The 144,179-nt window shown below is 39.1% G+C and overlaps 1 protein-coding gene across 7 annotated transcripts; it reads right to left on the reverse strand.

The window, feature by feature from the left end:
- Nucleotides 1-16,134: 16,134 nt before the first annotated feature.
- On the reverse strand, nt 16,135-115,240 carry SATB1 (SATB homeobox 1). 7 transcript variants are annotated; one of them, XM_037061365.1, is made up of 12 exons: nt 94,892-96,337; nt 94,583-94,677; nt 91,706-91,940; nt 87,860-88,036; nt 86,968-87,094; nt 86,085-86,208; nt 67,550-67,661; nt 64,777-65,231; nt 57,097-57,309; nt 48,988-49,143; nt 22,742-22,945; nt 16,135-20,469 (listed from the first exon to the last, which is right to left on the reverse strand). In XM_037061365.1, exons 3-12 carry the CDS (start codon nt 91,914-91,916, stop codon nt 19,969-19,971), a joined length of 2,280 nt encoding a protein of 759 aa, XP_036917260.1. In that variant the 5' UTR covers nt 91,917-91,940; nt 94,583-94,677; nt 94,892-96,337; the 3' UTR covers nt 16,135-19,968. The 7 variants fall into 7 exon arrangements, with proteins under 7 accessions (XP_036917260.1, XP_036917264.1, XP_036917263.1 ...); XM_037061369.1 differs by lacking the exons at nt 94,583-94,677; nt 94,892-96,337 and adding an exon at nt 109,142-109,236; XM_037061368.1 differs by lacking the exon at nt 94,583-94,677.
- Between the last annotated feature and the right edge of the window lie 28,939 nt (nt 115,241-144,179).

A 144,179-nucleotide genomic window follows, 5' to 3' on the forward strand; every position in this document is an offset into this window, starting at 1 on the left:
AATTTTTCTGTATAGGCGCTCAATTACATTTTTGTTTTCCCAATATACGGAACCTGTCAACAGTTTGCATGCATCTACATTTACTTAGGCATCAATTTTGCTAATATCTGCACTAGGTTCTAGATCTGCAGCTGTCACTCATTCGATACACATCTTGGAGTGTGTCCATCAGCCTTTGGTATCTCATTTTTCTCTAAGGTGAAAAGAAGGGCCTCCATTTGTACCACTGACCTGGTGAAGAGATATTCTGTTGTAGAAATTATTCCTGGAATTGTCACTTCCTGAAGATTTGGGGTGGCAATATGAGAGTATTTCAGCCAACAGAGTAAAGGGAATTTTGGTAGAAGTTGTATTTCTGGAAACTTACTTATGAATTGTGGAAGGATTCTGTCACACATGAACAATGTAAAGTTGAGTGTTAATTAATGTCTCTGGGCCTCAGTTTTCTGATAGGGAAATTGATCTAAATAATGCCTTGTAAAGAACAAATTATGTGAAACACAAACTCTATGAGATGCTCCTGTTCAAAAGGGACCTGCAATCAAACAGGTTTGGAAAACGTGTCTTATCAACACCCATGTTTCACGTCTGTGTGAACAGTATCACAGATCAACTGACTTATTTACTCATAGAATCTTTTTCTCGGGTTAATTACTATTGAAATAAAGAGAAAACATTTTAAGACAGGCTTGATTAAATGATCTATATGCTATTTCCAACTAAGAAAAATACTTTAAATACAATAGTTATAGGCCTTATGAAAATTACTGGTAAATGACAAAATTATAAGTAAGAATTCAATAAAGTAAATAAATCTTCATTGTTATGGACCAACAGTAAACACACGAACTGAAAGCAGTTCTATCAGGGTGACAAGATTAGCCTTTTATCTTTCAAAATAAGTTTTGTCACCATGTTTTTACAATTAAAAAGTCATTTTTACACAGAAATAAGTTTCCTCTCTGTCTAGCCAGTTATGTCATGCTAGCAAATAATGTCATTCTGCTAATTTTTCTGGTCATTCTTGGACTATCAAACTTCTGGCTATTCTTTGGTGGTATGTAGCTAACGTAAGTAAGTGGGCATTTCAAACTTTCAGTTACTAGTGATTCAAGACGTAGCCATTGGCCGGTTGGAGCAGGGAACATGGTCGTTGCATCTCTCATACCAACTTCCTTGGGATGTCTAGCCAGACCACTTCATCACTGTGTGGCTCTGTCCACTGAACTAGAAAAGAAAAATGCCAGCCTTGTTGTTCTGCCTCGTATTTATAGTTTGTCCTGTCTGCTAAGGCTAAGTGGACTCGTGTGCCCATGTGGACATGCTGAGACAAACTTACTGGGTCCTTTGGCTTAGTCAGAAAGATAGGTTTTAGATTGTACCTTCATACATAATTTGTTAAAAGAATTTTCAGTTGATATCAATTTCATTTCTATTTTCAATGATATCAATACATTTCTTTGTAGTTTTAGCTGTTTAATGGGTTATCCTTTGGAAGAGCCCTGATCTCTCTGGTTAAATAAATAAATAAGGAAGGAAGGAAGACTATTGTCGCTATGAACCAAGCAGAGGTTTTTCCCTCGGAAGGGTTTGTCACTAACGCAAATAAAATTTATGTTTATGCCAAAAATTAAAACCACATAAAGCAAGAGGTAAAACATCATACTTTTGGGCCATACTGTCCCAGAAGGGAAATTCCTTCCCCCTCTCCTTTTCCGTCATCCTGGTGGTGAGCCCAAATCTGATATTAACAGGAAGGGCTGTATTTCTTCCGTCTTCTCCATTGGGATGGCTCAAAGGGCATAGTCATCACCGGCAATAAATGCTTTTGCCTCCGAACATTTCCACTCCCCGGCAGTCTTCAGACGTTGAGAGCCTCGCCTTCTGCCAACAGTGCCACTGCAGGGAGTCTGTCCGCCATTTTTCACCTTAAGTTTGATCTTGTTTCAGAAATACATGTACGGATCTAATTTATGCCTTCGACCAGCTGACGGCATATATTTTTATTACACTGACTCCAAATAGTTCCAGCATGCTGTCAGCCCCCTTTTCGTGTTCTGGCATGTTGACGGGAGGATATAGAGTTCCTTGTTTCCCCAAAATGAGGGAAACCGCCTGCAGCTTGAGGGGCATTTGAGTTGGATTAAAATGAAGGGGGAGAGAGAGAGAGAGGAGGAGAAGGAGAACTAGGAGGAGGGGGAGAGGAGAAAGGAGGGTGGGAAGAGACAGAGAGAGAGAATTCTAAGCCTTATGGTTGGTGGAGGAAGTAAAGAATAGTGGTTGTTTTGTTTTTTACTCAACATTAATGAGATATAATGCACATTAAAAGGCAGCCATTAAGTGGAACAATTGCAATGAGTTTTGACAAGTTTATTTATCAGTTTACTTACCGATTGGTAAACATTTCATTCAAAATGCCCATGAAGACATTTGGTACGTGCCAAAAGGTCCTTGAAATTTGGTTCTGTCCAGAATGCCCATGCTTAGAAAGCATCCCTGAGTTCAAATAGTCTATGATGTTTATTTATTCTTTTGGTTTATAGGATTAATACATAAAAATAATGTCATGTACAGGAAATATACATGACAATATACATACCAAATATCAAGGAACTTTTGGTGTGGACCACATGTCTCCATGGATATTTTGGACAGGACCAAATGTCCTGCAAGGCTGCCACCATAGTTGACAGAATACTGTCATCACCAAAAAGATTCCCTCATGCCCATTATACTCTGTTTTTCCCAAACCGCTGCCTCAGGTAACCACCAATATGCTTTCTGTCCCTATAGGCTGATTTTGCCCACTGCAGAATTATGTATAAATGGAACCGTATAGTATGTACTCTTTTGGGTCTGGCTTCTTTCATTTGGTATAATGTTTTTGTGATTCATTCACACCATAGTATATATCAGTAATCCCTTATTCCTTCTAATTCCTTAGTAGTATTCCATAGTATAAATGGGCCACAATTTGTTCATCAGTTTAGCAGCTGATGGCCATTCAGTTTGTTTAAAGCACAGGGCCATGAGGAATAGAGCTCCTGTGGACATCTGTGTACGTGTCTTTGTGTGTTTTTGTTTTGCGTAGGTGAATGTCTAAGAGTGAGATGGCTAGGACATTTGGTACCAACTTGAAAAAAAAAACAGTGACTACTCCCTTAATCACTGTTTCTTCCGTTTTTCCATTATCCACTGAGCTTTCTCAGCTCCCCAAAAGATATCTGCCTTCAATGAATGTGAATAGATTTGTTTGAAGACAGGAGAAATAAAGCAATGCAGTAGTTTATGTGATTCATGTCTGCTGCTTAGATTGTACCTCCACACTGTTCCAAAGCCCCGTGGGCCTGTGGATGGGCCATAGCACAGTATGGAAGACATAGCAATATGCGGGCCAGAACCTTCACTCTGAAAATTAGTCGTTTCTAATATGGCATTTTCAAGGGTGGGAAAAATTTTCTCCAATGTACCATACTTTCCCTGTTAAGAGAATCTTACTTCAGGGGCTGTGGCTTCCCAATCCAAGTTCTGAAATTTCAGCACCAATGAATCCCCTGCGATTTGTGGACAGGAGTCTCTTGCACGGATTTAGGAATCTTCATTTTCAAAGAGCACCAAGGGCATTCCTCTCTGGACCACATACATTGTGAGAGCCAAGGTCTTCATCAACATGTGGCTTATTAATGCTCCCGGGTAAGCAGTTATCTGGAACATGTTCCGTCGGCCTGTTCCACTCCAGTCACATTTCTAGTAGTCCTGGGATTTTCTGCTGTATTTGAAAAGTCTTTGTCAAAATACATTATGTTAAGAATAACTACCAGTGATGGAGATTTGAGAAACCCAAAGGCAACTTGGCACCCACGAGAGGTTGGGATCAGTGGATAAATAGCTTTCCATCCCTTAGAGGGCTATTCTGAGTTTCATTCTGCATGGCTCCTCTGAGTCTCTAGTGGGATTCAGCCCCCGTTGCTTCCTTGTAATCTACCGATTCACACACACTTCATTGGCTTTTTTCCCTTCTCTGCCTCGCTTCACCAACTTCCTTTACTCTTATCCCCAGTATAGTGTTGGCACCCAAGTCTATGTCCTAGGGTCTGCTTTCATGGAAACCCCCCCCAATTAAAAATTGTATATATTCAATACATATTTGTTGGATACATTTTAAAATGTAGTTTCCTAAAAAGGAAACACAACAAATAGAAGATTTGTGAGAATGCACTGAAATTGCAGATCTCTGGGCAGAGACCCTCAGCGTCGTCTCTTTGCCCCTCTCACAGCCTTGGCTGTTCAGACTCCTTTTCCTGGGTTGATGTGCGAGATTGTCGACTTTGAGCCACGAAGCCCTGTTACAAAAGAATCCCCATGTGAGTAGAGAGAGCTCTTCCTTCCTGGGCCTCCTTCAGTAATGTTTCATAGCTTCTTTCACTGAAGAGTTTGTCTTTAAACACACTCGGCTGTGTTTTTAATGAATTATCTTTTGTTCTGATCTTACTCAAGACAAGATTCATGGTAGGCAGGATTCAGGGTCCCAATCCTTTGAGTAAGATTTTCCATTAGTTTTCCATTCCTCTTAACTAAGTAGCTGCTTTTTTACATGTTTCTTTTTATTCAGCTCGCAGGATTTAGACCTCAACTGGTCAGCCACAATTACAGTATCAAAGACTCAGGGGCATTCAACAATAAGTATTCATTCTTACTGTCATGAGTCTGCACCTTCAGTGTAGAATCTGCTGATCTGGTGTGGGCTCAGCCGGTCTCTGCTTCAGTCTGAGCACTTGTCAGAACTAGGACTCTCACTGTGAGCTGGACCCAGGTCTGCTCCATGTGTGTCCATTGTGGCTCTCTAGTTGAAGAGCAAGAAGCTACCCAAGACATTTAAAGCCTTTGCTCATCTCAAGGAAATTAACATTTGATGGGCAAAAGCAAGTTACATGGCCATGTCCAAAGTAAGGGGGTAGGGAAATGCAGTTGGCCATGGCAAGAGTGTGGATGTAAATCCTGTCACATGAAAGCCAAGAATATAGCCAATAACTCAGTCTATCACAAATCCCTCACTGGTTGAGATGAATGGTCTTAGTTAGTGCTTCTCAAGGTTGATCTGGAAACCCATGGGAGTCCCTGACACATTTTAAGAGGTCTGCAAGGTTGAAACTAGGTTAATAATTGTTATTAATTATTTAGTTACTCATGAAAAATTTTCTTATTTTTTATTATTTTTAAAGATTTTGTTTATTTATTTTTAGACAGAGGGGAAGTGAGGGAGAAAGAAAGGGAGAGAATAACAATGTGTGGTTGGCTCTTGTGCACCCCCTAATGAGGACCTGGCCCCAAATCCAGACATGTGCCCTGACTAGGAATCAAACTAGCAACCCTTTGGTTTGCAGGCCAGCACTCAACCCACTGAGCCACACCAGCCAGGGCTGCAGTGCAGTTTTTAAGTTTACAAGATGTGTAACATGGCAACAGATTGACTGTAGGAGCAGATATGAGAATCCAGCTGTCTTCTGAGGAGGCTGATAGTATAGAGATGCACAAAATATTTTTTGTGCACAGTGCTACCATGCTATTTTTAAATATATGGTAATTTTTATTTAAAAATGTTATTTATTTTAACTGGTAATGACTCATTTAATTGTCATTTTAAAATTTATAAATATATATATTAAAAATCTTTCAGTTTTCATGTCAAATATGGTAAGTGTCAATAGGTAAAATCTACATAAACAAAAGTTGTTTAGAATCATCAACAATTTAATTTTGTTTTTCCCAATTTCTTTATTCTGGTAAAAAACATAACATTTACTGCCTTAACCATTTTAAGTGTATAGTCGGTAGGCTAAGTACATTTACATTGTTGTTAAACAGATTTCCGGAACTCTTTTCATCTTACATGTCTGAAACCCTATACCAAACATCACCTCTCCTTTTCCCTCCTCCGCCCAGCCCTGGCAACTGCTATATTATCTTCTGTTTCTATGAATTTGACCACTTAAGGTACNGAACAAACACTTCAAAAATTTATATGGAACCAGAAAAGACCCCGAATAGCTGCTGCAATTTTGAGAAAGAAGAACAAAGTAGGAGGGATCACAATACCTGATATCAAACTGTATTACAAGGCCACTGTAATCAAAACAGCCTGGTACTGGCACAAAAACAGGCACATAGACCAATGGAATAGAACAGAGAGCCCAGAAATAAACCCAACTCTCTACAGTCAATTAATATTAAATTTATAAATATATATTTTAAAAATCTTTCTGTTTTCATGTCAAATATAGTAAGTGTTAATAGGTAAAATCTACATAAACAAAAGTTGTTTAGAATCATCAACAATTTAATTTTGTTTTTTCCAATTTCTTTATTCTGGCAAAAAACATAACATTTACTGCCTTAACCATTTTAAGTGTATAGTCGGTAGGCTAAGTACATTTACATTGTTGTTAAACAGATTTCCAGAACTCTTTTCATCTTACATGTCTGAAACCCTATACCAAACATCACCTCTCCTTTTCCCTCCTCTGCCCAGCCCTGGCAACTGCTATATTATCTTCTGTTTCTATGAATTTGACCACTTAAGGTACATCATATAAGTGGGATGGTATAGTATGTGTCTTTTTGCGACTGGTGTATTTCACTTAGCAAAATGTTCTTCAGGTGCATCCCTGTGGTAGCCTGTGACAGGCCCCCCTTCCTTGTTAAGGCTGCATATGGTACTCCATTGTATGCGTATATACCGCACTGGGATTGGCCATGCATCCAACAGATTGGGGCTGCTGCAGCCTCTTGGCTGCGGTCAGTACCGCTGCTTCAAACACAAGCGTGGAGACAGCTTTGCAGGGCCTTGCTTTCACTTCTTTTGGATTTATACCCAGAAGTGGAATTACTAGATCATATGGTAGTTCTGTTTTCTCAGTTCGGTCATTTATATTTTACTCAGCTTATTATTTTGAGATCATTGTAGATTCATACACAGTGGTAAGAAATAACACAAAGGGAGCTATGTGAGCTTTTCCCAGTTTTTCCCAGTGTAAGGTCTTGAAAACTCTAACACGATTCACAAAGAGGACTTTGCCATCGATACCAGCAAAGTACAGAATATTTCCGTCACCACAAAGAGCCCTCGCGATACCCTTTATAGACATGGCAACTTTCTTCATATCCCCTCCTTAGCCTACGTGTAGGCCGTAAGCTAATATGTGTTTGTTTTAAAACAACAAAAAAAGTGTAAAAAGTTGAAACAATAGAAATTTAAAAATTAAAAATCTTTTAGAATGAGGATATAAAGAAATGAATGTTTTGTACAGATGTAAAATATGTTAGTGTTTTAAACTAAGCATTATTACAAAAGAATTGGAAAGTTTAAAAAATTCGTTAAGTTTATAAAGTCAAGTTACAGTAAGCTAGGGTTAGCTTATTATGGAAAGAAAAATATTTTTAATAAGTTTAGTGTAGCCGAAGTGTCTACATGAGTGTACCGTAACGTCCTAGGCCTTCACACGCGCTCACTGCTCACTCACTGACTTCCCCAGAGCAACTCCCGGTCCTGCAGGCTCCATTCTTGGTAATTGCCTCCTACAGGGGTGCCAGTTTTTATCTTTTATACTTTTTTTACGGTACCTTTTTTTGTGTTTAGATATGCAGATGTAGAAATACTTAGCACAGTGTAACAATTGTCTACAGCGTTCAACGCAGTAACATGCTGTACAGGTTGAAAGCCTAGGACCAATAGGCTGTACCATAAAGCATCGGTGTGTAGCAGGCTGACCCATGTAGGTTTGTGTAAGTACACCCTGTGGTATTCACACGGTGACAGAATTGCCTAAGGAGGTTTCTCAAAACACACACCTATTGTTAAGCGGTGCATGAAAGTATTCAAAAAAATATTGTGCCGTATCTTTTGGTCTTCAGGGTTTCTGATGAGAAATCTGCTGTTTTTCAAAATGTTTTCTCACTCCATGTCAGGTGTTGTTTCTTTCTTGCTGTTTACAAGATGATTTGTCTTTAATTTTCAGAAGTTTGGTTACAATGTGTCTTAGTGTAGATTTCCTTGGGTTTTATATGTGGGGTTTTCTCAGCTTATTGAGTCTGTGGATTTATGCCTTTTGGTAAATTCTGGAAGTTTTCAGACATTATTTCAGTTACTTTTACAGCCTTGTCTTCTTTCTCCTCCATTTAGCTTTTTTTAAAAAAAAAATTTCAGTATTGTGCTTTTTAGTTCTAACATTGTTTGGTTCTCATTTATATGTTTTGTGCCTTTGCTTAAACTTTCTATTTCTTCATGTGTTCCAAACCTGTTTGTAGTCACTTATTAAAGCATGTTACAACTGCTTTTAACACTTTTTTGGACAGGTTTTAAACACATTCTAACATGTGAGTAGTTCCAGTATGTGTATCTAGTGATCGTTTTTCTTTACACCCTGTTGGAGATTTTCCTGGTTTGGGGTATGATTTAGAATTTTTGTTTGTTTTGTTTTGGTTGTGTGTTTTCACTGAAACCTGGATAATTTGGGGTCTTATGTTATGAGACTCTAGATCTTACTTAAAAATCTGTTTTAACTGACTTTCTTTGACACTGCTCTGGCAAGGGAAGTGGGGATATCTCCCAATAACGGCCAGGTGAGGGTTCAAGGCCAGCTTCCCTACTTGGCTCCCACTGACATGTGGAGGGAGTCCCTTCATTGTTGCTGGGGGGATTAGGAGTCCCAGCTCCCCACTAGGACTCCAGTTATACCTCCCTGTCTGGGAGAAGTAGGAATGCCTCATTACTGCTTCTCACATGACACCATTTTGGGGATGCTGGATCACTTTGTGGGTGGTGAAAGAATTGCCTGGCTGGTGTAGCTCAGTGGATTGAGCACGGGCCTGCGAACCAAAGGATTGCGGTTCGATTCCCAGTCAGGGCACATGCCTGGGTTGTAGGCCAGTTCCCAGCAGGGGACACATGAGAGGCAACCATACATTGGTATTTCTCTCCCTCTCTCCTTCCCTTCCCCTCTAAAGATAAATAAACAAAAATCTTTAAAAAAAAGAATTGGCTATCCACTGGACCTTCTTTGGGGGGGGTGCTGGGGCTCCTTGTTACACAGTCTCTTGAGAGTGGAAATCTGGGCTCACCACTCAACTTTGCTGCCCTCAGTGGGGTAAAGAACACTTTTTCTGTGATGTATGACTGCATTAGGGCAGTCATTTTCTAAAATGGTTGTGCCTTGCTAGGTTCCCCTTTGTTTTTCTTTTGGCTAATGGGAGCAGACTTTGGGGGGCTTCTTTTGTTTGTGCCAATGGATGTTTCTGGATTTTTGCCTCCTTCACCTCCAAGTTTTAGGATGTATGAGGCAAGAAAGAAACTACAGGAACATACCATTGTTGTTTCTTCTGCCCGAGGTCCCTAGCTGGTCTGCTTTCCTCTTACCACCTTTCAGAGTCTTGCAGTGTTTGTTTTGTATGTAATGTCCAAGGTTTTTAGTTGTACTTAGCAGAAGGACTAAGGAAAAGTGTATCTCCTCCATTTTCTGGGAAGTGGAAGTCTTGGTGATTTTTACAACTATAAAGAAGTTCCAAGACCAAAGGGTGTGAGAACTGCTGAATCAGTTCAGAAGTTCCTAGGCTTGGGATTTTATGGATATGCAAAATAAAACAAAATCAAAGATTTTTGAAGGTGGTACCAATAAGGTTGCTTTCTATTTATTACACCACACAAAGACAGTAAAAAATACATGATCCAAAGGAGATATTTTACCACCAAAAAGTAAGAATACAAAAATCTCAGAAGTCGCAGTCCTTCAAAATGTACAAATATGGTATTCTAAAAAAAATTGCCTTCATTGCTTTTTTCTTTTTTATTGTTGTTTGTTACAGTTGTCCTGCCTTTTTCCCCATTGCTCACCCCTACCCTGCACCCACCACTCCCACAGTCAATCCTCCCCCATTGAGGGGGACTCCCTGCCCATGAGTCCTCTACTCATATTCCTTTGCTCGCCCTTCCCCTTCTTTGCCCTGTTATCCCCCTCCCCCATTCCCTCTGATCACTGTCAGTTTGTTCTTTATTTCCAAGTCTCCATCTCTATTTTGTTCACTTGTTTGTTTTGTTGATTAGGTTCTACTTATAGGTGAGATCTTATGGTATTTATTTTTCTCCCCATGGCTTATTTCATTTAGCATAATGCTCTCTAGTTCCATCCATGCCGTATGAAGGGGAGGAGTTCCTTCTTTCTTTCTGCTGTGTACTATTCCATTGTGTAAATGCACCACAGTTTTTTGATCCACTCATTTACTGATGGGAACTTATGTTGTTTCCAGCACTTGGCTATTGTAAGTAATGCTGCTATGAACATTGGGGTGCATCAGTTCTTTGGGATTGGTATTTCAGGGTTCTTAGGATACAGTCCCAGCAGTGGAATTGCTGGGTCAAAAGGCAGGTCCACTTTTAGTTTCCTAAATTCCATACTGTTTCCCACAGTGACTGTACCAGTCTGCATCCCCACCAACAGTGTACTAGGGTCCCTTTTCTGTAGCACTTGTTGATTTATTAATGATGGCCATCCTGACTGGTGTGAAGTTGTATTTCATTGTGGTTTTCATTTGCATCTCCCTAATGGCTAGTGATATTGAGCATTTTTTCATGTGTCTATGGGTTCTCTGTATGTCCTCCTTGGAGAAGTGTCAGTTCAGGTCATTTGCCCAGGTCATTTTTTAATTGGATTGCTTGTCTTCCCAAACTGGGGAAGTTCATTGTGGTGGTTTTTAAGTTTTCCTCAACTCCCTCTGGTTGAGTGGAAACGCAGCGTTACATAAGTACAAGATACCTGTGGAGGGACAAGCACAGAGGGACTACTGGTCTAGTTTACCTCTTGCAATGGTCATTTTCAACACACACTACCTGGGCCCTAGTAAAGAGAGTATACAATTTTGTTGAATGAAATTCTCTTCAGATTCATTTTGTGACTTTGCAGAGAAGGGTATCTTTTCACCCCTGATCTGTAAAATTGAGGTGCTTATGTCATGTAGGACACTGTATTACATACACGCAGGTGTGGGGATACTTGTCCAATATGGCATTGCAATAAGGTCCACGCGGAGAACTGTAATAGCAAAAGCTTATTGCTGCATTTTGGATAAATGTTTATTACTTTTTCTTTCTTATGTTTTCCCCATTTTATTTTTTTTTAACTCAGAGGCTGTTGTGATAGGTGTATGTTTAGAAATAAATAAATGAATTGATTCATTTAAATAAAATACTGGGTCTAATCCAGACAGAATTAGGCTACGCATCTGCCTTCCCTTAGGCACACGAACAGCGTTACTCAGTCTCTGCAGGTTTCAAGAGCTTCAGGGTTAAGACAGATGAGGGGAGGGCCATTTGCTCCTCCTGGGCTCTCCAGTGGTCAGTCAAACTTTTCTCCAGGGTTTGGCATCCAACCACTGGGTCTATGCAAATGGCCTTTCTGAAATAGTGCAGGTTCGTTATGTAAGAAGGAATCATTAAAATCCCTGTGGCCTTAGTTCACTTCCACAGAACTCTCTCTAGATAGAATCATTTTCTAAAGGGCTATCAAACCAAGTGCCAATTTAATCTCCAGTCCTCAAAGGAAAAGCTTACAGTTGTCAGTGGTGTGTCCTCTCAGGATGGAAATAAGACAGATCTAGCTTTCTGCTGGGCCAGGAAGCATTGATTTTAGTAGAGAACAAATGTTCTCTCAGTCTAATCAATCTCACAGAGCAGATGGATACGGCAATTAGTGCAAAAACAATTTTGCCAAGAATATTAACACTTCTTGAGTTTATCAAGAAGGGGTGAAGTTTCTAGTCGGTAATTTTCTAATTTATAGAATAGTTACTAGTGAGCAACAGGGTGTAGGGTCTCTGGTCTTATGCTCTTGTGTAGGCCATGAGGTAATTAGTAGAATAAACAAATTAGGTTCTTCATACACATCAAATGAAACATGGGATTGAGAATGAAAGGGTTTTCTGGTTAATATATGATATGCTCCAACTCTCCTGAAAAATACTGAAATGATTATTTTGTTTTGACACACTTATCCAGGAAACTGCTTTGGTTCTCTACCTTTGCAAACCAAGGCCAACCTAATGGTCTAGGGCAGGGGTCTAGGGCACAACCTAATGGTCTAGGGCAAATGTTTGATAAACATTTCCTGTAAAAGTGCCAGAGGGTGAATATTTTAGATGTGGTCACCAGACAGTCTCTTTCACATCCACTCTAATTCTATTGTTGCACCAAAAAGCAGCCATAGAGAGTAAGTAAGTGAATGGGCATGACTGTGTTCCAACAAAACTTTATTTACAACACAGGTAGCAGACTAGATTTGGCCCATGGATCATAGTTTGCCCATCTCTGATCTAAGACATTTGGTCCCTTTCTACTGTTATATATAGAAATATTTTCTTTTTCCAAATTAGGGCACTTATTGGAATCACTAAACTTAAAAATAGGTGGTGTTTCCAAGGTCTTAAAGAGGTCAGTTTGCTATGTGATCGTTTTTTTTCTTGTTTTTACTCATCATATACAAATATGTAGAAGGCGTGCTTCCCCTTTGAGTGATCTCACTTACCAGCCAGACTTCCCATTTCCTCCAAACATCATCCTTCTCTTCCTGTGCCCCTGTTCTTTCTTCTGACTCCCTTCTCTGCTTCCTTTTGTTTTGTTCTTTAGCACACTTCCCTTTCTGGACCCTTGTGGCAAATAAGGATAAAGCAATGTATGCCAAGGCAAAAATTATGGCTGCATTTTGAGACATCAAAGAGTTTTTGGGAGATATATCCACCGAGGTCAGTTCCATAAACCCTCTGTACCTAGTTCAATGGCCAACAATAAAGTCATAATAATGCATCTCCCTTCTGTGGTGTTTTTTAGGTGGAATGAATTTGCATGGTAAAGGATTTAGAACAGTGCTAACATGTAAGTTCAGGAACAAGGCAAGGATATCTGCTCTCACCATTTCTACTTAACATTGTACTGGACATTCTAGAAAACACATTTACATTTAAAGAAGAAATAAAACTATTTGTAGATGACATGGTTGTGTAGAATTTCTATAAAACTACTTGAACTATTGTGAGTGTAGGCTAGGTTGCAGGATGAAAGATCAATATACAAAAAAAATCAATCATAATTCGAGAAAACAATTGGAAATCAAAAATTTTTTAAAAAATACGTGCAATGGAATCAAAAGTATGAAATAATTTAGGGATAAATGTGACCCACATGTGCTAGACCTGTACACTGAAAATGACAAAACATTGCTAAGAGAAATGAAAGAAGACCTAAGTAAAAGAGATAAAGTGTGCTCATGAACTTGGACTCAGTATTGGTAAAATGCCATTTGTCCCTCAAATGATCTATGCCGTTTAAGCAATCCCAGTCAAAATCCAGCAGATTTTTTGTACAAAATGATGAGCTGTGTTTAAAATTCACCGGGAGATGAAAAGACCCAACAAAACAACTTGGAGGAAGAATGATAAAGTTGGAAGATGTAGGTTACCTGTAGACTTATGAAGTACAGTAATTAAGACACTGTGGTCTTGGTGGAAAGAGCAACACACCAAAAGAGTGTGACACACACCTGTATAAGGTCAATTGGTTTTTGGCAAAGATGCAAAGGCAGTTCAATGGAGGCAGAAAAGTCTTAAACAAATGATCCTGGAAGAACTGGAAATATATATGCAAAAAATAGAAAAAAGAAAAAAACATTTTTCTCTATACCTTGATACATTGTATAAACATAAAATATACATAAAAATATACATATACATAAAATAACTCAAAATGGATCATGGATATAAGGTTCAAGGTCCATGATCCATGATGGATCCATCATGGATCATGGACCTTGAACTGGGTGTATATTACTTAGTCACAGCACTGAAAATAGACCTTCAGACGGAAAACCATGTTAAATTGGACTTCCCCAAAATCAAGAACTTCTTTCTATTCTTTAAAGGACACTGTTAAGAGAATGGAAAAAAAATAAGCCATAGACTGACAAGAAATACTTGCAAATATCTCTATGAACTTTGAAATTTCTAGTACAGAATTATTAATTAAATATAGTTCTTCAGGGAAAAAACACAGTAAGTTTACTGAACTGTACCAGTTGGAGTGTAGTTTAGCATAGTTTAAAATACGAGCACACTGAATGCAGTTAACTATTTGTGATTCCTTTTTCTTGAAGCACATGCTCATTTTGAGTTTTCCTCCCCCTGACCCCAGTTAAAAAGATTTCTGTCCTTTTTAATTCAGCCTTCGTGGGCATGTTGCAAATATTCTGCTGAGCTCTATTTTTCAGGTTTATTGTAGTGAAACCAGTTCTTCATCTCAGCATCTCACCTGTTTCTGTCTATTTATTTCTGTATAAGATGTCAAAGGAAAATGAAAAGTAACACCTCAAAATACCACCTTGAAAAAGAAAAATGCCAACAAATTCTTTTCTGCACCTGAAGCTTTTAATTCTTTAATCCACCATGGAATGCTGCTTAATTACATATTTTATTATGCATAACTGAAAATTATGTACTTTAGTTTAAACAATGATATGAAAGCACGTATTGTTTATAAATAAAGAGAGGCTGGTTTGTCTTTTTTTTTATGTCACAAATATTTGTGGAATTCTTATGGGTCCTCCTTCTAAAGTTGGCTTTTTGAAAATTCTCAGAGGGTACTGAGAGAAACTTCATGTTGGTAATTTTTTCTAGAAATTGGAAAATTCATTTCTTTGTAAAAAGTAAGATTATGCCATTGAACAGTGTGTATATTTTCATAAAAGTTTCATCTTAATTTTAACTAGTTTTGCAAAGTATTTATTAACAGAAAAATACTTAGAACTGGGTAATGAATCCTTGGGAGTTCATTATTCTATTCTCTCTGGTTTTTCATGTGCATTTGAAAATTCCTATAATAAAGTGTAGCGTTTTCTTTTTTTTTAATTTGGTGATATGGATTTTACACAAGGATGGTTTTGGGGTTAATATTTCATATACTTGATTTCAATTACTTTAGTCTTGAACTTTTTATATTAGCAAAATGCATGTGATATTTCTGAAAATTCTGAATTGCAGTGAATTTCCCCTATATTTTCCACATTTCGGAAAGCTTTTTTAAAGGAGAAAGTAGAGATAGACATTTGTAGACAGAAGACTTGGTTTTAAGATCACTGCTGCCAGGTGGCAGAGCAAGCCGATTACCCCGAGCTTCCCCGTCTTGTTTCTGAAGTGGGCATCTCAGTGCCTGCCTGACACACCTCACAGCGGAACGGAGGTGTGTTTGTGGCACTGCCTCGTAAGATGGAGCATTCAACACATGCTGTTGCAGTTATCACTTAGAGCATATTTGAGGAGGATGTTAGGAAGGGGCCTCAGAAAGTAGGAAGACTTTGTATGAGATAGTAAAACAAGTATTTGGAAATTAAAATTGGAAACAAAGGTGGAGTAGTTGAAACCCATTCCCACATTAAGATGCTGTTGGACAGGCTGTACTCCGGACACATACCCATTTTGCATCACCCTGACCCAGCCTCAGCAAATTCATGGACGCACTTAAATATTTGAACCTTGTCTAACAGGTCCTGTTGGTTCTGTCGGGGAGTGGCAAATCAGAGCAGCACGTGGAACATCATTTCTTTTGTGGGCCTAAGGGCATGAATTAGGGACTATCACGACTGAAAGCTTATGTGGATACCATAAAAAGCAAATATTTGATAATAGCAAATTCAACTTGCAATGAAGAAATAACGCCTAACATTTAACTTAGTGCAAAATAGGTCACTTTAGAGTTTCCTTGCCAAGTGTTTATTTTGCAAGGCAACGAATAGAATACAACCTACTGGTCTAGTGCATTCCCTCATCAACCACCTCATCACAGAGAACAGGGCCCAGCTCATGCCCCTTTGATCTTGGTCAATTAGCAGCTGAAAATAGTAGGTAGAAGAGTGACTTAATACACAACCTTGGTTAATAAGCAAGAAGCTATAATGGAGCTGTTGTGGAATTATTTGGATAAAGTTATATTTGGAAATATAGATGATCCACGTAAGTAATGTAAGAAAGGCTGAAAAATGTTGCTCATCTTTTAAACAGTGATTCCAAACTATTTTATTTAACATTTGGTATTGTAAACAGGTATAGTATTATGGACATACACCTTCCACATTTCTGTAATAAGGGTACTTTATATTTTATCAAAAACGTGTATGTTAATAGATTGTAGCTTGGCCTTTGTCAAAGGACATGCAAGTAGTATTTACATTGAAAGGATTGCCTCAGAAGAAACACCGAATTCATAATATACCCCCTTAAAAAGTGAAAAATATTTATTTATAAAGTAAATTATAGCATCAGTATCTTCTCATATTCTAGATATAATTAATATTTTTGGAACTCCATCGGTTTCCACACTATCATGCAAATTTCTAGCTTGTTTTAACACAATAGTCCTATTTCTATAGGCTATTTAATAGGGTTATATACATTTTAATTGCTCTTTTCTGAAAATATTACCAGGCAGTTCAGAATACCTCATTTATTGGTGTTATTGTGACAATCAAAGACCTTAATATCAGCTGATCACAATAGGGAACAGGGCATAATTTAATAATGGAATGTATGGGATTGTCATTTTTCACTCGATCTTGAAACATTTGAAAATATTTTCTACTCAAGCTATATATTTTAGATAAGCACAGATACAGATATCACTACTTGGAAAAAACAGTTTGTTTAAGTTCATTAGGACTAAATGTTAATCTATACACATTTTATATACAATATGTACAGACTTTGTAACCCAGTGCCAGACAAGTAGGGCACACATACATATTAGTTACCTTGGTTTTCAAAGGGTGTGTGTCAACTCTGCATATTTTGTGCCAAGGAGATACTATCAACATTATTTTTTGCATAATGTGCAAGTATTATATGGCCACAGAGTGTAATACAAATTAGTGGCAAAGTGCTGAGGGAAGGAATCCATGACAGATTCAGATGTACAAGGTTGAATATTACCCGTAAACTACCTGACTCTGCTAAGGTCTTACAGCACGAAGCGCTCTATCATGCCCTGCTTCTAGAAAGTCTCTGATAAACTTGGACACAATGAAGCTTGTTCAAGGAATTTGCCATAGCCACCGGCAACAAGGGGACTGGTGTGCGCAATAATGACTTGGGGGGAGCAATGTGGAAGGTCACCCAGACAGATCTTTTTGAAAATGTGCCATCTTTCCTGAAAACAATTTTACGCACTACGCATCACCTTGAGTGTTTACTGACATGTGCTTTTTTTTTTTGGTTTAATATACCATATTAGTAAAATTATGGTGTTTAAGTTAAAGGACCTAAGTAAGAATTTTGTTAATATTGTTGATTTCTTATACATACTCACCAATTCACTGAGAATGCCAGTTCAAAAGTTAGATTATTGGGAATGGGAAATTTTTATTTTGCAACCCATTCTTTCCTCCCATTAAAATATTAAATTTCACACCTCTGACACCTTATGTTAAGTGTTGGCTGGTTAAAAAAATAGTCTCTCTGCTCTAGGTTTTTCCTTAAACTCAGAGAAAAGAAAGAGGAAGATAGTTTTCTTCACAGGCCCGCGCTCAATCCACTGAGCTACACCAGCCAGGGCAGGAAGATAGTTTTCTTAAAAACTTCATGGCATACTAATTTCTAGTCATTTTTTAATACATGAAATCTAACCTCTTTTAATTCAAGCTCCTTCTGCTCAAATGCTTTTCTAAAGTCTCGTGAGCAAGAATGTTTTAAGTTTTCTCACTTAAAAACTTTTTCAATTTTTAAGTTTGCAGGAAACCAGCTGCTTTCAGGGTAGTTCAGCCACACTTCAAAAGTAAACAGTACTTTTTAAAATTGAACTGGGAGGTTTCAATGATACCGGTTCAGCTTCCTACGTAAAAGTTCAGCACCAAAGCAGCCCAGTTGCCTGCCCACAAGCTTATCAGGACCTAGGGCGATGGCAGGAGAAGAAGGGGCCGTTTCAGAACCAGGTTTTAAGGAACCCAGACACACCTATTAACTAACATCTAGGAACCCTTTCAAAACAGGAAGCAAAATATAAAGTAATTATAAAAAAATCAAAAACTGCAACCCTGGCCTCAATCCTGTGACTATTAGCACACCTAATTTTCTATCTTGAAGACTGTGTTTAAATTCCAGGTGTGTTATTCTTATTTCCTTCATGTGGTTCTTATAGTTATGACATATACAACCAAATAAACTGAGTTAACTTATACTCCATTTATAACTTTGAAAAATACACTGCTTATTAAGGAGTTTTTATACAGAAGGCCCATTTTTCCATACTTATTTTATGTTACTATTAGTGGCCTTTAAAAATATCTGTGCATTAGAGCTTTAAAAAAGTGTTGCCATATTGAAGTATTGTGAAGTTAATGCAGATGAATCCATCCTCAGTACATAACTGCCAGAGACTGGATTTATGTTTTTGTTGTTTTTTTTGGCGAGTCTTTAGACCAACCTGCTATCTGTTTATTAAGCAAAATGTTAACCTAAAATAGGTTATTCTCTTCATTAGTTATACTTAAAATATGAGCATGTGTTTGTGACTTGAATTTACAGTGTTTTGAGTGACTTTTCAATTGCTCTTTTTAAAATCAGTAATATATCAGGAAGGTAATAACATGCACCTAACTAGGAGGGCCGTCTTTGACTCTTTAAGGTTACTTCACATAAGCAGACAAACCCTACGGTGTCATACCATACAAACAATTTTAATTGTGTAGTTACAGTCAATAACCACTCCTAATCAGAACATTTCTGCATAAAGAAAATTGTGGTACACTTATAAAAACAGCCAGCTGCAACAAAATAGCTGGTGTTTTCATAGCCATAAACTCATAAAAAAGAAATACACCTTTATACAGAAATTTTATACAGATGTAGCTTTAAAATTGATTGTAAACCAAAGGAAGACACATTGCAAACATCAATTCTTTTCACATTAATTGCATAATTTTCTAAGGTGATCTATTAGTTTTATTTACCTAAGCTTATTTGCATGATAGTAAAAATTGCATACAACAATAAGAGTGAAGCTTATAGTATGAATTGCTTGGATAACATAGAGCACTTTTTATAGGCAACTGTGTAAAGCACATTTTCTCTATTTAAAACTTTTAAGACACTTTGTTTTACTGCCCATCAAAATACATTTATAAATAGAAAAGAATCAGTATGGTAACAAGAGAAGCAATATTACATTTAACGGAAACTTCCAAAAAATTAATTACAACATGATGCTGCAGGATCTACAAATAAATAATGAGGACTAAATTGTGTTTCACATTTTTTCATTTTTTTAAAAAAAATCATGTAACAATGAGAATGAAAAAAATTACAGTGAACTTTTATTTCCAAAATAAAAACAAATTTGAATTACGGCAGTGCCATATAATACAAGGCATTTGTTGGCATATGTCATCTTTAAACTGCATTCCACAGTCTTATAGTTCTTTTGTAACATACAATAGAGTAACAAACTCTTTTTTTTTTCTTTTTAAAATAAGGGGCAAGTTTCCAAAGATCAGTGTGGAGTGTTACAGAAATAATTAAAGGAAGGAAATGATAATCACAGAAGTTATAATGCTTGTTTGAGGCTCCAGAATAATAATAATTATTTTTAAAAATCACTGGTATCATGCTAACGGGGTACACACCTTGGTGCGTCCCGTGAACGCAAATTTGAATTTTTAATACCAAACAATCCTCAATGCTTCACCGGGGGCTGCCAAGCAGTTTGTAAAACAGAGTAAAACATTTAGTGCAGTCTGTATTATCCTTTCTCCACTTTCCTGTTTGTGCAACTCTCTGAAGATTCGTTGGCCAAACCATGAGCAACAAAGGTTTTCTGAGCAAATACAGGTGGATTTTCATTTTGTTGGTAAATACCAGTGGCACTGTTGAATGAAAATAATACTCTTTATCTCAGTCTTTCAAGTCCGCGTTAACGTCTGTGTTCCCTTCCGCCGCTAGCTCGTCTTCTAGTTTCACCGAGAAAAGGGTGTTAGCGTTTTTATCTTGGACACTCTCTTCTAAATCCTTAAGCAACTCCTCTTCTTTGTACTCGGCCACATCCACCTCCAGGCCGGAGTTGTCCTTCAGTTTGCCATGGTGCTTGAGATAATACCGCTGGTTCTGAAAGAACTTGATGATGGTGTACTTGGGAAGGTCCAGCTGGGCAGACAGAGTCTGGATGGCCTCTTCGTCTGGGTACAGGCCTACGTCTTGGATGAAACTCTGGAGGATTCCCAGGGCCTCCACGGAAATCTTTGTTCGTGGCCGGGTCTTCTGGCGGCTGTCGTCCTCGGCCTCGGCCGGCGCGGCCACGGTGGGCTGCCGCGGGGGGAGCCGGGGGCCCGCCGGCTGCTGCGCCTGGGGCTGCGGGGGCGGCGGGGCCGGCTGCTGCGGCTGGGGCTGGGGCTGCTGCTGGAAAGGAACAGGCAGACAGTCAGAGCTCCGCATTCTCCCAGGCGCGCATGCAGCCGGCTACACCGACGGAGCACGTGCTTAGGGATCCCATGGCTGGCTAGCTAATTTGATGGAGACAAAAGACTTGGGCCTAAAAGGCAGGCCAGCTAAATGGCCCACAGCATTAAAGGGAGAAAAAAACCCAAAATGATGGGAAGGAAGAAAGGCATCTGGTGGGGGGCGGTCTACTAGGCCTCCATCTCGGAGGTCAGGGCTCCTGAATCTGGATTTTCACACCAGGTCACTGAAGGGAAAACTCAGCGCTCTGAAAATCGGAGCCATGAACTTCACCAGGCTCCCCAGCAAACTCGAATGTAAGCAAAGGGAATTATGATGTAAATAATTAACCGTTGTTTTAAAGGAAGACAGAGAAGGATTTCAAAGGCATTTTAGAAAAGTGAGCTATGGAACCATGAAAGAAATGTATGTTCTGCCCCATGTCACAGGGTGGATGAATCGTGAAGCATAGAAAGTTTTCTTTAAATTGAAAATAATACAGACAGTCCTCCGCTCTTCTTCAGCATTATCTCTTATGAGTCCAGAGGATTCGTGAGATTCTCACGTTTGTGAATTTGCTGCCTGACAGTTCAGAATCGCACTAAGCTGACAGGGCAAGTTTTTCTTACGGAAAAAATAAAGGTTCAATCCACCGCACAATGGCTGGCGTACTGTTTTGTCTACAGTAAACTCGGATGTGATTAGGATTTTAATTTAGTGTACACAGACACTGTTTCATAATTAGTATCCGTACATGTGCTGTAATTTCCATACACAATTACACAGAACAAATGTGTGACCCACACACGTACCTGTACTCTCTACCCGTAACTCTTACCAGCAAAGCAAATTGTCCCGAGTAAGCGGCAAAATATCAGAGCATTCCTACTGCGCCTACACATTACCTTTTATCCCCCTAAGAAGCAATTTTAGTAAAAACGATTTACATTTTCAAACAAGTTCTATTTTTATTACTTTATGTATATCTTTCTCTTTTTTGTTTTTGCTAAACATTAAGTTTATCAGGCTTTCAAAATTATTTTAGTGCTTGATACCCTAAGAGATTCTCTTTTTCAATTTATCTTTAATACACACTCAAAGATTTTTTTCCTAGTGGATGGATAACCCTATTATTGTTTTTAGCTATATGTGTGGTTTTTTTTAACAGCAATACCGAGAAATAATGAAGGTGATTCACCAAAGGCAGTGGAATTTTAGGGCTCTGGAAGGCAATGGCATTTTTCCTTAAAGGGGAAAGCTAATGAATTATAAAGCTCAAGTTCAATTTCAATACACTTCCTAAGCAATCGAGGCCATAAGGGTACCAATAACTACTTGATCCCAGGGCTTTCATATCTAAATCCATAGGGGAGTCTCCTCCGTGGGTGATGGGAGACAAGTCCCGCGACAGGACAAGCTAGGTACAAGGCTCTGTTGGCAGTCACTGTCTACTGCCATGTTCAGTATGTCCTTTCAAAGTGAGTATCTTCACCAAGAGAGCAAGTCTTTCAGCCACAGTGTCCCCTTCTCTGTGTCCATTTCTTGCTGGCAAAGGTAACTAGTGCCCGCTCACCTGAGGAGCAGCACCAAACCCTGGTACAGGGGGGCAGCAGGCCTCTAGACTCCCTTTTCCCAAGGGTGGTGGGAGGGGGGTTCTGAAGGAGAGACAAGCCGGCGTGACTCACCTCTCACCTGTCTTCCAGGAGGGTGCAAGGAGATAACTATGCGGGGCAGGAAGGGCCCAGGAGTCAGAATCAAGAATGCAGTTAGGTTTCCCTCCCCCGCTCCTTTGGGACAGAAACCAAGGTATGAAATTGTAATTCTACAAAATTCCTCTACAGAAAACAGCGGTAATTCCTGTCCTCGGGGGCAGTAGGGGTATCCGTTTTAAAAAGTGAAGGCGGTGTGTTTAAATTCTGATTTTGAAGAATGTAAGCTCCTGTGCACAAAACAACCCAATTTTAACAAAGACATGCTTGCTGAACAAGAAGTGTAAAAGGGGGTTCTCCTGCCACTTTGGGGGTGGGGAGACGAGAGGAGAGGAACACAAAACCCATGTTGGAGAAAGTGTTAATTTTCCTTTCATCCCCCTGAGCGAGACGGCAGTGTACTGCTATCGCTTGCTAAAAAGCCCGTGCTTAGACTGCCGGGAAGAAGAGTGACGCTAATATCCCTGCTGAGTTTAAAGCTCTGTTTACCCAGTGCTACACTGAATTGGCCAAGGTAAACGAACCTGGAGCTGTTCTGCTGGAACGTGGATGATATGGGCCGGCCTGTCGCCATGGTGATGCACCGCATTGCTCTCCTGTTCGTATATGGCATCACGTTCTGGCTGAGGAAGACTGAGGAATCTTCGGATCATGGAGAGGTTCTCCCACAGGGTCCTGTTTTCTGGAGAGGGGTCTTCTTTCCAACGTAACAGCTCACACAGCCACCCCTTAGAGACAAGGGAACGATAGGTCAGTTCGTGCCTATGGGGTGGGCAGGGCGAGGCCCGACAATTTCCATTAAGAGCTTAAAAAGGAAAAACCCTGTGAAGTTAACTTTTTTTTTCATAAGCTTAAAACACTCCAATCTGCCTTAACATTTTTAAAAAACCTGTTAAGAGAACAGTTGTGGCCGCTGAGGAGGCAGGCTCTGTTTCCAATAAATGTTCAGACTTGCATCTTAAAGGAGGGTGATATTTTTCAGACTCCAGGGGCAAGACACATTTACCACGGACTCTGTGATGTGTGAAACAGGAGAAAAGCAAAGTTGAATGTGCTGCAGTCCTGCCTACCCTCCTGTCTGAGGAGTGGCTACCTGAGGTCCTGAAGGTATTTAAGAAGAGACAGGACAGATTTTGAGAATAATTCTTCTAAAAGGGCTTCCAAAGTTCACAATTTTTGCATCAGAAAGGAAACTCTGTGTAAATATTTGTGTGTGTGTGTGTGTGTGTGTGTGTGTGTGTGTGTATGAGTGAGTTTCCGTAAAGAGAGAAAGGATGAGTAACAACTGTGTGAGCAAGCCCTTTGTCCAAAATAAAGCATGATGATTAGACTGGGCATAAGAAGAATTCTCAAGAGACCTTGGAGTCTGTTTTTCTGCCTACTGCACTATACACTATGATTTGTCAAGCATCAATTTTATCAGATTTCCTGAATAAAGAACGACATGCCCAATGAATGCTAAAATCTGAATCTTACTAATACCTCCTAAAGTTGAACTGTTGATCCTCAGATCATCTCTCAAAAACCGAGCGGTCTAACAGAGTACATTGTCTAGCATTTTCTAATCACCATCTCAGACCTTCTTCATCTTGGCTGCCATGATGGACACTAAGGAATGGAGTCGAGAGGAAGGGGGAGCACCCTATCCAGACCCTCTTCCCAGCCAAGGTCACTGCCGCCAGCTGCTGTGCTGCCTGCTAAGAGCTTACAGCCACACACTTCTCTGGAGAACTGTCTTGGGGCCATCTCACCCAGAGATGCCTGGACAGCTGTGACTCCACATCCTCCCTGGCCCCCTCACCCAAGGTGGCCATGGCTGGGTGACCCAGTGGTACAAAGCCTCTGCCCCCTAACTCCAAAGTGACATCACTCATCTACCCTTCGATTCACTTTCTAGAGACCGCCCTACCTCTGACACGAATACCGACTTTACCTGGACCACATTCTTACTGGACCCTATCTATCCTCCTTGCTCCTTCCAGGTCCCTCATCAAATCCAGGGCACCCAATGCCCCCTTCTAGGTGCTGCTTTAGGGAACTCGGTCTAAGACAAAGGAGCTTCTTGAGCATTTCAACTAAATTATTTGGATGTGAATGGATAAAGTGCAGTTTCCTTATTACCTGATTTTTAGAACTAGCCAAGGGGAGGTGCCTGGATGTGGTTATTTAGCTCTTACTGGTAAATACTTGCTATCTAACAAGCCATGAAAATACTTCCCATTTTCCTACATCTAAGTTATTTCTTTATTTCACTCTAAGCTGTGATGCCGTGAAGGTTTTAGACACACCCTCCTGTAGGCCTAAACCTTAACTGTGTCGCTGTCCTCCTGGTGTGCAGCCTTTGGCTATGACAAACGGCAGGCCCCCTGCCTAAAGGCAGCCCGCGGTACAATTTTATTTCTCTTTCAAGAGATGTCAGAAGGTTCAAACAGAAAAGTTTTTTTTTTTTACATAGTCTTCTATCATTGCAGTTAAGTGCTAAACATTGAGCATCTAAGAAAAATTTTTTTAGAAACGAATGCTTGTAACTAAAAATTGTTAAAAGTTAAATTAAGAACAATTCATGTAAGAAAAGCTTGCTTTAGAAACTTTTTAATGCAGAGTTCAGTTAGCACTTGGATATATGTGAAAAAACATGTGGATCACAGATGTTCTTTGGAAAAGAAAATCATTAGTTCTTTTAAAATGGCTAATAATGATAGCTAATTCCTAAACAATCACATTCACGCTGGTTTAACAAATATTTCAGAAAAAGAGCCCTGACTCATTCAACAAATATTTTGCTCATATTGTCACTTCTGTGCCTCTGTACTTATGAGATAGATCCTTATTTTTATTAATTGCCCATGACTAACATAACATTTCCAGTAGTTTGCTATTAACCTCTGCCCTTAAATAATACTTCTAATTCCTTATCTAAAAATAATTTGATGAATTATAAGTTTGAAGCATGTCTCTGCTAGCCTTTCAAGAAACACGACGATTTCAAGAGACTGAAATCAGATGCTTCTTAGAAAAATATTTAACGGTGCAGCTGGGAACTGTTAGTTCTACAAGGATATTCCAAAAAAACAAAAAGGCGAGGGGAGGGGGGTGTTGCTTTTCCTCATGTGCGTATCTCTTAAAAAGCAGTGGAAAGCATATTGTAACACTCTGGTTCTGTCAGCAGAGAAATAAATTGGCCCATCCCCAATTTTTCACCAGCAAAAGTAAGATTAATTTTTCTAATACTATCCCAATAACGGAATATTCCAACTACCTCAAATCCTGTCGATGGAGATTCTATTAATGATGACAGTAATCTAATCTATTTTTTTCAGAAAGTGACTAAAAAAGCCAAACGATTTCTAATTCCTTTATACCGTCTTCTAGGTGACTTTTCCATAAGTGATTCTGTTCGAGCATATAAATTTGAGAAGAAACTGAACCTGTCGGAATATCTGTTAATATTTAACAAATAAGAAAATAATGATTCCCCTATACTGTATTAGTTTTTTCATGATAAATTTATAGATTTACCTGGTAGAGGAGACAAGGACTGAAAAATGTGAACACAATTACCTTTATAACAGAGGTCTCTGAGATCTGAAATACCGTAAGATGATAGGTGGGCGTAGGGAACTACTCTCAAAATTGCATTCAGGGACAACTCTTCTGAACCGCAGAAAAGACAGAAGACTAACAAACCTTAAAATAATGGCCCCGATCTATTCTCTGAAAACTGAAATGGTACAAGGAACAACCTAAACTTCAAATGTAGTAAATTTGCCAAGCAATATTACACTGCATATAAAGAGGGCAAAATATAAACAGTGGCCACATGTAAATAAATTAGTAAAACTTTCAGGATGTTACTACTTTTCAAACTGACAAAGTTTAATTTGACACCTTCTGTTCTAAACCCTTTGTTTCTATTCAAAATCACGCCTTGAGCTGTTGCTATCCATCACCGCGCTCCCCCTATTACTTAAAAAAACTGGCATGGACCCTGAATAAGCTGAAAATGCCATGCAGATGAATTCTGAGATAATATGTTCAAACCTGTTACATACGACACAAATCCTGTAAAGTTATGTATTGTAAACCTACATTTATTGAGAACTAAAAGTCTTAAATCCATCTGCCACAGAGGAAATACCGTTGTGTACTTTAGAGTAACCAAGAACCATCTGTAAAGGTCTTGCCACCGTGAGCAAGAAAAGGGGTGGAGAAGATGCTAAAGCTAAGACTGCATGAAATAAATAACACTCTTTTGACTGGTTTGGGTTAGGGACCTATTAAAGAACTATAAGATTGGGGAGGGGAGGGGAGAGGAAAAGAAAAAACGCAGAATGACTGCCAAACCAATACTGACAAAAAGCAAAACAAACTCGATGGCAACACAATGGCAATTTATTATGGTCCATGAAACACACGACTGTATGCTCATTTTAAAGGAAAAATTAGCAGTTCTAAACTCAGTATTCTAATGACGTGCTTTACTGACAGAATCTTGTTGTACCACATTTAAATAAAAATCCTGGCACCTCCATCTCTCAGCTGCTAATTTCCAACCAGACTCAATCTCTGATTTCCACTGCACTCTTTATAGAACAGTTAATTCAAGTCAACTCACTTCTAACATTCTAACGCATAAGGGGCGTGCAGGATTTTAATTTAGTCAGGAAAGTAACCTCATTTCAAATGAATTTCTTGTACCTATACGGTCTCACACATAAAAAGAGCAACCTTTCAGAGCCGGGGCTGTGACAAAGCTGGGGAGCATGTCACACAGTTAGTTTTCCAGGGGAAAACAGACTTCTATATTCTCTGAGGAAAAAAGTCATTTAATGTAATATACAGATATGTATATATGATTATTATATACATATGCATTTTAAACCCAAGAGCTATAAAGAAAAAGAAAATGACAAGTAATTCTTGCTACAACTAAGAAGGAAAAATACATTTTAAAAAATAGAATGGTAATTTGAGTTGTAAAAAGCAAAACATTTTATAGTCTGTATTTATCCCTCCATCTTTTATGTGTTATTTGCAGAAGTATTTCGTTCCAATCTCTGGGGCACATAGTATAATAATATATGATATTAAAAGAAATCAATCTATATAGGGAGGTATTTGATACAAACATTTTAGTGGGAAGCATGAATTACATTTTACCAAGTAGTAGGAACAAGGATTAAGTACATAATCCATTAAATAGTACTTCTAGCACAAAAAAATTTCGGTATTTTAGACTAAACTACGCTAGGCACTTTGAATGAGTACATTCTGAACAACAAGTAACTATAAAGCTAGCAAATTATCATCCAGCAAATAATTTTCTACTTTTAAAAGAATCTGTAAGTGTTATTTATGCTAATGAAGACAGTTTTAATCTGCCCACAAACATGCTAATATAGGGCAATTTTTTTTTTTATTTACAAAGCTGTCAGCACTGAAGGCTAATTTCCTATCAGTGTTCTGTAAGCTGGGGAGATGGGGTAGGTTCTAATTGTCAGAGCCACGGATTCTTTCGCCTTTAGAATGAATGTCTAAAGATGCCACAAAAGACAGAAAGTGACTGAGGATGCATTGAGCCACCCCTTTAACGTGCCAGAAGGGTTCCACTTCCACCCCCTCTCTGTTCTCCACGCCCTGCCTCAAACACAGCATTAAAACAGGCGACTTCTTCAGGGACCCTGCCGCAGAGGGGGCCTAATGGAGGAACAGCCCCACTTCTGGGTCCAAGGCCTGGAGGCTTCACACACGAACTTGAACCTTTTTTCGAGAACAACTGTAACACTTTGAACAGTGAGAAATAAAACAGTGGCAAAGCAAGACTGAAAGCATTTTAAATTATTTACTAGGTTAAAAGGGTGAAATGATACTTTAAATACATCAAATTTCATCGTCTAGGCCATTTTTTGGTGGCAAAGTGGTATTGATCTTTCCAAATGCTTAAAATTAACTATTTTCCAGAAGGTCATTATTTGATTAAAGGCATTAAAGTTGAGGGCAAGAAGCGATGCACTTTTTCTTCTTCCCCATTCAAATCATCGTGTAATTTAATAAAACCCATCCCATCATGTCCTGTAATAAAAACGCTTATCTTAAGATATTGTTCTTTACCTAACATGTTAACCTTTAAATGTTATGAAGTTCTTTAGAAGGAAAACCTTTGCTAGAGCAGATTATTCTATAACGTAATGAGAGACCAACCCATTAACATTAATAAAGATACATGTTCTCCTCCATGGAATTAGTAGGTAATGCATTAATCTTCCTCCCCCATTTAATAACATCTACCCAGGGTATTGTGAAGAGAATTTCAGCAGGTCTTGTGAGTAACTTTCTGTGCTATGTTAACATTGGTCTTATTAAAGAAAACACAGGAAATAAATTTGAACAGAGACATACGAGTAAATGCATTTTCCATTCTAAAAGTAGCACATTAACATCCACTTTATTCAAAGATGGGTTTAAAAAGAAATGTATTTAAAGGGTGCGTGTGTGTGTGTATCACTAAATATATTTATTTTCAAGGTGTGGTTTCTGGTAGTTGCATTTGCTAAAAGGAAAAGAAAAGCCAATCAAGATACTCTTTTAAATTAATACTATTTTTTAACCCCTAAACTATGTCTGTTTTACAACTTGTTCCAGACTTTACAGTTTATGTAAGGGACTCTGTATTTTAGCCAGAAGTTTGTGGGTTCCCATAGTGTGGTAATAAAAGGACATAAAATGGCCATCCACACACTTCTCGTCTGAGTACATTTTTGCCATTTTGCCTTTAAGAGGTCAAACACATCTAGCAGAGTTTCCGGAGGTTCTTATAAAAAAAGAAACGTTTATACAACCTGGGTGAAATTTCCCTTTAAAGTTTAGTGAATTTAGAAGGAATATTCAGAATCATTAGTAAATCATATTTACTTTTCAATTTTGCTTAAATGCTAAGCAAAAAAAAAATCATTTGTCTTCTGTTTTTTGTTTTCTTTTCTACTTTCTCATAACCCCTGACTTTAAGTCACACATAAATATGGTGGTTTGTTTGTTTGTTTTTGCTATAAATTGTTTATAAATTGTTTGGCCCATAACAAGATTATCAAATGATAATCTGGCCAGAGTGGATAAAAATGTTTCTCACTTAAAAAGGTTGTCAGGCAAGGAGATCTCGCATTTTAAAGAATATTTTTTAGGAGGGAGAATCTGAGAAGGGGAATGAAGGAGGAATGCAGATACAAGTATGAAATCCTCAAACAACGTATGAAACTAGCCAGCAAGAGGAAAATATCTTAATCTGACTGAAATAGAGAACTTCCCCCCCAAAAAGCCTCATTTTTATTTTCAAAACATTCAATTTAAAAAAACATCTAATTTAAAAGTTCATTTTTTCATATACTTCAAGCCTACTTTCGAGATGGTTTCTTCAAAGCTTAAACAAAACTAATTATTTTGGCTTACATGTCTAACTTGACTCAAGCGTCTACAAAACAATTGCTTGGGGTTTTTTTTTCCTCTCAAACCAAGATACATTTTTGACATTCCATAAATTTCAGTGTTATGATTTGGCTCTTGTTTAACACATGTCTACACGCGGTCCTAAAATCTGAAGTTTTTATTCTGATCTGGTTCTTCAAAGCTAGGGTCATTAGAAATTCAGTACCCCCGAGGTTCATGCTACAGTGCCTCCATCAGTGTTAGCCTGGGCTTCTATTCTTCCAGCGTACTGACCTGCTGCTTCACCTTCTCTGCTCACCACTGACTAGTCAGTACTGGGGCACCTTTTCCTTGATTTCTGTTCTTAGGCCTCCAACATTTTAAAGTCACTCCCCATGGGCGATAGTTTGATTTCTGAACAGAAGACTTTTTAAGTAATCATTCCTTTTCCTCTTTTATGGGGGAAAGGACACCAATGACGACAAGAGCTTTGATAAAGAATGTGAGAACAAGTGTTATCATACGGAGTTGTGATGCCTACAAAAGGCACATAAATATGGTATCTAATTTAGTCTCTGGAACTTCCTGATAGGTAAATATACAGGTCTAATGAAGCTTTCTTGGGTCCCCTGCCCAACTCGGGGATACCCGTGAAAAAAGGATGCTGGCATGAAATCACTGCTTTCAAACTACTGAGCAAAATGACCTTTGAAGGCTTCACATTCTGGACACAAAGTCCACAGTCCTTAGAGCTGCAGGGAAGGTTGCACACTCATGTTCTGACTCCCTGGATACTCGTTAGCTGTTACTCAACACTTCCTGAGTTCCATTCTCCATTCCCCTGTTGTAACACTAACAGGGAAGCCCTCTCTCTCTTTTTTTCCTGCCCATCTAAATACAAATTGTCCTTCAAGTCATGTTCAATCACCTCAGGAAAGGCATATACATATATAAACCCGAGCAAATGTCCTTTCTGAGCCTTAGACCCTCCTCCTCTACAAAGTGCAGATAGTGAGTTTTAAACTCATAGGACTGCGGCTGGCACAAATGAAATGAGATTACAATCAGTCCACGCTAACTACAAAAAGGGCTGATGAGCCTACCTAACTGAAAGTACTTGCCTTAACTGGCTTACAGTGTATTCGGGAAGATCTGACATTAACAAAATACCTATTAGTGTAAGGTATTATGTGATAAAGGTCGGTGATGGGCAGACTTTAAGTGCAACCCAAGAAGAAGGAAGAAGAGAAGTATTAGGGTGGTCGAGGCAGTCCCTACTGGTAAAGAGTGATATTAGCTTGGCTTTGAAGAATAGGCAATATTTGAAGTAGGGAGGAAAGTGAAAAAATAAAAGAGTTTGATGAATTAGCAGTGTGCTAAAAAAAATAGGTAGGCTAGTCACTTCAGAATTGCCTTTGCCTACGACTCTTCTGCTATTGCTCTTTCCTGTGCTTTCCTGAGAATACAGCTCAATTGCTCTGATCTCACCTAATCTATAAACTGTTTTTCTAAGATCTATTTGTTAAGAAAGCCTGGGTATTAATTTGAGTTCCTAGCATACGACTTACTAGCCCCTGTAACCTTGTTCAAGTTGCTCAAGTTCTCTAGATCTCAATTTTCTCCCCAATATAATTGGGGTGATTTCAGCACCAGTCAATACAGAGTGAGGAGAATTGAGAAAATTCATGCAAGGGGCTTGGCACACATTGATGACTGTCCGCTATTATTGTTTTTTATTTCATTAGCACACAGTTAATCCAAAGAAATTTGACTATCTACTGAGTTAATAAAAATAATTCGGTTACCACATCCCAACTTGAACCAGTATTTTCCTCCCACAAACTAGGTTCTCCTCTTCTATAAGTAGTTTAACTCAATTAACAGTATCACCACCCACCCAGTCACCTGTGCTGAAAGGCTGTTATTTGAAGTATAAATCGTTATAATCTTCCTGAAGGGCAATGTGAAAATGTTGGCTGTAAAAATGTCTAGCAAGTACCTTTAAAACACAAATGCCTTTTTTGATCCAATAATTCAACATCTGAGAATTCATCCTAACAAAATGATCATTAAAGATGTATATACACATTTACCTACAATAATGTTCACATAACATTATTTGTGATAGCAAAAGTTAAACATAACTTAAATGCACCTCAACAGGGTATTCAAAGATACAGACACTATGCCAATGAACCCAAGGCATAGATGTATATACCACATATATAAGTATACATGTCTAATTTAGCCTGTGGAACTTCCTGATAGAGAAATATACTGATTTAATTAAGCTTACTTATATCCCCTTAGCCATCTTTGAGATGTATGTATATACATACACATACGTAAACATAAATCAAGCTACCTCTAATTCATTGCAATTATGGGTATTTTTATGCATAATTGTATTTTTTGACTTTTTTCTATAGTGGCTATGTCCTAATCCTTCATTCTAAAAAGTAGCAAACAGTTTCAATTAAAAATCTGATTTCCTTGTCTATTTCCTCCATAAGTGAACAATCATCAATTCCTGTCAAATCCACCTTTTAGAACTTCTCCTGAGTTTTTTCCTTCTTTTCCATCCCCATGGATCTAATTCAGGCCCCTGGCATTTCTTCCATGAGCTAATTATTGCTAATGGGTTTTTTCCCCCATTTCAGTCCACCCTACTCTTGTGTGATCTGAGTTACATTGATCATAAACAAATCTCGACACAAAGAGCCCTTGAGTGGCACACTCTTCACTTTCCTTCACCCAAGAGGCTTGGAGACCTCTGAGGCTCACACTTCAGTGGCAGTGAAATTACCGTATTTTTGGACCATAGGACGCACCGAGGTTTCAGAGGAAAACAGGGAAAAAATTTTGAAGCAAAAAATGTGGTAAAATATTTAATAACATAAATAACATAATATTTCACCAGTGTAAATGTGAACAGAACTCAACAGCAGCAATAACAACCATTATTCCTCCCAAATATGGGGGGTGCGTCTTATAGTCCAAAAATACTATAGCAAAACACTCCTTGCAACACATTAAAGTGGCAGTGCGTCGGGGGACATAGAAAGATACAAAAATGGCACAATCTGGACCAGTTAGTTAGCAGCAAGGAACTGTACACTCCTCTGTAAGTCCTGAGGGCACTGTGTACGGTAGCACAGTCGAACAACTCGTATTCATAATGCTGTTGTTGCATTTCAGAGAACTAAGATTCCAGCTGAGCTCACAGTAGGTTAAGGAGGGGGAGAAGCACTATCAAATGCTTCTGTCAAAGGCAAAAATATATCAGATTATTTAAAGAAGCAGCTTCATGAAAAAACTTCAACTTTTTCCAAATTCCTCAACACAAATAAAGATGTGCTCTTATACTACAATGTTATATAGCAAATTTCTTATCATGCTGCATCCTAAAATTACTATTCAAATTTTAGTTTTTCTATTCAAAATTATGAAGCTCAATATGATAAAAAACTGACAAGTATCCATCCGTATGTCTAATGCAAAAACAAAGTAAAAATATAAAATAATTTTAGGGGGCAATTTATCTGATAGTTTGTTTACTAACGAAAATAATTTGCTACCATGTTATTTTAAACAAATATTTCTGCCATTGCATCCTAACTAATTATATAAAACCTTTCAATACTGCAGATATTTCCTAAAATAAGCTATACTCCCCACTGTGCATATTAGGGTCTGGGAATTAAAAATTTAAATCTTCCTTCTATATTCTAGGCGAGATAACAAAAATGTTTCCAACAAAGGGCAGGCAAGTCAGGATTGCAAAAGTTATGGGACTTACATCCCAAGAGGAACAATCAACCGTGCGGGTTCACTATGGGCTCCCAAACTGCTTATGATTTTGCTGATAAAATAATACGTATTTTGTGGTCAAAACCCTCATCATTTTATCCATTATGCAAACTTACTAATCAGAATTTGGCTTCCTTGAGGGATGCAAATCTTGTGATTTATGAAGAGGCATTAAAAAAGCAAGCATAAATATTTCTGGAAATGTGTGGGTCCCAGTGACAATGTCCAGGTTATAATTTTACCAATAATAGGAGACAAGGGAGTCTGGGGCTCTCTTGCACAGGCTGCCTCTGGTACTCCTCATAGCCACTGCTCCTGTTTTATACCTGGGGAAAGCAGGCTCCAGGCCCCTCCAGGCAGGGGAGGACTGGAGAACAGGAGTGGAGTCTGACCAGACTTGTGTCTTTCTGAGCTCAGAGCCTTTGCTCCTCCCACCTGGATTCCCTTAGGAAAGTGCAGGCTTTGGGGAGGGCAAAATTGTGCACAGGTGAAATGTGCTTCTGAAGCATTCCATCCTTCCATAAATAATTACTAAGTGCCACTATGTGCCACCTACTGTGCAAGAGAAGAGGAAATTTGGGGACAGACAAAATGGGGAGTCATTTCTCCCAACACTTTCTATCCAGTGAGGTAAGACTTCAGGTGTAAAGGTCAGGTGTAAGTTGCTATTAAAGGTGTTCAGCTGGCAAAACTTTCTGGTCGAAAGGAAAGTGACTCTCATATTCAAGTGCTGGACCATGTGTGGCACCAGAATGTGGAAAAGGTGGCCCATCAGGTTTCGGGTTTCGTCATTATTGTTTTAAATGTTACTGCTATGTTCATAACCCCTGCTTACATGCGCTGGGAGTGAAAGGCACATGAAAAATGAGAATCAGGGGAGGGCGGTGGGGAGTAAATGCAGACAACTGTGCTTGAACAACACTAAAATAATTTTTTTTGAAAAATAAGCATACTAAAAAATGTAGTAAATGATAAACAAATGTTTCCCAGGCAAATTCAAGAATTCCTCAGCTATTGTATTTAAAATATATATAGATATTTTTTCCTGCACAAATGCTACTCGATCAGCGGCGTCCTCTCTTCTGCATCATGGACCCCTGGCAACCTGGCGCAGCCCTCTCACAATGCCTTTTCAGAACAACGTTTGCATGCGCCTAAAATAAAATGTGTAATACGAAAAAAATTACGGAATACAGTTATCAAAAATGTCTGACAGTAATATACGTGCTTCTTTATTAACGCACTAAATAAGACCTAGCAACAGATCTAATAACTACTATAATTGTGGAGCAATAAGCATAAATAATATTGAGAAACTAATAACATGAAAATATTTGTGAACGTTATTGGTGATAGATTCATAGGTGTTGCTGATACTACTGTGATTTGCTGCCATATTCATAATTATAAAATTTCAAATTTCAGTCATACCTTAATGAGTAAACAAGGTATTACTTGGATAGATAAAATTTTTCTATCCAAGTTCAAGGACCCCACGGTGGAAGGAGGGACACAGGTTAAGAACTCCTGAATAGGGTGCTCCCCTTCATATATATATGTATGTACACATACACATATACATAGAATATACATATATACTAAATAAACACTAAATATATATATATATACACACACATACATATTTTGAACATTTTTCTAGAACTTTCTTATATAAGCTCTTAGTAGACTAGAAAATTTTGGTATTTATTGATTCATAAAATAAAATCTTTTTTTTTTTTTTTGTCACAAAAGGATCATCCTCTTAGAGTTATGCTGGAAGGAAGCAGCTACTCACCAGTACAGAGGTTCCCAGCCACGGGGTGAGCAGTGCCTGGGTTGTGTCAGTACAGGGCAGGCTGCTGAGGAGCAGGCCCCGCCCTGACCCAATCCAATCTTCAAGTCCATCAAAATGAAGAGAGGGTTTTAAAAAAAAAAATCTGATTTATATACTTCAGTTCGGGATGAGATTTCATTCATAAAACAACAGTTTTCCAGCTTAAAATGTTTTGACTAACACTAGCACATGTATACTTCACTGTTTTTTCCGAGTCCTGTTACAAACTCACAAAGTAGGTTTACAACCTCTGAATAAAGCCTCAATATTCTAACTTAGTTAAATTTCAAATCACGGAAGTAACTATAAAGATAAATAAGATAAGCTGTGTATCCTCTGGGAAATGACTCTTTGCCAGGAGAGGAACACTGACAAGTTTTTCCAAAGACACCTGGATTCTCAAACAGAAGGGGAAAGGCAGCTGGGCGGAGAGAGGACGGAGGCAAGGGAAGGAATGGCTTAGGGTCCCAGCATGCTGCTGGGGGGCAGGGCAGGGGAGGCGGCTGCGCAGACCCTGGGAAACCAGCAGTGATCAAATAATGGTTTTGGTCCTCATCACCAATTTCAAAGAGCATATGGTTATGAAGTATTTGCCTTCAAGACTTGAGGGCAGGTCAGAAGGTAGATAATCAAATACAGGATTTAAGAAAAAAAATAGGAAAGATGGTAAAGTGGGGACACAAGTAGAAAGTAACTGAGCACAGAACCATCGGTGTCTTTGTATGTAGCTCAATGCTGAATTTTTTTCAGAAATATAAATACAACTTTCTCTCTAGAAATTAAGCTTGATGGATAAGGCTTTAGTCCTTATGGTTATCCAGGGTCCAAGTTATTCAGTCTCTTTAATCAAAATACTAAAATAAAATTATTACCCATTAGGCTATTACCCTTCCCCCAATCTCCAAACACACAAGCAAAAATTAATTGCACACCAGGAAGAAAGAAGGCAATTTAGACAGTAACAGCTTGGCATGGACTGAGCTGGGTTTCCTAATGCCATTTGTCTGTTTGTAAATGTGTATTTTATTTACAGCCTTCACTTTCTTGACCTTATTGAAAGTAATTTATTTTTACCTAATCTGCATTTCATTTAAACCACCAAATACTCCATCAATGAGTCAGCTAAGTAGCACCCAGGACAAGCAGCACTCCTGTTGGTACCATAAGTAAAATGGGTAAACATTTAAAGGAGACATTTGAGGGTGGGGACCCCTCAGCAGCTATTAAATGCTGCAGGTACTCATTTACGAATTTGCAAATATGGGCTCAAGATACTCCCTCAAATCAGCTGTCATTCTCTACCTCTTTTTCCTTGTTTACTCCCTATTGCCACTAACCTCTTCCGAACCTGTGATTTCTCATGGAGTGAGTACATTTTTCCCTGTACAATGTGCTCTTCTCCTCACAACAACTACATCAATCCGAGAGAGAGAGAGAGAGAGAGAGAAGTTTAAGGAAGATTTTCAGGCATCGGTTAAAAAACCAAAAAGACATGTTTAAAGATGAAACTTCTCAAAGTAAACTTCAAGTCGTCTCATGTTGGCAACCACATTACCTCACCGCATACTAATCCAGTCCATTTCCCAACTAAACTGAGCCCATCCCCTCTCTGCACTGAACTGACTCTGCTAGGTCCCCAATAAGACGAGGGACATCTTCCAGTTTATTAACAGCAAGGCTCAGATAAGACTATACCAACCTTGGGCTCATCTCAACTATATAAGGTGGAGTCCATACATGGATTCCAAACAATGCACTTCCCTCACTATATGCCAGTCATAATTAATCCTTTTTGGCTACAGACCCCCAAAGAGCACTCTGTCCCCTCGAACTGAGCCCTTCCAGTATCCAAAACCTGACCTCCTCTGTGACTTTATTCTCAGACCAACATACCTGTTGGCAGTACCTTCCATCAAAATAGCATCCTCTTTCTCACTTGTGCACTTGTTTGTGTGCAATGAACTCACAGAACCAACAACTGCAAGGGACATTAGACATAATCTGACCCAACCTATTTTACCTTCCCGAAGGGGAATTTCAGAGCCTGAGAGCATAAGCAACTTGCCTGGGGCTACACAATGGGGCAGCAGGGGAACCGGGTCCGTCACTCTTGGCAACCCTCAATGCTTTCTCTGGAGGATGAATTTGATGTACCAGGTATTACGTAAACATCTACGAGTCTGCGAATTTACCCTATTTCCATCTGATGTAGACAGCCAGGAACCACACCCTTCTTACTGCTTTCAGATGAGAAGAAAAACGCGAACCACGCTGTAAATGGTATTGATGATCTCAACAATGATCATGAAAAATGCAGTGCGTCCATTAGAGAAAATGGTGCGCAGTATGAAAGGATCCCATTCTCCTTCCTGAACCTTTTCATGAGGATCTGAGTGCAGAAGAAGAGAAACTGCAGAATGGCCGAGGAAGGCTGACCGAGTCGGGGCCGGACAAAGTCTGTGAACTACACTTCGACTGTGACTTGCTCCCAGATGCCTGGAAACTGTCCTTTTATTAGAGAGAAACCGACCAGGGTTTCCATAAATAAAACTAAAATACTTTCCTTGACAATGAGATTATTGTAGCCTAATTAAATTTAATGGAAAGACATGCCTTTTCCTCATACCCAAAACACTGAATACTCGCAAACTCCATCTGTACCACAGCATTCCCGAACAGCAACTCTGCTCTCTTTCTGGTTCCTGTTTGTGTCAACAGGTGTGGTAGGTGCAAAAAAAAATCCTCACATACACACAAACTGAAGTTTGTAAACACGGAAAACTAGGGATGATTTTTCAGGTTCTAAGTGAAATTTTTCACTTGCAAAGAAACAATCCAAGGTTCCTGTTAAGTGGCGGAGCTCCACCTGTGATTAGAAAATGTGACTCCATTTGCATGCTGCCTTATTGCTAATGTAGTTTGAAGGAGCTGTGCAAAAGCTTCAGGGCTATTAAAGCAAGGGCAGTAGCAATGAAGTCATTGGCTGTATTTTTTAACCTCTACTCTTCTTATTTCTTGGACTTAGTCCTATGCCAACTGTGCTGCATATATCAAGCCTCTTCTTGGGAAGAAGTCACCTAAAATGCAGGTGACTACCCCAGCGGTGGGCTGATCTCACTAAGGAGCATTGGGTGCCTTCACCTCTGTGTTCTAGAGGACTCTGAGGTGTTATCTGTACTGAACAGGAAATAGTGTTGTGACAGGTCGGTGTGATGTGGGGATTGAAACAGACCTTCCACAAGAATTGAATCTTGCAAAATGGCTGTGCAGGCAGATGAAGACTGGGTAAAGAAACTGACCGAATGATCTGGTATTAACCGTGCGAACAGCTTAGCAGCTGAGATGGAAGAAGGGTACACACGGCTCTCTTCCCTCTAAAGTGATGTTCGGGTAGAAGAAAGTACAAGAAGGCAGAAAAATGTTGGACTTCAAAGTCAAAAGAGATTATGAAGCAAACACAAAACAACACAGAAAATAGCCAGGATAAGAGGGAAGAAAGTCCAAGTGAGGAAAATTGGAAAGTTTTCTTTTAATTTGAGAAAATAAATAAAAGAGAAAATGGATAAAGGGAACAAAGGGACCAAAAAAATTCCACTATTCTATAGGAAACGGAGCCTCTTATATTAGGTAATAGGAATCACCACGGAACCCTAGCAGCTTCTGGATGAGGTTCATAACCGGAGTAGTAAAACAAAGATAAAAAGAAAGAGTGTATTTTATTTGGCATTAAAAGACATTTCACCAGGCTACATCGATGTTTTAAATGTTCTCTAAAGTGGATTGTTGTGGACCTTCTGTAGAGACATGATTCTAAATCACCACTGCTTTGATCTCTTTCTCTTCTCTTAATTTTCGCTTCCCACGAGTGCCTTTGCCTTCCTATGGCTCCAATACTTTAACTTTTGTATGGCCGGATTCTTCTGAGACTGGGGGTCTACGGTTACCTGCCGCGCCTGCTCATTCTGCCACGTTATCTGTAATATTTCTACAGAAACACAGTCCACGGACTTTCAACTCCACCTTTCAAAATGGTTCTGGAAATGCCCAAACATCTCTATGAAATACATTTTCTGAGTGACTCCATTTTTGGCTTTGGATTATCTGGGATATGACCATCAAGCCTAACCTAGTAACTTTTTCTTTAAAAGAAGAAAGGAAACGTGTAAAAATATACAAACTCTCAACTGTAGCAATTCTTTCAGAATTTATGTTCCAATAAATGGTTTAACTCTGAGAAAATAAAAAGGCACAGCTCAAAGGGATATAATCCTTATCATTAAAAAGAATCTTACCCAAAAAATAAAAAGCCCAGATGGAGACTACAAATTCAAGTTTAGGCAAAAGTGGAAAAACGGGACTGGATGAAGGTTTTGACAGAAGTCACCTGGAAAAAAAGCAGGCAACTTCTCCATTTTTCTGGACAGTTCCTCTCACTGAATTTTATTCTTATTTAAGCACATTTTCATCATACAAACATGCATACCCCAAGTCTTTAGGAAAAAAAAAAGGGGCCTGAAATTTTAGTTACACTACATGTGGTTTTCATTTGTGAAAAATGAACAAGCTGTTTGTGGTTAAACTGTCTAATCGCCTGTTATCAATCTAGCGCTGCATTCAAGATTTACAGGATACATCAGCTTCTGTGCCACATTAGCTGTGAGGCGGGGGTGGGGGGAGCAAAAAGGAGGAGGAGAGAGTTTATCCCGAGGAATAATATTTCCAATGCAGCCACACTCGCGCTACATCTGGTTGTGCTGGTAGCGGCAGTTAAATTGAAATATTTCACAGCGTGTGTCAGAAACATGCAGAATGGTAATTATGACAGATCTGATTAAGCCGGAGTGCCACAAGCTCCCTGGCCAGCGCCGGTTGTGCAGGTGTGACCTTGTGCGTGCCTGCGTGTGTAAATAAAATTAATTACAAGCGAGAGGGTGAAGGCTTCAGTGACATCACAAAGCGGAGAAACTCCCAAAGGGGAGACCTAATGGAATATTTTCCCTCAGTCTAATAATACAGTTCATATTGACTTGAGGTAATTAGTGGGATCATTAAAGCAGTTTTCCCGGCGTATTTGGCTGCCTGATCAGATTAGTGAAAATGTTCTTCAGAACAAGCCCTGTGTGGTCTGCCAGAGAGAGGAGGAAATAAAAAGCAACAAAGCATATTTTGGAATGATAAGCAGCGCTGGACTTTTCACTCCAGCAGAAAACCTCTCCTCCTCTCTGGGGTCTGCAGCTCTAACTGCCCTGTCCATTCCAATCCGTCTACTCAACTTGTGTGTTCCTAAACACATTCGGAACTATTCCTCTCATGTCCCCTTCTCCGCTACACCGGACCGCTTTATCACCATGGGTTATCCCAGCTCCCCAACAGATCTCTTTCAAACAAGGCAATTTTCAAATTGGGAGAAAGCACCTTCAACGATGGTGTTACTGGTAACTGACAATATGGGGCAACTGGTAGAGGCAGGAGGGGGAAAAAAAAGAGAGAAGCAAAGTCACTTAAAATTCGCCTGCTAAACAAAAGATTCCTCTCTTACGTAACACATAACAGAGGTTTAAACGTTTATTCGCATTTGGATCTCAAAATGGATTTGGCGTGGGCCGAAGTTGGGGCAAACATTCTTCCAGGTGAACAGAACACAGAACCCTCGTCAAGGAAAGGGCCATTTGTCTGAAAATAATACTCTACTGAGCATGCTCTACCTTGCCACTGGAATATGCCAAGCGCTGTCACAGATGGCAGGCCCTGACAGTTCCCATCCGTAGCGCTGATACTCGACAGTTCAGCACAAGATCAGTGACATTCTGTCTCATTAGAACCACGCTAATTATCACAGCTAGTTTCAGGGGAAACCATGTGTTGCAATGGTCAATTGGAAGGAGTCTGTGCATCAACAAACTGGTAATAAGGATCAGACACCTTATTATATGACAGCATGCTGTCTATGATCTGATTTACGGAATCAGAGGCACCGAGGCGGCCGAGGAGGCTGGCAGTTTATGGAGCCGTGTGTTTAAACTCAGTTCCTCAAGCGCACTGGTTGAAAAGGGAATTATTTTTTAAGAATACACAAAGACGACCGGAATTGTTGAATTAAGAAACTAAAGGAGAATAGATTGTCTATGAACACGTAACAGAAGTAGATGAAGACCTAGAAAACAGACAGCTTCATCAATTTAACAATTGTGTGGCAACTCCACAAGGTGTTTGCAGCTTATATATTTTTACAAGGTATTTAATGATAAATTATAGAATGGCTATATTTCTAATTTCTAAAGTACCTATATGTATTTTGAAATGAGTGGTCAATGATCTAACTGTGTCATTTTGCATGCAAAAGAACTGCATGAGTAAAAGCCTAACAACGATGCTTTAAAAAATGAACACTCTCAAAGGTTACTTTTAAGATACTAAAGGTATTCTTTCAGCAGGGCAGAAAAAAATTCCACAGTAGATCTGTATTACCAACCTAAGTTTCCCTACCCCTCTCTTAACACCTTTCATTGATGTAAAATTTTAATGGTGCAATTGCTTCCAGAGCAATTTTTCTACTGTCATTTTGCATAAATGCATTTTCATAGCTCATTCATTTCACAGGGCCTTTATTTTCATTTCTCATATGAGGAAAAAGCAGATAAAGCTAAAATAAAACCTACCTTTACTACCGAAAACATAAAAGACAACTGTTGAGACTTCCGAGGAAACACTTTGTCTTTTGACTTCGCACTTTGTTACAGGATTACATTAGTGTTACAGTTAGGTGCTACGTTTAACTGAACGGCACTGCGTTCTAAGATTAATTCTCAGTATGGGTTAAACCCCACTGGTTTGGTCCGTATTCTCATTTTGCAGACAAGGTGCCCTGTCTTGAAGCATTAACTCCTCAGCTGTCAAAGCTGAATAACAGAGGAGCTTCCAAAAAGAGGAACTTTCATAGAATATTCTTAGGCCACACTTTTCAACTCACACTAACATTTTAGAGCCAAAAGTGACTGCAGAGTACAGCAGGGTCTACGCTCACACAGCCGGTGCACTCAGGCTTTAGGACACACACACACACACACACACACACACACACACACGGCCCTGCCTCACAGCGGACCGCTCCTGCACGGCCTTCCCTGGACTTCCTCGCATCATGATCCTCTTTGTAGAGTTGGCCCAATATTCATCAATCAGTTCTTTTCAAACCTTGTCTATGGTTTTCTTATGACATTTTCTAAAGATGGAGAAACTGGGCTTAGTGAGTTATGACTATATTTGTGACAGGGAACTTACTAAGTGGGTCAATGAGAAAAATGTATATACATGACTACAGTTAATTAATTTTTAATTTAGGGGAAAAGAGTGAAACTTGCATTGCAGTAAGATAACTAGAAATCTTCTGTTTAACTTGTTTAAATAGCTAAGTGTCTGGGGAAAAACACCTGATTACATGACTTTTTAGCCAAAAATATAATGAGCAAGTAAATGTTCTATTTGATTAATTCTGGACCTCCTGGATCAAACCGTAGATTTACTAAAACATATGCTTGTTTTGATAAGGTAGAAATGTGAAAAGGGTGCATATTCAGATCCACAAACTTAACTAACTCTTAAAACATCATCTAATGTATAATCACAGACCTTTCAGACATTAGAGTATGTCAACTTTTATATATTAAAGCCATTCATTTCAACAGTCCCGTTTAACAATCAACTAGAGATATAACGATGGATTTAGTTTTCATACATGCAGACCTAATATGGATTTAGACACAAGAGATATTTGGCGATCTGCTGGTAACACAGAACACCTTGAACTCTGCAGGACGACTTACTCAAGAACAATACCGAGGCCACCAAAAAAGTGTTCAACTAGACAGGGGCAGAAGGCTGAGATGGGCAGCTACCCTCCGGCTTGTCTTACTCCCTCTCCTCACTGTCCCACAAGTACTCCTCTCGGCTCTTCCTCCTCCAGGAAGACGGTCCAGAGAAACCTAGGCTGTGTCTCCCCAGGGTCTCCTCTACCCAGTAAACGTTTATGAAAGTAAACAAAACAAAGCACCAGATGGAGAACGTGTCAAGAGGCAGCTCTCTCCACAGACCGTGGCTAAGGAACACTGCTCGCACCCAAGGCGGTGCTGTGAGGGAGGATGAGATGCACAGACCCTCCCACGGACTGCCGAAAAAGGGTGCGGCGCCAGAAATCACAGAAACCGTGACTCTCCGCTCTGCAGGGGCCTCCTGTGTCTTCAGCGGGAGGCCACGCAGGTGAAATCCTGTTGCAGCAAAGCCTGTCGCGTGAACATTCCGAAAGAATGAATCAGCATGGAGCTTCAAAGCGCAGTTTCCCTGAAGTGTAATATAATTCTAGCAAAATAAGAGATGCCTTCACTCGCATGCTGGAATACAGAATGGAGTCGTGGTTCCATGGTTTTTTCCTGGATTGTATTTCTACAGATTCCAGTTCCTGGCCATGAAAACTACATTTTAGTCCTATTTCTAGCCCATTTTATGACATATTTTGTCTTAATGTATTGAAGAATTCTAATCTAAGAGTTTCCCAATCCAAAGGTCCAAAAGATGTGATTTTTCCACCTATGAACCCAAGGGGCACCAAAGCTTTCTTTTTTTCTCTTTCTTGGGCTGTCCTTTCTCTCTCTCATCTTTAAAGGCCTTCAATCTCAATGCTAAATATGTCTGAAAGGATGGAAGAAAGCAAAAGGCTTTGGATTATTTGACCCCCTTCTTCTGGCTGTGCTATCTTCACAGAGGATATCTCTGTCTTCCTCTTTTTTTTTTTTTTTTACTGTGAAAAACCATACCTATCAACCAGCCAAAGTTGTAGCAGCCAGAGTCCTCCACCTCTACAGGAGGTAGGCAGAGATTGCAAAAGATTATATTGAAAGCACGTTCAGTCAAATAGAATTTTCATCATCTGGTTGCTTTACCTGAAAGAAATACCCCATTCAATAAAGCGCAGGAGAGAAATCATTTTCTAAACCTAAGTGGAGATGCAGCATCGTCGCTCAGTGAAAGCCCTTCACTCTCTCTCACTGCGTGGCTGTATCTGCAAGCTCCCCCCCCACAACATGAAAATCAATGTAACAATTCGACATACAAGGCAAGGCCTGCAGCGCTGCTAATGTCCCCTTGCTGGACATACACCTTAAGTCTCAGCGCTCTCAGGGGGTTTGCCGTGGAACAAAATTAGATTCCAACATCTGCCACCATTAAGGGTAAAATTCCATTTCCATCTCCCATATGAAAACACTATAACCAATGAACAGTAACTGAACCTTGATACCGTAATGGTTATTACCCAAATCAACTATTTTTTTAAACAGTAAAATTAGCAAATTCTGCTCTCATAATTATTTGGATGTTATCAGACTAAATGTTTGATAAAATTCCAGTATGATTCACTTGAAAAAACTGCTGCTTATATGAATACCCAGAATATAAAGTGTATTCATTTGTAGCTATTCACATTATGGTTAAAGCATATCATCTTTTTAAAGTTTGCATTAGCCAGCTTTCCTACCCAAGCACAGAAATAGCCTACCTTCAGGTTGTACCTGCATATTTTATTCAGACATTTCTATTAGAGTTCAAAACAATCTCATTTCTGTTACTCATCGAAGAGATAACATAATACCTGTGAAATGGTGGAATCCACGGAGTTGGTTTCTTTTACAAAAATGCCTTGTGCATTAGTCACTGCATAGCACCACTATGATGTGTCTGGTTCTGTAACATTTGGGGACTGCAGCAACTTTAAAGTAAGGATGCTGCCTGTCATTCGGGGCATCTACCTAGAGCTTTACCTTTTATAATGAAAGGTATTTGAGACACATGAAGGGATAATAAACACGTCTCTGTGTCATGAGCTCAGCCTTTGGCTTACTAGCACATTAGAAGACATTGTCCATTTGTGTACAGTGCAATATAACTTAAACGCTCTGCTGCATACATTGTAGTATGTAACTTCCCCCCATGGATCTTAGGCTCAAAAAGGTTAAAAGGATCTTAGTTAGGCTCAAAAAGATTAAATGATTTCCCAATATTATGGTATCAGTGACACAGCCTGGCCCATAGCCTCCTCAGTTCTCTAACAGTCTCCCCTCTGCTTGCCCATCGGGCATGAAAAGGCATGGGCTCCGAGGGCCCTATGTTGGAAAGAACTCACATCCCAACAACATGTCAGTGAAGAAAGGAAAGCCCCCACCATTCCCACTATTGATTAGTCCGGTCCCCCCAATTCCTCTTTCCTGGAGCTGAGAAACTTCAGTACTGATGCAGCCTGGAACCCCGAGGAGTCCCTAGAACAGCAGGGCAGGTGCAGAGAATGGGGGTTGCCTCTCCTATTTATTAGTCAGGTGAGTCTCAGGTGTACAACGAGGAAAACAACACTAGCTCACAGGGTTACGACTCTGAGAACTGAGTGTAGGTAATACAGGACATACGATGGGGTTTACCACACAAAAAAGGTGACGAATGCCAAGTCAACCTGAGGATTGCAGCAAGACACAGAAGCACAGGCTGAGAGACATGGCAGGGACTTCCTGTTTCCCACATGCTCCATTTTTCGGAGGCCTCTGCCTCATCCTGACACTCTGCAGCATGTTACCTTTAAAACGTAAACAGAAGTTGGGAACTTGGACCATGAAAAAGGTCAGTGTGATTTGAAGATAGTTTTGTACTTGTTTGCGAAACAAATTTGTATCTGTTTCCTTCCCAAAAATCACAGCCGGAGAACACAAAGTAAGTAAATGAAGACCCTCCCTTGTTAAGTCAGGTCCCTTCTCTCAGTGATATACACATACCATTTTTCGACGGTCTTCTTTTTAAGTCATCCTCAATCTTACTACATATTCTCATAAACAGGGTAGTGCTAACAACTAACCTGCACAACTAAGAGAAAACTACAGAAATGCTCTGTTAGGAAGTGACAGTAAATTAGTAGTTAGGAATAACTATCTGATGGAACGAAGCTGACAGTCTGCTTGACCCCACAGCCACCGGATGGCCCCTCAGATTCTCTTTCAACCAGCAGAGAAGAGACCAGCCAACAGCTCTGGGGTTGGGGAAACCCCTTGGTGGCCGACTCACAGCAACTGCCAATAGGCATCACTGAACAAGACTCCTGGGGAGCTTTGCAGGGCCAGGGTGGCAAAGGATAAGGACAACCCTCCCCAGAACAGCACCCACACGAGCTCATCAACCCATTGCTGCCACTGTCTGACCAGTTCCAAAATCAGTACCTTGGTCCAGGCAGGGAGCTTGGGAGTATCACGTACAGGGAAGAAAGAATGAAGGTGTAGCAAAGGGGCTGCTAACCATAGGGGGTTAGGATACAGACCAGTGATTTTCGGTGGGTGTGTCACAAGAATTTTTAAAACCTGCAATACCTGAATATGTAGTCAAGGGCAGTGACCTCTTTTCACGTAAGACTGTCAAATTAAAAAAATGACACCAGCCAACACGACACCAGCCGTCCGGTGTGAATGCTCTCTCGAGCCATAAGTACATAGGTCATATAACAAAGTTGCATCTCATTGGTCACACCGCATAATAAGTTTGTGTCTCATCAGTTAATTCTTGATACCAGAAGTCCTTATTTATGAGTATAGGCACCTGATTTTTTAAGAAAGTCACTTTGGATCAAAAAAGGTAGGTAATTACTATTATTATTGTGCTTTATAAATCAATCAAAATTATACCTAATTTTTTGTCAGGTCAGCAAACAAAATTTTTTTCGGGGGGCTGCAGAATTTTAGCAATTAGTTTATGTGTGCCATGAGATGAAAAGGCTGACAATCACTGATACAGTCAGAAAGGAAACTGAGGGAGTGGGGGCCAGATTAAATTAAATGACAGGTAACAAGTAATAAATGACAGTTATCAAATGTTGTAACATTTATTTTTGTTGTTTTAAGTCTGACCTTTCTTACGATAAATACATGTGAAGTTTCTCTGTTTATGTATTTTGCTGATTCGCGGAGAGTGTTTGGCCTTGTAGGAAACATAGTCTGTTATTCTTGATAATTTAATTGGATAGGTCAGAAAAGATGTAGGATCAGAAAGAAGAGCAAGATTATAGATATTTAAATATGGGATCCTCATCATAATTAGACTAAAGAGCCCAAACAAAAATGGGCAGGGCGGGTGGATGAGGGGTAACGTGAGACCAGGACATTTCTCCTTAATGCATGAGTCTTGGCATGTAAATGAAGATATCTGAAGAAGCACACAGGTTTGAAGCGGCTCTAACATTCTATCATAATTAGAAACATTTCAAGAGCCCTGTAATTTCCAATCAAAATTACAGTAATTTCCGATATACAAGCCATGATTCATGACAGAGTTTTACATTCCATGAGAGAGTGCGGTGGCCTAGTGCACGACATGCCGAGCACAGCACTAACATAAACAATTCAGCTGAATGTTTCAACAGCACTTGATGTTTAGAATCTCACAATAAAAGAAACATGTTATTGTAGAAATTATCACTTTGACAGTGATTGAAGGGTAGGCAGGCATGTGGCCTATAAAGCTATAATTTTTACAGTCCACAGCTTGAGTTTAATCATTTTTATGTAGCATTTCCAAGATATCCCTTAAGTATTTCATCCAGTCTATAACTTAAATGAGAACAACATTTTCTAAAACCAAACTCTGATCAAGGACCACTATTAAGGCGGACAGGGTAAAACTGGAGGAAAAGCTACAAAGAGTTTTATACTCTAAATGCTCTCAGGGTTGTCTATTGTTATCAGAAGTTGATAGCAGTCAGCTGTTTGATAAAAGCGGGTTCATTAGTGATAATAAAAGTATGTTTGTTTGAAATTTCAAGTTGTTAAAACCTTACCTGAGCCCTTCCACTGCCTGTAAATTCTCACCTTGATAGTGTTATCAAATCTTTTTTGCAAAAGGAAAGAGAGTTTAGCGTTCTTCTGGTCCTTTAAGAAGCAGTCTTGCTTTGAACAAGTCTTGCTTTGATAATTGTGAGTTCGTGCATATAGATGACTCAGCTTCTGATACATAATAAATTATCCATATATGACAATTATACTGATAAAGAACTGCATTATCTATCCTTTGTTATGTCTTTATCTTGTTTTGTAGGGATCTATAACTTTTCCAGTTCAATTCTCTTCATTCATAATTCATCAGAGATGGACAGTTTTTTCTAAGTGTAATTCAATCTGTGTCATATATCTATAGAAAAACTAAAATCATTCATATGCAAGGGTATATGTATGTGTGTGCCAGTTTGTTTTAATAAGTGGGCCTAGCAGTTGTAGATGTTGGAGATGGAACAGAATAAACTATAATGTTTCTAGTATTTTAGGAAAGAAATCAAGGTCACTTGAGTAATAATGAAACAGTAGTAACTCAAAGCTATTTATTCCACTACAATAGACCAGATTGAGAAACTTCCTATCCATTACATTATTCTTCTACTGAAAACAATTCTAAATGGACTCAGGGATTTACTAAGAAACCCCTGGTCTGGAGAACGGCTGTTGGAGGAAGCAAAACCGTGTGTCTATCAGTGGAATCTGAACATTTTGTTTCATCTGAGAGCTTTGTAAATATTTCTGGAGGCTATGACCTCTCGGTGATGCAAATTCATACTGCAAACAGACACCCCTTTGAATGAAATTTTCACAGGCATTGCAGATAAACATTCTCCATGCCTAATCAAGGCTCTCTTACCTGGCTTTTGGTTGCTGCAACCTTTGCAAACAGTGCTTGGGACACTTTAGCGCGCTTCATTTCCTGCTGAATCTCATCATAAATGGAAGCATTAATGTTCATGGTATTGTTCTCTGGTTTGCCATTCCTCTCAGTGGCAATAGTAGCTGTTTTCACCTACAAAACATGTTGAACATGACTGTCATTTTTCATTGGTCAAACTGTTCTGAAGCTTCTTGGGCTCAGCGTCCCAACCAGATATCACTGCTCCTTTTATGATCAAGGTGGTCAGCAGTGCAGTCGTTCGACATTCGTTATTGCCCTGAGATCAGATTGCATAAGTTAAGGAAGTCACATTGTCTCACAGGTGATTGCATCTGTAATATGACAGCCACTGCCAGCTGACAACCAGGAATTACAATGCCATAAAGTAAGTTTTCTGGAAAATAAAGTAGTTTCAAAGACTCGAAAACCCCAAACTAATTGTTTCCCAATTACTTTTCATTCAATTCTAACAAAGGAAACTCACAATTACAATCACAATGCACAGAGCTGTATCTTCTCTGGGTGCCTGGTGTCTAACAGACAATTGCATCACTAATAGCTATTACATACTATGCCTTTTCAATGTTGGACTTTTTTTATGCTTTTTTCCTCATGTTTCACTTTAAAAAGCTTCCATAACAAAGCCATTTGCGGAGCTGCATATTTAAATCTTCTATCCATCCATGAAACAGGTAGAGTGCCTTGCTTAATTATCATAAAGGCGGGTTGGGTTTTACACGTGAATGTCCAAGCTGTTCCGTATAATTATTTCATCTCTTTCTGGCACCTCTGTATATATAACTATTTCTTTTGAATTGTGGAACTAGACTATAAGAAAATGTTTCACAATGTTTGACAGAACACCGCTGCTAAGTAACACAAAATATATCATCAGTGGCTTTAAAAACATGTTCAAATTGTATGATCCTGACTGAAAGATTAGTAATGATAAGCCTTTGGTCATGATGATAAGCATACATTAGAAGGAAAGTGCCACAAAATTTTAGGGGAAAAATTAAATCACATCCTCAACATTTATTAATACTATTATTAATCTTTCAAGCAACAAATTTTAATTTTTATTATGCAATTACATTGACCGCTCTGGTAAATCCACCTATGAAGTATGTCACTGCTTTTTTTTACTGGGGAATTGACGGAGATGTGAATGAAAACTATCGCAGATGCAGGGCCGTGTGTTTCCCCGGCAAAGTGATTCATTAAGGACCTAATTTCTTAGGGTCCTTTATAGAACCTAAGTTTTTGTGCTTTAGAAATTTAGCATCCTGGACCATTTCTCACACATACTACAACACTAGAAAATGAAGTGCATTTTAGAATAAATGGATGTTTTTTTGCCATTAAATGACACTATCCTCCTATACATACTGCAAGTCTTCCAGGTTTCTTCCACCCTGTCCCAAAACATTTGGCATCAAGAGTAGGACAGAGGTTATCCTTGGCTCTTCAGTTCTCTGCACTTAGTAAATATGAGCCCTTTAAAATCTGCTTTCTGAATCCTTTCAACTTCCAGCCAGTTAGCAAAATAACTCACCTCTGGCTTGTCTTGGAGAGGCAGCTAGATTCTTCCACCTTGAGACTACCTAAGGCTGAAAGGATAATGCTGTGAAATGGCTGGGCCACAGGTTCGAAGGGAGGGCACAGAAGGTGAGGCAGGGCAAGTGACCGACTGGCTGGGCCTCACTGCCTCTTCTACACTATACACTAGAGGCCGGGAGTACGCCAGCTTCCCGGAGTCCCTCTTCTAGCTCTGTAACTTCAGTGAGCAAGGGCACTCTCAGAGGTATATTAAGGACTGGGGGCCACTAAGAACATACACAGGGCTTTGGAGCAATAATCTGCTAAACACCACTTTAGGACCCAGAAGAGTTCATGCATTACCATAAATTGCCCACAACGTTGCTTTGGTGGGATTCACAACTTTGCTCTGGGGTGGTCTTGCTTTGAGGCAGAAGGATAGATTTGATCACCCCACGGGGTCCCTTTTAATGCCTATTTTTTCTCACTGCCTAAATGAAAGAGAAAAGAAAAGCCATTCCAATCGCTTTGAAAACTGAATGTTATGGAAATGGGGGCATGAAGTCCAGTGCATTGGAAGAAAGAGTTGGCAGCAATCTGCTTTGTAATAATAGTTAAGAGAGAGCAGGCCTTGGAAACTTGGTGTTTCATGTTTTTAAATAATTTGCATTCTTTTGTAAAAATTATGTTTAAGAATTTATCCTCCAGGTATGCTATAATCATTTGTCTCACCACTGTGGTTTAGTTTCTAAAAATTTCTTTTAGGTTTAATACTTTTTAAAGCAGTTACAACTTGGATTAAAAAGCAAGAATTTTAAATCATGAAAAAAAAATCAATCGTTTCCTAATAGCCAACACAAAATAAAAGTGGGAAATAAGTACATGTGAAACATTAAAAATTATAAAAAGAAAGTGACAGCAATGACTTTTAAAAATATAAAGAAACTATTACTCATTTGAAAAAGATTTAGAAAAGTTCTCCATTACCATCCTGTTGGCTCAGATCCATATCTTATCATAGATAAGCTATTAGAATTCTGGAATCACATCCCCCACCCCCCAAACACAAGCTATTGCTTAAGGGGAACTGACTTGGACAGCTTTTCAAAAATGTGAAAGCTGAATTTTTCCCCAGGTAAAAATGGAAACAAAAATCTTTTATATACCTCACTCCACTAAGTACTATTTTAGCTTAGTACAAAAAAAAATCTTCTTTAATCCTGGTTTAGCTTTTAATATTATATCACACATTAAAATTCATAAAGTAGTTCATTCCAGGCAAAACAAACCACTCTTCAGCTCTTCTCCGCAAATAGCACAGGAGGTAAAATAAAGGCAGCTGCTTTCGGAATAGCTTTCATCAAGGTAGGGTGTGCTCCTCCTTCATTACAGAGGCGCCGGGGAAGTAGTTAGGAACTGGAGTTTCTGCTCTGTACCTGCCCGCATGGGCTCAGGCCACAGCACTGCTTTTTATTTCACTGAAGTCATGCACTGGAATGTGCCTTCTCCACGAAAATTCTACTTTGTGCCTTCATGTGCTGCTGTATGCATCAAATCATACCACAAAATGACCCACACATACTACATATGTACTACACATTGCATGTATTCTTCACCAAATGATTTCTATGATGGACCTCACTGGTGTGTATGTTATTCCTTGAGGCAGGAACAACTCCTGCAAGCTCACAGCACACACATGTGTGCATGCACACATGAAGTTTGATGTAGTTTTATTAGTAGTTATGACAATAATAAACACTAACATTTATTAGTTGCTTATTATGTGGTAGAAATAACATTAATGTACACTAACTCTAACCTGCACAGTAGCCCAGAGTAGGTACCATTAACGCTCCATTTACAAATTGAGAAAATGCCTCTTAAAACAAAGAGGTTTTAAGCAATTTATCCATGGGCAAGGCTGGGAGCTAAGCTGAAGTCTGTCTGAGGCTAATGCTTATCTTAGAATCCACTGCAACTACACTGCAGTCATGTTATAGGGGACTTGTTATTTGGAAAAGTCCTTATTTTTAAAGACATGTTATGTTGGGCCTGCTTTTTTGGTGGCCCTTTGCCAAATCTAATTCATTAATATCTAATACTTACTAATAAGTGACTATCATTAATTTTACAAATGCAGTCTGAATTTATTTTTTAAGGTATGCAAACTGTTATTTCTTAGTAGTGCTATATAAGAAATACACTATTTTAAAGCATTCTTATTGGTGATGTAATATAGTCCATATTATCAAATTTTACTCTGTTAACACTGTCTGGAGTATTATGATTGTAGAAACTGTGTTAATTATTTTCCAAATCCTCTAGCTTTTAAGAGATAACTATTATGGGAAACATTTTACAAGCACATAAATAAGATCTTAAAATAATGCTGGTCAAGGAATTCATAACAAATGAAACTTTCATCACATATTTAGCTCCTGCCCATAATTGGACCTACATTTCATTATATTATAGAAGAACTTGTAAAGAGACAGAAGGGTGCAGCTGCCAGATTAAAATAATGATGTATTTCTTATATGAACTTTGTACATTTTCTAAAGCATTAAATATCACATCTTTCTTCAGAAGAAATTAAATAATAACACAAGGAGTTATAAAAATAAATAAAAAATAATTATGGAACTAATGTAAAAGTTATAATTATAGGCTAATTTACCTGCCAAAGTCACACATGTTAAAACACACAAATAAGACTAGAATAAGCATACACCTAAATAGAAATCAACTTAAAACTGATGTGTTCTGTGGAACAGAGAATTCCCAGAAAATAATAATTAATTATTATTAATAAAATTCCTCTAATAAACTCATCTGGAAAATCTGCTAAGCAGAGTCAGAAAAGACACCTTTAAGACCAGGGCATTTTGGAGGGACTGGGTTCTCCAGACATTTTCATACAAGCCAAGTGAAGGGACAATGTCGTCCACAATCTCCGAAATACCCACAGACCATCTGTCATGCATCCAATGTGTTCTATCAGGAGGACATTCTTGTAATGTCCTCTTCCTAACCAAACAATAACACTTCCCATCCTCTATGACAAACAGAAAAAGTCCCCATGTTTCATTTTTCCCTTTTCTGTAATGTTCGTTTACATTTTGAGCAGGTGGCTTGAAGTCGGGGGAAGAGCGGCAGAATTAAAAGGGGACTGGAAAACCGAGACTAAACCTTACCTTTGGTTTTCTCATTTTTCTCCTACGAAAAGGGTGGTCTGAGGATGCAATGAATTAATGTACATCAAGGTGCAGAGAAAACTGTGAACCATTACCAAGTGCAAGGTAATCTTATTTCTTGAATTAGCATGTAAAGTTGTGAAAATATGCAGTCAGTAAACAGAGAGGACTGCCCCAGTGAGAAGTGGCTCACAAGGCTGCCCATACGGAAGCAGAAGGACAGGTACACACAGGGTGCACCTAACCTAGGCAGGACCAGCCCAGACCTTTGGTACTCCTGGGGCTAGGCGGGCTTTATTCAGAGGAAGAATTCCTAAGGATAAAACCTGGAGCTTGACTAAAACCAAGGAGTCCCTTCTTGAAGATGATTGAGAATTCGAGTCCCTCAATAGTTTAGGGCCTCAGTCTTATATGAACGAGGAACATGCCAATCTGCTTCAGTATGACCTGAACTCTGCAGAAGGAGCTGGGAAAGAACCCAGTCTCGTCTCGCTCTGTGTTTCAAATCTCTTCATTTTGGAGGAAATGAAATGCACAGTGATTTCACACAGACTCCTCTCTGGTAAAATATGAAATTAAAAAGGACAAAATTCTGCAGCCCGTTTCTGTATTTGTGGTTTCATCCTCCACCCTCCCGCCTTCTATTTTCGTCATTTGCAATAAGCATAGTAAAACCTTCCATGTGGTGTACTGGTTCCCGTTTGAGCACTGGATTTAAATGGCTGCAAACTGGTACTAGTTCAACAGCTTTAGAACACATTTTCTCAAGTCTAGAGTACTTGTTCAACATTGATAATGCTTTTAATCCATTAAAAATCTCTTAAAATTTAATTAATTGAATCATTATTAAAGGGTAAAAGGTGAATGGTTGTGAGCTCTATTATTATATTAAATAATGCAAAGGGATTCTCAGTGGGGCACATAAGATACTGTAAAGATTTATATTATAGCAGTGAAATAAAAATCATACACATACATCAGATAATCGTTTCAGAATTTGGTAAGATGGCCAATAATATCACATTAATAAAACAAATTTTTTTTCCTCTGAAAGAATTTCACCAAGATTCTGTAGTATTTACATAACTGTGTATGTTCATCACTGTCTGAATATCCTAGCTAAAGGCTTGGTCTCAACCCTTCTTGAGAACAAACTGAGCCTAAGGATGGCCCAATCGATTAATAATTCCAGCCAAAACAAGTATTTTCTACCCCAAATTATGAGCAAGTTTATCCTTTAGATATATATATACGCACACCCCATCTGATATATATCATTTATATGTCTGAGAGTATATATCAGATGTATGTGTGTGTGTGTGTAGATATATAGATATATATATATCAGAAAGCTACTCAAGAGTATCTTAACAGTATATGAAAAGAAATATCCCTTAGGAATGAATGTTACTCTGCCTAAAGAAAAAAACTTGTTGGCCCTGACTGGTGTGGCTCAGTGGTCTGGGCACTGAAACACAAACCAACAGGCTGCTGGTTCACTCTCGGTCAGGGCCCACGCCTGGAGTGTGGGCCAGATCCCGAGTTCGCGGCATGCAAGCAGCAACCAAAGGATGTTTCTCTCAAAAGTCAATGTTTCTCTCCCTCTCCTCCTCTCTCCATTCCCCACTCTCTGGCAGTAAGTAAATAACATTTAAAAAGGAAAAAAGATTGATGACTAAGAATAGCAGAATCATGTTTGAAAAACAGAAGCATTAAAACCCTAGAAAAATTAAAAATGACAGCCGTCTTAAGAATCACTAAGTCAAATATTTGGATAAATTTTTAAAGAAAGGAGAAGCTCAATGCTAAAGTTCATACTGGTCTTAAATAAACTATTCTTTTCTTGATATTGCAGATTAAGTGTTTCAGTAAGATAACTCTCTGCCCAGAGGCCTTTCGGTGAGGATGACAGGAGCAAAGTTAACTACTGATGGCGTGTGTATCACTCTAAACACCAATACTAATTATTAAGCCAAGTCCAAAGTACAGCATTTTTTGTTTAGTCACTCTTATTATAAGCTATATATCTATATGTAGAGTTTCTCATTCTTTTTCTTAAGAAATATTGTACAAGCAGCTTCACAGATCAGATTCGGTAACCGTGAGTATGTGTACGGCAGGTGAGTGTGTGTATGTGTACACATGCCATTCTTTTCTGCTAGAGAAACATGAGTTTCTCATTCAGTTACAGTAATGACCTTCTGACAGTCTGCTCCTATAGACATCGAGACCTACTTGATTTTCATTAAAAAAGGGAGAAAATGGACTTCTGAGACACTGCTAAAAAATAATCATTTCAAAGCATTACAATAAACAGTTTAAGGCCCTCAACTAGGGGCTAAATATAACATCTATTCCTTATTCATGGAGTATCTGTAGCAGTTTCATTTTTAGTGCTGAATGAGCTTTTTCTATAATTCTATTCTTGGAAATGTATTACTATTTTTACTATTAATGAAAAATTAACATCAAGATATAATTTCATTATGACATGATGTTACATAAATACTTTAAATTTATATTCCGTATTTAACTTTTATCCAGTTTTAGCTGACGTTATTTTTAAGAGTTGTAGAAATTATACATGTAAAGAAATATATTTGCTTGTGGATTAGAAGTCTAATCCACTACCAAACTTTTATCTGTTTGTACCGAATATTAACTTCTTAAATTCTAAGAGTTACAAGCCTACATGTTAAACTTGGTTTAAAAAAAGAGGCAGCAGTAGTGGTCCAGTTACACATATACAAAGTTACCTGGGAGGTGACTTGGGTCCTCCCCCAAAGTGTGAAAATGTGGATAATGTGCCCATTTCTGGGAATACGTATGGAATTCTTTATCAGCTCCATTTAAAGCTGCCTTCAAGGATTGTATTAAACTTAATTATGAAAGATTACAAACGAGATGATGTGTAATTGGCACCAGCTGCAGTTCGTATGGGAAAGCACAAATACAAATAGAATTATTTATTTATTTGTATTTATTTACTATTCAAATGGCGGTTCTAAAACTCACAGGGATAAAATTGACTTTATTACTTTTTTCTTTTTCCAGTTTAAAATACTGCTTTACTCAGTAGTAGTGGAGACAGATATCCCATTTAAAGACAACTCACCCCCAAAGAACCCCAAAGCAGTAGCAATACAAAGCAATTTTCTTTCCCCTAATTAGCAGCTTGTTTTTTTTATACCATAATTAGTGATTTGGGACCAAATTCTCCCCCAAGCAACTCTATATAAATTTTTGTTTTGTATTTTTTCCTACATATGTCCATCTACCTTTCGAGTTTCCTACTGAGATTCTTTATCAGACATTTTTTTAAAGCCAAAGAAGGAAAAGTAGACTTCACCTGGGGAGGGCGGCTGGGTGGTGTGCTTATCAGGGGGGCAGGACCCATAGCCGAGGCCGCATTCAAGCTCCTTTCCCTTTCGTCCTGGTAAATTCGATCTCTTTCAGCTTCTGGTAACTGCAAGAAATTCTGCATAGCCCGAAGGTTTACCAGCAAAGACTGGGATGCAGTCTTGGGGTCCTCTTCCTTTCTGAGAATTTCTGAAAGCAAGCCCTGCAGGGAATGAAAAGCACGGGGTGAGTGAGCCTGCTCTGCTCCCAGGCTCTGCCCAGCCAGCACTGATCCTTCCCCTTCCTTCCCCACTCTGTTCAGAAAATGAACAGTCAGAAGCATTAATTCTGCATAGAAATACATTAGTTACAACTGAAGTGGTAGAGAAGAGAGCTTCAATTGTATTCTTAATTTTATTAAGCATCTGCTTTACATATAACATAAACTGAAACTGCCTAATTGGTCTCCTTCCTTTGAGTAGCTTAACTTGCCATGAAATCTTTCACAGAGAGGCGATCGCGGGAAGTTAAGAATAAATGAAATGTTCATAATACAACAGCATTGAACTGTATGGTTCTCAAGCTGCCTAAACAAAGGCAGTGGGATGCCAGCAGCCCAATATGTAAAGATACCAAGCTATTTCCAGAGACACAGAACTTTCCGAGAAAATACTAGAAAACGAACTGCAGCATATTATAAAAAAAGATTGTGATGAAAGCGTCATCTAAGATTTATGTTATGTTTTCACAGGCATTAGGAATATAGGTTATTCACAGGAATTTAGGCTATTCCTTCATTTTCAAATATTAGAGTCAATGAAAAGTGATTCTATTTACCGTCCGCTTAAGGAAACCATACTGACAACCCCAATGATTTTAAGTACTATCTTGCTATACCACACCTCTGGGTTACACGTTGAAATTTTGAACTTCAGAAACCACAGGTTAAATTTGAAATGCATAACCCCCTTTCCAGATTTCAGAAATCCATGAAAGCATGCCAAGAAAAAAAATATCCAATTCTGTAAATATCAACTTTCTTGAGGAATAACAATATTTACTTGGAATAGAAGAACTTTAGAAACCATTCCTGAACTTCTTCAGGGTGTCTCTCTCCCCAATAACAGACCTTCTTTCTTTCTTTTTTTGAAGATTGCTTTCAAGAATGGATGGTTTCCCCCAATTTTATTTAAGGGATTATATGAAAATAGAGGGATTAGAACGTTTTTTTTTTTCTATCCACTGGATAGGCACAGAGAAGCTTTACCTATTCAATCTTGTACATGAAATAATGCCTGAAACGTCAAGGCATATGTTTGCTTTCTACATTTAGCCAGAATATCCGTTTAATACAATATAGCTCAGAATAAACTGTTGTCAAGATTTCTGGATAGTTTTCAAATTTCACTTTGGGGAAGGGGAGGTAAAATGTCATGTCAAAAGAATTAAGCCCCAAGATTGTAACATCTGGGTTTTCTCATGGTTTCCTGGAGATGCAGCGAACCTAGTTTTGTTCCTCAAGGATCATGTACCATATTGCCCAAATCCAAGAGTTAGGTGCAGACAGGATAAAAGCACTGTCCACTTTTAAAAATGATTTGTAGCCCTGGCTGGTGTAGCTCAGTGGATTGAGCGCCGGCCAGAGAACCACACGATCGCGGTTCGATTCCCAGTCAGGGCACATGCCTGGGTTGCAGGCCAGTTCCCAGCAGGGGACCCACAAGAGGCAACCATACATTGATATTTCTGTCCTCCTCTCCTTCCCTTTCCCTCTAAAAATAAATAAATAAAAATCTTTAAAAAAAAGATTTGTAGTCTGCTATTTAAAAAGACCCTCCAATAGGCTCAGTGGGGCTTATGGGTAAATTTGAATCTCCCATTTAGTGTATGCAACCAAAGTCTGGAAACTGGTCCCAAACGTTTAGTTTCACCGTAAGACACGTAACTAAAGGGTGAAGGGTATGCTTCCTTTCATTCATAATATTGACAAGTAATGTTGCAACTGAGTTTATACAAGAGCAAACATCCAGTCAATTTAACTACAATTCAATCAAACAGGCAGTCAATCATCCAGCTATTTAATTTGCAAAAGGCCAACTAATTACATTGACTGCGTTGATGTGTCACATTGAAACCAAAAAACACAGATCTCGAAAAAAATGCTTGAAAATAGGTGTAAAAAAATAATCCATGCTCTCCACTCTTCTCTACCAAATGTTATGGATTAAAATATGCACTTGGCAAAGTAATCTATATTAACTATTAAGAAAAAGAGATAGAAATATACCAGTTAATAAACAGAATATTATAAATTCCTTGAGTAAAATATTCTAACATTCATTTTTGTTATCCCAGCACAATGGCAACTACATGTGCTTGACAGACATTTACTAAGTGGATAAATGATACACAGTCAGACCACCAAGGAAAGGCTGCAAACAGGTGACAGACACTTAGGGATAAGGCGTGCTGCCCATGGGTGCTTAAAACGGTAATCATTAATTTACTCAAAGTGCGCTGTCCTTCCATGAAAAGTTAGTGTGGCATTTTGTGAGATATTTGCATACAGTGAGTGTCAAGTAATTTTTTAAAAAATACAGTAGGTCAAACGGGATCTCGTAAATACTGAGGATTGAGAAGTTTGAATTTAGACATTTATAAACCTCAAAAAATAGTACCACATCTATTAAAAATGTTTCCCCTGACATCAGAGAGCTATAGTGAGAAACACAAACAACTAAAAAAATACTAATAATATTCTCTCTCAAATCTTGCTAACATGAGACCAAGTCACTCCTGTAAGGCTGAAGTATAAGAGAGCAGGTCACTCAAAAGAGAATTTAGAAATTTCTCTGCCCACAGGGTGATGTTGGCATGACTTCCCATTTGAGCTTGTACAGTGTTTCAGGGGCAAAACATTTCATTTCATCTTAATTATTTGACTGGAACAAGTGCAGTTTTTCGGCCTGTAATATATTAAAGGTCTAAACTGACATTTCAAATCCTGAAACAGTCACAGCTCTAAAGCAGCCAGTGTAGACATCTCAGGTATTTTTGAAACCTTTGGGTTTTCTCCCTTTTTTTTTTTTTGGACCCAGGCTTTCAATGAGGGGAGTGCCCCCTGGTGGAAATGCTTGAAAATATTGTTAGAAAATGTTTTGATTAGAATGTGTTAATTACAAAAAAAAAAAAAGTCATGTCACTTGAGAATAATTCTGGATGCACAATGACTGCTATTAGAATCCAGATGTGGGAATCAATGGTGGGTCCTATTCAGGTTGCTGTGATCCAAATAGCTGTATTTATGGATTCAGGATATATGTGGCCCCATTTTCCATTTTTCCACAGTGGAAAATACAGTTCAGACTTGCCAGGTTAGGTTATAAGGTCACTTGTAATCCCCCATGGAGGAGAGTAAGAGGGATCTCCTACCAAAAATTCTTCTTCGTGCTAAAAAATAATGTCAAGGGCCTTATTTGCTATCTCAGAGAATATACTGAAACACCAGAACTAGAATATATTGTCAATATTGTGCACCATAGGTGTTCAATAAATGCTGGAAGAAATTAAAACAAAAAATTAGCCATTCTTTGTTTCTGAAAAGAACCTGAGAATCTGTATGTTATGTGGTAAGTTATCAACAACTCATGAATATTAATTTTATTGGAAATGAGAGGCTGCTTTTCATTGGGACTTCACATCTTTGCATAATTTCCTATGTTCTCTCCATATGAAAATATAAAATGGTTCTGCGTTGTCATTACATGGTGGTTAATTGCAAATTCTAATGTTTTTCAATTAAAGAGTGAACTTCCTGATGAATTCCTAAACCTTTTTTACTTTCTGAAAAGTTTAGTTTTTACAAATAAAATTCCTTAGTAATTGTACAATAAAAGAAAGAAAGAAACCTTCAATAAATATTATCAGCACTTCCAAATGCTAACGAAGAATTCTTTAAAACAGCAGCTAAGTGAGAGAGACCGCCAGTCTGAACAAAAAGCCTGTCTGGCCTCCTGCTTGTCTCCTCTTTGAATGTAATCACTGATTCAGATAGATTTTATCGGTTTCATGGAACTCCAAAGCCCTCAAAAGGAAAATATGATTTGATTAAAAAAAAAACCCCTACTACAAAGAAAATATGGTGAATATTCTTCAAGGCTATACCTGCCTCTGTGGGCTGGTGAATTTTTAATAGCATGTCCAGGTGGAAGGCCATTTTCAAACTCCGCCTACTCTGCTGGACTTTGGCCAAGTAAGTTATAAGCAGACACATCCATCTCTGTCATTCGGGGAGGCTAAACGAGAGCTGTCACGTTGGGGTAATAGCACCTTTCCACCTTTTATTCAATAGTGATATGGGTAGTAGTCTTTTCTTAAATTACACTGTGAAGAATTATAGAAACACAGTAGCAATCTCTCTTATACTTAAGCAGGAAAATTTCTCTCCACCACATAATTTGCAGAACTCAAATTCAATAAAACATTACATGATGGTCCATTACTGTTATCAGTTTTGAATAATCCATCTTCATTCTTTATTTTACTGGAAAATAAAGTGTGCCAAAGACAAGAGGAGGGGGAAGAAAAAGGGAAAAAGCTGCAGGACGGGGATCTGAGCTAAACTCTGGGTTTTATTTTTAAAAAGGCACTAAAAAAATACACTTTCTTCTATCACAAGCTTGAGACGGCAGAGAAGTCAACGGAAAAGTATAAATCTAGCAGCTTTGGCAATTTTTTTTAGCCATAGGTTTCTATTAAAAAGACATCGAGTAGGAATAGCTGAACGAGTGATGTATGCTAAAAGCTGGTGTCTTCAGCAGCAGTTAAAGAGCGTATGGCCCTCAATTTAAAAGCAGAAAAAGTCCGCCAAACAAGTAATTATATAAATATCACTATAAATTTTCTAAAAAATAGACTTAAAAAAAAGAAGTCATGTGTGCAAGTCTTAAGAGAGGGGTATGATTTAATTTAGGAGACCCAATTATGATGGATGTGAAAATTCTCCAATCAAGAGTTAAACTTGTACAGAGCTGTCAATGACAAACATTTTCTCAAGTCATAAGAGCGTTATCTATTATACTAGTATTTTAACATACTAGGTATAGGGTGCCATCATCTTTATCTGATCGTTATCATATAACTTTGTATTTGTACGTACATATTTCACATCAATTTTTTAAACCTGGAGTTGGAACTGCACGTTGTAATAAGTGCACACAATGTGTGATGTGTGATTTAACTCTGCAGAGCGCGTCTATACATATGCATTAGCATGTGTATTTTCGTACTCCACACTCACACCATACACCCTCACTCTGCACCTGCTTTTATTGAAATGCATACACTTCGAAATAAACACACTACATGCATTTATATGAATGTATAATCATTAAAGTAAATGCAGCTGTGTGTGCGCACGCGCGTGCATGTGTGTGACGGTTTTTAAGTGGGACACCAAAAATACATGCATGCTTGCTTTCGTGTTCAAAAATCCAGTTCCCAGAAAGTGGACATTTCAGTGTGCAAGGAAAATTACTCTTAGGTAAATCAGACAGCTTTGAATACACCCCACAACCACTCCAACTGAGGAGTATCAATTACCAAGACCACGTAAAACTAAAACCAGCCCCCTCTTCCATCCAGAGCTCAAAATAATATTTTGGGGATGACTTTCTATATTGGCTATTATTAATCGAGAGAGGCTGGTTATCAGGCTGTACCAGGCTTTCCTTCTCCTCTGACTCTCAGAAAAATAAAAGGCACTGTTTTTGATGTTAACCACAGAGATGACTATCTTTTCAGAGAGATTAACATGGCATGAAAAGAGAATTCTGCTTTTTTCCCTCCCAGTAACAAATCCTACAAATATCTGTGGAATTTGTCAACATAAGAGCCAAAGGTAGAATGAATGATCAACTCTTCAGAGTAAAGGCTGGGACAACACAATCCAAGAGCAGAGAAACTGTGCAGAGGACTGGGGGCTCTTCCCTGGTCCTCCTCTGCTGGACGGACGCCCTTGTCATTCCTCAACACATAAAATATACTTCCCTCCGTGCTTTAAGAAATCACAGTTTGCTCGATTTTGTAAAAGCTTACCAGTATATCTGTATGTCACCTGTGTGTATATCAATGTTGTCTTTGTCTGTGAGCTTTTAATTCAATTCAACAACCCTATGTAATTTTTGCCCAATACTGAGAACTACTAGGTGTTACTGCTATTTACAAAAATAAAGTTGCCAGAAGCAGGAATATCTAGCTAGACAGTTGACTTTTGATTCATTCATTCATTTCATTTCTAAAAATAATTACCACCCAACTGAATATAGGTATCATATTAAATTTACCAGCTAAAAATAAGCACATTTTTTAAGTTGTAAAAATACAGAATTAGGCAAAAACCACACGATTTCAACCTGAGACATAACCTTCTATAATCACCCTTTTAAAACCAAAAGATGTACAAAAAACAGATAAAGAAATTGAAAATAAACACTGAGTTAAAGGCTTTGTCAAACGTCCTGACTTTCAATCCAGTTAAGGAAAGCCAAAAATAAGTCGCAGCTGGGATTCTCCTAGGTATGGAAACTCTGCCAACAAGGAATTAATACTAGATTATTTTTGTACCAGAATTTTATTCTTATAATCATGTAATAAATAACGTAACTTATATGTGAGAGGAAAGTATTAGTCAGCCCCCCCCTCAAAGAAACTGACAAGAGAAAGAAACAGAACAAAAAAATTGAAAGGACACAATGTCCTCATTCTTATCAAAGTTGCATGTTCTTTTTTTGTGTGTGCCCAAGCCAAAAATAAACACCATATATATCAGACGAGTTTCCCAAAAAAGAAATTAAAAATCCTCTCACACAGTTTAATAGAATCGGTTTGTTTCGGACTTTTTCATCTTCAGGCTCTCTTCTCTTCTCTTCCCCTCTCCCCTTTGTCCATCTGAAACTTCCCCCGTGATGATACCATCTTCACAAGAATTTGCCCGGGAGGATAAAGGCATAGACACAAGGGACATACGTAGGCCAAGGCTAGCAGGCCAAACTCAGCAGGCTGAGCCTACCCCAGGGCCTCCTGCATGAGGTTGGGAAGGACATTAACAATAATGCAAAGAGGGAAAAGGACAAAGAGAAGAAACACTTTTTGCTAGTAAATCATGTTTTTTTTTTTCTAAATGGCTGCTTAGCATTGAATTGCAGAAACTGCTAGTGAGTCCCAAGTTGTTGTTGTTTTTTTTTTTAAGTTGTAGAGGAACTTCAATAGGGCACATTTATAAACTCCTGTCTGATACGGACGGTAACATGGGAGGGATCGCAGGCTAGAAGCCTGAAGTTGTACCAGTGGCCCTGACCAAGTCATGAAACTTTTCTCGACCTGCCACTACTATCTATGATTCCATCATGTAAAAGCACAGGTAAAGCCAGTTTGAAGCAATTTTAAGTTAATGTATTCTTTCAAGGCCCCTGAATCAAGATCAATCTGTACATAGCTTCCTTTTGGTACAGGAGGTACATGATAGAGGAAGGAAGGATAAAATTTAGGCAACACCAGGAACAGATAATAGTATGACCACATGAAGAGGATAAAATGTTAGTACAAAGTAACAGAATAAACATGAGTATTGATGGGACTGAAGAAAGTGAGAAAAAGAAAAAGAACCATTAACGAATAAAACAAAACTGACCTGAGTTCTGTTAAAAGCCACACGTGCAAACACTGCCTGGGAGATTCCTGCTCGTTTCAGTTCATCACGTACCCACTGGTAGATTTCGGAAGACACCTCTGTGTTGGTGGAAACCTGTTGCTCCAAAGGCTTATTCATAGATCTACTGACAGGGGGAGGGTGGTTCAAGTATTGTTGGTTTAAGGACTGCTGGGCTAAAAGTCTGTTCACTGCATACTGCTGGTTCAGCAGCTGAGCCATCACCAGCTGCTGGTTGACCAATTGAGGACTGATGGGCGTTGACACAAGCCCAGGGTGCAGATTCGGAAGAGGGGTCCGGACAGAGGTCTGGCTGCCGTGGGAGAGCTGCGCGGGGGACGGAGGCTGCTCTGCTGTGTTCCCTGGGACCGGCTGCTGGCCAAAGTTGACGTGGTTGGCTCCTTGCTGGGATAGTTCAGAAAGACTATCTATTTCGACTAAAATGAATAAAAAGTGAAATCAGGTTAAGTCAACAGGAAGGATATTGATAAACATTTCTGATCATTTCCTAAACAGAGAATAGGCACAAGGCACATCAAGGATCCAATTAAACTAAGAAAATTTCAAGACAGAACTCATCCTGCTGTGCTTTTACTTTCCTCTTCGGTGCAATTCCACAAACTTTAAAAGTGGGGCAATGCTTCTGATCTAATTTTACAATGTGGTTTAAACTTAAGGCATGAAATCAATTCTATGTAACTAGTTTTGGGGTCAAACTATTATTCATTCTCATTATCCCAGGAACGCTTGTAAGCAATGTTTACTTTGAGACAGCTTTTGCAAGTACACCATTCACTTAAGAGCATCTAGAAAGAATGAGTTGAGCTAAGACAAGACATGATATGCAACTAAACAAGAAGGAAATATGCAATTATTTTCTTGTGATCTATATTAACTGTTGTTGCTCCAGTCAAAAGATTTGAAAGGAAAAAGATGGCATAAATGTTATCAACATTCAGTTCTTCCCCAGACATGAATATAAAAGAGTAATCAATATGATAAATAATGAGAGTTCATAATGATAAGTAATAGTAACTGAGTGCATACTGCACACTGAACTGAGTACCCTATTACAGTTTGCTTCATTTAATTCTAACCATCACGGGCAGCAGGTATACCTGCAAGTACTTCTTAGAACGAGGCAAATGACTTATTGTATTGCAGGCCAGTCTACCCAGTGTTGCTAAGACCCAAATGTTTCTTGAAGAAGCTGTGACTATTAGCAGATGCGAAAGATAATCTTTCAGGGAAGGGACAGAGAGTTGTTCTGGTACAATGGTGATACTGTCGTGATTTTGCAATTTATGACCACCTATCCAAGATGAATCCTTCTCCCTTGGCTGGATCTCTCATGCACACTGGCTGAGAGAGTCAACTCTAAGCATGTGAAATGCTTTGCTGCTGTACGGAAGGGACTTGTTTGGTGCTCTTGACTAGAAAAGCTGAGCATGGTGCTATATGGAAGTAGGTGAGTCTTTCCAAATAGCACACTATACTTTCTATGTATAGACTCTGGTTGAATTCTAATCACCATTTCTCTTTTCATCAAACACTCAGGTTTTCTATTTAGAGGAACTTATCATACTGCTATAATCACTGATACATGCAAAACGTAACTAAGAATTGGGGGGAAAACCTTTCATTTCTACCAGTGATACCAACCCAGGTGGGCCATTCACAGGGAATAGTAATTCAAGCAATTATTCCAAAAATGATGCACTGTCTTCATTATAGCTATAAGCTATAAAACGTAAAGAATCTTGGTAGATGAATGGTTTCGCTTCAAATATTAAAAGCTAAAACAGTGCTCAAAATTCAGGTTTTCTTGTCTCCTAAAATTTTTAGGAACAGTTATTATTGTTGTGGTTATTAAATGAATGCAACAGAAGTGAACAGAAACAGAACTAAAACAGGGCATAATGCGATGCATATTAAATATCCCATTCCTGTGTTATTTTAAAATACCTTATTTGGAGGATGCAAGTATGTGAAGGAAAACATTACTGGAAATTAAAACATTAACCTTAATCACAGTTTTGCTTTTGCAAATACTAACGAACTCAATAGGGACAGAAATGTCATAATCTAAATGCCTAGGTACAACACATGACTTCTGTCTGTCATTTTACAGTGTAGAACTTGACTGTATTTCCTGAGTAACAAATACTGACCAGAAGTTGTATGTTAAGACAGTATGCTACACTGGAATGTAAAGTTCTGAAATGATGCCATGATTTTTCTGGTAGGGATGGACAAGCAGTATGCTCACTAAAGCACCTATATGCAGGGCTGCAGGTTAGGTATATAAAAAATCCTTAATCTCAACTGTGGAAACTAGTAATATGCAATTTAATTTTCTTAAAAAATGGGGTGTAAAAATAGACACTTTCTCTTTCTCTTGAGCAAAAACAAAGAACATAAAGCATGATTTATCTCTGAGAGAAATCACAGCTAGTATTAGTTATTCAAGGCCTGGTTAGGCCTTCACTGAGATGTTACAAAATGACAGCTCCCCTCCCCACGCCCGGGTTTCCTGCATGTCTGACAACCAAGTCAGTTTGGCTGATTTAAACACAAACATTTATTGAATTTAATTATCTCATTATACTCATACCCACTCCCCACCCTCAAAGAAACATTCTACATTGATCTCTAATTGGGCAATCAAAAGACCTGGCTTTAGATGTGACTTTGATAAACCCCCCAAAATGACACATAATGGTATGTAGCCACCGCTGCAACAGTTTTTGCTTACCCATCATATCTTTTGTCTTCTTGAAATGTTTGTACCACCTTCCAAATTCTTGACATTTCGCTGCTGAGACATTTGCATAGTAAGTGCTGTTCACAATGGAAGAAATCATACTCTGCGGAAGAGGGGGGGAAACATTTGTAATACATCGTGACACAAGATGGAATGCAGAAATGGTTTCAATTGTGGAAACTGATATTTTTTAAAATCAGCTGAATTCCGATACATTTTTGTTTCACACGTAACCCAAAGGCTCAACTTCATAAAAATCCATTAAGTAGGTCATCAAATGCTTATTTCAGTAGGAAGCAACCACCTACTGAGACCAGTATAAAGCCATCAAACCCATAGTATTCATGGAATTCCCATCAATGTCATCTATTCCTAGGCTCACAAAGTCTCACTGACCCCAATAAACCCAATTATATAAAGATGACATCATGATCATTCATTCATAAAGAAAGGCAACTGAAGAGTTTTAGTGACTGTTCTACATCCTTGCTTCTCAAAGTATGTATGGCCCAGGGACCGATATCAGCACCACCCAGAAGCTTACTACAAACGCATCATCCTCAGTCCACTCCAGACCTAGCCAATCAGCACCTGCACTTTACCAAGATGCCCAGGGTCGTTGTGTGTGCATTCAAGTTTGGGAAACACCACTTGCACTTTCAACTGCTATTACCCTATTTTTAGGACTATAAGACACACCGGGCCATAAGATGCACCTAGGTTTCAGAGGAGGAAAATAGGAAAAAAATTTTTGAAGCAAAAAAATGTGGTAAAATATTTTATATCCTGTGACCCCGCTCTGCCACCACCCCCCCAACAGCGAGCCATGTATACTACATTCGGATTATTAAACGCGCCCCCTTTTCCTCCCAAATTTAAGGGGTGCATCTTACAGTCCACAAAATGCAGTGTTCGATTTTCAACTGGAGGTGCGTCAACTGCTTTAACGCAGTTCAAAGGCTGACGGACACACTGGAGGAGAAAATAAACTACTGAGAGAGATCCTCTATCAGAAGAAAAATCCGTCTGCAGTTTTATTGCTGGCTTCATGTATAGTAAAGCTTGAGTTTTGCATTTCAAACTAACCATACAAAATTTAAATACATACATTTCATGCTTACTAAATTTCTCAAAGACACCACAAAAAAGAAAATGACCTACTCTGTCGCTTACGTTCCTCTACAAAACAGACAACAGTTTAACATAAAAAATGAAGATAAAAACTGATTTTGATGTATTAGTAGGAGTTTTTTAAAACTCCTTTTCAACAAAGAGAAGAATATTCTTCCCAGCAGATTTTAGTTATGGTAATTTCAGTGGCTTAATTCACAGTTATTTTTAACCACAGCACCCATATTCTCTAGTAGTAGCAGCTAAATTAATTTCCTAATGAGTCTTAGGAATAATGAAGACCTGCTGTGCCAACCCATCCCCCACTCCCATGTGTGGAAACGTGAGAACTGGCGTTTCAGACTTCACTTGGTCTGTGGTGAAAGTGTTCTCAGAGGGCAAGCCGTTCGGGGAGCAGTGAGCAACCAGAAAAGCCAGTTTGGGAACAAAAAGTATTTGTATGTCTTCTTGAAGCTATTTTTCATTTACAGCTCTTTTGGTTACTACTGATTTTCCTAACATCCGTTACCAGTGTTCATTTAGTAACATAAACACCACCCCTGTGACAGGCACATCTGGGGGATCAGTCAAGAACCTGCCGTGAAGGATCAGCTCAAGGTGCATGATTTAGGTAAAACATGGCTATCCTTTCTAAGAAGAATTGGGACATCCTTTTTTTTTTTTGACACTTTCTACTTTATAGTCCTTTTCTCATTTTATTTCTCTAAAAAGGCATTCTTAATGGGCTCATGATGCCCTGCCATTAATCTAGTAGCTCGCAATTTTACTAAGAGCCTTCCTCAGTCCAGGGTACAAAAAGATACTTAGCGAGGTTGCCAAAACCAGAGCCAGAAGATTACCTGATCCAGTTAACAATCCGTCAGCTTCAATCACCCTTATTCTATTGTAATAATGGATCAATAAAGTCAGACACTAATAAAACTATTGAGATCGCTGATGGATAATGGTGATTCTGAAAATGGATGACAGTTGATGTTCTTCCACTTTGGTTCAATTTTGTAAAAATTATTACTCTTATACCTAGACATCCTGGCAGTTTCTTAAATGTTAATATAATAGTACATAGACCCTGTAGATGTAGCTTGTATCTTAATTTTCAGAAATATTTGAACTATCTAAATTTTGTTATGGTTTTTGAAAAACATCCAGTCTACTTGAGTTGGCCAATAGTTTTCTCTGGGAAATTTGCCCTTTGTTGCATGCACACCTACTATGTGCTTGGCTGGTGCTAGTGCAGACAAGATATATAGCCTCTGCCTGTGGGAAGTTTACAATCTAGTAGGATAATATGTAAACAGATTATTTCAACTTACTGTGATTCAGTATACCAACAGTGGAATATAAAAGTGTGTGTGTGTGTGTGTGTGTGTGTGGAAGAATACATAGTGTGTGAAAAAAAAGTCTGAAATATTTTTATACAACTAGAGCCCATATGTAATAGTGCGATGTAGTTCATTACCATCCATATGTGGAAAATAATATCCATATGTGCACGATCATCAAAGCTTCCCTCTGCCCTTGTTTAACCCCAAATTGGTGGGCTCTGTCCTTACGTGACTTTCTAGTTACGTTCTACTCTTCCAGCGGTGTGTGCTCAGGGAACTCTGATGGATGTAAACATTAGCCTAGGCGAGACGTACACGGAAAGGCTAATCCACAGGTTACGATGTATGCCAAAGCAGCATTTTAGATTCTCTGTCTTTCTGTGCTTTGGGGGGTGGGGTGGGAAATATTCCATAATTTAGGTAACTTGGGGTCACTTCCATTTTTAGTGGCACAAGCTGCAGGAAGTTTCACATGTGGCCACGGCAAGATGCTGTTTTTCTTCTTCCTGTGGTGAAATCCTTATTGAAGTCTCAGGCATGGCACCCGACTAGACTAGTGAGGTTCAAGGATCAGGGAGAGAGATTTCACAACCTCTAGGGCTGATGGTATTTGAAAGATCGGATCCAGTACTGTCATCTTCAATTCGGAAAATCATAGAGAAACACCTACTGTTTTGATAATATTGAATATAAATGACAGAAAGTAAAGATCAATGATATTTTCATAGGTGGTAGGGATGTACAAAGGGTATACTACATTCCATCTCTTTAAGGAGAGAGGCTTGGGATTCTTGTATATCAAAAGGAGACATTGCTTTAAAAAGATAACAAGAGGCTGTTGAGTTCATGCAGATCTGGGTTCCATGTGATTTTCCAGCCCAAGTCCTGGCAGGTATTAAACACACACTAACTATTCATCTGATGAAACACAATGAACTAAATCTGCATTCATGCTGAAGACATGCTGCACAGGGGTGGTGTGACCCCGGTCAAATGGACGATCACATTTCCCCATACTAAATGAGAGTAGCACTCAACCCATGAGATTGTTCTGAGACTCCATTCATTCCGGCATTTTTTTTTTCATTCACTCACCATGTATTTATTGAACTCCTATCATGGGCCAAGCAATGGGCAAATGACTAACAAAAAGCAATGACTTGAAGAGACATACTACCTGCCCTTAGACAGACAACAAGTAAAAGAATGAATCAACGCAACTAGCACAGTGCCTGGAACGTAGCGAGTACGGACTTACGTGATGTTAACTACTATGAAAACCCTCTGCCACTGTCTCTTCGTTGGGGTTTCATTGTGTGATTGATCACATCTGAGACCAGTCAAAAGACTATGCTGTAAACAACAGGTATCAGGTAAAACTGCAAATGACACACTTTAAGTCAAATACATTTTCTTGTGAGGAATAAAGACTGTTAACTAAATTAAGTTACAAGTCATGGGAAAACACCAAGGAAAAGAGTACTTCCATTTGTTGCAATATTCAAATTGGGTGGTATCTTCTAAAGTTGGCCTGCATTTCGTAGCTGACATCAGGAAGGCACATACCACTTCCCTGACTGGGAAGAGGGACCAGTGCCCTCTCCCATTTCGAGCTAACAGCTGTTCACCCCTGCGGATGTAAGTCAGGTATCTCTGCTTCTGCCTGTTCTGACTTTCCCAATATCCCACACTTTAGTACCACGATAGTACTTGTCCTGCTGAAGGCTCTCTATGAGAGCCTTGGTTCTTATGTCCAAATAGCGTGCATTCATCACAGGGCTGGGGACTTATTAGTTGATCACTAAAAGGGCACTGAAATAAGCCCTACTGCAGACTACCAGAAAACCCTCCTCCCTCCCTCTCTCTCTCTCTGTCTCTCTCTCTCTCTCTCTCTCTGTCTCTCTCTCTGTTTTTGTTCTTAAAGGGCAGAGGTAATGGCAGCTTAATTGTTAGATGATTTTTTTTAAATCATCACTTCTGGCTGTCACAATAAAGCTCATAGTTTAAAGAACCTTTGTTCATTAATTTGCAAGAGATCTCTCCACAGGTTTTTCAAAATGCATCCACGCAGATGTCTGGGAAGTACTTGGTAGTTATGTCATTCCGGTTCTCTCTCCATGTCTATTTATACAAGCTCTCTAAAGCGCCTTGAGAAAGACACAACTGTTATATCGCAAGTTTTCCTGTTTAGTGGCCAGTCTGTGTAAAACATCAATGCTCAGGGAAGAAAGGAACTGGGCTGACCACACTCAGTCCGTTTCAATCCCAAGTTCACATGCTACATACAACCCCGACCAGTTGAACAGGCCACAGCTTTCCGTGCTGGGAAACGGAATTTGAAAGTCGGCAGAAATTGGCCGTGGATCTCATAACCCCAGTGTGACACATAACCCCAGTGTGACACGACCCTCTCGTCCTAGGAGCCAGGTTGTAAGCTTTTCTAAGATCCATAAAGCACATGTCTACGCCCTATGAGGAGCTTCGGTGCTTTCTGGGAGTCTGCTGAAGTTCCGATCTGAAAGCATGCCATCCTCGCAGAAACCGCGGCACTCTAGAATGATGCCATCTGCCACAGGCTGAGCTTCCTTTTCAGCCAAATACATTATTTATAACCTTTCTAATTGTGAAAAGGTAAGGGTGGAATTTTTCTAAAGCCTGACTTAGGCATAGTTAGAACACTGTGAACCTTTGCTCTAAAATACTGCGGGTCTCTGAATTTGAAAAACCGAAACAAAACCCACAAGGAATCCATGGAGGTTACATAATTTCCCCCCAAAATGTTATATTCTCTCAAACCCCTGTTAGAATGGGATGTACACTGTAGGTATATATTTGTAACACATTCAGAAGCTAAAGGAACATGGTTTTATTTTTCTGCTTGGTCATCTTAGTAGCCAACAAAGAGGCTTTGCCTTCTGAAAAAGAGGTTCATCACTTGGGGGAAAGCAGTGATCTGATTACCCTTAAAATTGCTTTGTTGTGCCTTTAACAACAACAAAAAACCCACCCCAAAACAATGCTAATCAGGTTATTCAATCATTTAAACCAAAACTGTTCATGCTTTTCTGCCAAATCAACCAACCACAGCAAAATCTGTTATCTCTGATTGCTCAGCTTCCAGTCAAAAAACAGTTAACCCCCACTATACCAAAAGTTTTCCAAAATACCCTCCAAGCTCTGCATGCTCACGGAGAAAAAAGAGAGAGCTATGTCATCTTTAAGGGTAATTGGAGTGCGGTACCATATTTGCATATTACAATATACTCTAATAAACTAAACAGCCTCTACCGGAAGCCGGCAGCTCCCTAGCATCGCATGTGATCTTCATACTGGCTTTTTGTGCACTATTTTTTTAAAAAACAGGACTGTGATATCATGATCAAAACTTACGCAAGACCTGCCGATGGTTTAACTGAGGTGGGAGAAGGTAGTGAGGGGATCTACAAGACAGGGTTTCGCCCCACGTTTAAGGCTTTCAGGCTCCATCAGCAGAGAGGGCAAAGGCGACAGCATCTTATTTACACAATTATCTAAATACGATTAAACAGCTGATGGACAAATATTAAACTGGAAAATGTATAGTCATTTCAGCTTAATGTAATCCTCTTTCTGTAAACACCCAAGATGATTTTTTTTTCCAGCCAGAACAGTCCTGACATCTCATAAGCCTAAGGGTGAATAGCAAGAGATTGTTTTTGATAGTTATAAATATTCAAAAGACATGCAGACCATCTGCTTTCATAATACAGGTAAAGCAAGACTGAAATGGTGACTGCTGTATAAAAATGATTCTTTTAACAAAGTCTTCCTCTCCTCGAAAACTATAAAGACAGATGTCAAAAACTGTTTACACAGAGCAATCAGGAGCGTGCAAAATGTAATATTCCTTTTACACACAGTGCTTGCTAAAGAGATTTTTTTTTCTTTTTCTTCCCATCTGTGTGTTGCAACACATTTCTACAAGTTAAAAACATTTTTTTCAAACAGAGATCTCATGAATACCCAAAAACATGCTATCTGGTTTCTGAATGCTAATTAATTTCAACTAAGGAATCTGAATATCTTTTTTTGTAGGGAGGAATGTATGTTTTGAATTGGAATACTCTAGAGAGGCAGCAGGAAAAATAATCTTGCACAGGTTTAATTCTATAAGGTGATTTTCATGGTTTTAACTTGTCTGATGTATATACATACAGACATACACACATATACATGTGTGTATATAGGCATATATGCATGCATGTTATATCCACGCTTTAAATGAAAGGACATCGCTGCTGTCTTCAGCATAAAGTGTAAAATAATTGTTTTCTGAGATAAATGTCTGCGCGTGCAAACAGACACACACAGAGACCTTTAACTTCTAAGTCGATGCAGAGTGATGCGCAACGCTCGGAACTGGAACACGGATCTCGACAGTTCCCTTCTTAGGCACTGTATTAATGGCATGGAGGCATTAAGCACCTTTTTATAATTTTCAATAAAATGAGCATTTACTGAACAATCTGTCAAGCGGCTGGCTCTCTATTCTTTCACGTTTTTATTTTTTGAGAAGTGCAACTTCATATACTCTGATGTCCCTCCATTTCACCTGCATCCTGTCTGCCCGAGCCGTGCATTTCCACAGCAGGTTTTTCTGTATGGATGTGGAAAATGCAAAGGTCAAACTTTAATTTCAGATCAAATAGAATCAATTCCACATTTAAATACAATTTTAACAGGGATTTTCAGGAAGTGGGGTTTTCTTTTAATCCCAAAGGGTAGTAAACACTACAAACAAGCTCTAAAAGGCATCATATGAGATGGTGACATGGAACAAATTTATGGAAAATTAACAGGTAGTCCCATCTGGTACTTGGGGGTAGGAGGAAAGGGAAACGGGCTTCAATTTATGAGAAGCAAATGGCAAGATTTCTAAGTGTAATATTCTGTTTGTGCATGTCAGCTTATGTTCCCCAAATCTTTCCCTCTGGGTCCTCTATTGCTTTCTAAGCTATTCTCTCTGGAGATACAATTGGGGCATATTCAGAATCTCAATTTGTTGAGAAGATACTAATCATTTCTAAATTTTACTTAAACTCCAATTGTCATACTTATGGCTCTTGCCTTCTTAATCAGTCCCAGTACCTGAAAGTGGCATTCCCACACACAGTAACCCTACAAGGGTTACTAAAATGCACTAAAAATAGAAACTCAACACAAAGCTCTAAAGGAATACAAAAGGAAGCACAAAGAAAACACATCCAACTGTTTAATTTTCTTAGCACATCTCCTAAAGATGAAAGGCAATCATTTCAAACACAGAAATGTAATAACTTAAATATCCAATTCATAATTTTTGAAGAAAATGTTGGTTCAAGTTCATATGGCTTTTTCACATAAAGTAATTTTACTAAGACCCAGGTAATATCTTTTCTCCAGATCCTCCGTTCAGTTCTTTTGTATAAGTACCTATCCAGATCTTTCTTATTATATTGGAACTATCTTATTCACACTGACTGAATGTTAGTAAAGACCTTAAATTAGAAAATATTTGCTAAAAGGTGTACTATTACTAAGGGCACATAATATTTCAAAATAATTGCACACAGAGCCTTATATTTGTTCACCTGCAATATGAAGGGAATTGAACTAGAAATTCTCCAAGATCCCTTCTAGCAGCTTTAAGATTCTATGAAGTCTATGTGTCTTCCCAAACAGAGGTCCTATAAGGTCTCCTTTAGCGACTAAAGATTCCATTGTAATACACGTCATCCCTTCTCAGGCGCTCAACTGTGCAAACACATCCAACCTATGGTTTATCTTTACTCGGTTAAAGTCCCTTGGTATCTTGCTTATAATATGGTTATTAAAAACATACTCATCACTAAGTTAAATATTATGCTGCTTCAAAAAGGATTTTCACAAGTTTTCTATCAGATAAATCTAAATCCAATGAAGTTGATTTTATAACAAAAATTGTTCCCAACCACATGATTGCGGTTCGATTCCCAGTCAGGGCACATGCCTGGATTGCGGGCCAGTTCCCAGTGGGGGACTCACGAGAGGCAACCATACATTGATATTTCTCTCCTTCTCTCCCTTTCTCCTTCCCTTCCCCTCTAAAGATAAATGAATACAATCTAAAATAAATAAATAAATAAATAATGAATCGTTCCCTAAAATTCTGAATCTGTATTAACTTGCATATTTGGAGAATGCTTTCTTTTACTGATAGCCCTTGGGTGGTTAAATCTCCCTCTTCTTTGGAGATCAAATTTTCTAGTATCTGTGCTTAGAAACAACAGAAAAGTGATCAAATTTGTGTTAAGTTCCAGGGATCCTAATAGAGCATATTGAAAAGCTTTAAGCCAGAGTTTTTTTAAAAAACAATTAAAGTAGTTTGAAAAATCCATTTTTCCAAAAGAAACACTAGAACTACTCTCTGTAACTCTTTACAGATTTTACATGTCTTCTTTATATGAACACTTTGATTTTAAACCGTACTGCCTAAAAATTGGGGAGAAGAGACAGTCTGGCTTTTAGCTTTTGATTGGGCCAACAGAACTCTGAGAATCTCACGAAAACCAGGGAAGCTCTCTCCACATTTGTGTCCAAAAGTGACGTAACTTTCAGGTCTTCGCAAACCCAGGAAAGCCCATCCCAGAGCTGTGGCCCTGATTCAGATCTGATCCAAGATTTTACAGGAGGCTAAGGGCTAAGTCATGTCCTGGACCTTCTGTGTTTTATTTGTAGCTATTCTTCGCAAAACTTCCCATGTCCACTAGATAAATATGAATCAATGTCACCTCTGGATTAGGTGACACACAGAAAAAAATCAGATTAATCTGACTCATCCCTCTCAAAATCATGAAAATGCTTCCGTTTAGGAAAATGCCATATGCTGGCAATCGCCTCTTTAGGAGTTGTGGTGAAATGGTAAGAATGTGTTGCACTGGTTGGACACCATGAATTAATGAGACCCGTCCGTCACTGGAGGCGTGTGCTCTAGGCTGCGCTGACACTCCTGCAGGGGGTGGACGAATCAAGTCCCCCAGGCCCACTGCGGAATGCTGCACAGTTATCTACACTTGCAGCTTTCTCTAAAGGCAGGTGATTCTGGACCTTTATATAGCCCACTTATACACATCGTATGTTTACAGCCTAACACAGAGTCTCCAAGGCCAAACATGGACTTCAGAGCATCCACAGAGGAATGGCCTTCGGGAGCTCACGTGGCGTGGGACTGGCAGTGGGCACTGCTGGGCCGGGCACTGCTGGGCTGGGCACTGCTGGGCTGGGCACTGCTGGGCTGGCCGCTGCAGCAACTTCATCTACAAGCCATCTGACTGTCGCTGAAAATTTCCCTCTTTATTTTTAAATAGGAGAAAAGGACAAACGGAACTAAAAATATTAGTAAAGAGAGTTTACTAACTAAAAGGCATTTGAGATTCAGTAAGAGAAAATGTGGATCTCAAATGTAATAAAATTGAGACAAAATGAAAAGAGCCACACTGAAATGTGTGTTCAATTATGAAAAATTTAAAATGTGTATAGAAGTATGTTGCTAAAGACTGTGCTCAACTGTGATGCATAATAAAGTCTTTAAGATTTTATTTATTTATCTTTAGAGGGGAAGGGGAGGAGAGAAGGAGAGAAATATCAATGTATGGTTGCCTCTCATGCATCCCCTGCTGGGAACTGGCCTGCACCCCAGGCATGTGCCCTGACTGGGAATCGAACCGCGATCATGTGGTTCGCAGGCCCGCACTCAACACACTGAGCTACACCAGCCAGGGCTAAGAAAGTCTTTTTATAGCTTTTTAAAAATCTCTGGGTCCCTAGTACCCTCAAGACTATTGTTCTGCTTACAAACATAGAAGTTTTATACACATATTTAAGAATATTACAATTTAAGTCAAAATATGAAACAGCTTGGAACATGGGTAGGTTTTCTTAGAAAAAATTCAGAATAAATTTGCTATCAGTTATAGGTAAATGAAAAATTCAAAATTAAGTTTAATAGGAAAAACATTGTCACATAGGATACTATAGATAAGATTATCTATAAAATACTACTAACAGAACTGCTGACAAGAATTATGGGTTCACGAAATTAACGTGGTGAAAATCCCATGAGGATATTTCAGTTTTACACACATATTCCTGAGGTCCTACTGTGTGTCAGCACTTATCACTGTGGTGGTGAATGAAACTTCATGCCGTTACCACAGGCAATCACAGCGTGCACAGGGGGCCTGGTGAGTCCACAGATAGTTTCAGAACAATGCAGGAAGTAAGTACTCTGATGGGTGCATGAACGGAGAACAGGACCTTGAGTATGGGGAGTGGGGTGAGGGAAGTTTTGGGAAAGAACACTGGGAAAAACTCACATGCAGACAACAGTCCCATGAGGCATCTTTACCTTCTTTGACATTGTCCAGTGTAAGGTATCATATTTGCTTACCTTGCCAATGTGCTTATTTAAAGCCTAACACTAGAGTCTTCTCCCTGCTTCCATTTTAAAAAACATCCGAACATATTCATGATCCTAAGGATGATGCTAAAAGGGTCAGTGTGCATAAGTTACAACAAGGTCCTCTAATTTTTTTAAATGGGAAGTTCTTCATTGTTTCCATTCAAAGTTTCTATGAAGCAGCAAAGTTTCTTAGATCACGCAGCAACCCATGAATGTGATTTCAAGCTCTCCATCTCAGATCTTAGAAAAATAACTGAAGTTAACGATATGCTTTAGTTTCAAGTACTTTTCTAAATGTTGTACAAATATTAATTCATGTAATTCTAAAAATTCGAAAATTGGTATTCTTGTACTCCTACTTTACAGATGAGAAAACTGAGGCACGACAGTCACTGGCCCAAGCTCACAGAGCGGGCAACGACAGCTCACATTCCGACCCTCACGAGACGAGTGCTGCTAGCTCACTAATCAAAGTGACGGCAAAGAGCAGTGGCACACAAGAACTCAAATACGAAGTGACAGAATGAAGTTGCTGAAAAGAGGCATCACTTCAAGAAACGGTTGCATTCAGAAATAAAAAGTAAACAAAATCAAGTTCTGTCCCTATGTTCACATAACCCAGTTTTCATACCCTTTAGGAAACACTACTTCTGAAGTGCAAGCAGTTAATCCCTGTTTCGGTGAGCTCCGTATTTTTCAATCGCCTGGGAATAAATGCTGAGTTGACAGTAAAATGGGAGGAGTCTAGGGCAGTCAGTGGGACCCAGTGAAGAAGTGCCCCGTCTTGCTATCTGGATAAGAATGTAATCGCAGATAATGCTGACAATCAAAGCTTTACTCTTTAACTTCTAATGTATCATCTGGCTTGCATCTTTAACCCCTCTGACTAAACTAAATTAGATTAGCATTTTCAAGGACCAATGTTATACTCTGAGTATTTTTTTAAAGTCAAGAGGATAACTAAAGGTGAAGTTTTGGAGTAAGAATGAGAGAATGAAGAAAATCAGCTACCTTCTCGACAATGAGGGATTCTGCCACCTCATGAATTGTCCACGATGAAGTTCCAGCACCCATCATAATACTGCATATTAGAACACAATACAATCTTACATTTCTGTTGTGCCCTTCATGCAAGCATCCCAGGGTGCTTTACAATCATTAGGAGTTAAAATTAAAACTGAAGCACATACGATTCCTAATAGGATCATTTTAAAAATGCTAAACAGAACAAATAACTTTTAAGCCTAGATTTAAAAGTCCCAACAGCCAGCGCGTTCCTTACTTCGATTGGCCACGAGCTGCACGGCCCAGCTGAGGCCCTCCCCTGTTACGGTGAAGGCTCTCTCATGTCTTTTATGCTCAGAGCCTGTTATGATCAAGCAGTTTCCAGCAAAAAGAGGGAAAAAATGGGTGTATCTGTTTGTCTGAATTATTCTGAACTTAGGGGTTGTTTGTTTGTTTATGAGTCTGCATGGGCCCCAAGTCTGACATGAAATACAGCAGGTTTAAAAAGCAAGTCCAGATAGAGCCCAACTTGAAATTTGTCATAATTGAGAAAAAAGAACCTCAAAAAAGCACTCTAAAGCTAGCTCTGTTTTAGCAGGAAAACCAGAGTAATTAGCATGTACTGGTTAACTTTTTTAAAAAATACAATTAGAAAATAGCAGTTAATAAACAGGCTTTCAACCCAGGCCAGGTCTGCTCCTAAGCCTTGGGGCTATTTATTATTCTACAAATCAGAAAAAGATAGGGGAAATGCTCTCGTGATACGGTAATTTTTCTCGCATTAGTGATTTTGAGGTCAAAAGAAACCGGTTCAAGATCTAAAACAAAGCATAGGTAAAAATCTATTATGTAAAAATGAAGTACTTACACATTGTTAAGCTTCCCTAAATTGGCATGGCTTGAACTCTTTTATGCTGCACTATTGTGAAAATACAGTGGCCATAAAATATTTGAGATCAATCCACTTGAAGTTAGATGCTTTATTAAGTTCAGCTTTCTTTGATTAATATTTCTGAAAGGTTACAGAGAACTAACATCAAGCTACAGTAAAATCTTTATGTATCTAAACCAGCTAAAAATGAGATTCAAAAAGGAAAATTTGCAATTCAGAGGACACTTCTATGGTAGAATCTATGTATTACAATATTAACACCCAGCAGACAGCTCACTGTTTGAAATGAGGAACTAGAATGAAGTAATAACTGGTTTAAAAAAGGAGGCAGAAAAAAATTATTTGGTCTAAGTTTAGCAATTCACACAATTACCCATGTAAGACTGGTTTACCATTTCCGCTATGGACCTTGCCATTAATACAATTGCTGAAAGTGGTAATAAAACCCAATTACTATCAAGTGCTTCAGTGCCTGGCAAAGCAGGTATTCATAAGCTGAGATTCCCATGGTCAGTAGGGTAAGGACTGGCTGGGAAAGGTCTTGTAATTTTAAAAAAGGAAATAATACAGATATTCCCCAAAATACATGGTAATTAACAAGATTTGTAATATACCAGGAAGGGGCAAGGGCAAATCCTACAAGCACACCTCACACAGGAAAACTTCAAGTGTTAAGTGGAGCTCGTCCATCAGGTCAGGGCAGCGGATGGCCAAAGGTCTGTACTTTCAAATACACCCCAGAACTGCCCACTGTTTTCAGTGAAATGCCTAACATTGTCCTGGGGTTCAAAACCCCCAGGGCTCTTAGCTCAATTATACCTGGCTCATCTAGACAGACGTGAGGATGGGGGGGAATGCCTGAGCTGGTATGTTCAAACCTTCTGGAACCTTCCAAATACTAGATTATTCCAGAAGTCAGTTTCTGTGGCCTAAATCACCCTATCACGCTTGAAATTAGAGGCACAAGGTGATGGTAGTTTCAAAGCCAGTTAATGTACACACATCAAAAATCAAAGATACAAAAATGCATGTTAAAGAAAATTTTCAATAGTGAGAATAAACATAACTGGAAAACTGTAAATAGTTATCAGTACTTCCAAGAAGTCAAAGTATTCTATAAAACACATCAAATTAATTTGAGAAAAGCTTTTCAAAAAAGTACTTTCCAGGTGACCAAGGATACCTGGTTAGGCCCCCAGGCTGCAGGTAGGAATTCTTATACTAGCAATGCAGCCCTGGGCGCTCCATGAAACAGTCTATGCCTCAGGCTCCTCAACTGAAAATGGGAATACAAAACAGAGGGGTACAAGTGCTCCTGGTACTGCAAAAGCGCCAAGTTAAAGTTAAGTATTTTTACCTCAACTATTAAGATGTATCATCCTTATTACCACGTTAGAAATAGAGGTCTCCTGTCACATGGAAGACTGTTAATATGTATTTTGAATGTATAAATATGTAAATATGTGCATAAATGTAATGGGTTAGACTTGCACGTGAAATACACAAATGAACACAGGCATTGCATTTGCCTCTGAGAGAATGGGATTACCCATGTTTGCTCAAACGTTTTTAAAATGTCATTTCAGTCCAAAAATTATGAAAAAAATTACATGAAGTGCAGTTAAAAACATATATAATGGATAGGGCTTTCTAAATTGTTGCTCCAGTGTTATTTCTAATGCAGACTGAACATCGACTGAACACAGAAGTTTATTAAATGCCTATGGAAACGACTGTCAGATTTCAGAGACTCAGCATATTTAAACGCTAAGCTTGAAGAGGGCAAGACAGTTTTCTGTTTTGCCAATACCTAATAAAACATCTAATATATATTAGATCCCACAATGCTGGCAGAAAAAGAAGAACCAAAAAATCATTTTTCTCAATATTACTTCTAAATAGAACGTTCCAATGTAAGTTCATTTTATATAGCTTTTGCTACTTGAAAACAAAAAATGACAATTCACACTTACTTTATGTAGGACTTGGGCTTGGAGTTACTTTTCCCCAGGTGAGAAATAAAAAACAATGAAACAGAAAATGACCCAATGCCTTCAACATGTGAAAGCTGTGATGTGTGAGTGTGCACATATGTGTGTACGGTGGGGATGGGTGGGGAAAACACAGACTGGATTTCAGTGTCTCAGGAAAACCTGACCTAAACATGTCCAAAAGGAAGGCACTGGGCTGGCAGAAGTAATAACTGACTTGTACAAGATGAATCTGTCCTTGTATTGAATGTATATACGTTTATCCAGCATTTAAGTTAAATTTCTAAAACTTCAGGGAAAACTAAATTGAAAAGGAAATGTTTTTTTGTAAGTCAAATGTTTATTTCTTTAATCCCCAATTTACCTCCCAGATCCATACTCAGAGTTCTCATGACACAGGCTTTCTTGTCCTCAAGGCAGAGACTTCATTCTCCCTACTACCTGCCACTCAGATACAACATCCCACTTTCCACCGAAGAAAGCAAGGGTATCGAAACAACGCCCAACCTCAGATCTGTAACAAGCGAGGCGTTTCTTATGTCTTAGAACGTTTTACAAAAATAAACAAACATGTGGTGCCAAAACTTAATAAATGGATGTCAATCTCCCTGGGCAGATTTATGATAGGAAAGCAGTACCAGAAATAAAGAAAGCTACGAGTTATAAATCATACCACGTGCACATTTATGGAACTTCCACAGCTGGAGAAAACTTTGCAAATGTTACCAAAGAAAACATTACTACACCAAAACATAAGGATTCATTTTAAAATCAGCACTCACTTTAAAATCTGTCATTGGGAAAGGGATTTGGGGGTCAGTCGCTAACCAGGATTTTTACTTTAATCTCTAGGGGCACTGGCTCCTTCACGTGTCCAAGGAGGAGTCTGGGAAAGTAACATGTAGTTCTACGATTCCAAGTCCAAACTGGGCATCCGCTTAGTAAGTGTGGGACAATCATCCCAAGAGCACTGGAGGCAGGCTTGTCAGACACCACAAGGCAAATTCCTGCTAGCTCCCCATCCTCATTCCTTCCGGGCCTCTACTCTGGAAAGGGAATCTACTGTCCACAGGGCAGACGTTCTGCTAAACATAATACTGGGGATCCTGCAGCCGTAAGTCACTACTACGGTACTTTATCATATTAAACAAAACTCTTAATGTACAGCAAAATGTGAACACTGAATTGTATGCCGAGAATTCTTAAATGAATGAATCAAAACTCCACAGGGGCTGTTAAAAAGGTTTTAGGATTTCTTAGTTAGGTCACATTTCTGAGACAATATTGATTGTCATTTTTTACCAGACATTTTTTTTTTTTTACCACAGCATCTTCATCACCAAATCTTAGCTACAGGAAAAAGAAAAGAGTAGTTTTGCTAAGCTCAGCATACATTTTGTGTTCAGGTCTTAGAGAGCCTGCACTTCTCATCTTTAACTAGTAACTTACGACAGAAAATAAATTAAAAATGGAAAATAGTTCATTATTAAAGCATTCTGAATCAAGTAGCAATTGAGTAGCAGATCATAAAATTTATTCTTGAGAAAGAATAGAAGATGATGTAGCAGAATATAAGTCTCTCATTTAGAGAACAGGTTATACTTTTGTTAGTATTAAATATTAAATTAATTTCCAACATTTGCTGCCACCACTAAATGATGCATAATTTTTTTCAAAAGACTTTTTTACGGAAATAAGGACCCATAATTATGAGTGACACTGAAGTTCCAGGCTAGTGTCAGCACTGAATGGTTACAGCGAAGTCTCCAGACAAACGCGGACGCAGCAGGTTCTTCTAAAGGCTTCTCTACAGAAATTCACCAACGAATGACTCCAAAACCAATTCCCGAATTTCATTTTGTCATCCGGTTTAACGTTATAATTGCTTGTATTCAATTCATTTCCCATGATAACATTAAGTAAATTCACAATTATATTTATAAGCTACAGTAAGAAGGTGGAGGTGACTGGCTGAATGCTGATGTTATTTAACAATTAGTTCTCACTGCCTATATCGATAAATACTTGTACTACCATCCTCCTCTCCAGCTCACAAGTAAATGCATTTAATCTTTGCCTGAATTTCCTTCAAAAATCAATCGGACACTTAGTAACACGAAGATACATGAGATTCCTATCGTGGGTGTTTCTACATGCTTTAACTCTGAATAAAACAAAGTTTATTTCTAGGACATTTCAAATTTTCAAATGCTAGTAACGAAGTGACATATTCTCTGGAATTTTCTGCAAAATCCAAAGTCCCAGAGGTAAGAGTCACCTGCTTCATTATATCATCCTATTGATTTAACTGTGTTTGTAATTAATTTAAATGACTTTATTTAGATGGGTATACATTCACATGTATACCTTCCTTCCTCTTTCCCCTCCAAGGGGCAGAGAGGAAGGAAAGGAGGAGAGGAGCTAAAATGACAAAAAGAGTTTCCTTTGAATTTCAAGATACTGACACTTCATAATACAGAGAATTATTTTACCTGTGGCTATAGCTCACCTTAAAAGAACATAGAAAGCCACCATTAACTACAAACTCAATTCATTTGCTTCATTCCTATAACTGCTAACAAATAGCAAAGGAAAGCTGATGAACCTGAAATGTGTGGAGTTTCCATGAAACAGTAGCACAAACGCCCACAACCTTCCTTCCATTTCTACCAGCTGCACCCAGTACCTTCCTGAGCACCAGAAACACATTTAAGACGAGGCAATTGCATAAATGTTTACATCAGAGTCACTCAGCTCAAGTTCAAATGACTGACAAACTAACACTCAGAATTACATTTTAAACTTGCATTAAAAGAAAAACTTAAAAATCTAGTTAGATCAGCACTTCGATTATACTGTATCACAGATGACCTTACATTGCACTTGGGCACTGAGGGACGGCTTCAGTGCACATTTATGTAGTGACCACACGGGCAGCCCAGCACAAGCAGGTTCATTGCATCCTTGTTTTGTTTTTTTTTGAAATTAGCTAAACACTATCAGAAATGATGTTCAGTTTTACATTTAGAACACGGGCAGTCTCTATCGGCAGTTTTACTAGCTCTCCATCAAAATTCATTCTAAAAATCAAGCACAGTAGTAATAAATCTTTGTCTCATTTCAAAAATCTCTGATGGTATGACAGACATCTCAGAGGGGAAAAAATAATAAGCCACTGCCCCTAAACTGGTGAGAAAATCCAAACAGAAACTACTCAACCTTGAGTTGCAGGAAAGAGATTTCTATTCTTTTATACTTATTTTTACTAAATGTTCTTTGTCATTTTTTTATAACGTGCTTGAACATTGAACTCCTACTTTATTCAGGCAGCGCGATGCAGCTTCCCATGTTAGCACGTACAATGCCCGTCCACTGAAAGCTCCTGGAAATGTATACTGCCTTCACTCTTCCTTAAATATGGGCACTCGGAAGGATGTAGTTCCTGTGCTCAGGACACTCAGAAAAGGAATCAACAGACAAGCCAGCAGTCTTCTGCTGAGCTGCTTTTCCTTCTCTCTTTTTTCCCAGGGGAGAAAAAAATGTAAAGGCTCTGTTCAAAATGAATCAGGCGTATTTTTAGAAGTCGCCAGTGGTCAAGCCACTTGGTATTTTTGGCAGATTCTCGCTTCAGATACCAGTTGCTTTTAGACTATGGAGCCCCATCGAATCTCAAGTCAGGGCTGCCCACGATGCCTTATTGCTTATTACATGCTATGCTAAGTACCTGTGAAAGGGGGCACTCCTTGGCCAATGAACTCTGATTCATATCTTTCAGTAAGTCCTTCAGAGCATTCCTCACTGTGGTGTGCGACCATTGTTCAGGAGGCAAGTCTTCGAGTTTGGGGCAACTATTTGAGACACAGATTAGAAAGAGGATTATTACAAGATTGCATCCCGCTGCAAAACATTCCTTTAAGACAGACAGATTTCATTTTGCGCATCAAACAGATGCATCTGGAGATTGCTCTCGGTCTCCTGATTGTTCCGATTAGTTAATTACTTTATACAACACATCTGCTGTATCGATGCATGAATTATACATCAGCTGCCTGTGGTGGCTATTTTTTCATGTTACTTCTACCTTCCTGCTCTGATGCGCTTGGGAAGACAATTTAAGGTGTACTGCTTTCTCACGAGCCATCGGGAAAAGCATTAAGGCATTAACCATTTTCTTTTTGTGACTCTGTTCACACGAAGGAAAATGGTAAATAAAATACATAAATAAATAGGATCACAGCAATACTGAATTAGGCATTCTTTCACAAAATGTACACAGATGGCACTGCTCATGATATGCAAAAATATTTTTCTCTTAAGTAAACTTTATGTAAAATGCCTTCTTGTAATGCATCATTTAATTGACTAAATACAGAAAGTTTTATCTTTTGATAACCTGCACAAATCTACAGATTTTTTTTGGGGGGTGGGGGCCTTTAAATTCTACACTTAAGTGAGGAATATAAAGACGAAGGAGTAAGGAAACCAATCAGTTTTAATTAACCCTCTGAAACACAGAGGAAATAAAAATGGAAGGTTGGCTAGAAATGCTCTATTTCGAAAGATGGGGTAAGTAGAACGCCTTCCGCTTGCCCGCTGCCCTGACTCACCTGTGTAGCTGAATTTTCAGTGTGACCACATGATACACATCTTGCAGCATATCTGCTACCGTAGCATCGGGGGCATCCGTCACGTAGGACAGTGGAACTGGATTCCACTTTCCAACCTGGATTAGCCCTAGTCCAGATAAAGAGAATATGTCACTAAATAGTTTACCCTTCAGATAATTAATCTGGCAGGTTTTTAAAATTTTTCCACGGCCCCCACCACAAGCAACATTGTTATTTCTGTTTGAATGATTCCCTTCCCTCTAAAAGGCAGGTCAATGAAAAGATTCACAGCTTAGCTTTCCAAATTGTGAAATTATGTAAATGACTGTTGAGTTGTTTATTATTTTGGAAATCAAACCCCATCAATAAAAACTAGGCATAGGCCACATTTTCCTAACTTACAGGAAGTTCTAATAAGACATAGCTGAACCAGTTCTAAATGACTTTACGATTTAGATAGGGTTCTCTACTGCAAAGGGAATCAGCATTGAAAAATACTTTACAGCCCATAAAACCATCAGAAACAGAATAAAAGAAACAGAACTAGATATTCAGTCATAAATGCAAATTGACTCTCAACAGTCCATCTGCTCAAATACGCTCCTCACTTCCTTGTGCGTCCTCAGTGGAGCAGATTATTAAGGTCAATAAGCATACTAATGATTCAGCTGAAGTAATTTAAAAAAAAAATCTACCTCGACATTCCACATGAGCAAAATGTGTGTTAACTAAACCAAACTGAGTTAAGCCAATTTTTTTAAAGCCACAGTTTATAAGGAACCAATGTAATACACAGGCTACAGTTCTTTGCACAAAAACATTCGGTGCTTTCTCGGCAAGGTAAACAAAGGATGCCAAGCAATTTTTCCAGCCCCACGTATGCATCATTTACCTTTGGCCTGGGCAGCAGAGCTATGCGAATAACCCAGAGACAGCAATGCCATTTCTATCAGCTGGTTGAAAAGCATATCCTTTCTCACCAACACAAATTCTGCATGCTCCTCCTTGCAATCATATTCAATGGCGTTTTCGTAATGTTCCACCACGCAAAAAACTGGTAGCATGGTTCCTATCAGAGAGACAAAGAAAAAGAGATGCACACCAACAATCTTCAGAAATACAGTCTGTGGGAGGAAAAACTAAGCCATGAAAATAAATCTTCACCACAGTGAGAGAAGGGGAGAGACTCTGTTTCCAAGGCAGACAGGACACAGAAATACAGGCACGCACGCACAGACATACCCGATCTTTTCTCTTTTAAAGTTGCCAGAGAAATGTTTAAAGAGAATGCAAACTCGGTCCTACCGTAGGTGGGGCTGTGCTTTAATGAAAATTAGTTAATGCAGAATTACCTTTCTGATCAAATCATAAGACTGATGAGAGAGACCGAGGTCTCTCATCTGATCTGTTGTGAGGGTATAGTATGCAAATGTAACTCACTACAGTTGTCTTCAGAAGAACCAACTTCGTGCCTCCTATAAGCTTTTGTTGACACTAAACTTACCCTGTTTGTGTCGAAACAAATTATCTTCATAAAATTATTAGCATTTTTCTTCCTCTTTAAAATGTTTAATGCTTTCATAGAAGCAATGCAAAAACTTAACCAAACTGAGGCTCAAATATATGAAATATATGATTTCAGTATGTGTATAATATAGATAAATAAGATATTTATGGCTACTCATTTAAACTACGTGACTACAAAAAAATCACAGAAACGACATGCCTTTAAAATGAACAATCTTTGTTATAGCAAATGAGATAAAAATAAGAGAGAAAAGAAAACTGGCCTCATCAGGACATATTAGGATAAAGGAATCTGCAGAGATGTCATGTTCTCTCTTTATTTACTTTAATGCAATAATAACTCAGTAGCCAGATGATTAATAAGCGCAGGCCACACTAGTGTTAAGAATGAGGCTTCTGGAAACCGAAATCACAATTACTGTAGTACTCAAGGTGTTTATGCAGCGCACTGTCAGACTTCCAATGATAAACGGAAAAGGGTTAAAAGCAGATGCATCCGAACTGTTCTGTGGCAAACTGCCAGGAGGGTATCATCTTTAGCATAAATGATGACAAAGGTTACTTTAACAGGGCACCCAGGATCCTCAATTAGCCCTATAATAATAATGCCTCTCTATAAGCTCTGCCCTCTGCACTCACAGAATCCTACCAACTTCTGAACATGTCTAGTGTATGTGAACCGGGGCGGAAAAAAAAATCAGGATTTTTTCTATTGACACCAGAGATGCCCCTTAAAAATGCTCTATTCTGCGAACAAAAGCTGGCAGAAAAACAGCTACATTTTCTGCATGTGCCATCTTCACCAAAGGTTTAGTGACCTGTTTACAAGAGATTCTAGCTCTGACAAAACAACAACGACAAAAAAAAAAAACCTTTAGGTTTTACTTAGAAAAGCTTACAAACTCCTTCAGAGGTACCCAACAGGCTAGGCATGAAAAACAAGCCGCAGAGCTTGCCAACAGTCTTGTCATTCACTCAGCTGATCTGCACCAGAGGGAGAGCCCGCCAGGGATCAGCAGAAGATCTGGGGAGACCACAGCAAAAATAGCAATATACAAACTGGGGGTTTCTTGGCTTGGAGGTATTTTGGCAAACATTCCTAAATAAATAAACAAAAAAACATTCAACCCCTTTTTCTTAAGTAGTGCTTTCTCGTCTGAGCCATAATTTTTACCCAGCACCTGTCCAACAGAAACCATGCACAAAAAATAAGATTAAAAAAAAAACACCATTAAAAGGCTTTAGTAATTTAGTTGTTTGAAACTAAAGGCAGAGAACCTTCTACAGTTAAACTGCATTTTGAAAATAAGTCACTATCAATAGAATGCTTTAAGAAAAAAAATCATTTGAGCAGGAAGTGACATTATTGTACTTTGGTTTCTCCTCCCCGTCCTAATGTCTTCAAAGAGTTGGGTTAGTTCAACAAAAACATACGCATTGATTTTTCCTCTTATAAGATGGTACTGACTTGTTCTACTATATGCTGTCCTTTAGGCCTATGAAATAACTAGGTTTTTCACTATTGAAATATATTGGGTATGTATTTTTTGCTCTACTTAGAGATACACTGCAGATAATTACGGTGCCTATTAATAAAGTGACAATAGTATCGCATGATGACAAATCTAGCTGTTCAATCTGCCAGCCAAGTGTCACCGTTGCCCTCCTGATATTGGGAGTAATGCTGAACAGAAGCCTTCTCTGAACTGTCTGGTTATCTGTGCTAGCATTTGGCGAGACTTCCAACTACAGCAACTTCATAACCTCCCAGCATTAAAAGGGGAGTGCACTGGTCACTGCTGAATGCTAAAAATACCACATGATTTAAACCTGGAGGCAGTCTTAGAAGCTTTTGCTGAAGGTTTATGAGCCTGTGTAAACAGCACGTCTGCCATAAGCAGCAGTGAAGTCTGTAGAATCCTTGTCTAAAACTGTCCTGGCATTAAAGTTTGCTGTGCAAATATCACATAATACCAGAGACAGCTGAAATCTCCTATTTAGGAATTTATGGAACTTATATGTTTGCAGGCGTCAGAAAGTCTTTTTTATACAGCCCCAGTGCTTCACAGTACAATATTAATGCACTCTGTTTGAAAAGCTGTAATAAATTATATTTTTAATGCTCTTACCCTGGCTTTCTTAAGATGCATACATTCTTGGCAAACAATCAATAAATAGGGTAATCATGAGTAGAGGCCAAAGAATTTGCTGAAGTGCTGTTTTTCCATTTTTAATAGATAAAGATCTAACAATACGGACTGCTGTGTCTGTTCATTTCAGGATCAATATATTCTTTGTTTTCGCCAAACCAAGGAAAAAATAAATGATTGTATGATAAATGTTATGCATCAAACACAATGAAATTCCTCTGCCTTCTAACTTTATCTACTTAATATTCTTGGTTGCTAAAAGATGGCATTTTTATCCTTTGCCTGGCAAATGTAAGGAAAATCTGAATCCTATACACATTTATTCAGAGTCAAAATAAAGACCATTCTGAAGACGCATTATCACACACACATACACTGCTTCACACGAAAACTGTGTTGAACACAAAGTTGTTAAACTTCACCAATTTAATATAAAATCGGTAGAAAGGAGTCACAGTTACACCTCCTCCCCTTATAAACTTGCCTAAGTCTGACCTTCCTTTATCAAAAATACCCAAGTATGGCCAAAATCAAAAACTAGAATCATCAGGTTTTTCCTTGCTAAATAATAAATACATTTGACCTTAAGAAAACAAGCCACAAAATGACATAAAACTTTTATACATCATGTCATGGAAGATTTCTATTACCTCTGAAACTGCCTTTTACAATTAGTAATCTTATGAAAAAGCTAAGGCAGTACTGAAACAATTTAAGTATCTTATTCTCAATAGGGGTGAGTTTAAGCAACAGCCATCTACATACACATGTATCCTCTGCTACAGTAACACCTCATCAGCAGAAGCCTTACAGAACTCAGTCTGTATTATCCTAAGTGTCCAGTGATTCCAGTCTATAGTACTAGAGTAAGATGTTCCACTCACAGAGCCTCCACTTTCAAAACCGACACTGCAGCCAGAGATGTAACAAATTTCAGATCAGAAAGAGAATCAAGGAAAAGAACATACACAGACATGTTCTGCCTCTCCACCCCCACAGAAAGTGGCCTTGGGCAGACACAGGGCTCACAGCTTTCTAGGATTTGGCTCGAAAGTATTTACCTTTCCTAAGGTTGGTTTTCATCAGATGGCCCGAGTGTTTTAAAGGCACTCCTTGCATTTTTCCACCTGTACTCCCAAGCCTTCCTCTTCCTAGTGGGCTCCCGTTCTGCTCCAGGCGGGCAATCTTGGCTGGTGGACCCTTCGGATCACTCACATTGTTAGACATTTCTGAATGTTCTTTCCCCTGAGTTGCCTCGTTCAAATGATCCATACTCAGTTACCCTCTCAAGATCACCTGCCAGAATTCAAAAAGACGACGACGTTAGCATTGGTTGGGTGGGAGTCTCTCTCTCTCTTTCTCTCTGTATTTATATACATATAACACACAAACACTTTACCTCTAGATATCTCTCTTCACAAACATAATGTATTTGTACGATTCTGCAGCTAGATATATAATACAGTGCAGATGTAAACTCTGTTTCTAGATAGCAGCATCACAGATCCATTCAAGATAACAGAATAATTTGTGAAAACTGTACCAACACACATGAATGAAAGGTAATTTGTCACCTACCAACAAAACTAAGTAGGGGAAATGGACTTACTATTAAAACAATAGTAACCACAAGTACAGCTGGAAAGAAAATAAATTATATTATGTAGCCCCAATTTTTAAAAATCAGAAACCTATTACAGAATATCAGCACTTTGATCAAGGAAAAAAATTAACACGGTTCAAAACATTCATTATATATGATATATAGAGGACGTATAGCTTAATTTTTATAAGAACAAAATAGATTTATATACATATACCACCTCAGAAAAAAGTAGCAAACTTCTAATTTTTAAACTCCCCATTGACTTTACAGGTTAATTTGTAGAAAAAGTTTTCTATTATCAAAGTTTCAAGAGGTACGTGACCGGCTAAATGTCTAGTCAGGTCTTGGCCCAAACGTATGACTGGATCATTTCACCCCTAAGCAAATGGGTATCAGTGGAGTTCTTCAAATATCTCAGGTACTGAGGCATTAGAACTTGCATATTTTAGAGTTAATATTTTAGAAGAACATTAGTCATAGGATGCTGTTAATTTAAATAGCAAAGATCTTGAAAATACTTCGTAACATAGCATTAGATTCAAGAACTAAAATCATCTTGATTTTGGTAAAACACAATTGTCAGTTTTCAAAAATAATTTCAGTATGCAATGAAGTCAACATCTTGATTAACTTCAAAAACTGATAATTATTTTCAGTTATACAATGGACATCAACTTTCACAGGGTTTACGATAGAGCACTGAGGACAACATCCACAAGTCACTTCTGAAATACAGTTTTAACTAGCACTGATAAGAAAGGGTAAGTGGAATTATTTTATGAACTTTCACAATACTTGAAGTATTGAGCTTATCAACACTAAGGGGGAGGGGGCCATATTTAGGAAAATCAGATAGAATATGGTAATCACTACTTTCTTCCAGCTGTCTAGTAATGACATCTCTTGCACTTTTAAAAAATTATTATATTGGAGGAGCTATTTAGATCTGATTTATTGAGAGCCAGCTTATATCAGCATGGCTTTTCTATATGCATATTTTGCTTCTGTTTAACCACAGATTACTCTGTCCATTATAATCAAGAAAAGAGGTGAATGAGGAGGAGGGCACAATGGTGATCTGTAGACTTAAAAGCAACCTTAAGAATGCCAATTGAAGAACTCTGAAGTTTGAGAAATAATGGCTATTATCCTTGTACTCCAGGGTGGCACACTGAGAACTAAAGGTTTACCGTTGATCGAGGTCCCATCTGTTTTTGGTTATGAGGTTCATTAACAATAAATGTGCCTCTTTTAGCCACTTTTTATCAAGATTACTTTTTCCCATTGTATTAAACTAAAGCCAAAATTAGAGAGCCAAGATTATTAACTTATTCAAAACACTCTTTTATAATGTTAACACGTGGATTAAAAGACAGAGCTGCTTTTTTGGAAATTGGTTGTCCTGCCCTGGAGCAGAAAATGAATTTTAACACCTATGATTTGAAAAGAAAATACTTAACCCATGGGGGCAATTTAGGAAAGGGAAAAGTAGACAATAGCATCAAAGTTAATGCTACAAAATATATTAAGTAGTCACAAGGCTTAGTTGCATTATGAACTATATAGAAAATAAAACTGATAATTTAGTTAATGTACTGACAATCAAAACATCATCTAGGTCATGCAAAATTGTCCTTCCAGTCCCCACCTATAAGCATCTATTAAACACTCACTCATCTTGTAAAAAGCTTTACATTATAAAGCAAAATTACATGCACATAAAACACCCAATTTACTCATTTAAACTCTGTGCCCAAGGCTAAAATCAAGTTCACCAAACCTCAGTTTGGAATCGCCAGGAGCAGCCTCCACTGGGCCTGCCGGACTGACTGCACAGGAACCAACTACGGTCTCCACAGATGCCAAGCCTCAGAAGAGTTTCTTTTGAGTTACACATTTTAAAATCCATTTTCGTGTAATGTCTGGCTGGCACACAGAAACCAGGCTACTTTCTCAAAATCCCATTTCCCTGTCCATAAACTAAGTCCATATGTGATAATGACTGTATAAAACAGTGAACTCAAACACAACACTTATTTCCCTTTAAAAGAAAAAGAAAAGCATGAAATTCCGGTTTCAAGAACCTATTTTTTTTTTTTGCAGTGTGGGATCTTTTTCAACGAGTTCCTTGCTAGATGGCCTCCCTCGCCCCCACAGAACCCCATAATCACAGTTTAAGAGATTGTGCCCTTATCCATTCCATATGGCCGGCATGATCCAGGCCAAGCTTTCACTGTGACCTTTTAAAGAGACAAAGAAGCAAAGTACTATCTAGAAACAGAAACACTGCAGTTTTACTGAGTGAAATTAGCAAAACCGACCTGAAACTCACCACTTCAAAACTTGACAGCATATAAATAACAAAAACAAAGGAGATTTCCTTTGCAGCCCGGGTTCTTGAAGAGAAGTTCAAGACTGTTTTCTGTCCTTTTTTTTTTTAATTAAAAAAAAAAAAAAGCAGCAGACCTGAAGGCGACTTCCCCTGAAATTGTATTATTTTCTCTTCCCCTACCCCCGCCCCCCTAAGCGGGGGAAGGGCAGAAATAAACGTCTAGAAGAGTAGCCATGGGGGGTTGGGGAAGTGTTAAAAATCACAATTCGAAAAACAACATCAACATATATGGTTTGTAAAATGTCTAACCTCAGAGAACGGGGTTTTCGATGAGGGAGGAGGGGAGAGTGGGAAGTAGGGAGGAGGGCGAAGATAAAATTGATCTGACAAGTGATTCGTTGGGGGAAGAATCGTAAAAACAAAGCAAAACCCGTTATGAGCTGTAGACTGTGGTGGAGCTGGGGAGGCGAGGTGGTGACAGAGGATTCTCTTAAAAAGAAAAGAAGAAAATCACTGCGGACAAGGTCTCCAGAAAGGGGGAAAAGGTCCCCTCGCTTTCCTCCCGCCCTCCCCCCAGCTCGCGGGGGTTTCTCGGTGCGAGCAGAGAAAGTCTACTCGGGCTGTCACTTGCGATATTATTCTCCAATGACCCCGCGGAACGCAGCGAGGGGAAGGCCACCTACGCCTCCCTTCCCATCGCCCCCGCCGCCCTCCCCAACAATCGCGACTAATATTAACAAACCTTAAACTTTCTTCCCACAGCCTCGCACCCTCAACAAGGGATTCTACCGGGGAACAGCGAGGGTGGGGGGCAGAAGGTCGCGAGAAAAGCCCCAGAAAGGCACTAAAATGCCACTTTTGACTCGGCCCTCGCTGACAACAGCCCCGAGGACACTCTCACTGCCCATGGACGCGGGGCTGCGAGTGTCAGGGGAGCCGAGCGAGTGGAGGCAGGGAAGGGGGAAGGGCACGGGGGGAGGGGGAGAGAATCAGAAGGCACCCCCAGCCACCTCCACCGCCTCAGCAGCGACTAACTCCCCGCCCCCTCCCCCCCAAAAAGTCGCCAGGCTCTCACTCAGCCCGAGTCCGAGGTAAACAACGAGCACCACAATGGCACTAGGACTTAGGGGCAAAGAAACCCTGAAACCCCAGCAAAACTGATGAGGAGTTTCCCAAAACGGAAGAGGGGGGTGGGAAGCGTCCTCTGGAGTCGCCCCGGCTTTCTGCTCGCCCCCCGGGCAGTCTAGAGGGCGGCCGCGGCTGCTGTTGTTGTGACGAGGCCGGTTGTTGCTGGGTGGCACAGGGAGAGGTGTGTGTGTGCGCGCGTCGGTGTGTGTGCGTGTGAGTGCGAGTCCCCGGACGGGGCTGTTTCTCTCCCTCGCTCTCTCGCTCTCCCCCTCGCTGCCGTCTCTGCCCCCATTAAATTATGAGTTGACTCATCCCGGCCGCTGTCGCCGCCGCCGTGCCCAGCTCGGCTCCGCGCGTCCGCCCGGGCTGCAGCCCTCTCCGCCGCCGCTGCTGCTGCCGCCGCCGCTGCTGCTGCTGCCGCCGCCGCCGCTGTGGCTGCCTCTTCTTCCTCCTCCTCATTTTAATACAAAATCACCCCGCTCGCAGCCCCAGCCCCGAGCACGCAGCCTCCTCCCGGCCGCCCGCCGCCGCCCCGAGCCCTTCCCCAGCGGGGCCGGCTCCTCCGCCGCGTCCGGGGAGCGGGAGCGAGCGAGAAAGTGGCGGTGGCGGCGGCGGCGGCGGAGGAGGGGGGAGGGAGAGGAGGAAGAAGGGGGTGCGGAGTGGAGGAGGAAGGCGGCGGGGGGGCGGGCGGGGGGGCAGGGTGCAAGGAGAAGGCGGAAAAGGGATGGGGATTAAAACCCGGGCTGGAGGGCCGGGATCCGGGGAGGGGCGGGGGCGGCGAGTTAAAAAGCAGAAAGACAAGTAACTAGTGAATGAGTGAGGGAAGGGGAGGGAGGGAGCGCACAATTTCCGGCCCCGGGCGCGCAAGAATTTGTAATGAGCTTGATTAGAGTGAGGCGGCCCGACATTTATTACACACAATACCCAGAATAACAGGGCGCCGCGCGAGGGCTAGCGCCGGCCGCCGCCAGGCGCGCCAGGGCGGGCGGGAGGGGAGGAGGGGGCTCCGCTGGCAGCGGCCGTGGCGGGGAGGGGAGCGCGCGGCGCGCGGGCGGCTGGGGCAGGTGTGCGCGAGGGAGCGGGGCGGGAGGAGGGGCCGGGCTGGCGATGGGGCGGGGGGGGGGGGGTGAAAGTGGTGGGGAGGAGAGGGCGAGGGCCAGGGGAAAAGCCAACCAACCACCCACACGCCACAAAAGCCACGACAAGGAATCCGTCGGGAGCGTCCCAGGCGGGCACCCCAGGAACCGGCGACGCGGCGAGGGCGCACCGGCCCTTCGGGAGAGGGACGGGACACGCAGGTGACAGGCGGAGGGCACGGAGGTAGGGGGACTTCAGGAAGTGGCTGCAGGGGACAAGCGGAAGGGAGAGCACCCTCGAGCAGCGCGGCGGGTGCAGAAATACTAGCAGAGGAGTAAAGGCCAAGATCCTTAAAATGCTCTCGCGAATATTTATCCTCAAAGAGGATGAATCCTAAAGTATTTCTAGGGCCAGCGTTAAAACAGCCTGAGTAAGTGCTTTCTGTACAAGTCAGAGGTAGGTTCAAAACTCCCTCGCTTCTGAGGCACAGAGCACGTTGGAGGAAGAAATAACGTGGCTTATAGTGTCCGAGTTAAGCAAAATTTGGGTCACTTAAAAGACAACTGACTTGTTATTAAAAAGGAAAAGATGCCACCATTCTTAAACTAATTAATTACAGACCCGGCGAAAGACGAAGTTGGGCGGGGGGTGGGGAGGCGTGCGCAAAATACATCTATTGCAGTTAAGTACTTCTGCAGTCTAGGGTGAGTTACCCAGTTAGATAAATGGTCATTAGCTCACACGTATGATCCTCGTACTTAGATAATCTATTAAATGTAATTTTCATTAAAATGAAGAACATGACAGTCTTACTCAAAATAGAGATGCAGTGGTTATCGCTTAGGTTTGAGCGCTCAGTCCCTGTAGGCAGTTAATCATTAAACAAAAACAAAAATGCAGGAAATATTTTTCAGAAAACACTACTAGGGAGAAGAGAAAAATCAGTCAGATAAACACTTTGTCACACACATAAAAAAGCAACAAGTTAGCACAAGTACTGAGATAAGAGGGAAATATGCAAATTGAGCTCTTTAAAGCTACCAATACCCATTTAGAGACACTGTTTACATTGGAAATCTAAGAAAAGCAGAAGGTAAAGCAGAAGATAAAGTATAGGAAATAATGGCCTCCTGGGGAGGACAAGTTTAGGAGGCACACAATGAAAATCTATCACTCTAATGGCAACCAAGTTTCACCCACAAACCAGAAAGTTTAGTCCAAATAAAGGAAGGCAACCATGAATCTTGACACATAGAAGCCCAAGCCTTGAGCAAAAGGAAGAACATGTGGTAATAAAACACAGCATCACAAACAAGGAAAATAACCCAAATGAGATTACATTTTTAAAAGCTGACATGTATGGAAATATGAAGAATACCTGAATTAGAGTATAACATATAATAAGGAAATATTTAAAAGAAAAAATAGCAATCGATTATCTCTATAATGACAATGATTTTTGCTATATGATAGGTTGTTAGGGATTTCCAAGATGTATATTTTAATAGTTGCCCTGAACTGGTGATGACATGTTTTCCTGAAACCTGCCTGGTTTTCAGTAGGGACACTGCATTCTTGTGTCATGCTGCACAACTGTACACAAATAGCAACATAAAAATATTAAGAAAAATTATACACTGCAAAAAAAGGTACCCACACAAGTTCACCTGAAGTTGAATGTTTTTAAAACAGGAAAAGCAAAATTTGAGCAGAGAGGAAACTAAAGAGTTACTGAAAATATTATTAAGACACATTAGAATAAAAACTATAAATATGTTTATCCCATCATTTATACAATAAACAAGACAAAAAAGTTCCTGATTGCTTTAGCCTCCTAATGATCTGGCCAATGTTAAGGAAATGTGGGAATTAAAATAATAATCTTTAAATCTGAATAGCATCTTCCATCCAGTAATTACAAACTAATTCTCTAACCAAAACATAAAAAGTGAGTAATAAGGATGGACATGGCCTTGAAAAATATGATAAACAGAATAAACAAGGATAAAGACATCTAATAATGACTATTACAACAAATAATGATGTAGTACAATTATGACTATAAATTACACATAGATACTAATTTCCCCTCAAGCTCTTGCTTTATTATACAACTATATAAGAAATAATATAAGTGATATACAGAGGTTGTGCCCTCCAACTCAAATAGTACAATGATAAACTTAATGGCTATAAATTACCCCTCAAAACACTCATTATAGCAACTGAGCACTGGTCAGTGTAAACCCAAGTTAAAAGAAAAAAGAAAAGAAAGGTAATTAGAAAAATGCCACCTTCCTGAGCATGTGTGAGATAAACTACCAAAGGGGAAAGACATTATTCTACACAGGCAACTTATATTTGGCAATAAAGATTCAAGCAAGTATTGGAAAAAGTTAAAACAAAATAAACTTTATAAATCAATATATCAAAGTAGTAAACCTCAGGAACATGAAATATTGCAAGTCAAATACATGAACTATTTAACGTGGATACAGTTAAAACAGAGTGCATCATTTTTTTTTATCACATGAGAAGGCATTCAGATTGGCTACAAAAAAGGGGAGCAAAGATAAAATATTGTAACAGATATACAAGATTTTTCAAGTTAATAATGAAAGGACTACTGCATGTTTCAGATGGCACCATATTAAGATAAATATGCAGGCAGATATCCGAAAGCATTAAAACACATTCAGAGTTCTGAATAGCACATACATTTGTAATACACAGAGAAAGCATTTAGAATTTGAACGCTTTTAAGATATGGCAACTCCGCCAGTGACTGTGTTAGCAAAGCAATGCTTACCACCATAGCACTTTCTAAGGACATTTTTTTCCCATCTTTTTAAATTCAAATACAGTTGGCTATCTCTCTACACTTTTAAAGCAGCACAATTTACGTAGCATATTGCTCTTTCTGTCATGTCAACTCTTTGTTATTTTGGCTTTAGCTGCAGGTGGTATTTTCCATATATGAGTTTCTGGGAATATGGTCTATCTTGGCCATATAAGGATGTCTATTTGAGCCATATGTTTTGCTGTCATGTGTCTCGTTTTGTCTGTCTGGGATGTCAGGACTGATTTCCACATCATTTCTTGAATAGACCAAATACAAATGTGTAAGAACAGAGAGGAAAAAGCTGGGGCTGGAGCCCAAACAACTTTGTCAAAACACATAGTGGAGAGGAAATGCAATATCCTGTAAACATTTGCACCCTTCTTCTCACATCTTATCTGTGACTGACATCATCACAACTGCATAGTTTAGGACAGAATCTACTTGCTCAAGTTCGGAAGTTTGCAGTATGTGCACGTATACAGCTTAATCAGACAGCCCCCACATCTTCGGAGGTCGTGGCAAGGCACACTTAGCTGCCCTACTCTGAGAGCCATGGGTCCTGCAGCCAGTGTGACCCAGTCTTGAACTTGGGGAAGGGAAGGTGTCTCAGGCTTTTCTTGTTTTAGTGAATAAACGAAACTCTGATTAAACTTTTTGACTCATCTTACAAGTAGAGCCCCCATTTTACACTCTCATAGCCTCCTGCATTTCTCTTTTGTAAGTCATCACAGTCTTAATCAATTAACAAACCGGATAATTATTTGTTTAATAAGTATCTCCCACACTGGGCTGAAAGCCCTATGTGAACAGAGATGACGCACCTTGCTCACTGCCATATTATCAGGAATTCATATCCTGTCCTTGCAATGCTTACATTATGAATATTTATTTAAATAAATGAGAACAAAAAGTTCAGTGCACTTGCAACCAACTCCCCCTGCTAACTGCAATGACTATTCCTTTTAGAGAATTGTAGAAGTGCAAAGGAGGTAATGGAGGAGGGTGGCTATATCATGTAAATTTGAATTGAAATTAAATAAAATTTACAATTGCGTTTCTCAGTCACGTTTCAAGTGCTAAATAGCCCCCTGTGGGTTTTGGGTAGTGTAGATTACAGAATATTTCCACCATTGCAGAAAGTTCTATTGCATAGCACTTATCCAGTGAACTTTCTGAAGGATGGCTAAATAAATCCAGGACCTGGCCAGGAGTCTTAAAAGTGCTGAATGGCTTTTAGACATTCTAATAATGCACAAATTGAAGTCATTTTCCATTTTAGAATTAGCCCAAAGATCTATAAAGTTGCATGCACAGATGACTTTCTAGACATGTCTGTATTTGAAAGGGTTCTGTGGTACATCTGGAATAATATGCATTTACCCCAAACGCTGCTTTCCGTAAGCATTTAAAAAGCTCATAGGTGATGTTAAAAACCTCAGAGTCAGTCCCCACCCTCACTCCCACCCCCCACATTAAATAAGCACAGTTGCCATTAGAAATGACTCTTTTGGAAGCTTTAATGTAGGTATCTACTCAAACTGGGAGGGCATCCAGATACCAAACAAATAACGGTATACTGCAGAAAATAATAGCAAAAAGCTTGAATATGATGTTTCGGGGGAGATAAAGGAGCAGTGATAATCAACTCTAAATATGGGGCTTTGAGTTTTTTTTCTTTTTGTTTTTCCCCTAATAAATGCAGTTTCCATAATAGCTAGACTGATAGTGATCAAAAGTTGTTTCCTAATTACATTGGGTTGGATGTAAAAATACCCACTGGTAATTTGTGGTGTGGTTTTAATAGGCTAAGGTCATTAGGAAAGCTGCGCAAGGAGAGGCCAATGTTAATGCTGGTTTGGGGAAAGATGGGTAAGAGAAAAGAAGCAGCACTTTGGTTGGCTTCTAGAACCTGACAGAATACCTGGGCCGTTTACCCAGAAATATTACAGTTTTATTTTAGCAAGAATTTATTAGGCAAAAAATTTTGAAAGCTACCATTCCTTTCGTAGATGTCAATATGAATCATAACCTTAACAAGACACAAGGGTAATAATTACATCAAAATTTTGGTATCTCTATCTAGATTTAGGTCAAAAAAATTGGGTAGGGGGAGGGAAGGATTCCCATGATGTTAAGTCCTCTAGTGTAGGAACCACCACTCCAATACCTGCAGTTTCAGTTTGCTGAGTTCTTCCCCTGGTTTGCTTCTGGAGTGCCTTCCCTCTACCTTCTCACGGGGGACTCCCCTTCTGCCATACATATCCTTAGTCTGCAGTTTGGAGACCTCAAAGCCCCCTCCAGCCGTTCATTAGATCGGCTGGAGTGTGAGATCAGTGTGAGATCTCACAGTGTGAGATCCCTATTTACGTGTCTGCCCCTCCAAACTGCAGCACCTTGAGGGTGTATTTATGTGTGTATTTCTGGAGTCTCTCACAGCACCTGCCACCACAGTAAAAGGAACCCAGGAACTATTTTCTTGAGTGAGTGCTTCCAGGAAACCTTAGGAGGATTCTTGCAATCTTAGTAAAGCTAGGGGCCAGGGTCAGAAGTTAGCTCAGAGGCTCCCAAAATGTGCTTATATTGACATCACGGAGGAGCTCCTTCAGTAATCCAGACACCAGGCTGCACCCCACTGCAGTGGCCAGGCATCCCATGGTTTCGAGCTCCCAGGTGATTGCAGTGTTTGGCATTTGCTGGGTTAAGTAGTATGGTAAAGACAAGAAATCACATATGCCTTCTAGGACATCCTCATGGGAAGTTTTTAACCCAATCCTGAGGTCACTTGGAAAAGTTAAGGCTGTGCTGGGAACCGGCACTCGCCCAAAATTTAAGAAATGTATGTACAGGCAAGCCACTAAGTTCAAACAAAAAAAAGAGGGTGACAATCCATTAGATGGTTGATTTGACCATTCAAAGTATACTGTTTGAAGAACCATGATAAATTAGCATTTTGGCACTTGCTTGAGATTTACTAGGGTGCCAGAAATCCTGTACAGGTATATGATTTATCATCACAGACATAAGTGACTAACCACAAAATTACACAGGGAAGTAAAGTTCTAAAGCCAGTCTATTATTTCCTGGAGCCAGAACATCCCAGTTTCCTCTATTTCTTTTGTCAACATAGTTGAGCATGATTTTCCTCCCAGAAAACTTCAACCTTGAGTGAGATTTTCCTTGAACAGTACAAATCTGTGCAACTTATTTCCAGTCTGGAAATAGGCAGAACTGAAGTATTCACACCAAAAAAAACCAAAAAAACCCCCAAAAAACAATGAAAAGTCATCGCGGTCCAACGAGGTCAGACAGCAACCATTCCCAATCGACCTTTTTAGCCAAAACATAACCAAATCTTATTCATGTGAATGGTACCGCTATTCTTCCCTGGCTTAATTGGAGGGAGGACTGGACCTGAATCCTGGTCCAGATCTTTGTGGAGGAACTATTAGCCAAAGGCAGTTTCAGGTACTGTGCTGCCACGTCCATCACCACGAGACACTGGACAGGAGTAGTCCATAAAGAAGGAATGCCACCACCAGGAACGACTGTTATCACGCCTGGATGGTGACTGAGTCCCATCATGATGCTGGAAATTTGTTGAAGCAAGGGAAAAGTTAATTGGGAAATAACGCACATTCTACTTGGGATGATGGAAGAGATTTGGAAGCCGACTGTGTTGACGGTTCCACAACAGTGTCATTATAATTAAAGCCACTGAATTGTACACTTAAGAATGGTCAAAATGGCATTCTTTATGTTATATATCTTCACATCCCACCCAAAAACTTAGCAAACCAATCTTTCACCTATTCCTAAGTTTGGCAGATATATCTAATCATGCAATTATCATGCCAAGTAAAAAAATAATGAGCTACACGTACTGAACAGCCCCATTCTCCCCAACAACCTTCCCCTGCTTTGTCCTTACCTGCCTACAGCCACAGTCCGGTCTATGCTAGATAATTCATTCATATGATGAATACCTGACCCAAGGATAATTAACAAGGATTGGTAATTAGAGACCAAGACCCCACCCAAACTAGGTAATTTGATGGTCCTATGGTGCAAAAAAAAAAATCATTCTGTTTTCAGATTTTATTCTATACTATTATATTGCTGCAAAAGAAGACAAAGAAGCATAAACAAAAACAAACACATCAGAATATGTGAAGTCCAAAAGTTCTCTTTGGGATGTTTTTCAAATGAGTGAAAATTAACTATACTCATGAAATAGCAGACCCTTCCAACTAAACAGTACTTAAGAGTACAGCCACAGACATGTAACAATTGTAAAGATGCAGTCAATTTATTAATTTATAAAATGTCTCTGTATAAAGACTTTAGATTTTGTTTTTTAAAATATATATAAATTTTGTTATAAAAAGCCCAAAGCCTTTAAAATTTAACTTTCAGTCACTTTTTACATATAACAGTTAGTATTAAAGTATTTATTTCTCCCTACAATGACTTATATCATCTTTTTCTACAATATATTGTCTTGTATTACGTCTCCTATCATCGCTTCTTATTGATTTCACATCTATTTAATATTAAAGACTTTTATACAAACGACGAAGTTTTTAATGTATTGGAAGTTCATGTATGTTATATATTATTGAAGTTCATACATATATATATATTCTTCAGTGCATGATTAAAGAATATTAATGTGTAAAATTACATATTATGTGTCAGAGCAAAAATAAAACCCTAAAAAATAGTTCCACAGTATAGCTGTAACTAGACATATCCAGTTACTTATTTTGCAGGTGTCTCTTTATATATTAGTGTGTTTATTAGGGAATTTAATTTATTAAGTAACTAACATGAACTATAAATCTGTATGCAAGTTTCCAGCTGATATGAAGCAAAAAGTTAACAAATAATGCTACCATGTAACTTCAAAATTAGAACAAGTGAGCCTTGAGGCTCTTTTTAATCATTTATGTTTATTTGTTCTGTAAAGACTATTTTCATGTGCATTTTTTAAACATATATAAATATACTTGGAGAGAAACAAACAGCATATTTATGAAAAATTTTGATGGAGACCAGCTTGTAACTGTTTTGAGACTGCGTTGCTTTAAAGATGGTCAGTACCCATCATTGTGTATTACTTCTACAACTGAAAAAAAAAAAGCACTACATATTCACACTATCTTTAATTAAAATTAAACTTGTATCTCCATGAAGATAATGAGGTTCTCAAAAATAACTTTTCAGTTTGCTTTGCACAAAGGGATTTTGTCACTAAGAATCTACCACCTGCAAGTGTAAAGGCGTCTTCGTGGCTGGCTTTGCTGCAGGTCCCACTATAAACCGTATCTTGGGACATTCTCTACAGGTTTGGGAGACCCAACTGTTTGGCCAACATCCAGGTATGAGAAACGTAGATGTCATGTGTATATAGCATAGAATGATACATGTTCACAGATACTGTCTGCATGTCGTGCAAGAGAATGTTACACAATTTAAAACTAGTCTACCACAATATTCATCAGAAATTCTACAAAACCCAGAGTTAGTGTTGCACCTCTATTATTAATTAATTCCCACAAAAGCAGACAAATGACATAGAGGGAAAAGTAGTGGAGAAAAGGTAAAGAACCTGGATTTAGGGCTTGCTCCTTCTTGACTAGCTAGCTGAATGAACCTTCATAAGTCAAGCAGGATCAGGTTCGCAATCTATAAAGTGATGGAAAAGAATATGATCATCTTTAAGACCACATAAAAAATTCTCTGCCATGAATTTAATTTTAAAAATCAAGTTCACTTTAAAGAGAATATAAAGATATAAGGCAAGTTCCCACATGCTGCATGAGATGTTTATCTATATATGAGACAGGTGTCAAACAAACAAATAGGAAAAAAAAAAACCACTAAGGCAAAGAGAAACTTTAACTCACCAGATTCCATCTGTTACATTCGAATTCATGCATAATTGATTATCCATGACTGGTAAGTTCTTTTCTCACTAGCCGACCACAGTTTTTTAAACATTATGTATTAAATCACTACAAAAGTAGCCACATTTCAGAAAGAGCAAGGGCAGAATAAGAATATTTTAAATGACAAATTACATGCTGGTTAATAATAATACAGCTGACCTATGTTTAAGGGAGGGAAATTTTAATCATGTGCATATTAAATATTAATAACCTATTCTGTTATTGTTATAATAAGGTTAAGTAGGCTTCTCCAAGCTTAAGGGAAGAGAGAGAAGTAGGAATGCATAATGGTGCACAAAGACACAGAGACGGGAGACAGACATAAGAAAAATGTGTCAACAATAAACAAGAGGAAATGAGAAAGAAGGAAAAGATGAAGGTGGAAACTAATCTCTACGTGTCATTATGACTGCCAGAGTACTGGCAAAGAAGCAGCATCCTTTTATTTCAATTTTAATCATTTCTGAATTTTAATACCCAGCTCCTTTTGTAATTCTCCTGGCATTCCCCATATGCCTCCATCCCAGCCAAAACACCAGTGTAAATTAAATGGCAAGCAACCACACCACTGACGTAGCCTCCCCAAAGAACCTACCAGGTGACCAAAAGCAAAAAAAAGGGGGGATGTCTACCTTACATCCCTGAGGACATCTAGCCAATTAACTGCCTGGATGTTCTCTGCCTTCTTTAATTTTGAAAAGAAGGGCAGTAGGTAGGTAATCTACAAAAAAAGAATCATGAAAAAAAAAAAGCAAGCCAGTAGTAATACAATAATCAGTGACCATCAGGGCCTGGAAAAATGAGTTTGCTCTCACTGGCACTAAGGAGCATCACATGATTATTTAATTACAGCTCTAATTTTTGTCTTGTGGATGGCAACATATCAACAATTAATAGGGCAAATAGAGGAGACTGTTCTTAAAGAGACAGAATGTGTGTGATTAACGCAATAGGTCACACAGCAGTATACTGATGAAGAACACTTTCCTTTCTGTAACTCAATGGGGCTGTCTTGCAAGGAGCTGCATCCATGTGTTTTTTTTTTAGCTCACCCTCATGGAACACTGAGAAATTTTCAGAATGTTTTAGAATGATGCAGCCAATACAACCCCACTGGAACACTAGTATTGATTTCAAGGAATGGAATGAAATCTTCACAAATATAAATACTCTAAATCTTAAAACATTTAAAATTACAACATATATAGTTACAATGAAAAATATCCTTTTAGGCAGTAATCATGGCTGATATTTTTTTTCAATGGGACCCTGAAAAAAATCATTATTGTAGGAAAGAATGGGTAGAAGTCATTCAGCTTTGGGCCACTGGCAAACAGTACTTTTGGTCCCAGAATATCAGAAACACGATTCCATAGTGACCTAGTAACTGCAAGGACCCAGGGGAGTGCTCTGTATTGACTCTACTACAGTTCGCCACCACAACCAAACCCCAAAGGACCATGAACATGAACAGAGATTTCACCTAACCCTGGAGGTCAGACAATGAGGATAAAGCAGACCCCAGTGCTACCATCAAAAAATGACAGAGCACATAGTTAAAGAGGAAAAACATTCAATTATCCAGAAAGCCAGGGCATGTGCAGATGAAGTGTTCAGATAACCCCAGTACAAACAGGAAATCAGAGAGAAAAGTCTTTTATTGCCATTAAATTATTATGGTGGCACAAGCGAAATTCATTGTTTTATTATTAGTTTAGCAAATCTTTAATGAGTGCTCACTATGCAAGGCACGGGATGTTATTGTGAACTTTCTTTTATTATGTAACAGACACTAAATTTCTTTCCTGTAGTTTAATATTTTATAGAAAGATATGAGCAGCACCTAAAAAATCATAAAGTGGGAATACTAGTGAATTTGTCATTGCTGTACTACACAATTACAAGGTTTATATATCCAAGTTAACCAAGGGAATTCGAAGAGTTAACCAATTTGACAGACTTGTGTATGTAACACTAGGTCCGGCCTCAAACTCCCCTCCTTAGTCACCCATTGTTCTGCCATGCCCAAAACCAAAGCAAAAACTCAGGTTTGAAATTTGGAAAATGAAATAGTCTTCTTAGAACTACCGCTGTGATCAACTTCTCAAATGCATCTTAAGTATCAGGTTTTGGGAGCATTTTAAGAGACCGTAACTTAGATAAAGGAAGAGTGACTAAAACGATTCCACAAAAAAAGAAGTATTAAGAGGTGCTATCAACTCAATAAGCTTTTTACTGGCTGAGGCTGGTCAAAGCCATGAAAACACCAGAAAATGGGGGCATCTCCAAATGCAGCCTGGGGAAGCTAAAACTGCTGAGGGGCAACGGTTTCTAATGCTTCTGGCAAAAGCAATCAAGCCAATGCTAACTGCAGAGGAGGGAAAGATACAGTAAAAAATTTTTTTATATCCCAGTGAAAAGTTCTAAAATTAACTTGTTTTAGTAGAAAGCATTTTGATGATTCTAGACCAAAATGTGATTCCGTACATTCTAACAGAATATTTTTAAGAGTCTAGCAAGCAGCAGCTTGTCTGTAAGCATATACATCATTATTTTTTTAACGTGACTGTTAATATACAGTTAACATGTCTAAGAAAAGGCTGTAATTAACTGTCTACTGCTCTAATAACACTAATAAGTGTACAGTATCATTAAAATACAATGGCTGCATACAAAGTAAGGCTGTCATTTTTTTTTACTCTTAAGATAATGTTCTCAATTGTCTTTCAGTTTTTTAAACCACCCAAAAGAGCCCACCTCTAAGATTTGTTTTATAAAGTATACCTATTAAGATACTGTTTTAATATTGCAGAAACCTGCCTAATGTTAAACTGGATATCCAGGTAGCACGTCAATCGGTAAAGACACCATGGGAAATACTTGGATTAGGTTAGCACCTTGCTCACTGATAAAATACTTGGAGAAAGGTTAGCTCTCTTCCAAATCACACAGCCATGTTGTTATTCCCCAGTGACTTCGATTGTCTGGTTCACTGGGACAGGAAAACTCAATTGCCTTCAACATCAAACAGCTAATTACGGCTATGCTATGTTCAAGACTACCTCCATTTCAAAAGATACCTGTGTACACTGGGTTCTGCTTTATTTATAATAATTATTACCATAAAATATTTATAACACAAAATCTCTTTTGCTTTAAAAGTCTTTAACATCATAAACATTAAAAGGCCAAATTCTCATTTATGTGCTCTTAACGGCATTACAGAAACCAATGAGGAAGACTAGAAAAGAACTTCTAGCAATCAAGTTTACTATACGCCTGGCTTCCTGGAAAACTGCATCTCAAGAATTCCCTCTTCTTTAAGTGTCCCAAGGAAAAATGGTCTAATACCTTCCCGTGGGAGCTTCCTACCATATTTAGTCCCCCCAAAACAATGCCCTCCAAAGAATTTTTGTTGGTATCTGGTCTCAAATCATCTCTAGCTGAGAAAAAGCAACATCCCAACACAGAGACCTCCCCCCCGGACACTAAACACCTGTCTCTCCATGTGGCGGTAGCCCTGATTCTCCATATGGAATTGACAGGAACATTTCTGGCACTTACCCTCCAAATATCAGAAGCTGCTCTCTGAATCTAGCCCTACAGGAGAGCTCTCAAAAAGTGGTCTCTGATGAGGTGACAATGACGAAGTTCTCTCTCTGGCAACGCTAGCAAGGCAGAAGCATCCCCAAATGAGATGGTTACTAGTTGCCTGTGAAGCAGCTGGACCATTACTGCAGTTCTGAGGGTGCGTCACAAATCAGGTCATAGCTCTGGGTAGAGTCCACCCACTTCACCCTGTACAACGCCCTCCACTTCCTGCACACCTGGGGGGGAGGGGTGCTGAGGAGGGAGGCCAGTGCAGGTCCGCAGACATTCTTATAAAGGCACAACCAGGTGCAGCCTGACATCCGCTTCTTCTGCAAGCATTCAGTTTCATTTGGGAGACCTACACCCCGAGGTGCTCAAAGTTGCGCAATAATAAGCGGGTTAGGTTATAAAGTAAGTGATGAGCATATAAAATATTGCACAGTTAAATGTTTTATCCAGCAAGACCCTTCCTCCACTGGAAACTGAACCAACTCATAATTTTTGATTACAAGACACTTCACTACCAAATGTCAAATAACTGGACTGAGTAAGTTTCAGGAGAATCTAGGGACACAAATGCTGGGGTACCAGTTAACTACTTTTCATCCCTCATTACTAAACTAGATCGCCACATAAAATGAGTTACATCCTTGCAAGTCCATTCAAAGAGGTGATGGAATTTCTTTACACCAACCCTCAGACGGCAACGACAGTGGAAGTGATACAGAGTAACTTGAAAAAGTAAAAATAGGCCAATATGCTGGAGAACTGCTACGCTACTAAATCTCACCCTGAATATATATACACACAATCTGTATCTATTTACTCTGAAATGAAATATCTGATCTTAAAAAAGACTTTAAAGAAATAAACAGCAAAAGGTACCATTGGCATAAGTTCAAAAGTACTCAATAATGTGTGTTAATGTGTTGATCACACTCTATGAAGACATCAAGTTTAAATAGACTTACCATTGAGAATAGCACTTAGGAACGATATATAAATTACCATAGTAGAAACTCTTTCTTTGGCATAGTGAAGCAGAAGAGCCTTGTGTAACAAATTTGATTTATACGCTGGATGAAGACCACATTCTGCTCTGCTGTCAATGGAAGATGTGATTAGAGATTGAAAACTGTGTGCAGATGATGAGCGTAGGAGCTACTTCTAGAATGTCAGTGAAAATAAGCATTTTCTGGAGTTAACCATAAGTGTCATAATTCAACTTCAACAGTGTTTGGATGTTTCCAGGAATTTTGAAGAGAAAGGACTTTTAATTTAAAGAGAAGAGAAAGGACTTTTAATTTAAAGAGAAAACAACAAACATACTTAGTATTGTAAGAAAGATGAAATCACCCTTGTCTTAAGGTTGATGTACTAACAAGAAAGGAGGCAAGACTATTTTCAGAGGACAGCCAACAGTATCGGCAATCAATGAGCCCCACTTTATACTAAGACTTGCAGATCTCCATTACAAACTGAACCATTCCACCCAAGACTTGGAAGGGAAGATCCCTTGTCAAAGTTATTATCTAAGTAATCAAAGAGTTTAAGCAACCTATTTGGAACTCTGTAGAAAGTTCATTTAGAAAACATACACTTGAATGTGTCTGAACGTATTTGTCCTGAGGTTGTTCTAAGATTATTATTTTACGTGGCATGCAGATTCTTTGGGGGTTTTGATCTTACAGTTGAGGGATGTAAAGTAACATTTCTTCCACCTGGTTCTCACAGGACGGAAATGAAATGACTCTTCTTCAAGGTTTTGCCACTGGGAGAGGCAAGAAAAACTGCTCTCGACCCCTACCCCCCCCCCGCCCCCCAACCAGGAAGAGACTGAAGCCCTGGATTATATAGCACAGGTAGATATTAAAATGGAGACAGAGCCGTTATTTAGTGGTGACAGGAATATAAATACGTGCACTAACCTCTAAACTGGTATTTACTTCAGGAAGGTAAGTAATATTTTCCCTTTGATTGCTGAGCTGTCAGCTTAATGCAGCGTAAATAAACGGTAGGTGCCTGCTAGCTCGAAGTAGGAAGTGTTCATTCCACAGGAGGAACAGATTACTGAAGCCTGATGCTCATCACGCTAGAACATAACTTTCACTTTACCAGAAAATACACCCTACCGTGGATGATTTTTTGGTGGCTGATCTATTAATTAACTTAGCTCTGTTCCGTCAAAATGTAAACCGGTTTGTTAAAATCACCCCAGAGTTTGGGAGTTTGAAAGCGAAATCCATTGGAAAAGCAAGAGTAGTGACTCTTCTGTAATCTGATACAAATGCTAAAACTGAACACTTAACAGAATAAGCCATAACTGTACAAAAACAAAAAAAAAAGGAAGAGAATGAATTTAAATATAGAATTAAATCATCTGAGTTATGGAATTCACTCAAAATCCTCCTTTTTTGCTAATTAAAAGCAACTGACACCTTCACTTCTTTGCAACCTCCTGCCACTTAGGTCCATCCAACATGTATGCGTATTCTGCCCTCTGAAATATCCAAAAGTAAGCCATTCATAAAAATCAAATCGCACTCCTTAATCCTAACAGGAACGTGACTGAACTCTCCTGGGAAGAGTGGCAAGGCTGAAGATCAAACAGCGATACCCTTCCTAACAGCGTTCATATAACGTGGTTTTCTTCCTATTTTCTAGATACCACAAAGCTATGACAGTATATAGTGACGAATTTTCTCATCATATACAAGTACTGAGCAAATTATTTCACGGCATCATTTAAAATGGGAACTGGTCTGAAAAAGTATACAAGGCAATTTGCAGAGGTTTCTAGTTAAAGCATGAACACATTCTGATAACTAAGCAATGGCTTATAAAGGACAAAGAGGGGTTTAAAAGTATTGCGGCATCTGACTACGACATTTCTGGCGTGGTCTGAAAATTGCTTCAGTGACATGTATTTATTTTCTATCCTTCATCAATCTCAACTACTCATGTGAGAGTCAACCAGGATCACACATCTTGAAAGAAATGATGGGTGTGTGTAAAAGGCGTTATCTATGTATGGGCCTTTTGGAAATTTACAGAGCAGATGACAAACCACTAGAGTGCTTTACAGAGTCCCTACTGTATATCCATGTGGTGTTTAGCTTAATAGTGTTTGTAACCAAAAGATTTCTACAATAATGAGGAGCAGGTGCCTGTTGCCTGACCTTTTAGGCCTAATTTAAAATCCACAACCTGTCACATGGAAAAATAATTCACAATCTCCTCCAGATAGTTCAGTCTTTGCTAATGTCCTGTAGTTCTTCTTAACCATCACTCTGCATATCATATCTTATTCAGTCGCAAGTTCATATAGCTGGCAACAGACTTCTTTGCAGAAATACGCCATTATTCATTTTGTTGTTGTTTTTCTTTAAGATGCTGGGGGACTAAAGAACTACTTTTGTGGATTATCAACCAAGAATATATTAATTTATACAACAGCTGAACAAAAGGCATTCCTTTTGAATACTTTTACATACAAAGAACTATTATTTATTACATATTTCAGCTTGTGGGAAAAGGAGGAATGCATTGATTCTGGAAATAACTACTCAGACTTTTGGAAGTTCTTTAGGTTTTCTTTCTCTCTTTTTCGCCCCTTCTCCCTCTTCCCTCCACCCCCCCCCAACATTTTAAAGCACTTGTACTTTAGGAGGAAAATTTATCCATAATTTGTATTCACTACTCAGAAAGGAACACAAAATTGAGCAGTGATTTTTATTTCTCTTGTACAATCATGTTACATGTAGCCATACTCAAATTTTCCAGTGCCTTGTATTTTATAGCTACTGTTTACACATTATGTATTACATACGACTGAACAACTCTACACTTAAAATATTGTTTCCATTTAAAAATATGAAGTAATAAGTGTCAAATGGAGATGAAGAATAAACATGCTTGGTGTGTTTATAAAATGCATAGTCATTTAAAATGTGCACAAATAGTATACATATTCTGCTACTGTTACATAGTATGCTTGTCGTTTAAAGTATATTTAATAATGTGCCTAACCATGTTAATTAAAGTATTTATGTCTGGTGATTGTGTTAAACACTCCTGGAGGTAGTGAAAGATACAGCCAGTTACTTCTGCAAACTAAAGTTGAAATTATGCACTTATTATAACCTTTTCTAACAATGTGAGAAAAACAGAGTAAATATATTAAATTTGTTTCACAACAGATGCTTAGGTTGTTAATATTTAAGATGCCTATTCATGCTATTCCTGTCTGCACATTTGTCAAAAATGTAAGCTTGAATGCTAATGTTTGCCAGCAGACTGGAGCAGCCAGTATATGAATGTACTACTGTTCTACTAAAATAATATGCAATAGAAATAAAAAACTGCTGCTAAATCATAGCACTAGTACCACACAGCAGATTAAAGGTTTGTAGAGAAAACACTTCAACCTTGGTTTTCTCCAGTTTTAGAGTATGAGGATTTTTTTTCTCCCAAACACATTTGACTATAGAATAAATCTTACATTCCTGACACCTCAGAAAAATCCACTTCAGTGAGGGTATAAATTTCAATGAAGTTTCAGCGGGATGAGTGACTCCATCAGCAGCACAGACACTGCAGAGTTTAGGGACTGCTGCGGACAAAACCTGACACTGAGCAGCCGCGTTTTACTCATTCTTACCCCCTCCTCTGTCCTCTTGGTAAAGTCAGGTGGCATGGCCTCCCAGGATGCAACCCAGTCCGGGCAGAAAGGTTCTGTCCTGAAAACTGGACGCCGTTCTGTTTTCCCTGTGTATTTTACAACCATGCGGACGGAGTCCAAATCTTAAAACATTTGCCTGGAAGTCCGGAATGCCGCCGAAAAAGTTCACCGAGGAAGGGCACAGAGGTCAAAGTTGGCAACTAGGACACTTTGAGAGGCTATCCTGTGATTGACACTTGTAAGTGAAATTTGCAACGCCCCAGTGGAGGTCCGGGCCAAAACCTCCAGCAAGAGCCCTAAGTCCCTCTCGTTCTTCGGCAATCATCTCAAGAGTCCTGCTCAGTGAATTTCCCTGGTACCTGCGTGTCACCTCTCGGACCTGCCACCTGCCTGCACTGTCCCTCTCCCAGCGCGTGCCCAAACCGATGCTCCGCCGCCGGGGAGCCTCGGCAAGGAGCGCTCGGAGAAGGCCGCCCGGCTCGGGTCGGGGCCGCAGGAAGGAGACCCCGAGGCCACTCCCGTGACGTCTCCGTCCTCGCAAAGAGGGCAGCACCTCTCCCGGCCTCCACCCCATCTCCAAACTCAAATTCAATCCAGGAGTCCCCTCAGGACCGGTCTCACTACAGCCAGCGAGGGCTGGAAACGCGGTGTGCCGCGGCTTTCAAACTCCCGGCGCCCGAGTGGTTCCCGGGATGGAGAAGTTGCCAAAACTTCCCAGGTCCCTGTCCGCTGCCGCTCCCAACCTGCCGCACGGGCGGGGGCGGAGGCAGGCGGAGAAGGACCCGGCGAGGATGCTGAGCTCACTCGCGATCCCGCGGGGGAACGTTTCCACTCCCCCGGCCGACTCCGCGGGGCACCTTTCTGCCAGCCCGGCTCTGGGGCGCACAGAGTGGCTCTCCCTTTCCCTGCACGCTCCCTTCGGCCTCTTCGCCTCCCCTTTTCTCTTCCAAAAGGGGTCACGCTGATGACCTGAAGGAGTTTGTTCAGTCAGGGTCTCCCGGGCAGGTGTGTTAGTGTGTCCACACCCCGAGAGAGAACGAATGGCATCTTCGAGTCCCCCATCCCGCGTGCTCTCCCTCACTCCACCGGCCCACCCCTCGGGATCCGGCTGCGCTCGCGAGGGAAGGGGATCCGCAGACCCCTGCCACCGGGCGCCCACGGGAGGGGAGCCGAGCAGCCCCAACAAGGGGCGCCGGGAGTGGGTGTTGTAGAGAAGTTTGGATCGATTCCGAAAAAAGAGAGAGAGACGGAGATAAAACAGTAAGAGTGCGAGGGGGGAGAGCAAAGGAGCAGAACTCACTCAGGCATGGGCGCTGGGAGCGGCGGTGGCTGTCGAGTGCGGGCCGGAGCCCAGGACCGGCTCCCACGGCGGGCGCGGCGGCGGCGTCGGACTTCCGAGGCGGCGGCTTTTGCCTCTCGCGCCGCCGCCGCCGGAGCTGCGGCTGCCGCGGAAGTTAATTGCAACTTGACTTCAAGTTGTCTTCTTTCCCCATCCGAAGTGGGCGTTTAAAGGGGAGAGAGAGGCGAGGAGCGAGCTAGCGAGCGCGCGGGGCCGAGGGAAGGAAAGGAAGGGGGGGAGGGAGGAGATGTTAACGGGGGGGGGGGAGGGGGCGGGGGCGGGAGGGGGAAGGGGCCGGCGGGAGCTGCTCCCGGCCCCGCGGTCGCCGCGCCCGCAGTCTGGAGGCGCACCGGAGCGGCCGGGCGCCCCCCACGGGAGCCCGCAGCCACCCGCGGCGCGCATCCAGCTGCGGCTCCTCCGGCCGGGCGCGCTGTGCCCCGAGGCTCCGCGGACCCTGTGTCGCCGCCCGCTTCGGAGCTTCTGCGGCGGGGGATGGCCGGCGGGCGGCGAGGGCCCTGCCCGCCTCCCCTGCGCCCGCCCCGGCTTCTCCCCCTGGCGGTGGAGCCTCGGCGGCCGCCGGCACCACTAGGCGCGCAGGAGCCCGAGCCGAGCCGAGCCCGAGCCGCCGCCGCCGCTGCGCGCCGCGCGTAGGCTCCCTCCCAGCGCGCCGGCTGGGGTGTCGAGGGGCGGCGGGCTGGAGGGACGGGGGCGGGCGAGGGGCGCGTACCGGGATTGGCGCCGAAGACCGGACCCTCAGCCGCGAGGGGTAAGTGTGGGCGCCTTGGAGTGCGCTTGGGGGTGTGCGGCGCAGTTCTCGAGGCCCGCCAACCCTACCCCCTCACCTCTCCGGGGCCCCCACCTCCCGCACCCCTCCTCTTGCCGCCTGCGGCTTCCTCTTGTTGTTCGTTGTTTGGCTCGGCTTTTTTTTTTTTTTTTGAGAGGGGGAGCAAGGGGTGATTGCGGTGTGTGCCAACGGAGGAGGAAGTCAGGTGAGAGGTCCCGACGCTCCCCCTCCCAAACCCAGCTTGCGTGGGATGTATCGCTCCCCACTAGGGGCATGCGGGCCAGTTTTTTTCTCTCGTCAATGCTCGGTGGAGGCGATCTTTCCTAGAGGGCCTCCTTCCCCAGTAGCCTGTTCTGTCCATCTATCTCCCTTCACCCCACCCTCGCCCCTCTCGGCACCCTGTACAGGAGCGTTGCACCCGAACTGAAGAGCACGTGGCGGAAGGAAGAGGAGTGGACCCCTGGCAGACCCCCACACCGGGCCCCTGCCCATTTGTTTACTGTTTGTCCTCTCATCGGCCACTGTACTACTTTGCTACTCGCTGGAAAAAGACACCTAAGCTGAGGTCCAATTTCTCCAAAAAGCTGGAAGGGAAGGGGGCCAGTGATAAGGGCCGAGGGAACGGTTCCCACAGGGGCTGAAACCCCAGAAACCTCTGCAAGATCAGGGGTGACTGGAAGTTCAGGACCCCAGCTGAGGCGAAACTGAAATTCAACTTTGCCCCTGTCCTCTTTCCAGTCTCCCCACCAACTCTAAGGAAGCTAACAGGTCCTTTGTTTTTACGTTGTGTGGTCTTTGGGAAATTTGCGTTGAGTATGAGAACAAAAAATTACTACTGTTTACTCAAGGGATTGCAGAAAGAAAAAACAGTCTTTACTTTTTCTCTTCCTGTGTGAGTGTGTGTGTGAGTGTGTGTGTGTGTGTGTGTGTGTAGTTGTTAGGTTCATGGCTTGAACTGCAAAACGTCAGTTGTAACAATAAGAATTGCAGGGCCGCCTCGGTGTATTTTTAGAAGCTGCACTTTCTTGAGTTCTTTTCACACAAGGCTTGCTCTCTCATTAAGTCCCCATAAATAATTGTATTTAGAGAGAAGGAAACTAGGGAAGCAGGAGGGAGACTGCTAAGATCTCCATCCCGCCAGCCTGGAGCACATTTTGCAGTGAAGTTCCTGGAAAGTGGCTGTGGGCTGAGAATTGTTTTTCCTAAATGTTCTGTTAGGTCCTCTCTGTCAAATGTCTATGAATAAAGCACACTGGGAAAATCCTGATATCCCTGCGGTCTTATTTTATCTTTTGCATAGTGGTTGACTCAACTTTCAAGCCCTGGTAACAAACACGTCAACGGTGCAGTATTTTGGTGTGGGTTTTCTAAATAAAGGAGACTAGTGCATGTATTCACGTTGCTTTCTGATCCGCCTGTTCTTTTCTATATCAATGGGCACTGAATTCACTGGAATGCATCCGTCCTTTTCAGTTAACTGTTATCTGTCGTTTTAGACAGATTACAGTTCCAAAGACATAAGAATATAAAAAGTTTTTTTTTAGAGAGCTAGCCCTCATTTTTTAAGATGCAGGTGCCCACCTCAACTCCTGGTTCTGTAAAACAAAGCAAAAAGGTATAAATGATTGCAATGTGCAAAACAAAATAAAACAAAGTTTTCTTTCCTGAACCACTTGCTTCCCCTACGGGACCCAGGAGACACCAAATCCTGCCTTAATTTACCAAAACGCTGAGTTGCTTAACCAGTACCAATATCTCCATCTGGGGGTGACATCAGGTTTGGAATGGAAAGAATAAATAAATTCTCAGTCTTTAATTACTGCTTATTAGCAATTTTCTTGGAGCAGGCAGCTGATTCTCTGGTTCTAAAAGCCTGAAATGAACCTTAACAAAAACTGAAATACAAAAAAAGGACTTTTTTCGCCCTTTCACAATCTGACATACTCATCTACTCCCCCAAGTTGTTGACTGAGCCCCCAGAATTTAAGGTGTGATATGGTCCCCTGAATTAAGCTGAAGGAACATTTTTGCCCCAACCTTTTGAATTATTCCCAGCCGCACCCCCCCCAGATCACAAGCTCTATTATAGAATTACGTAATGATGGGTAAAGTATATTAAGCAACATATCTTGCTAAACTTGTGTAAACCTTACCCTCTGGCACATAGTAGGAGTACATTAAATACCTACTGAATTAAGCTGTTAAAGAAATGTAGCTTAATTGGCTACAAATTCAATATAGAGCTAAGACTTTTTTTTTTCAGGAAAATAAAAAAGCATTTTACCTGGAAGTTATTAGGGTAGTACATTAGTGTTCCTAGATTTTTTAAAGAAGTCCAAATCTAACAAATAGTTGAAAAACAAGTAAATCTGAAACATATCAAGTAAAAATAGCTAGTGTCAAAAGCTGGTTATTTTCCTCAAGAATAGACAATAAAATATTGCCTATTAAATAGTATGAGAAAAGGAGAGATAAAACAGTATTGGCCTTCAAGGAACTTATTTGCTGGAAAATTGACATTAAAATATGAAAAGGCAACTCAATAAATCAATAAATGATTTGAATCAAAGGAATGCCTGAGAAAACATGTTTTTTTCTATTTTAGACCAGAGGAAATAAACGTCCATGAAGCTCTGGGTTGGAGGGTATTTTTCAAGTTAATTAATCAGAACTTTTGGGGCCATCAACACAAACATCTTGGGTGAAGGGGAACTCACCACATAACTCCATAAAGGTAGGGATTTTAGCTACAGAATACTTAACACACAGTAGAGTTCAGTGCATATTGGTGAGTGAACCAATAAAGTCCCAAGCAGTTCATTCCATCTTTGTACCTTTATTACATGTTTTAAGTTGCACAGAATTGGTCTTCCTATAACTTCCAACCATTTTTCTTTCATTTGCAGCAAAACGGAGAAAATCTGTTTTACTAATCCAGATAGGCTGGCTTATGCCAGAATAACAAACAATTCTGAGTTTTAGTGGCCCATATGGCAAAAAGTTGTTTTCTTGGTCATACTATGAGTCCATTGCACATCGACAGGTCTCTTCTATGTCTTCTTACTCAGGGTTCCAGGCTGATGGAACAGTTGCCATCTTGAAAGTTTCATGGGGCTATGGCAAAAGGAAAGATCAATCTGAAGCGTCTCCTGCTGGCATTTAAGTGCTATGGCCAGAAGTGATACACGTTATTTGGACTCACAGCTGTTGACCAGGAGTAGTCGCATGGCTCCATGGAACCATTCCAACGAGGCCAGGTAGTGTAGCCTAGTACAGAGTTATGCTACACAGCTCCGAGGTCTCCCATACTCGGGCTGACCCTTCTGCACACGATAGCCTGCAGCTAAATGATCATTTCCTGCCGCTTCGTGGCCCAAATGTTCCATTCTTCCGGGTAAACATTGCCGGAGAGGCCACCACCCTCGTGTGGAGCTGTGTTGTGACTTCTTTCGCCATCTGTTCTCTCTTTGAATCAGCACTACGATCCCACCCATAGTGCCCCCCGCGACATGGTGCTCCATCAACTTTAAGTCACTCTTTATGTATTTACTAATATTATATACATTTAATTTTCTCAGGACTTGCTGTTCCGGAAAGGGGACAATGAACAGGAACTTTTAAGAACTGTTACCTGAAGATGTCATGATCATTATCAAAATTTGAGATTTGGTCTTGAGTAGTTCTCTTATTTTAAACCTTAGAGTCTTGTAACAGAAATTCTCTTGGAAGGATTCATTCATTCGTTCACTTATCCATCTTTTTGTTCAATCAATAAATACTCATATCTATCTACTAGATGCCAGGTACTCTATTAAGAACCTGGGATATGGAGATGATTAAGAGTTCTCTTCAAGAAACACACTGTCCCACTGAGCAAGTAGAAGAGGCACAAAGTGCTGTGAGAACACAGGATTTAGGAAAAGTTCTTCAGGTGATTGAACTAAGTCCTGAGGATAAGTGAGGTTCCTCTAGGCAGGAAAGGGAGATGGAGGGAGGACAGGTCAAGCAGAGAGACCGGCATGAGTAAAGGCCCTACGGAGGACAAAGCTTGTTGTGTGGGGACCTCCATGGAATTCAGAGAGTCTGGAACATGGAGTCTTGGTGACGAATGAAACCAAACCGTTCCAAATTGTGAAGGACCGTGCAGACATGCTCTGAGTTTGGACATGAACCCATCCATCAGGGATTGCAAACGATCATGCATACCTTGGACTAAGCGTGGATATAAGGGAGCATAGCAGACCAAGATGAAACTATAAGCAGTGGTCAGAACTGTGGCAATCTGCAGAATATATTCTCTGTTTAAATGGAACAGTCAATGCCAAATTTCAGTTCTTCCATTTCTAAAAGAAAGCTAGCAATTCAGCTTTACATAAAAAAAAAAAAACTGAAACATTAGATGTTGAAAACATTTCAAAGTACCCATGTGGGGGGATATGTCTAGTGGTCAAATTGAGGTTAGGGGGTGTCAGTCAATGTCTCCTACATGAGAGAACATTAGGAGTCTCATGTCCTTATCTCATGTAGATAGGAAGTCATCAAAGATTGTAAGGATGCAAGTAACACCATCAAATCTCTTTAGAAAAAACACTCTGGTGGCAAAGTGGGCAAGAAAAATTAATGTGGGAGGCTACTACAGTTGATATTCTGTAATCATTTGAGGGATGAGGAAAAGCAACGCTGCCCCATTTCTAGTGCTTAACCCTCCATATAGTATATAAGAGGGGCCTGATATGTATTCACAGAGCTAATGAATGAAAGAAAAGAAAGCTCCTTATTTTAGGAGAGCACATTTTCAAGTGCCCCTTATGCCATGTGCCTCCTTTGCTACATTGTTTATTTTTCAAGAACACCATGATCTTATATTGATCAATAGCATTTTCTCTATCTATGGTAAACACTGGTTTTTAAAAATTCATAAATCATTCAGTGCAGGACAAAAAGATCCGTACTGCATCAGAATACCTATTGTCTAAGACTAAGCTTTCTGACCTTGCCATGAGGAGTGTTGCCTAACCAGACAGTCCTTGTACCAGACCCTAAACCCCTGAACCCTCAGGCTCTGTGACCCTGCACTAGGCCCATTGGTATCGTTCATCCATGTTTCTAGCGAAGGCCAAACTCTGTTACTGCCTATTAGACTATTGTATAGTCGTGGGCCTAAGACTGTCTTTACAGGATTTATTTTTTTTTTCAGTTTTTAAAAAATGAGTTCACTAAACAATTCTCAGTTCCTCTCTCGCTTTGAAACCATACTTGCCAGCCACTCCACAATCTATGATCTGTAAGAACATCCCACACTCTCAAATAAAAAAAAAAAACAAACCTCCCCTAAAGTGATGAAAACACTGGGTATTCTTTCCTAGGGTATGCTGCGGACTGGTTTCTTGTAGGTTATGTTCCCATGGGCACATCCATATTCTTAAAGCCACTCATTCCACAAAAAAGCAAGTCTTTAAATTCTTGACAACTTGGCCCTACAAATTGTAATGTTTTTATTCAACTTTCTTGAGGTATAATTGATGTACAATAAAATTCACCCATTTTACATGTCCCATGAATTTTGAATACAAAGGAGCAGCGTGGGCAAATTGTAATCTTTTAAGTGAATTTCAGAAACCTTGGGTGTCAGACTGCCTGGTTTATAATCCTCATTCAACTAGTTACTACCTGCTTGACCTTGAACAACTCTCCCGATTGTCTACCTCAATTTATTCATCCGTATTATGGGCATAATAGTTGTGCCAACCTCCTGGAGTTAACAGATGCACGGTGCTTCAATACAGATAATACTCAATAAAGACTAACAACGTTTTTTTTGTGTTAATATTGTCATTAGTATTCTAATGGAAAAGAAATCCTGGGATCTAAACAAGAATAGAAAATGAATTGACTGGAATGTAAATGGGGTAGAAAAAAGTACCTCCTGGGTATCTTGCTGGTGTGCCAGGGGTACACAAAGCCAGAGAATAATTATAGCCTCTATTTCTGGAATATTTATTTTTTACTGAAAGACTTTGGAAGAAATTAGTTTTCTATTAAAACAGTTACACAGACAATGGAATTGAATGCGGCATCTTGGATGACTTTTTAACAAAAACAAGCCTTCAAAGACCTTCTGGTTATCTGCGACTTTGAGCAGGAAGGTGGGTACTGTATTCGTTTTCTTCGCTGCTTTGTGTCCTCTGTTGCTTTGGTGGAAATGTTAGCAAATAACAGACCATACATAGCAGTATCATTTACCTTAAAATTGTTAAAGTATCTCCTATTTTCATATGCTATGAATGCTGCCCAAATGTAGAATCTTTGCCTTTAATGTAAGCATACATTTTAGACCAAAAATGTATTAGACTGGGGAGGAAGAGTATTGGAGCATAGCCCTTGGTGAAATCAAGGCACCGGGAAGAAAATAGAGGAACTGAATGCTAGTTCTGATTCGGTAACTAAGAAGCCACCTGGTGATATCCAGGAAGGCAGGGATCTTTGTTCTTCTCACTCTTCGTTCTCACATACCTGGAATAAATACGTATTGCTGAGTGATCTTGGGAAAGATGCCTAGTGTTTATCAGTCTCAGTTTTCTCAGCCATAACATAAGGGAGTTGAATCAGTAGATCTAATACTTTAATGTGAATAGGAATTAAATGGAATGTGTATGAAAATTACAGATTTCAGCCCTGGCTGGTCTGGCCCAATGGATTGAGCACCAGCTTGCAAAGCAAAAGCTCCCCAGTTCAATTCCCAGACTGGGCACATGCCTGGGTTGTGGGCCAGGTCCCCAGTAGGGGGTGTTGGAGGAGCAACCACACGCTGATGTTTCCCTCCCTCTCTTCCTCTCTCCCTTCCCCTCTCTCTCAAAATGAATAAATAAAATCTTTTAAAAAATAGACATTTCTGGCTCCATGTTTATAAATTCAGATTTGGTAGATATAAGATGGAATCTTGGAGAACTTGGGTTGTAAAGGTTAGAAATCCAACTCAAAAATAAAGTTTTTTTTCAGTTTTATTTCACTTTTATTCCTTCACCCCTATCCAAACATACACACAAACTGGAAAAAATACAGTGTAAGACTGCTTTAGGCATCATGAGACCTAGCTGCTCAGATAATGTCACATGACTGTGACTGGGTGGTATTGTGTCAGGGGCCCTCACCTGCAGTCATGACTCTGGTCAAGAACTGTGGTTCTTCACCTCACCAGCCTTGGGTCAAATGCCGCCTCAGATTTGGGAGTGTAGCCGCCCTACACACATCGTGTAGACTGGGGGTCAGGGAGGTATGGTTCTCCAAGATAAATTGGGGGATAATTATTCCAGAAATAGGGATATTGGATGTTTATTAGCCAAAACATTTTCATCCACTACTGTATATTTTGAAAGAAATCATTAAAATCACCAGTGTTTCCCTCTCTCTAAAAACAATTTAAAAAAATGTCCTTGGGTGAGAATTAAAGAAACACTTAGATGTGAAGGAGCCAACAGCTATGTTACAAAAAGGATAACTAAATGCCTGCAGCTTAGCCATGTGCCCTGACCAAAAATTGAACCCACAACCCTTCAGTTTACAGGACAATAAATAGTTCCATCCAACTGAGCCACACAGGCCAGTGCTACCTATTCCTTTTAGTATTGTCATTAATTTAGTTTTAGATAGCCTTTTCATACCCCTTCCCATTTTCGCCACCACAGCAACCCAGTGTGCAAAAGAAAGCACTTTCAATAAATAGTGCTAGAATAACTAGATATCATATAAAAAATAAAAAAAAACCTTTGACCCCTACCTCACACCACACTCAAAATTAATTTACAACGAATTTTAGAGCTAAATGTAGAAGCTAATACCTTAAAGCTTTTAGAGGAAAAGCTTTCTACGAAATAGGTTGAAGAGAAGCAAAAGTTTCATAGATAAACCATAAAAACAATAACTGTAAAACAAATATGTAAATTATATATTAATATTAAAAAGCTCTCATCTGAAGAAAAGCGGGGGAAGAACAAAGCCCGTAAATCCCTGATTAAACAATCATCACCACCAGGGCGTTTTCCTCTTGTGCAGTAGTTGAAGTTATTTTGACTTGTGAGTGACAGAAGTTGACTGACTCTGTGAGCTTAAGAAAAAAGAGAAAAGCACCTGGGACTTTTCATGAAATTCATAGTCAGTGTAATGGGGCCCCAAGTTGAAGTTGAAGGCCCCAACTTCCAGTTGAAGAAGTATTCAAGGTGCTATAAGGAATCCACCAACCTTCTCTTTCCATGTGTCTTTCTTCTTCAAAGCAGCCCAGCACCCCTTGCCCCACAGTTACATAGCAGATCGTGGTTGCCAGTTTCTCTTGGGCCACGGATGTTCTGGTCGAGCCACCCAGAGAAAGACCTCCTGTCTTTCACAATCCTCAGGGAAGAGTCTGATTGGCCCACTTGGGACCAGAGACCACTGATAGTTCAATACACTGTGACCAGAGCCAGGACAATATTTTAAAGAACTTAGTTCCTTTTATCCATGATGATGGAGAGTGAAAGAAATTGCATTCCAGTTAATATTTACTCTATTTTTATTTATTAAACGAGAGACAGAGTTGATGCAAATTCTCTACATGGTCACAGTTTTTAATGGCTGTGAGTTTTGGTGTGTTGATATAGTAACCCTTCAGGTTTCCAGCATCAGCCTCTCTGCCTCTTTACACGGTGACTGATACATACTAAAAACCATGAAAAGAAAATTAGTCCATTTTAAAAATGGGCACATTTGTTTGTAAATTATTAACCAAGATCTAGCCAAATGCAGAAAGGCTTTGTCCTAATCTGAATATAAAATAAAATTAACTTAAGTAACTTTCATCAGCTTCAAAAACAGCAAATTCCAAGACAATTAGGTTAACTTGAAGAACTCATATTTATTGAGTTAACAGATGGTAAATTAAAAAACAATGAAGCTAATTTTTAAAATCATTCATTGAATTTAAAAAAAAAACAGACATTTAACAAAACTGTTTTTAAGCTGTGTTTTCATCCCAATGTGCATATTTTAAGATTCCAATTTGGGGGACTTCTGGGAAGACACCAAATGAGTTGCAGTATATGAATACTCTTCTACTAAATTAGTTTTTAAAAAGCTTTAGAACCACCTGAAACAGAAAGTAAGCATATTCCCGATATCAAAAGGGATAAAAGGCCTGCTGCATCAGTTCTAATTTGTTCTCTAACATGCTCCTATGGCCTATTGTATCCCTGGCCCTGACCTACCTTGGGCACTTCTTAGGCTTAGTAGAATGAAAGTTAATCCTGGCCAGAATTGCATTTCTTGATTTTAACATTCACACATAAAAGACTTCCCTTTGACGGCTACTTGGACCTCGTGTACCAGGATTGGAAACATAAGCAACACAAAAATATTCTCCTTTGTTCTTCCCTGGTTTTGTCTTTGCTCTTGTTGTAAGTGCCAGAAGGTGACTCTGCAAGTTTGCAGGAAAAGGGAAATTTTGTGAAAGCACATCGAAGTCATGGTTGCTTTTCCATCCGTGGGTCTCCTTCAGTTTGAGAGGACGGAGCAATGAGCATATCCTAATACATGAAGTGCACCAGAAACTCTGGTTGTTTCTGTGTAAGACTTCAATCATTTCTCTTGCTTCCTATGGTTTTATAGATGGGATTGGAAATAACATCACTGATACATTGAGGTACATCATGTACATCGTACTGGCTATTATTAGGTTTAACATAATGGCACATTTAGAACTAATGTTAATCATGCAGAAATGAAGTTATCCCACAGAAGTATTTGTAATAAATTTGTTTGAATGGCTGGTTGGTTGCTCAATTGGTGTTATAGTCTTTTCTTTACCTTGGATAGTTGCAAATTGCAATACAATTTATTTTATGGTCCTAGAAACGCCTTGGCTAAGATCTGGTCTTACTTTTCCATCGTAAGTCTTACATTACCTGATCAAGAATGTTGAGGATTGTACTAACCAGTTTTGACAGACTAATTTACTAGTGTAATTTGAGTTAAAAAACACTTAGAGATATAAAAAATTTGTTATTGGTATTACTGTGGTAAAAATAATCTTATTGTGTATTTGAAACTTTTTAGCTGCTAGTCCCTTTTCTTCTTGAAAAAATGTTTTTATAACTACCTTTTGATAATGTGAGGTTTCTTAGAAGTGCAATTATAACAATATAGTAGAACAGACTATATTGTTTCTAATTAAACAAAAACAGGTACAAATAAGAATAGATTGTGACTAAATAAAAAATTCAGTAGGTGAAATTTTTGTTTTGCAGAAATAAAAATAAGGGATACAAGAAGTTCATAAATAGTCTAAACATCCAAAGGAAATGAGTAAAAGTTAAAAAGATAAGAGGAAATAGGAAAGACAAATTATGGAGTTCTAACTTAGAATATAAGCTCCTTGAGAGCAATAAACATCTATTATTGTAACCCTATCCCTAAGAGAGTACTTAACACATGGTATATTCTACTGGTGTTAAATAAACATTTCTTGAACTTATGAATAAAAGAATTTGCGTTTCCCTGAATATAAAGCCTGTGAATCAGAAGTAAACATTAAAGTTATAATAGAGGAAAACTTGATAAGGAAAAACTTGCACCAACATTGTAAGTCTTCTTCTGAACAAAATTAAGGAGTAATAATAAATGCCTCATCATAAGCTGGGTGAATTTAAAATTTCTAGGACAAACAAATCTTGCAAATAGGTGAGGGGGAAAATATATATTACTTTTGTAGATTGCCCTTATATATTTTTATATCATACAAAAACCTTTTTAAGACCACAAGTAAATTTCTACATAATTTTATGAGACAAGTTAGATTTGCAAGTTTTAGGCCTACCTAATTGTTGGTTTATGTGTAAAAGCAACAGAAGAATGTAATAAAATATTCGAGATGCCAAAACATGTGACATTAAGAATATTTTCTGCAAACATTTCAGAGATCTCTTCCAGATCACTGAGAGGTGGGACAATATAAAAACTCAAGAATAGAAAATTTCTGGGAAAAAGATCAGTGCTAAGCATTAAAGGTAAAGGCAAAGTAATAAATTAATGAAATCTAGTGATAATTGAAGTGAATTAAGAATTGATTTTGGCAGTTAGATTTTTTTTAACCAAGGGAGCAATGTTTTCCATAAAATAACCCTGAAAAAAAGGTTTTTAAATTTTTAAAGGAAGAGTCTATAACCAATGTTCACACAATGTGGAAAGAGGAAATGGAGAAAACAAAAGCAATAAAAGTTGTTGCTTTATTTTTAAATCATTAGATAAGAATACAGCTAAAGATACTTGTAAATATTTTAATGTAGGCACTAGTTAGATTGGAAACAACATCTATATTTTATAAATAATTATGGAAGATAAAAGTAAACAAAACCTAGGTTATTCAAAAGACCAAATGATAAGGAGACAATAAGGAACTATTGAAAAGAACAAAGCATAAAATAATTACAATTAAGCTTTAAACAGATCAAAACTATGAACAATAAAATGACAACAAACTCACAGCTATTAACAACTGAACCTCAAAAAAAAAAAAAAAACCCAACCAAAAACAATCTAAGCAAACCAGTAGAACAGGAACAGAATCACAGAAATGGAGATCACATGAAGGGTTATCAGCAGGCAAGTGGAAGGGGGAGAGAAAGGGAAAAAGTACAGAGAATAAGTAGCATAAATGGTAGGTAGAAAATAAACAGGAGGAGGTTAAGAATAGTATTGGAAATGTAGAAACCAAAGAACTTATATGTATGACACCTAGACATGAAATAAAGGTGGGGGCATGTGGGTGGAGGGGAGTAAAGGGGGAGAAATGGGACAACTATAATAGCATAATCAATAAACTATACTTAATTTTTTAAAAATTATGACAAATGTAAAGGGCTTTAATTTCCTTGTTTAAATGAAAAGATCTTCATATTAAATTAAGATAAAAATCTTTCTGATTTGGTGGTGCTTATGAGTCATACTTAAAGAAAAACAACAGAAATATGTTTTAAAATGACAAAGTTTTTCCCAGCTTAATCTGCTCACACACCTAAATTAAATAAAGCAATATGAATATTAAAAAAGAAATTTTTGCCAAAATACAGTCAATAAGGCAAAGGAAATACTTTATAATGACTAAGATTGTACTATTAGTGAACGGACCATGGTACCGAAAGATCATGCTTTAGATAATTCTAAATAAAAAAAGTAGTTTATACATGCTGTACTTTAAATGCAATAAAATATACCAGAGCCAAATAAAGTCATATATACTAAGCAATGCAAAAGTTTATAAAATTAGAAACTATACAAATGAAATATGTGATATCAGTAGGTTAAATAAGAACACATTATTTTAATGAATTATTTTTAAGAGCATTGGATAAAATGCGATACCTGTTTGATCAAATGGTTAAAAAAATAATATATTTCCTTAACATGATGATAAATATTTTAAACTAATAGTCAACCTTAAAATTAATTTTAAAATACTAGAAATGTATATGTTTAAAAACAGGGGTGGGAAAAGAAATTGGTATAATACTTTTGCCATAATGATGTTATTAAATGTTACTTTAAAAGCCCCGATTAATGTAATAAAATATATTAAAGAAAGAAGAAGAGTAAAAAAAGATAGAACATTACCATTGTATGTGGAAAAAATATTATTATAGTTTGAAAATCCAAAAATGTCAATGGAAATTTGAAGGCTTAATAAATTAGTAAAATATTGGAAGTCATGTGAATATTTATATAAATTAGTAAGTAGTATTTCTAAATAACTAGCAATCCTAACTCAATATAAACTTTTAAAACAGATTCATTTTACAAGAGCAAGAAAATATATTAGCTCTATAATTGATTTTATTTTATTTTTTAAAAGAGTTTATTTATTTTATTTTTAGAGAGAGGGGAAGGGAGAAAGGGAGGGAGAGAAACATCAATGTGTGGTTGCCTCCTTTGCGCCCCCCACCAAGGACCTGGCCAACAACCCAGGCATATGCCCTGATTGGGAATTGAACCGGTGACCCTCAGGTTTGAAGGCCCATGCTCAATCCATTGAGCAACACCAGCCAAGGCTATAATTGATTTTAAACAGATATATGTGACCTATCTAAACAAAAGTTTTGGGGAGCCAAAAATATTAAATTAAATAATCAGAAGACTGTTTAATTATTATTTATTTTGTTTATTTTAATATAGCTGAAGTTCTCCTAAAAATCTTTTTGAAAGTTATAAAAATATTAAATTAAATAATCAAAAGACTGCCTCTTGCTTTAAAAGATAACATAAAAATTTAATTGTTACTTTTTTCCAGCATGTAGATTGAATGGAAATCTAGTATCAATTTCTCTTTTGTTTTTAACATTTTGAGGTAATGGTGAGGGGAACTTGATTTTGACATAAATCTGGAAGACAAACAAGAGTAGCAAACAAAAATCAGTATGGAGAAAGAACAGTAGTGTGGAGAGACTAGTGTTATCAAAGATAAAATTCATTATAAAGTTGTAATAATTAAAACCATGTGATACTGGCACCAAATAGATTAATGGGGCAAATATGTGAACAAATAAATTATATTTTATATAAGAATTACATATTTGATAATAGCAGGGCATAAGTTAATAGAGAGAGAAAATATTTTGTAACACATGGACTGATTAACAGTTTTTAAAAATCAGTATACACTCATCATACACATGTCATTAGCAAAACTCAAACAATAGGAATCTAGAAGAACTTGTTTTTATAAGCTGAAAATACTATAACTAGCCTTGGCTGGTGTGGTTCAGTGGACTGAGCGCCAGCCTGTGAAACAAAGTGTTGCCAGTTTGATTCCCAGTCCCAGCACATACCTGGGTTGCAGGCCAGGCCCCCAGTTCGGGGAGGAGGAGTGAGAGGCAACCACACACTGATGTTTCTCTCCCTCTCTTTCTCTGTTCCTCCTCCTCTCTTTAAAAATATATAAATAAAATCCTTTAAAATATAAAATAAAATACTGTAACTAATTGCAAAGTGAAATGAAAGATAAAATAGATTTGATTATATTGAAACAACAATAAAATAAACAGTAGCCCAAGTACAACTATTTGGGTAAAATAATAGAAAGGCTAGTATAATTATTACACAGAAGCTCATAAAAACCCATAATAACATTGCAACTGAAAACTAACAAGAATACAATCACACTTAACCAATATATGAGATAAGACTAAAATCACATTTCACAGAAGATGAAATATAACACATTTTCAAACATATAAAAACATTTAGCCTTATTAATAATCAAGTGAATATACATTAAAACAAAAATAAGTTATATTTAGGTTGAATTCATTATTTTAAAATTAGTGTCAATGACTTATACTCCAGCTGTTATCGATTATTTTCATTTAGATCAACTCATCCTCCAAGAGCAGAGAGAAAAGCTGGATAAAATATCTAGCAAATATCTGTTCAAAGGAATCCGAGGGCTTCCAATTGGGGAACACTTGAGAGGCCAGGAACCCAGAGAGCAGTAAGTCCAAGAGAGATCCTACTTTCCTAAATGCCTGTCAACAGCTAAAGTAAAGCCCTGGCTGGTATAGCTCAGTGGATTGAGCACAGGCTGGGAACCAAAGGGTCGGGGTTCAATTCTCAGTCAGGGCACACGCCAGGGCACACGCCAGGGTTGCACGCCAGATCCCCGGTGGGGGGCATGTGTGAGGCAACCACACATTGATGTTTCTCTCCCTCTCTTTTTCCTCTCTCTAAAAATGAAAAAAAGAAATTAAAAAAAAAGCTAAAGTAAAATATCACTTGAAAGGGATATGATCATCCAAAGGCTCAAATTGTCTCTATAGCATTTTATACACAATGTCTGACATTCAATAAAATTATAAAATACACCAGTAGACAAGAAAAAGTGACCCAAAGCCAACCTGCAGGAGATCCAGGTATAGGAGTATACCTGACTTTAGATGAGAAGATAATTTTAGCAGATTAATGGAAACTATGCTAAAAATCAAATGAAAATTCCATGACTGAGAAACAAACTGATAGAAAGTAAAAACCGAATAGATGGGTATAAAAACAGATTAGAAAAGTTGAAGAACAAATTGATGATCTGGAAGACAAAGCAAAAAAGATTTTAATGTCAGTAAGAGTGCATTTAAATATGGCTTCTTTTTATATAACTGCTGACATAAATCTATATAACACTTTCTGAAAATACTTTGGTAACATCAATCAGATATTGGACAATAAAGGTTCATACCTTTTGACCCAATAATCTTATGTCTTAGAAATAGACATAAGATTATGTCTATTGTTATGTCAATCTTATGTCTTATGTTAAAAAAATCATATATTTTTTTAACATATGATAAGGAAACACGTTTCTAAAATATGAATTTCCTTATGGTTTTTTGTCAAGAAGCTCTGTCTCTGCTCGTGCCAAGTCTCTGAGGACATGTACATTAGTGATGGAAAATGCCCATAGAAACCTGTTATAGTAACATTACCAAACTAAATTAGAAAAAGGACTTATCTGCTTCCCCAATTTTCACCCTTCTCCAGAGGCATGACGTTTTACCAGCTCCCTGGTCTGACAAGCTAAGTCACGACAGAAAGCTGTTTAAGGAAGAGGATGTTTATTGTAAGTTAGTTTTTCTGGATCGAATGCCCGAAGAGGCCTGAAAATGAGCTTTGGAACTTCCTTGTACCTAACAAATCAATTGAGTTTGGAAGAATTTGGTAGAATATTCTTATTACTTAAAATAGTTTCATCGAAATTGTACAAAAAAAAAGCTGGTTAAGATGCCAAGATCTATTGTTAGCTGTCTTAATGCCTAATGAAATAATACAACTTCATAAAAACTCCTGCCAATTAAACTGATGGGTGTTTACCATGTAGAACATTGCAATACCCGAAAGTGTAAAGGATATTAATTGGTATTTCATACAGTGTGAGAACTGTCACCTTTGATGTATCTGTGTGGCTTTCAGAATGTTACAGGCCTCTGCTCTTATAGGACTTCAGCTGCGTGAACCAGTACATGAACCCTCCTACGTGAGTTAGCCGTTTCTTTGAAGCTGTCTGTCTCTTTCAAGATTCTGTGACATTTACTGATAATGTCCTTTGGTTAAACTCCCTAGCAATTCTTAGCTCTATACTATGGTCAATGTCTAACAAATTGCTTTAAAGTCTGAGTTTTCCATTTTTGCTAAAGTTATTATTCCCTTTGAAGTTATTCATGAGAACATCTCTGGGTTAATCCCCCCCCACCCGCACTTTGTTTCAGAATGTAGCCCCAACATTTCACACTCTTTTTTTCTAATAGCCTTGTTCCAACACAATACCACTTGTTAAGACAACACTTAGTATCTAAGTAACAGGCTGGCATTTCACAATTAGTGACGACTAGTCACATGAAGAACAAGGGAAGAGTATGGCAATAGTGAAATTCCTTTTTCCTTTTGGAAAAACAAATCAAAAGATTCATCCGGGAAATGACAAGTCAACAACAAGTCAATAATCAAGTGAGAGACTAAGTTATTAAAGATGATCTCAAGATTATTTCTGTAAATGATATTCTCAAAATTATTACTATATAATGAACTAATTTCTTATGTAAATAAATGCTGGACAATTTATTTTCATGGTACAATTGGAGGTGATTTCATGTGTTCCTGTTGCAAAATGAAGTTAAATGGAGTTGGGTTTGGTCTCCTCTCTAAATATGCCATCAATTTCTAAAGTTGAACAAGTTTTTAAACAATTCTGGGCTTCAGTATCTCCACTTAAAAATGAGGGGAACAGTATTTGTCTATTAGGTTATTAAGGCAAAGTATCGTAACGTAAAACAGCTGGTAGCCAACAATCACTTTAATTCATGTCAGTTCTCCCCACCCCTGTTTATTTATGGAGACAGAAGCAAAAAGATGGTAGACAATTCTACTTTCATCTTCATTGTGTTCCTTATTGATTGTCTTATGAATATAATCATTGACTCAGAATAGGTGAAATTTGCATCTCTCCATCTTTATTCCTTTTTCCAGTTCTCAGTGCTTTGGTGAACATCTATTATGAGTTAAGTAATAAGTGGTGTGGGAGATCAAAAGGAGAGCAAATTATTGATTCTATTCTCAAGGAGATTGGGGTCTAGAAAGGTCGGTTATATTTTTGGAAAATGCCAGTTGAGAGACAAAATAAAATATACATTCGTTTATAAGAAGGAAAATTTATTGTAACTAGGATTATCAGGGAAGGCTTTGTGGAGGAGGTAGCATTGGATTGGGTTTTAAAGAAGGAATACGATTTGAACAGCAGGACAAGTGGGGGTACAATGAGCCAAGACTGAAGTAGTATGACTGAAAGAAAGAAAAAACAACACTGACCTGGAACTGAAAAGACCTGAGTTGGCATCGCCTTGATTAACTACTTCTTCCTGGCCTTTGATATCTTCATCAGTGCAATGTGTAAAGTGTTCTCTGCCCTGTTGGTGTTTCAGGGCTCTGGAGAAGATCAAATGGGAGCTTGAACATGGAAGCTCTTTAAAAAACATGAAGCCAATCTGTAAATGAAAAGGATATATTTCATCTCTCTTCCCTCATGTCATGAACTTTCTGAGGGCACTTGACAAAGCCAGTTCTGTTAGTCTTTGAAAAATGTTTGATGAAGTATATAAAAAAATCGCAACATAAAACTTAAATACTCGTAGTTTTTATTTGTCAGTTGTGCCTCAATAAAGCTGGGGGGAAAGTTTAATGAAATAATGTACCACTGAATGAATGAATCCATGAGTGTTATGGACTGATTGTTTGTATCCTTCATCTGCAGAAGACCCAGTCCTTGATGGGGTGGCATTAGGAGGTAATTAGGCCTTTGGGGAGTAATTAGGTCTAGATGAAGTGAAGAGGGTGGAACCCCATAATGGAATTAGTGTCCTTGCAAGGAGAGGAAGAGACACCAGCACTTATTCTTCTCTACCAGGTGAAGAAACAATGAGAAGGTGGCCGTTGGCAAGCCAAGAAGAGGGCCAAGAACTGAAATGACTGGGACTTTGATCTTGGATTTCCCAGCCTCCGGAACTGTGAGAAATAAAATGTCTGTTGTTCAAACCACACACCCTATGGTATTTTGTTAGAGCCATTTGAGCAGACTAAGACAATGAGTGAATAAATGAATGAAACAAAGCAAAGGCACAAGTTAGGGAAGCATACGCATAAACAAGGAATATAGGGCTGTCTTTGAAAACATGTACTATAGCTGGGAGGTATGGATGTGACCTGAGACTACCTGGAATGGGTCTCGTAGGCCAGGGGTTCTCAAAGTGGTTCATGGACAAGCAGCATCAATATTACCTGGGAACTAGTTAGTAATGCAAGCTTGTGGGCCCCCACCCAGGCCTACTGAATCTGAGGTGCAGCAGCCGGGCCAGCAATCTGCGCTTTAGCAGTCCTTCTCTGGGGGACTCTAATGTGTAGTGAAGTTTTGAGATCCATGACTTTGTACAAACATGGGGAGTTTTGAAATCATTCTCCTGTAAATTCGGTGTTATTGAAGGTTTTGTTTGTGGGTGAACATAATCAGAACTATATTTGTGAGATGATGAGGCATGAAATTGTGCCTAAAAAAAAATGTATGGCTTCACCATAGAAAGAACGATTGTAAATATTGGAAAACACAGTGCGTTTTCCAAACCCCAGAGTTGAAGATTTTTATTTTTCCTAATTCCAAATAATATCCACATCATTACCTAAGAGGCAAAGCAAAGAAGGCCTTGCTCCCAGGTACTGAGGAGACTTGCTTGGTCTACAGAGACCAGGTGGAACGAATATGTTTATATGAAAGCACAGGAGTGAACCATCAAATATGGGCCTAACCAATCTCAGAGAGGCCTCTTAATCTGGACCAGCTGTGGGAAAACAGTCAGCAGAACCTTCCAAAGCAAGTTAAATAGACAGCTCTTCATAAACACGGCTAACTAACTACACGGGCTGCAAATGCAGCCATCTCTGGGGCTGGTGGAGACAGTTCTCCCAAAAAAGAGGGCATGGAGTGGAGGAGAAATGAAGAGCCTCAAGGGAGAACATTGATATTAAAAGAAGGAAGAGTCAAGGAACAACTACACTAAGGTCAGTTCGGGACAGAATCTGGGAGAAACAGCATCAGGGCTGTTCAGAGTGGTTTGGGACTGCTGGGTTTGTCCAGGACACAGGATGTTCAGGACAATCCTTGTCGAACCAAGACAGTCACCCTACAACTATGCTCGATTACCTGCGTTTAAGACCTGGGGGAATACATGGTGAGAGCAGAAAAAACACTGCTTTAAACTTTCCTTCTCAAAATACTGTCTGTGGACTAACAACATCAGCATGACCTGGGAGCACAGCTCTTTGGACCCACCCAGGACCTGCAGGAGAGTAAGAGCTTCAGGGGAGTGTCTGCACATTCGTTTGAGAGAGACCGCCTTTGAAGGTCCCATGAGCCCTGGGTGAGCTCTGATGGGTAGTGGAGACAATTTCTTGGCTGGGATATGGCTGATGTCCAGGTTGGCCAGATTCTAAGCCAAAGCCATATCAACCTTGCATCGGGGAACATTATATAAAGACAAATGACACACAATAGCCAAGAAGTGCCTCCTGAACTATTAATTGCAGTGATTATAGGGGATGGAAGGACAGCCAGAAATCCAGCAACTGGGTGGTGAGAATAAAGCTAGAAATACTCTTCTGTACCTATTCCTGTGGCCCTGTTTGGAAGGGGGCAGAAAAACATACTGATATGTGCTGGGAAATGAGATATGCTTAGAAATGTAGAGAAAAATCAAAACTGATCAAAGTATTCAACTTTTGTCTCTTGGCCTCACTTACCTATATATCACCCAGATTTGCAAAGAAAGTTTTGTTTCTTCCTTTTTCTCTACCTGGCCTACATTCACATACCCCAGCTCTGCATTCTAATGGGGATGATTTGCGCTTAATACTATTTTATTTTTTCCAGCTTGAAGATAATTCTTTCACTTTAAAGATTCTTACTGGTGGTTCTTAAACTCAAACAGGCAGCAGAATCACCTAGAGGACACATTTAAACAGATCGCCGGGCCCACCTTAAGGGTTTCTGATTGGGTATATCAGGTGGGGACTTGGAGTTTGCATTTCTAAGGACTTCCCAGGTGATCCTCATATTATAGGTTCAGCAACCTCTGATTCAAACTATTCAAAATAGGGGGTGGTTTCAAAGTCTTTTAGATCAATGTTTCTCAAACTGATTGATTTTCCAATCAATCATAAATCAATACATGGCCCTCCTGCTTATGACCAGTGTACATCCTGTGCCCAAGCAACACACCATGGTAGTTCCACACACCTGAACTGGCCTATATCCCATTCAACAAGGCAAGGCCACGGGTTACATGCTAGGATATCATGGCAATGCCCATTTACAATAAAATGTCAACTCAAACCCTTACCTATATTTATCTCATCTCAGATCCGTAACAGTTTGTGAACTGGCACTGGTCTGCGGGCCATATTTTGAGTAGCATTGTTTAAGATGACTTTCTCTTTCCCAGATTCTCTGCCTTCCTCTCCTTTTTCTTTCCCAAGGTAACATAGGGGTATCAAAGGCAGTCTTATTTTATCTTCATAGAATCCTTGGATCATGCACTATCTTCTGGACAGCCAGTGATCTTTCCTTTAGAGGGGCTGGGTTCACCTCCCTGGAACTGGGACCACTAAAATCTAATCAAGTCCCATCTGATCTTTTGGGATGGTGTTGGGGGGCCCTCACTCTTATTGCCGTAGCCCTGAACATTTTCCCTGGTATCAAAGTTCCATCCCCCATGGCATCTTTACTTGTTCCTAGAAGTCAGCTAGTTCACTGCAGTCCCATTGGGAAAGTGAGAGACTCTGGAGACTCCTGCCTTTCACACAAAGGCCCTGAGGAGACAGGAATGCTTTCTAAGTCCTGCCTATCTACCCACCTTTGGCTACCGGCTCTGTGCCATTACTTCTGAGCCATATGGGATGTGGTGCTGCTGAGCCAAATGGTCAGAATCCCCTGGACACAGTGGAGGACTGCAGAGAGCTCATAATTTAGCCAACTGTTAATTTTTCAGAAATGTTGCACTTCAGTTATTAAACACCAAATAATGTAAATGAATATCTAAACAAATTATATTAAATGCAAAGATAATTAATACTCAAAGTCATCACTTCCTCTTTATTTCACTATATTGTACTATTATCTAAGTTTATTATATGTGTGTGGTAAAAGGACTGTATAATAGTGCACCTCCATGCCGTTCTTTCTAACTCCGTTCAGCCAAGTTATGTTGAGAGCTTCAAGCCAGCCAAGGCAGGAGCATGTCCACCAGGGAAATGAGCAAACATGATGAATCACGACTCCACCCTCCCTTACCCCCAGCTCCCCAACTCCAGTCATTAACCATTTGCCAGGACATGCTGCTTTGAGCCTGAATCTGGGAAAATGAGCCATTAACCCCCTGGTCTCTGGTCGCTCTTTATTTATCTAGATGTTACAAAGCTTTCTTCCCTTGAAGATTACCCACTGAAAAGATGTGTGTGGAGAAAATATTGAAAACTAGAACCCAAATATCATCTTACCTGCTTGCTCTACTTCTGTCTCCTGTGTCTTCCTACCACTTCTTTGGACCAAAGAAGCAAACTTCTGCCCTTTATTTCCTCCACAGCTTATCTTTATGCATTAAGGATAAACATTCATAGCTTAATACCACTTCTTTGATAGTTTCCCCCCAAACCTATCAATTTAGTCTAATCATGAGAAAAACATATCATAAAATCAAATTGAGGGACATTCTACAAAATATTTACCCAATTCTCTTCAAAACTATCCAGATGATGAAAGATAAGAAAAGACCAAGAATCATCATAACTTGAAGGAGACTAACTCACTAGAGTGGTTTCATGGATTGGACCCTGGAGAAGAAAGAAAACAGTAAAGAAACTGGGGAAATACAGATAAAGTCTGAGTATTGTACCAATGTTAGTTTCTTAATGTCAGCCATTGTATCAAGGTTATGTAAAATGTTAACATTATGCAAAGCTGGGTAAAGGGTATATAAAAGCTCACTGAACTCTAGTGCAGATCTCCTCTAAATATACAATTATTTCAAAATAAAACTAATATGGGAAAACAATTCATGGCTTAGGTAGGTGAAATAAATAGGTGAAATAAATATTTTTTCCATTCTATGGAGAAAACTTATGGTCTTCATCCACCTGCTTCACAGTATGGTAACAGGAGAAAGATAGGGATGGTAGGAAATTGCTTTCCCTTTAACAAGGCTTGACTTCTGAGTTTTTTATGTTTTGCAGAATAAAAACTATTATTTTGGATATTGTAGGCTGAACATGAACTCTCCCTTTACAGTCTTGCTTTTAGAAAATGAATTCCCCTACCCTGAGAGTGAATGTCTTCAGATATGAAGGAAGTTATGTACATAGAGAGTAAATTAATATAAATTTAAAATGTTACCTTTATTTCATATTTGTCTTAAAATGGGCCACTCAGGGAGCTACACCTCATTGTAAATGGAAGAATCGCCAGCAGGTAGAATCCCTGAATAAGGAAGGTTAAATGTACTCTAGGGTAATGCTTTTTAACCTGTAATTTGTGTTTGTATCTCTGGGGGAACTAGTTAAAATGCAGATTCCATGGATAGACCTGGAGATTTTATGGTAAATGAAATAAGCCAGTCAGAGAAAGACAAATACCATATGATCTCGCTTATATGTGAAATCTAATGAATAAAATAAACTGATAAACCACAACAGAAACAAAGGCGTGGGTATATGGAGCAGACTGACAGCTGTCAGAGGGGAGGAGGGCTGGGGACTAGAGGAAAGAAGGTGGAGGGATTAAGCAAAACAAATATACATGTGTGTATATATATGTGTATGTATATATATACAATTATAGATATTTATAGTTATTTATATATGTATAAATAATAGCCTGTCTGGATAAAGTCCAACCATTGTTAATATAATGAGAACGGTTTATACAACATCAGTATAACCTGGCATCCAAGGAGAGGGGACTGGAATGCTTATGCATGAACAATGATGACTTCACTGTACCAGTCAATGAGGGTGGTAGGCACTGTTGAGTGTGCATGTGTACTGGGTGGCCATTGCATTGAAAATGACTGAGCAAGTAGAGCAACAAATATGCAATAAGTTTTGTGTTAAGCTTGAACACCCCGCACCCCACCCCCAAGAAACTGCTCAGGATTCGGAAAGCCGCAGCTATGGGCAACTGATGGTTGGTAGCTTCATTACAACAATGCGCCCTCTCATCCATCACATCTCATGCAGAGTTATTTTTGTGAAAAATCAAATCACCCAGGTGACTCAGCCCCCACTATAGTTCAGACTCGGTGCTTGGCAACTTCTGGCTTTTCCCAAAAAGTAAAATCACATTTGAAAGGGAAGAGATTTTAGACTGTCAATGAGATTCAAGAAAATATGACAGGGCAGCTGATGGTGATTGGGAGAACAATGTGAGGGTTGAAGGTGTTTGCATTGAAGGGGACTGAAGCACCATTGTCCTAAGTATAATGTTTCTTGTATCTTCTTCAATAAATGTCTCTATGTTACATATGGCATGGCTGGATACTTTCTGAACAGACCTTGTATGTGTAACACATAGACACAGTCACCTGTGGTGGTAGCCAGAGAGAGATGTGGGTACCAATAGGTGGAGATGGGCAAAGGGGTAATGGACAGAAAGAGACTTTGTTTGGGGTGATGGGCTGTGTGCAGACGATATTTTATTGAGTTGCATGCATGAAACCTGCATGGTTTTGTAAACCAATGTCACCCCAGTAAATTCAATAAAAATAAAATGCAGATTCTGATTCCGTAGGTTTGGGATGGGGACCCATAGTCTGATTTTTTAACAAATTCCCAGATGATGCCTGGCTGCAGGTCTCAGAGTGGAGTACCCTTTCATGGGCATTTCCTCTTCCCTTGGCACAGTGAGCACTAGGGAAGGGTTTACTGGCCAGAGGCATACACACACATAAGCGGTTCACAGAACCTCTGTAGGACCAGAAATAAGATAAGTGAGCTAAACAAAGAAAACACACATTAATTAAAATATGACATTACTGTAGACATTGAGATGGAGTGAAAGGTAGCTATCCAGTCCCTGGATCTAAGTGAAGATGTTTATGAAATTTAATTTAAAGTCCCTAATAAGAGTCATTGTATCTAGTCACACCCTTTCTTTCACTAGACAGGAAAAATTCAACATTTTCTATTAAGGAGGAACTACAGCTCTCAAAATTACTGAGTTGTACAATGCTAATTTCCATGAATCTCTTCCCTACTTCAAAAGTTTCTAATGATTGTGATTTCCAAAAAACAATAGATCACTTTTTCAGTGCATAGTGTTAATGTACAAAAAAAGCTTTCAGTATTTTAAACTAGAAAAACAGGTAATTTACTTGTATCATAGAGACACTCAAGCCAGTTGAAAAGCACTCATTTTTAGAATTTGGAGTAATACAATAAGGATAAATTATTCATGTATATGCATATATAGGTACACATATAGGTGCATGTTTTGCCCCCACTTTATTAGGAGCTTCCACGGTGCAACACACATAATCCGAGCCACCCTCTCAGAACTTACACTGGGAGGCATCCTTCTGGGAGACTTGCTCAGTACTCCTGTAAGCACTCAAGCAATCTCATACATGACTTACAAATATGGCGATGTTCTTGACCAAAGTAGACCTGACCTCGCTGATCACTTGTCAGTTCTTTTACCCACTATTTCTTTGTTAAAGATGCAATGTTGCTGCCCTGGCTGGTGTAGCTCAGTGGATTGAGCACGGGCCTGCGAACCACACGATCGCAGTTCGATTCCCAGTCAGGGCACATACCTGGGTTGCAGGCCAGTTCCCAGCAGGGGATGCATGAGAAGCAACCATACATTGATGTTTCTCTCCCTCTCTCCTTCCCTTCCCCTCTAAAGATAAATAAATAAAATATTTTAAAAAAAGATGCAATGTTGCTTGTCTTGCTGATATATACTGATTTGCAAAAAATGTAAGTAATATCGCAAACAGCAAAATGCAATCCAGTGTGATCCCTGCATCCTGGTGGGCACAGTCCTATTTAGTGGTAGCATTCTCTTTCACTATTGCCACTGCCAAACAAACTGCTTATGTGAATTTGGGCTTTTTAAATATCTATCTATTTGGAGATCAGTAGAGTGTTACTTTTTTTCCCAGATGCCAACTTCATTGCTTTATACTTTAAGAATACGGTATTAGTGTAAGAATCTTCAAGAATACAGTATTCACTTAAAGGACTATTCAATTTAAAGCAGCCTTGTAGAGATTTTGGTCACCCCTGATTGATGTTAGGTGAGGAGAAAAAAAATGTGTTGATTTTATCCTCTGCCTTTTGAATCTTTGAAGGGGAAAGGGGACTTATTTCTAAAACTGTTCAATTGTTTGAAACTAATCTTAGCCTACATCGCTCTTCTCATTTTTATCTACAGAAATAAAAAAAGTATGTAGCAGCTACCTCTTTAAGTACTTGTGTTCATTTGTGCCTTGACGTGAATATTAATGATTAGAAATTATTGAACTTTCGTTGAATGTTTTGCATGAAGTAAATCTGGTCTGGGTACTGATAGCAAAGGCTTATGTCTCAGACACAAGAGAACAACTCAGGAAACCAAACTTGAAGTTCAAAGAGAGCATTTGAGAGCATTATGTAATGCATTTTCTTGGCCCTATTAGTCTCTTTTTCACTTTAATTGTATTAATTAACTTGTGTTACTTAACTTGTATTGTTGTCATTTAAGATACGAATGTACTTGTCTCAATTTTTTGTGCAGAGGGAAGTGTACAAATAAGTACACTCATATGTACTGGGAAACTTCTTACTTTACATGTGGCAACGAGCTCTCAACTGTTTGTGCACACATAAGTTTTGGCTGAGCCTGACTCTTTTTTAAAAAGAAGAACTGGTGAATCTTAAATAAAAGTGCAAAATATTATCTTTCACACAAATATATTAATGATATCAAAGAAAGGAAGAGAATGTGCTTAAAAAAATCATTGTTCCTGACAAGATATTTGTTAAATAGGACACTAATTAATTTTTTTAGCTGTAGCTGTGTTCTCTTGGACGTATTCATTATCAAATGATCTCGTACTTTCTTTGCAACGCACACTAAATAATGTGTGTTGTTTTGCGTATTTTGTATCAGGAAGCCCAACATTTAAAAACTGATCAAAGTTGCAGGATAAAGGCGACTCCTGTTAAAAAAAAAACAGAAAATGTAGATTTATTTCATTATCTCTAGAGGTGAGCATGGTTCCATTAAAAACGTAAAATGATTGTTTGAAAGTTGTTTTGACTACCAGTGATTCATAGTAAATCGGCAAAACATTTGGGCAATGGCCTTTAAAACACAGCAATAAAAACCCTGAACTGTGTATAGCAGTTCATATAGATTATTCACTTTCAGAAACTTATGCTAAGAAAATTTATGTTCACAAGTATGAGAATATTCACTGTGGCATGGCATTTATTGGGGGAAAATTGGAAACACCTTAATGTCCAAAAATAGACACCTAATTCAATAAATCATAATACATTTAGTCTATAAAATTCCATTTACTATCTCAAAGAAATAATGTAGAAAGTAATGATGTGAGAAATATGAAACATTAAGTGACAAAAGTAAGTTAGAACACAATTTGTATGAAATGATTACACAAACATCAAACACACACACACACACACACACACACAGGAGGTCTGTCCAAAAAGTATCCAGCCACACCATATGAAAGATAGAGGCATTTATTGAGTAAGATACAAGAAACATTGCACATAAAACAATGACGCCTTAGTCCCCTTCAAAGTAGGTATCTTGGGACCTCACACAATTCTTCCAATGACCCTCTGCTGTCCTGTAGTATCGTCCTGAATCTCATTGATGGTCTGATATCTCTTGCCTTTGAAGGGTGATTTTAGTTTGGGGAAGAGCCAGAAGTCACAAGGCACCAAATCTGGGCTATAGGGTGGCTGAGTCACTGGGGTGATTTGATGTTTTGCCAAAAAGACTCTGCATGAAATGTGATGCATGAGTGGGTACATTGTTGTGATGAAGCTGCCAATCACCAGTTGCCCATAGCTGTGACCTTCTGAATTATTCTAATTGTTTCTGGAGAGGAATGTCCAAGATTAACACAAAATTTGATGCAGATTTATTGCTCTACTTTCTCAGTCATTTTGAATGCAATGGCCACACAGTACGCACACTCACTCAATGGCATCTACCGCCCCCACTTACTAGTACAGTGAAGTCATCATTGTTCACACATGCACATTCCACTCCACCCTCCTTGGCTGCCAGGTTACATGGATGTTGTACAGACTTTTCTCGTGATATTAACAATGGTTGGACTTTTTCTGGGCACACCTTGTACATACGGTATGTTATACAATAAAATGTTAATGTGTCAATTATATCTCAATAAAGCTGGAAAAACATATTAACTGTTTCTGGCTATTGGGATTATGGGATTATTTTCTTTCTGTTTATCAATATTTTCTTCATTAAAAAATCAATGAATTCTGTCAATACTCTCCCCTTTATTCTTTTAAAATCTTTGGCTTTATGTGTTAATAATTCTGTAAAAGGCAGTTGATTTTAAAAATAAAAATAGATCAGATAGTTGTTCTAAAACAAAGCTAGAAAGTGTCATATAAAATATCGTTGCAATTACTTATTAATAGATGAGCCATAAGTATCCTGATGAATTATTTCCTGGTGAGAAATAAGTATTGCCCTGGCTCAGGGTTACATTTTCTTGGAATACCATCAAAGCCATAAGCAATTTGCACAGCTATCCTAACTTTGTATCTTAAGAAGTAGTTTTTAACATTCCTGCTTAGATAAGATAGCTCCTGGAATCTTCCCAATGTTCAACTATTTCTTTGATGACTCACCCTAGTGGTTGATTTGTTGATATGAATGTTAAACTGACACACATTTATTAAATTTCTATTAGGTATTTAGATATTTCTAACTACTAAGCATACCAAGGTATGAGATCTGACCCTTGACTTAAAGGAGCTACGGTGTTGTTGGGGAATGAATAATATGAAAGAAATAGAAAAGAAGTTCAAAGAATATAATTCAAACCCTAAATTA

The sequence above is a fragment of the Sturnira hondurensis genome, unplaced genomic scaffold (assembly GCF_014824575.4).
Source record: "Sturnira hondurensis isolate 20B ecotype Veracruz unplaced genomic scaffold, ASM1482457v3 Scaffold0013299, whole genome shotgun sequence".
NCBI classification, from domain to species: domain Eukaryota; kingdom Metazoa; phylum Chordata; class Mammalia; order Chiroptera; family Phyllostomidae; genus Sturnira; species Sturnira hondurensis.

Bases quoted from the DNA above. Each gene is read 5' to 3' on its own strand.
- SATB1 (XM_037061369.1), bottom strand. From the start codon at position 91,916: ATGGATCATTTGAACGAGGCAACTCAGGGGAAAGAACATTCAGAAATG. The intron at 87,095-87,859 runs GTAAATGATGCA...TATCTGGACTAG, and splicing joins CTCTGCTGCCCAGGCCAAAG to GGCTAATCCAGGTTGGAAAG. The intron at 20,470-22,741 runs GTTCGTTTACCT...GTTCCTTTCCAG, and splicing joins TTCCAGCAGAACAGCTCCAG to CAGCAGCCCCAGCCCCAGCC.